The 140,117-nt window shown below is 45.4% G+C and overlaps 11 protein-coding genes, 1 long non-coding RNA gene and 1 pseudogene across 17 annotated transcripts; 5 read left to right on the top strand and 8 right to left on the bottom strand.

The window, feature by feature from the left end:
• Positions 1-1,552: 1,552 nt before the first annotated feature.
• On the bottom strand, positions 1,553-6,451 carry LOC114867246 (E3 ubiquitin/ISG15 ligase TRIM25-like). The gene has a single exon (XM_029169781.3). The coding sequence runs from the start codon at positions 3,571-3,573 to the stop codon at positions 1,900-1,902; it is 1,674 nt and encodes a 557-aa protein (XP_029025614.1). The 5' UTR covers positions 3,574-6,451; the 3' UTR covers positions 1,553-1,899.
• Positions 6,452-18,360: 11,909 nt separating this feature from the next.
• LOC114867074 (tripartite motif-containing protein 16-like) lies at positions 18,361-78,472 on the bottom strand. 4 transcript variants are annotated; one of them, XM_055513213.1, is made up of 5 exons: positions 34,495-34,894; positions 34,163-34,293; positions 33,997-34,057; positions 20,024-20,461; positions 18,361-19,924 (listed from the first exon to the last, which is right to left on the bottom strand). In XM_055513213.1, the coding sequence occupies exons 2-5, from the start codon at positions 34,214-34,216 to the stop codon at positions 18,786-18,788; spliced, it is 1,692 nt and encodes a 563-aa protein (XP_055369188.1). In that variant the 5' UTR covers positions 34,217-34,293; positions 34,495-34,894; the 3' UTR covers positions 18,361-18,785. The 4 variants fall into 4 exon arrangements, with proteins under 4 accessions (XP_055369188.1, XP_055369187.1, XP_055369186.1 ...); XM_055513212.1 differs by lacking the exon at positions 34,495-34,894 and adding an exon at positions 78,153-78,472 and having other exon boundaries at positions 18,361-20,461; positions 34,163-34,287; XM_055513211.1 differs by having other exon boundaries at positions 18,361-20,461; positions 34,495-34,891.
• Positions 37,846-53,132, bottom strand: LOC114867297 (tripartite motif-containing protein 16-like). The gene is made up of 2 exons (XM_041073172.2): positions 52,520-53,132; positions 37,846-39,929 (listed from the first exon to the last, which is right to left on the bottom strand). Exons 1-2 carry the CDS (start codon positions 52,560-52,562, stop codon positions 38,254-38,256), a joined length of 1,719 nt encoding a protein of 572 aa, XP_040929106.2. The 5' UTR covers positions 52,563-53,132; the 3' UTR covers positions 37,846-38,253.
• Positions 56,699-67,986, bottom strand: LOC114867303 (tripartite motif-containing protein 16-like; annotated as a pseudogene).
• On the bottom strand, positions 72,829-76,131 carry LOC121202645 (tripartite motif-containing protein 16-like). Its single transcript, XM_041073173.2, has one exon. The coding sequence runs from the start codon at positions 74,866-74,868 to the stop codon at positions 73,201-73,203; it is 1,668 nt and encodes a 555-aa protein (XP_040929107.1). The 5' UTR covers positions 74,869-76,131; the 3' UTR covers positions 72,829-73,200.
• A 373-nt stretch (positions 78,473-78,845) lies between the features above and the next one.
• Positions 78,846-81,392, bottom strand: LOC114867318 (tripartite motif-containing protein 16-like). Its single transcript, XM_029169913.2, has one exon. It carries the CDS (start codon positions 81,359-81,361, stop codon positions 79,697-79,699), a length of 1,665 nt encoding a protein of 554 aa, XP_029025746.1. The 5' UTR covers positions 81,362-81,392; the 3' UTR covers positions 78,846-79,696.
• A 3,319-nt stretch (positions 81,393-84,711) lies between these two features.
• LOC114867302 (E3 ubiquitin/ISG15 ligase TRIM25-like) lies at positions 84,712-86,828 on the bottom strand. The gene has a single exon (XM_029169885.3). It carries the CDS (start codon positions 86,754-86,756, stop codon positions 85,086-85,088), a length of 1,671 nt encoding a protein of 556 aa, XP_029025718.2. The 5' UTR covers positions 86,757-86,828; the 3' UTR covers positions 84,712-85,085.
• A 1,138-nt stretch (positions 86,829-87,966) lies between these two features.
• On the bottom strand, positions 87,967-108,695 carry atp8b1 (ATPase phospholipid transporting 8B1). Its single transcript, XM_029169856.2, has 30 exons — positions 108,542-108,695; positions 99,768-99,949; positions 99,403-99,500; positions 98,209-98,322; positions 97,505-97,603; positions 97,266-97,327; positions 97,119-97,191; positions 96,850-96,920; positions 96,451-96,533; positions 95,513-95,671; positions 95,293-95,381; positions 95,011-95,201; positions 94,738-94,822; positions 94,516-94,639; positions 94,166-94,209; positions 93,589-93,745; positions 93,299-93,487; positions 92,748-92,860; positions 92,483-92,647; positions 92,236-92,347; positions 92,077-92,152; positions 91,745-91,877; positions 91,521-91,649; positions 91,293-91,449; positions 90,988-91,211; positions 90,816-90,899; positions 90,406-90,651; positions 90,124-90,262; positions 89,800-89,930; positions 87,967-89,516 (listed from the first exon to the last, which is right to left on the bottom strand). The coding sequence occupies exons 2-30, from the start codon at positions 99,928-99,930 to the stop codon at positions 89,283-89,285; spliced, it is 3,744 nt and encodes a 1,247-aa protein (XP_029025689.1). The 5' UTR covers positions 99,931-99,949; positions 108,542-108,695; the 3' UTR covers positions 87,967-89,282.
• A 21-nt stretch (positions 108,696-108,716) lies between these two features.
• Positions 108,717-110,388, top strand: LOC129604954 (uncharacterized). Its single transcript, XR_008696351.1, has 3 exons — positions 108,717-108,849; positions 109,435-109,552; positions 109,737-110,388. It is a non-coding gene; the product is annotated as an uncharacterized LOC129604954 (long non-coding RNA).
• Positions 110,389-110,474: 86 nt separating this feature from the next.
• Positions 110,475-113,561, top strand: txnl1 (thioredoxin-like 1). The gene is made up of 8 exons (XM_029169918.3): positions 110,475-110,732; positions 111,523-111,619; positions 111,730-111,903; positions 112,112-112,234; positions 112,662-112,731; positions 112,846-113,018; positions 113,141-113,245; positions 113,326-113,561. Exons 1-8 carry the CDS (start codon positions 110,635-110,637, stop codon positions 113,353-113,355), a joined length of 870 nt encoding a protein of 289 aa, XP_029025751.1. The 5' UTR covers positions 110,475-110,634; the 3' UTR covers positions 113,356-113,561.
• A 999-nt stretch (positions 113,562-114,560) lies between these two features.
• LOC114867304 (tripartite motif-containing protein 16-like) lies at positions 114,561-116,502 on the top strand. The gene has a single exon (XM_029169888.3). The coding sequence runs from the start codon at positions 114,635-114,637 to the stop codon at positions 116,252-116,254; it is 1,620 nt and encodes a 539-aa protein (XP_029025721.1). The 5' UTR covers positions 114,561-114,634; the 3' UTR covers positions 116,255-116,502.
• Positions 116,503-116,679: 177 nt separating this feature from the next.
• On the top strand, positions 116,680-123,465 carry nars1 (asparaginyl-tRNA synthetase 1). Its single transcript, XM_029169884.3, has 15 exons — positions 116,680-116,898; positions 117,631-117,713; positions 117,891-117,956; positions 118,043-118,135; positions 118,314-118,403; positions 118,684-118,762; positions 118,848-118,918; positions 119,072-119,158; positions 119,583-119,804; positions 120,402-120,601; positions 120,750-120,885; positions 121,054-121,167; positions 121,546-121,677; positions 122,361-122,492; positions 122,589-123,465. The coding sequence occupies exons 1-15, from the start codon at positions 116,856-116,858 to the stop codon at positions 122,718-122,720; spliced, it is 1,680 nt and encodes a 559-aa protein (XP_029025717.1). The 5' UTR covers positions 116,680-116,855; the 3' UTR covers positions 122,721-123,465.
• Positions 123,466-125,458: 1,993 nt separating this feature from the next.
• On the top strand, positions 125,459-137,180 carry fech (ferrochelatase). Of its 3 annotated transcripts, XR_008696347.1 has the most exons (12): positions 126,171-126,189; positions 126,740-126,830; positions 127,166-127,285; positions 128,163-128,311; positions 128,589-128,723; positions 129,022-129,128; positions 129,365-129,463; positions 129,545-129,652; positions 130,261-130,425; positions 130,595-130,654; positions 131,980-132,189; positions 134,727-137,180. XR_008696347.1 is itself a non-coding variant. In XM_029169905.3 (11 exons), exons 1-11 carry the CDS (start codon positions 125,659-125,661, stop codon positions 132,115-132,117), a joined length of 1,209 nt encoding a protein of 402 aa, XP_029025738.1. In that variant the 5' UTR covers positions 125,459-125,658; the 3' UTR covers positions 132,118-134,435. The 3 variants fall into 3 exon arrangements, 2 of the variants coding, with proteins under 2 accessions (XP_029025738.1, XP_029025737.2); XM_029169905.3 differs by lacking the exons at positions 126,171-126,189; positions 134,727-137,180 and adding an exon at positions 125,459-125,695 and having other exon boundaries at positions 131,980-134,435; XM_029169904.2 differs by lacking the exon at positions 134,727-137,180 and having other exon boundaries at positions 131,980-134,435.
• The last annotated feature ends 2,937 nt before the right edge of the window (positions 137,181-140,117 follow it).

Genomic DNA, 140,117 nt, shown 5'->3' on the forward strand with positions numbered 1-140,117 from the left:
TTCCGGGAGTGTGTGGTCCTATCTGTTCCAGCACGTTCCCGTCTTTGTGTGTGTTCCTCTCTCTCTCTCCCTCTCTCTCTCTCTCTCTCTCTCTGCATATTGGGCCCTCACCTCCAGGCAAGTCGATCCTCTTACAGTAATACCGTTGCCTAATCTCAGAGGCGTATCAGAGGGGGCTCAGAGCGCTCAGCACTAATAGGTTCACACAAATGAGATCTAGTCAAAAACCTCCCAATCCTCTTGCCACTGTAAATATGGAGAGCATTATCTAAGTCTGCCTGGAGGCCTCCAATGTGGAACTGATGCCGATTTGACAGAGAGACTGAGAGATAGATGGTTTAACATGCTGTTAGCAGTGTTACAGCAGGCATTTTACTGCTCGGAAGCACAATAGGAAAAAAATCCTGTTTCAAACTGACGTCTTTCCAACGGGTCCGAACCAAAAACGATGTCCAGCACAAGGAACCGGTGTATTTTTAACTTTTAAAGCTACACAAGAGCATCGTTTGATAAACAAAGCTGTGGTTTCCTTCTTTCCAACTGGTCCTCAATTGTAGGTTGATTTCCTTGAGCCAACAGGTTCATCTAGGTATAGTATGAAAATGACGGTAAATAATAAGTGAAAACCATAAAACCACATTATAACCAATACAACAGTTGGTACTGAATGAAAATGAAGCCTGAAGAGTTTTGATGAACTATGACACAGGTGCAGGTTGGACTGGAAGACTGTGGTCGACCAGCTCCTCCAGTCACAGCAACACATACAGCACCTCTGATGTCAGGGACCACAAACGTAGCTTGTGTACGACAATTGTGTTCAATTATCCTCTAGTCTTTAATCTCTTTGAATCTTCTTCTAAAATAAAATCATCAACAAATCTCTTTTTATTTAATTCAACGATTAAAATTCTAAATCAGTTGCCACGTTCTTTGTCCATCTTACTTTTTGTGCATCTAGTTCTTAATGAGTCCAGGCTCCAGTGTGTTAAACCAGCCAGTGATGTTGACGGCAGCCACTTGCAACAGTGACGTGGCACATTTCTCTTTTTATTTGCTACTATGAAAACACACACACAATGAGGGAATGAAGATTATATTTGTGCATGTGTAAATGACAAATTAGAAATTTCCCTGCTTGTGAAATATAGAATCTAAGTAGAAACAAAGTATAATATAAATATCTACATAACATAGGAACATAACATAAGAATGCTCAGGTAAAAAAATATTAATTTGCATCTAAGAAGATGCTGAGATGTGATGTTCAGTCTGTTCCTGTAGGTGATCCAGTGAAGAGCCACAGAATCAGTCCTGCACTGACATCTAGAGGAAACAGCCTGTTCACGTTTATTTACGTTCATTATGCTTTTATACTGTGTCCAACCACTCCAACACTCACTAAGCCGTTGAACTACGGTACAGGATATATCTGCTACGAGTCGACATCCTTGATGTAAATTAACTCTCAGCTAAAAACTAGCAACTAATTTGCAGCTCATTTTCTGATTCGGGGGCTTTTACTGTACAGACACAGAGGAAGCTGAACGCGTCAAAGTACCTGTTTAATGAGTCAGACCTTCTGACAAACATCACTGAGGAACAATAACATTTCAAACGTTTTATTCTAGGAGCATATTCATGTTACATTTACAATGTCTGACTTTCAAGACACGATCTTTTGATTCATTGATTGATTGATTGATTGAAAAAAAGCTGTGCTACATGTTGTTATGTTGAAGGTCCAGTGACGTCCATGTGACATCTGCTCCATGAAACAAACCAGAGTGGGAAACTCTATAGGAACTAGAAACTTTAGGCTATACAAAAAACAAACTCAAAGAACAACTGTAGCGGCTGTGACTGATTCAGCCTTCAGGTCTCATTGATGCTGCTCCTCTACTTGAGCTCACACAGTTCAACAGACTTGTCAGACCCATAAACACCGAGACCAGCGTAGAGAGGCTCAGTGAACGTGGTCTGGACTCTGTGGAGGAGAGTCATGGTGTCAGAGACGCGGTAGAAGCACAGAGTCCCTGCACCATGATTCAGAAACACTCCTATTCTGAAAGAGGGGAGGCCTGAGGTGAACAGAATGCTACTGTTGTGCATGATTTTTAATGGACTGTTAAAGATTAAAGCCCAAGAGCTGTTGTTGTATCCAAATTCATTTTCACTTTTTGTTCTACTAATGTTCTTGTATGTAACAGCGACTGTTGCTCCGGACATGTTCTGATCCATCAGAACCTCCCAGTAATGGCATCCTGTCAGGCTTTCTGCTCCCAGGACCTGCTGATGTTCAATGAATCTGTCTGGGTGATGAGGATAAACCAGCTTCTTTGTCATCACTGTTGCTTTTCTGTTTCCTTCAGATAACAACAGCTGATTGTGTGCCGTGTTTGGATCCAGCGTCATTTGTTGTGAACACTGGAGAAATTCAGACCGGATTCTGGCTTCTGCTCGTGGCTTTAAAGCTTCCTGTTTAACCTCCAGAAGTGAGACTTTGGTCCATTCCTCATTGAGGACGTGCTGTATTTTATCTGTGGCTGCTGCCACAGCTGCTAACACGTGGTCAAAGTAGCTCACAGACTGGATGCTGATGCTGTGAGGGTCAGTGGAGTCCATGGGATTCAGCAGCACAGGGCAGTGGTGCAGAAACTGGATGGGGTCATGTGTGTGTAAGAGCTGCTGCAGCTCAGCTTCTCTGCTCTTCATCTCAGCGAGCTCCTCTTCCAGCTTCTTTTGAGATTCTTTCAGTCTGTTCACCAGACTTGTCTGCTGGGACCTGATCTGCTGCTTCACATCTGAGCATTTGTCCTGAACTAGTTGGATCAGACGTTTGAAGATCTTCTCACTGCTGCGTTCTGCTTCATCAGCGGATTGATTGATGGTCTCCACCTCCTGCTGCAGCTTCTTGATGTCTCCTTCTCTGTCCTTGATCTTCTGCTGAATTGTTTGCTGGTTCTTGCTGAGCTCCTTCTGCTTCTCAGTCCTCTCTGCTGCAGCTGAGACGGTGTCGTGGCCTTTATGTTCATCCATGGAGCAGAGGTAACAGATACACTGCTGATCAGTGCGGCAGAAAACCTTCATCACCTCGTTGTGACGTGTACAGATGTTCTCCTGAAGCTTCTCACACGGGTCGACCAGCTGGTGCTTCTCAAAGGCTGGAGACTCATAGTGAGGCTGGAGGTGTTGGTCACAGTACGACACCAGACACTGGAGACAGGACTTGGTGGCTTTCAGCTTCCTACCAGTGCAGGAATCACAGGCCACGTCTTGATGTGTGGCATAGCAGAGAGCAGCTGGAGCAGCCTGGAGTCCAGTCCTCCTCAGATCCTCCACTAAATTTGCCAACAGGGTGTTTTTCACCAGAGCAGGTCTCGGTGTAAACTTCTGTCTGCACTGAGGACAGCTCTTTCCTAGCCAGCTGTGACCCACTGCGTCCCAGTAGGTTCTGATGCAGCTCAAACAGTAACTGTGTCCACAGGGAATAGTGACTGGATCCTTTAATAGATCCAGACAAACGGAGCAGCACAATTTGTCCTGATCCAGTTGAATTCCTTGTTGAGCCATTTCACCTCTCAACCCAAAAAGACCTCAGTAATTCAGTGTCAGCTCTTTATACACACAAAAAACTCTTTCACTTTCACTTCTAATTCCTGGCTCCACTGGAATCAGTGGGAGGAGCAGGGAAAGTTCCAGGAAGAGGAGCTAAAAAAAGGCTTACATATTTTGGTTATTAATATTCTACTTGTGAGAGTGAGAGTGGACACCAAACCTCATGAGGCCTGTCACTCAGAGGTTCAGATGAGGTTAAATACTAAAATGACATGATCACATGTTCAGTATCATTTTCATTATCATTATCATTTTTGGAACCTGTAGGCCTTCTTTTGCACCAAGCTCCTCTAGTCTTTAATCTCTTTAAAACGTCTATTAAAATAAAATCATCAACAAAACTCTTGAACGAGCAAAATTCAGCAATTAGAATTCAAAATCAGTTGCAACATACTTTGTCCATTTTTCTTCATGTGCATCTAGTTCTTTCTGAGTCCAGGCTCCAGTGTGTTAGACCAGCCAGTCATGTTATGGTAGCGCTGAGCTAATGCAAAGCAGCGGCTGTATTTGCTGCGTCTGAACGAGTTTAAAGGCGTTGGAGCTGCATGTAGTAGAGCATACAGGAATATTTTCTTGCAGCATTTCTGCTTTTGAGGTTCGTTACAGTAGCATTTTTGTCACAGACTGTGAATGAGGTGCATATGTAATTGACAAATTTGAGATTTTCCTGCCTGTCATCAAATATAGAATCTAAGTAGAAACAAAGTATAATATAAACATCTACATAACATAGGAACATAAGAATGCTCATAGGTTAAAAGTTCTTAATCTGCATTATAAAAAGATTCTGAGATTTGATGTTTAGTCTGTTCCTTAGGTGATCCAGTGAAGAGCCACAGGACCAGTCCTGTACTGACATCTAGAGGAAACAGCCTGTTCACGTTCATATACTCATTATGCTTTTACAGTATACTGTGTCCAACCATTACAACGCTCACTAAGCTGTTGAACTACGGTACAGGATATATCTGCTACGAGTCGACATCAGCCACGTGTGACCCAGTGAGCAGTGTCAGACACCGACACTGCAGGATGAGGACGGGTTGAGCATCAGTGTCACACTCCACATTCACATTAGTAAGATTAGGTTCTCACATCAGGAAGGACCAGGGTTCAACTCCTATGTATCTTTGTGTAGACAAGATCCATCAAGTTTAAATTTACCATATCTTATGTCTAATCTAGACAGCTTCTTCCCCATAACTCATATGGAATTAACCTCAATAATCAACTCTTCCAAGTCGTCCACACGTGTTAGGCTATGTACCACAGGCTTTTAAGGTGGCTGTGGTCAAACCTTTATTAACAAAACCTACTCTGGACCCTGGATAATTAGCCAACTATAGGCCCATTTCAAATTTACCATTTATTTTTAAGACTCCTGAAAAAATTGTGGCTAAACAATTATCTGACCACCTGAGTGGGAATAACCTGTACGAAGATTTTCAGTTGGGATTTAGAAAACATTATAGCACAGAAACAGCTCTGGTTAGAATCACTAATGATCTTCTTTTAGCGTCAGACAATGGTCTGATTTCTGTTCTTGTCCTATTAGATCTTAGTGCTGCATTTGATACAATTGATCATAACTACTATTCTATTACAGAGACTAGAAAATAGCTATAGATAGATATTGCACACCTGATAGATAGATATTTATAAAATATAAATGGAATTAAAGGAACAACACTGGGATGGTTTAAATCCTATTTGTTAAACAGTTTGCTCATGTTAATGAGAAATTCTCCACATGCACAAGCATTAGCTGTCAGGCTGTTTGATATGACGGACCCACATGCACAGCTTCGGACAACAGGAGGTACGTATCGTTTAGTTTTAATGGTCAAGACAAGTTCCAGAGTCGTATAACAGGCAGAGGTCGATACACAGGCAGATGATCGGCGTAGGTACAAAAGGGGTAAGCAGAGCGGCGGTCAGACAGGCTGGATCAACACGGGTTACTCATGGCAATACAGGTAGGACGAGGCAAATGGAGAAATCAAGAACAGGATTAACACACGGTAAGATAGAAAGAAAAACTGCTGGAACGTTATGATTCGCAAATGTGACGGCTTGTATTCACAACGATCTGGCAATGACTGATGTGACTGGTGGTGGTTAAATGCTGGCCACTAATAACAGGCAGGTGTGTAATGAAACCGGGACGTGAAGCGGGAACTAACCAGATGAAAACAGAAACCAGAAGTACTACAAAATAAAACAGGAAACCAAAACATGACAAGTGAAAACAGAGAGTCCTTCAGAATAACACCAGAAACAAGAAATAAAACAAGAGACAAAAACCCAGATCGTGACATTAGCTATGGAGTACCACAGGGTTCCGTGCTTGGTCCAATTCTGTTTAGCCAATACATGTCTCCTCTGGGTGAGATTATTAGGAAGCATTCTATTAATTTTCAATGTTATGCAGATGATACTCAGCTTTAAGTGTCTTTGGAACCAAATGAAACAGATCAACTAGTCAAAATTCAAAGTGATCAAATCCTGGATGTCCCAAAACTTCCTTCAACTAAATTCAGATAAAACTGAAATTCTCATTGTTGGCCTAAAAATCTGAAAGAGACACTATTGAGTCAGATAGCCACCCTGGATGGCATAACATTAGCTTCAGGTTCTACTGTCCTTGATGTCATCTTTGACCAGGATCTCTCTTTTACATCATACATTAAACAAATCTCCAGAACCGCCTACTTCCATCTTAGAAATATAGCTAAAATCAGAAGCATCCTCTCTCAGAGCGATGCAGAGAAACTGATCCATGCATTTGTTACCTCTAGGCTGGACTACTGTAACTCCTTACTCATAGGATGTCCTAACAGCACCTAAAAATGCCTACAGCTTATTCAAAATGCTGCAGCCAGAGTTCTGACAGGACTTAGAAAGAGAGATCACATTTCTCCTACATTAGCCTCTCTGCACTGGCTGCCTGTAAATGTAGGATAGAATTTAAAACTCTCCTACTCACCTACAAAGTACTCAGTGATAAAGCTCCTTCTTATCTTAAAGACCCCATAGTTCCTTATGCTCCCAGCAGAACACTTCGTTCCCAGAGCGCTGGGCTACTTGTGGTTCCTAGAGTCTTTAAATGTAGAACGGGGGGCAGAGCTTTTAGCTACCAAGCTCCTTTCCTGTAGAACCAGCTCCCTCTTCAGGTTCGAGAAGCTGACACACTCTCCACCTTTAAGATCAGGCTTAAAACCTTTCTTTTTGATAAGGCTTATGGTTAGAGATGGTTCAGGTCACTGGCAATGATTGTTAGTCACAGGAACCATCTCTTAGTTAAGCTGCAATAGACATAGACTGCTGGGGGACTTAATTTATACACTGAGCTCCTCTGTTTCCTTCTACTTCTTCTGTCCAATAACCTCCCATCATTGTTCCATGTTTTGCTTGTCTCTTTCTCCAATAGTTGTGCTTTTTGCCCTCTCTCTCTCTCTCTCTCTCTTTCTCTGGCTCTCTTTCCTCCACTCTGTCCTCACCTACAGGTATCATTGGACTCAGAGCTTTGTGTATGTGTGTCTGTGATGGGCAGCTGCGGATCCAACCATCCTGCCTGTGCTCTGTTGTTGCTGTGCTTCTCTCTCTCTCTTTCTCTCTCTGAGTGAGATGTCGTGAGAGAGTCGTGAGTGTCGACGGAGCGATTAACTGGTTTTTGTTGTACATTCGACTAATAATTTACTTTTTGCTCATGGGGGTGTTTTCGGTGAAGGTTGGGTTATTGTTTTGGTGTGTACATATCGAGGGTTGGGGGTGTTTTTGAGGGTTTTAAAAAAAGCCTGGTGCTGCTCCACATTATTATCAACTTGTGTAAATCCTGAGATACTTCCTGTGTGGCGGGTAGACAGCAATGGGAAAATAAGGGTCTGACAGATCGATCGCAACAATCCTTCCAATCCTTCGGGCGAATCGCTTGAAACAGCATTCTCCGAATGTATACAGTACCTTCATGTCATGTTTTTACCTGTTGCCGTAGCCATTGTTATCATTTCCTGTTTTATTTTGTAATACTTCCAGGTTCTGTTCATTACATGTCTAGTGCAAGCTTTACATTATACGTTACATTATTAATACATTACACATATCTGTAATGTGAAACCTGTCTATCTTATAGATCGTCTATCATCTTATAGATCATCTCCGGTCCGCTTGCCACGTTTATAAAGCTCTGACATATTGAAACAATTAGTCCGTTCAAACTGCAGATACAGCAGGCCGCTCGGCAGTCACGCGACGTATCGTCACCTCTTGCTCTCAATGGTCACGTGATTTTGAATGTGCTCGAGATTGTGCTTGAAGATATTTCCGCTTCAAAAGATCGATGCTGGGTCGAGTGGGAGGTCTCGAGTTGGACATCTCTACTGTACCTGTGCTTGGAATCCACTGTGTACGTACCTGCTGGTTTCCATCGCCGTGCATGTGGGTCCGCTTTGTCAACACACCTGCCAGCCCTGACACTCCGTAAGTGTTTGTTTAACACACGCGGATCCAGAATGGGCCAAAATGATCTGCCGCTCTTCTTCGGGACAAGAAAATATGACATGTTTGTGTAACAGGGAATTTTTTTTGTTGTCTAAGATGTGAGCAGAATCCCCTCGCTACACTGAGACTAACAGAAAAATTGTAGCTTCTACTGCGCATGCGCGTCATTGACCAGTCTGCGCAGAGAGAGGGTCGTGTGCATTGCACGTGGATGATGTCACCACAAGTGTTTGTTTAACACACGCAGAGGGGCCGTACTAACCTGCCACCCTTCTTCGGGACGTAACGTAAAATAAGTGTTGTTCAGATTGTTATATTCGGTCATTACTCTTATATACATGTATGTGGATACTTTTACGTCCCAGATACTGTTTTTCTTTTACTTAATGATCAATACAGCTTGAAGTTGTACAAAGCAAGTTAACTTCAATTGCGTGTTCGTGTCCTATGCATTTAGGTACAGAAGAGAGGACAGACATTTACCCTGGTGGGTTGTTGTTTTGTTATGTTATCGGGCATGTGTACATTTATTATAAAATATAAATAACGTTTATTTTGTAATTTAAGTTGTTGCAGCGCGCTCCTGTCTCCCTTGGGGTCCGCACATATGTAAGCTAAGCCTCTTTCTGTCATGACTCCAGTGGGAGAGGTACAGGAGAGAGGGCAGACATTTACCCTGGTGGGTTGTTGTTTTGTTCTGTTATCAGAGTAAACTGGATGAAAATTTACACAGAAAAACCACACCACCAATGCCGCAAATAAATCTTTACCCCATGGCCTAGAGTTTACTGGCCTGGCTTCCTGGTTGGGCTGCTGAATGGTCTGCCCTGGCCATACAGTATCCTGACTTCCCTGGGCTACCGCAGCAGTCTTTTAGCGTAATACGGATCCCTCTCTGCCCCTTCTGTCCCCCTGTCTGCGAGTCCTTCTGAGTTCCAGATGGCTGCAGCCCGCTTACAAACCTCATAGTGTCATGTTTCACGCCATGTCTTGTTGTCACGCCATGTCTTGTTGTCACGCCACATCCTGTTTTATTTTGCTAACTTCCTGTTCCAGTCAGCTGTTCACTTACCGGTTCTCAGTATCCACACCTGTCAGTAATCAAGTAATCACCTACCAGTATTTAGCATCCACCTTGCACAGAATCAAGCCGCCAGATTGTTGAGTTTCGTTAGTTTCCTGAGTCCCTTGAGTTTCCCGAGTTTCCTGAGTTCCTGAGTTTCCTCGTTCTAGTGTTTCGTGTTCCGTGACCCTCGTGTTTTGTTCCTGTTTTGCTTTGACCGTCGTTTCCTGCCTGTACCCGGACTAACTATCTGACCGTGAGTTTGCCTTATCCCTGCCTGTACTTTTGCCGTGACCACCTGTGTAAAGAACCCTGCTTGTATACCGGACTCGAGATCGCCTGCTCCCCTTTGTTCTTTATCGCTGAGCCTTGTGTATGACCTGGACCGTCTGACCTTGCCTTGGCAAATAAATCTGTGTTCAACTATCATCGCGCCTCTGTGCCGTGCATGTGGGTCCGCCGCCTGCCCGAGTCTGACAGAACAATCTGGCCAAACTTGGACCCAGCCAGCACTCAGCCTCCGGTCAGGTCAGTGACTGTTTTTTCTTGTTTCTTTTTTTTTAACGGCGAGTATTATTCACCCGAGGGAGTATGGAGTTTACCTGCGCCGAGCTACCTAGCGATCTACAAACTTATTTTAAAATCCTCGCAGAGGATTACCGACGGGCGCTTAATCCGGAAAACCAGCGCAGCGCCGTGGAGGTGGCGGTATTGACTCTGGAGGACGAGGACAGCGTGTTAGAGCGCCCCAGTGTTCGTCGCCTCTATGAGCGATTGTGCGCAAGGTTCGATGAGTTAAGCAACGCGCTCCGCACCACGCCAGACCCGGGCGCTCCACCGATGGTTTCGGTTTCCTCCTCCCAGCCCCGTCGGACCGTCGTGTCTGCTTCAACCTGCCCAGCTCCATGTTTGCCCCGCTGGGAGGATTTCCTGCACTCATGCAGTCCCCCGTCTCCAGCCCAGCCGCGCGCTGTTCAGTCTCCAGTCCAGCCGCGAGCTGTTCAGTCTCCAGCCCAGCCGCGAGCTGTGCAGTCTCCAGTCCAGCCGCAAGCTGTTCAGTCTCCAGTCCAGCCGCGAGCTGTTCAGTCTCCAGTCCAGTCGCGAGCTGTTCAGTCTCCAGTCCAGTCGCGAGCTGTTCAGTCTCCAGTCCAGTCGCGAGCTGTTCAGTCTCCAGTCCAGTCGCGAGCTGTTCAGTCTCCAGTCCAGTCGCGAGCTGTTCAGTCTCCAGTTCAGCCGTGTTTTGCCCAGTCTCCAGTTCAGCCGTGTTTTGCCCAGTCTCCAGTTCAGCCGTGTTTTGCCCAGTCTCCAGTTCAGCCGTGTTTTGCCCAGTCTCCAGTTCAGCCGTGTTTTGCCCAGTCTCCAGTTCAGCCATGCTCCGCTCAGGCTCCAGTCGCAGTTCAGCCCCGCCATGCTCATGTTCTAGTGCAGCCCTGTCACGCTCAGGTTCCAGCCCCAGCCCAGCCGAGCCCAGTTCGGGCTCTAGCCCCGCTCCAGTCGAGCCCAGTCCAGGTCCCAGTCCAGTCGAGCCCAGTCCAGGTCCCAGTCTAGTCGAGCCCAGTCCAGTCGAGCCCAGACCAGGCCCCGTTCCAGTCGAGCCCCGTCCAGATCCCAGTCCAGTCGAGCCCAGTCCAGTCGAGCCCAGTCCAGTCGAGCCCAGTCCAGGTTTCAGCCCCGTCGAGCCCAGTCCAGGTTTCAGCCCCGTCGAGCCCAGTCCAGGTTCCAGCCCCGTCGAACCCAGTACAGGTCCCAGCCCCGTCGAGTCACGTCCCAGTCCAGTCCGGTCACGTTCAGGTCCAGTCGAGTCACGTTCCTGTCCCAGTCCAGTCCAATCACGCTCAGGCCTTGTCCCAGCCAGAGGGCACCGTCCGTCTGTCGAGTGTTAGCCCCACCCAATCAGGCCCGACGTCTACTTTGTCGAGCTCGGCAGCTGTAAGCAGTCATGCCGGCTCCGGAGGGGACGCCGTCCCAGTTCCTGTTCCTGTCGGCCATGTTGAGGCCTTTCCTGTTCCTGTCGGCCATGTTGAGGCCGTTCCTGTTCCTGTCGGCCATGTTGAGGCCGTTCCTGTTCCGGTCGGCCATGTTGAGGCCGTTCCTGTCCCTGTCGGCCATGTTGAGGCCGTTCCTGTCGGCCATGTTGCGGCCGTTCCTGTTCCTGTCGGCCATGTTGAGGCCGTTCCTGTTCCTGTCGGCCATGTTGAGGCCGTTCCTGTTCCGGTCGGCCATGTTGAGGCCGTTCCTGTCCCTGTCGGCCATGTTGAGGCCGTTCCTGTCGGCCATGTTGCGGCCGTTCCAGTCCCCGTTCCTGTTCCTGCCGGCCAAGTTAGGGTCGTTCCTGTCCCTGTCGGCCATGTTGAGGCCGTTCCTGTCGGCCATGTTGCGGCCGTTCCTGTCCCTGGTCCTGTTCCCGTCGGCCAAGTAGAGGCCATTCCAGCTCCTGTTCCCGTCGGCCAAGTAGTGGCCGTTCCAGCTCCCGTTCCTGTCGGCCAAGTAGAGGTCGCTCCGGTTCCCGTTCCTGTCGGCCCTGTAGCGGTCGTTCCCGCTCCCGTTCCTGTCGGCCCTGTAGCGGTCGTTCCCGCTCCCGTTCCTGTCGGCCCTGTAGCGGTCGTTCCCGCTCCCGTTCCTGTCGGCCCTGTAGCGGTCGTTCCCGCTCCCGTTCCTGTCGGCCCTGTAGCGGTCGTTCCCGCTCCTGTCGGCCAAGTAGAGGTCGTTCCAGTTCCCGTTCCTGTCGGACCTGTAGCGGTCGTTCCAGTTCCCGTTCCTGTCGGCCCGAGAGAGGTCGTTCCAGTCCCTGTCACCCTCGGAGCCGCAGCGCCCGCCGGCCTCCAGGAGGAGGCCGCGCCTGCTGCAGCTCCTGCGCACCTCCAGGGGGAGGTCGCACCAGCTGCAGTTCCTGCGCACCTCCAGGAGGAGGTCGCGCCAGCTGCAGTTCCTGCGCACCTCCAGGAGGAGGTCGCGCCAGCTGCAGTCCCTGCGCACCTCCAGGAGGAGGTCGCGCCAGCTGCAGTCCCTGCGCACCTCCAGGAGGAGGTCGCGCCAGCTGCAGTCCCTGCCGACCCCCAGGAGGAGGTCGCGCCAGCTGCAGTCCCTGCCAACCCCCAGGAGGAGGTCGCGCCAGCTGCAGTCCCTGCGCACCTCCAGGAGGAGGTCGCGCCAGCTGCAGTCCCTGCCGACCCCCAAGAGGAGGTCGCTCCAGCTGCAGTCCCTGCCGACCCCCAGGAGGAGGTCGCGCCAGCTGGAGTTGCTGCCGCGGTTCCCGCCGACCTCCAGGAGGAGGCGGCGCCAGCTGGAGTTGCTGCCGCGGTTCCCGCCGACCTCCAGGAGGAGGCGGCGCCAGCTGGAGTTGCTGCCGCGGTTCCCGCCGACCTCCAGGAGGAGGTCGCGTCAGCTGGAGTTGCTGCCGCGGTTCCCGCCGACCTCCAGGAGGAGGTCGCGTCAGCTGGAGTTGCTGCCGCGGTTCCAGCCGACCTCCAGGAGGAGGTCGCCCCCGTCCTAGTTCCAGCCGACCTCCAGGAGGAGGTCGCCCCCGTCCTAGTTCCAGTTGACCTCCAGGAGGAGGTCGCCCCTGCCCTAGTTCCTGCCGACCTCCAGGAGGGGGTCGTGCCGGTCGCAGCTCCCGCTGCGGTTCCTGGCGGTCCGGCTCCGGCCGCATCTGCATCGGTTCCGGCCGCATCTGCATCGGTTCCTGGCGGCCCGGCTCCGGCCGCATCTGCATCAGTTCCTGGCGGCCCGGCTCCGGCCGCATCTGCATCTGTTTCTCGTCGCGGTGGTCCAAGGAGGACGCCGCTGGTTCCTGTTTCTCGTCGCGGTGGTCCAAGGAGGACGCCGCTGGTTCCTGTGTCTCGTCGCGGTGGTCCAAGGTGGACGCCGCTGGTTCCGGTTTCTCGTCGCGGTGGTCCAAGGTGGACGCCGCTGATTTCCCTGCACTCTGGCGGCGGTCCGGAGCGGCATACTGTAGTTGTCTCGTGGACTGGTGGCCTCGCCCGCGGCGCATCCGGCGGTGTGGATGGCGCTGCCTCCTGCGGCGACGTCCGCCTCGACTCCTCAGCCCCTCGGATCAGCGTCCGCCTGGAGGACGTTGCCATTCGGGGTGGTCCCCGGGGACGTCGGCCCAGCTCAAGGGCACTAAGAGGGCCACCCGGGCTCAGCGGCGGCTGAGCAGGATCTCGCCGCGCCTTCACCCTCCGTGAAGGAATCCCTGGACCTTGTGTTTTTCCCAGTTCGGGACTTGGTTTGTCGTGTGGACTCTTGTTTTGGCCCTCCTCCGGTCCTCCCTCCACCCACCCTGCTCGTTTGCCTTGAGGGGTAGGGATTCGGTCCCTCCTCCTGGGACCACCCTCCGCCCGCCCTGGTTTGGGGGGGGGGGGGGGGGGGGCTTCCGTGGGGGTACTGTCATGTTTCACGCCATGTCTTGTTGTCACGCCATGTCTTGTTGTCACGCCACATCCTGTTTTATTTTGCTAACTTCCTGTTCCAGTCAGCTGTTCACTTACCGGTTCTCAGTATCCACACCTGTAAGTAATCACCTACCAGTATTTAGCATCCACCTTGCACAGAATCAAGCCGCCAGATTGTTGAGTTTCGTTAGTTTCCTGAGTCCCTTGAGTTTCCCGAGTTTCCTGAGTTCCTGAGTTTCCTCCTTCTAGTGTTTCGTGTTCCGTGACCCTTGTGTTTTGTTCCTGTTTCGCTTTGACCGTCGTTTCCTGCCTGTACCCGGACTAACTATCTGACCGTGAGTTTGCCTTATCCCTGCCTGTACTTTTGCCGTGACCACCTGTGTAACGAACCCTGCTTGTATACCGGACTCGAGATCGCCTGCTCCCCTTTGTTCTTTATCGCTGAGCCTTGTGTATGACCTGGACCGTCTGACCTTGCCTTGGCAAATAAATCTGTGTTCAACTATCATCGCGCCTCTGTGCCGTGCATGTGGGTCCGCCGCCTGCCCGAGTCTGACACATAGAGGCTATTATCTACTGGGGGAACAGTGTCCGAGGCACTGGGAGGTCTGGATTGCTGGGCGGGGAAGGTGGAGTCATCCTCCTCTTTCTCCTAAACATTTGTGTGCAGGAGGTTAAAGCTGGCATCGCAGTCTGCCTCCTCAGAACCGGGTTCATGCTCTTCGCAGTTAAGGAGCTCCTCGAACAGTGGAGACATGAGCGGTCATTCAACATCCATCATGTCCGTCCAGCTCTTTTTAGCTTGTAGGGATTGGCTGCTGATCGTGGTCGTAGGGGTGGTAGCTGACAGGCACGAGTCCTGATTGTTAGCTACCGCTTCTCTCAGCCTTCTTTCTATCCAGAATCTTCTCCAGCAGTGTCACACAGTGTGGGCACACTTGCAAGTCAGCTGGTGAAGCCTGTGCTGTGCGGGCCTAACGCCCATGCAGGCTATAAGCATTGGAGGAAGCATAACGCAGGACACGGGTGGGATGCAGCCTCCTTAGCCCTCGCTGGAAAGAAGGAACATTGTTGGAACAAAGGAAGACTGTGGGATACACAGATGCAAAGTTTATGCCATCCAGTACTGGTCTTGGAGCTAGCTCGCCTTGACACGTTAGCTAGACACCCAAAACGTTCCTGTCTGACAAGCTAATGCTAGACAAAGTTCAAAATAGGCTCTAAGTAAAACATAAAAACATGTACGCTAGCTTGATACATAAGTAACCCTGGGAAAGACAGCTTGTCTTAACACTCTATCCTATAGCATAATTAATAATTGTCTTACCCAGCGCGACAGACCTACAGTAGGCATGCTGTGACGCACTCCTTAACAGGTTGTTGATGACCTCTTAAGCAATAAACAGGTTGCCTGGATTTGCTAAGGCAGCTTCTAGTTTCTCTTGGGAAGAAAGCGAGGTGGTTGACTGTATCAATATGGGGTGGGCAGATCCTCGGGCATGGCTCGACCTGTCTGTCTTGTACAGACGTGGTGCCGTTTGAGATTCTGAAATTGATGACATCCTGACCTTCTGCCGCTCTGAAGAAGAACACCGCCAGCATGTCAGCCAAGTCTTGAGGAAACTGCTGAAGCGGTGCAGAACTGGCTGGTTCCACAGTTCTATGGAGACATCCAGCAGTTCCGTGGCTCTGCCAACTTTTATCGATGCTTCATTCAGCGCTTCAGTAGCATTGCTTCTCCTCTCCATGCTCTCACTTCCCCCAGGTCGATTTTCCAGTGGACTCCAAAAGCTGACTCCGCATTCAGCCTTCTGAAGCGCTCCTCCCAATCGGCTGTTTATGCCCCCGGAGTTGTACAACGCAGTACAGTACAGGTAGAGTAAGTATGAGGTCATTGGAAGGGTTATTGCACAGTAATAAATATAAATCTTGTACTGGTTTGCACAAATGTTGCACAGAAATATTGTTGCACATTGTGTAACAGCCAGGACCCTCCTCTCACCCACCTCCTGCACCGTGTCCAGAGTGCAGCTGATCCTCTGACTCACAGGCCAGGTCTTGATGTGTGGCATAGCAGAGAGCAGCTGGAGCAGCCTGAAATCCAGTCCTCTTCAGATCCTCCACTAAATCTGCCAACAGGGTGTTTTTCATCAGAGCAGGTCTCTGTGTGAACGTCTGTCTGCACTGAGGACAGCTCTTTCCTTTGTGACCCTGTCCCTGTGTGTAATTCAGTGTCAGAATTTCATACACACACACACACACACAAAAACCTTAGCTCAGCTCAGGTAACTTCTCTTTCACTTTCTTTTCTATTTCCTGTTAATCATGTGGTTGTAAAAGGATTGGCATCACTGGAACCAGAGGTAGGAGCAGGGAAGGTTCCAAGAAGGTTCCAGGTTCCAAGAAGAGGAGCTAAAAAAAGGCTTCAAAAAAAGGCTTCCATATTTTGGCTATGTATATTTTACTAGTGAGAGTGAGAGTGGACACCAAACCTCATGAGGCCTGTCACTCAGAGGTTCAGATGAGCTTAAATACTAAAATGACATGATCACAGGTTCAGTATCATTTTGAATCTGTAGGTCTTCTTTTGCACCAAGCAGAGGAGACACACTGAAGGTCAAACTTAAGCTGCAGTTTGGTTCAGACATGAAGGACAATATTCTCTTTGAGAGAGAATATTGAGGTGATAGGTGAAGCATTATTATAGGAGACAGCAGGACCATTGACCTAATTCATCTCATTCATGTACAGTACAGTAGCTGCTGAGTGTTACAATGTTAAAACCCAACAGATGTTTTTTTCACTTTAGGGTTGTTTCAGACACCTAAGTGTCTTTAGTTATGTGTGTTATTTATTTATATATTTGTTGTTTACATGTCAGAATGTTAAATATCAGTGTCTTAATGGCAGTTTTCATTGTGACAATTTATCAGTCATGTTGCAGACTTAATTATTCAGAGGCATCATCAGCTCTTTGGTCCATTTACAATATTTGGCCCATCTATATTAGAAATGACCCTGAACGGACAGCCTTTGCCAGAGGTGAGTGTAGGTTAGAGGGTAGGGAGGTGTCAAACTTTGGGTTGATGGTTTGGCTGCTCTTCCAGTTCCTGGATGCATGATGGTGAATCCCTGGACCTGTTGGTGACCTGTTGGCTTTACTCATGTTTTTTTACAGATGCTGATTTAGATAAGCTTAATCAAAGTGAACAAATATAGCATCAAGCATAAAAAGTTAGTTACGTAACAGACTGGTCACTGGTCAATGACATCATCATTAGTTTGCATGTCATGATCTTTTATGATCTTTTTATGACTCCTTTCCTACCTGATGAACAGAATTTCAACATGCCACCAAAAAGCAGCTGCACTGTATTCACATAAAAACTCATTTGATTGCTAAATGTGCCTTTGGCTTTTATTAACAGTCACATGATCAAATGCCATCAAGTGCTACTCATTCATTATGAACAAGACGCTATTTGTGATGTACTAACATGAACATGAAGCAGATACAGCAATCTGCTCCTTATTTGGCTTGCCTCTCAGAGAAGTCGTCATTCCCTCAGCCATGCCTTCCTCCAACGGTGCAGAAGGACTTGTGTTCATCCTCGATGTGCCATGCTCCAAAGCCAGGTCTGACTCAGGAAGGCAGCTGAGCATTGTAGCAGTCAAGCACCAGCCTTCCTGTACCTCTGAGGACATAGTCACGTAAGCCTGTCGTCCCAAGCCATACCTCACTAGGAATCTGGTTCCACCTGCTCCTCTGCCTCAACCACCTCTCCTACGATGGTCCTGCTTTTATAGTCTAAGAATTGTTGGATTGTCTTTGGTGTGGATAGGGCTTTCAGTACCACGTTGAGTGGCAGGGGTACAGTACGGTCCAGAGGAATGCTCTTGGATCCATCCTGAACTTCCTGGGCCATGTGGAATTCACCCTAGTCCAGGGGGTTCTGTGACAGATCCAGCTCCATAGTCATGTTGTGTCCTGTTTCCGGTTTTATTTTGGTACTTCATGTTTTGTTGTAGTTTGTTCCTGTTTTACTATCGGTCATGTGATTCACCAGCTGTAATCAATCAGTCGTCAGTCCCTGTATATAAGCACCAGTATTCTCCTAGTCTAATTGCCAGATTGTCTGCGTTTCCATGACAGCATTCACTCCGTAAATCTAGTCCGTAAAAGATCTCTGCTCCTGTCTCGACCTCACCTTGCTTTTGCCCTGAACCTTGTCCACCGATACTTCTACCTTGTGTTTTTGACTTCCGCCCTTTTTCGATCTCTGCCTGCCGGGTCCTCCTGTCTGTACTTTTGCCAGAGCCAAACCGCGTACCAACCTTTGCCTGTTTGTGACGAAGCCTCAGATTAAACCCTCTAAGTTTTACTTAGTCTCTGTGTTGTGCATTTGGTTCCAGCTTCATGCCTTTCGGGAAAAGTACGATACAGCAAAGATCTGCTATGAGTTAACATCAGCCACATGATGCCACAGGAGGCAGTGAATACACTAACGCTGCACGATGAGGATGAGCTGACAGCTCATCACTGTCACACTACACATTCACATTAGTAACATTAGGTTCTCACAGCAGGAAGGTCCTGGGTTCAACTCCCAAATGCCTTTATGTGGACAGAGGTATTTATCAGCTATTTCATGTCTTTAATGTAAAAATAACTTTCTACTAAAAACTAGCAGCCTATTTGCATCTTATTTTCTGATTCAGACACAGAGAAAGCTAAAAAGGTCATGGCACCTGTGTAATGAGTTAGACCCTCTGACAAACATTACTGAAGAAACATAAAAAAACATTTGTAGCATTTTATTCTGGGCTCAAATACAAGTTATATTCACAATGTCTGACTTTCAAGACATGATCTATTGAGGATTGATTGGTTGGGGAGAAGTGTTGCTATAGTTACATCAAAGGTTCTGTGACGTCTATGTGATATCTGTTCCATGTCTTCATGGCACGTTTCCAAGCTTTTTGGTGGTTTCAGCTCCTTCTGCATGTTACAGTCAAAGTCCAGTGTCCCACTGATAGAAGGGCAGTAATGTCACATGGCGATAACAGTTCCTCATTGATCATCGTTACTAGTCAGTGCAGAGTGGGAAACTCTAGAAACTAGAAGTTTTAGGTTTTACAAATAACAAATCAAACAACAACTGTAGCGGCTGTGACTGATTCAGCCTTCAGGTCTCATAGATGCTGCTCCTCTACTTGAGCTCACACAGTTCAACAGACTTGTCATACCCATAAACACTGAGACCAGCGTAGAGAGGCTCAGTGAACGTGGTCTGGACTCTGTGGAGGAGAGTCATGGTGTCAGAGACGCTGTAGAAGGACAGAGTCCCTGCACCATGATCCAGAAACACTCCTATTCTGGTGGAGGGGGGTCTTGAGGTGAACAGAATGTTTCCGTTGTGCATGACTATGAATGGACTTTTAGAAAAAATTAAAGCCCAAGAGCTGTCATTGTATCCAAATTCACTTTCACTTTGTGTTCTGCTAATGTTCTTGTATGTAACAGCCACTGTAGCTCTGGAGAAGTCCTGATCCATCAGAACCTCCCAGTAATGCCGTCCCATCAGGCTCTCTGCTCCCAAGACCTGCTGCTGTTCGATGAAACTGTCTGGGTGATGAGGATAAACCAGCTTTTGTCGGATCACTGTTGCTTTTCTGTTTCCTTCAGATAACTTCAGCTGATTGTGTGCCGTGTTTGGATCCAGCGTCATTTGTTGTGAATACAGGAGGAATTCAGACTGGGTCCTGGGTTCTGCTTGTGGCTTTAAAGCTTCCTGTTTAACCTCCAGCAGTGAGACTTTGGTCCATTCCTCATTGAGGACGTCCAGTATTATATCTGTGGCTGCTGCCACAGCTGCTAACACGTGGTCAAAGTAGCTCACAGACTGGATGCTGATGCTGTGTGTTTCAGTCGAGTCCATGGGATTCAGCAGCGCAGGGCAGTGGTGCAGAAACTGGATGGGGTCTTGTGTGTGTGAGAGCTGCTGCAGATCAGCTTCTCTGCTCTTCATCTCAGCGAGCTCCTCTTCCAGCTCCTTTTGAGATTCTTTCAGTCTGTTCACCAGACTTGTCCGCTGGGACCTGATCTGCTGCTTCACATCTGAGCATCTGTCCTGAACTAGTTGGATCAGATGTGTGAAGATCTTCTCACTGCTGCGTTCTGCTTCATCAGCGGATTGATTGATGGTCTCCACCTCCTGCTGCAGCTTCTTGATGTCTCCTTCTCTGTCCTTGATCTTCTGCTGAATTGTTTGCTGGTTCTTGCTGAGCTCCTTCTGCTTCTCAGCTACTTCTGCTGCAGCTAAGACGGTGTCGTGGCCTTTATGTTCATCTATGGAGCAGAGGTAACAGATACACTGCTGATCAGTGCGGCAGAAAACCTTTATCAACTTATTGTGACGTGTACAAATGTTCTCCTGAAGCTTCTCACACGGGTCGACCAGCTGGTGCTTCTCAAAGGCTGGAGACTCATAGTGAGGCTGGAGGTGTTGGTCACAGTACGACACCAGACACTGGAGACAGGACTTGGTGGCTTTCAGCTTCCTACCAGTGCAGAAATCACAGGCCACGTCTTGATGTGTGGCATAGCAGAGAGCAGCTGGAGCAGCCTGGAGTCCAGCCCTCTTCAGATCCTCCACTAAATCTGCCAACAGGGTGTTTTTCACCAGAGCAGGTCTCGGTGTAAACTTCTGTCTGCACTGAGGACAGCTGTTTCCTTTGTGACCCTCTGCGTCCCAGTAGGTTCTGATGCAGCTCAAACAGTAACTGTGTCCACAGGGAATAGTGACTGGATCCTTTAATAGATCCAGACAAACTGAGCAGCACAGTTTGTCCTGATCCAGTTGAATTCCTTGTTGAGCCATTTCACCTCTCAAACCCAAACTCAAAGTAATCAGTAATTCAGTGTCAGCTCTTTATACACACAAAAACTCCTTCACTTTCACTTCTACTTCCCGTTAATCATGTGGCTGTAACAGGATTGGCTCCACTGGAATCAGAGGGAGGAGCAACTGGTTTGGGTTCCAGGAAGAGGAGCTAATAAAAGGCTTCCATATTTTGGCTATGTATATTCTACTAGTCAGAGTGAGAGTGGACACCAAACGTCATGAGGCCTGTGAATCAGAGGTTCAGATGAGCCTAAATACTAAAATGACATGATCACAGGTTCAGTATCATTTTGAACCTGTAGTTCTTCTTTTGCACCAAGCAGAGGAGACACACTGAAGGTCAAACTCAAGGTGCGGTTTGGTTCAGACATGAAGGACAATATTCTCTTTGGGACAGAATATTGAGGTGAGAGGTTTAGCATTATTGCCTCTGGAGTCCTTGGTAACACATGTGTTTCACCACCAGGTGATGACCTCAGATTAGCTTTCTGTTGCTGACTGCTCGTTTTGGTACTGTGGAGTAAGAACCATTTGGGTTGAGGTTGATTCCTGTTATTACCTACACTACAGTTGGGCTATTTCATGTCATGTGAACTTTGACCTTTGTGTCTGGTCCTATAACATACAGTATGTCCATAGAGAATGTCACTGGGAGCCCCAGATACATGGAACAGAAGTGTTTGCCCACATCCAGTTCATTTTCTGAGAATATTGAAAGTCTGCAATGACCTTAAAATGCCCTAAAATGACTTTAAGAGCACACGACAACAGGATCGTTGGACTTACATTTTGTTCTATTGCTGAGTGATACGATGTTAAAACCCAGCAGCTGTTACTTCACTTTAGGGTGGTTCCAGATACGTCAGTGTCTTCAGTTCTTTGTGTTATTTATTCATATGTTTGTTACAATGTAAAATATCAGTGTCTTCATGTCAGTTTTCCTGTTGACAGTTTGTTAGTGACGTTGCAGACTTACAGTACTTATTCAGAGGTATCATCAGCTCTTTGGTCCATTTACAATATTTGGCCCATCTATATTAGAAATGACAATGAATGGAGAGCCTTTGCCAGAGGTGAGTGTAGGTTATTGGCTAGGCAGGTTTCAAACTTCGGGTTGATTGTTTGGCTGCTCCTCCAGTTCCTGGATGCATGATGGTGAATCGCTGGACCTGTTGGCTTTACTTGTGGTTTTGTATTGGTTTAGAACGGCTTAATCAATGTAAACAAATATAACATCAAGCATAAAGTTACCTATGGTACAGATTGGTCACATGTTAGTGATGATTTCATTATGTTTTCAAGTCAAGAATTTATTTAAAATCATTTTTGCATGTTCTTATGCCTCGTTTTCTACTTGAACAGAATTTTCATGTGTCACCAAAAAGCAGCTGCACTGTATTCACAAAAATCTAATTTGATTGCTGAATGTGCCTTTGGCTTGCGAGACAAAGAAAACATTGAGGGACAAATGATCAGTAGGAGTCTCATCCATCCTAGTCCTTCAAAGTAGCAGTTTACAGCAGGAGAGCATCACTAGTCATGTCTATATATTAACTTCTTCCAAACTCCTGGTGCAGATGCACGGTTGTGCGGTGGGTAGCTCTGTTGCCTCCCAGATAGAAGGTCCTTGACTCGATTGACGGAGGTGGACAGGGTGCAGGCCTCTGCTCACACTAGGCCAATGTGTGGAAAGCACCTGATGTCCTACTGTATGTCTACAGTAACCTTCTGTTGGCAAAAACTCATGAACTGTGTCGCGACTGTTAGGCATTCGCACCTTCCATCTGCCCTCAACCATGGAAGCCACCGTCCTGGACGGACACTGCTTTTGGAAAGTCATTCACCGCACCAATAACCATGATTTTCTTTCGACACACACAGCAGACCTACTCCCAGGTTGTGGAAGTCCGGTGGTCCTGTGTCACACCTGGCTGCATCGTCACAACCCTCGCCTTGACTTCGGCCTTCCTCTTTTCAGAAGGGTGCTGCCTTTTTAGTAGACAAGAGGGACAGTTCTCTGCGTCCCTGCATCGAGTACTAATGTCATCACCATCAGAGATTCTTATCTACTACCTCCGTTCTCATCTGCCTTTGAGCTCCTAACCAACGCCAAGATCTTCAACAAGCTGGATCTCCTTAATGCCTAACACCTAGCTTGCATTCGTGAAAGTGATGAGTGGAAAACAGCCTTTAACACGCCGACTGGCCAACCACTAACTCTCCAGCCGTCTAGCTGTTCCAGTTAGCTTTTACAACTTTTCATTCATCATCATCATTATCATCTTTAGTGTTTTAAAAGTGTTTTATAAATAAAGACTGACCAAGGTGCTTAACAATAAAATAAAACAAACAAACAAATAAAAACAAAGAACAGAAAAACATCCTAGAGTAAAAATACTAGAGTTAAGCAATAAAATCAATAAAATCATCAACTCATACTGGGTTAAAAGCCAGAGCAAAGAATTAGTAACCATACAACAGAGGAGCAAAGGAGGACTGAACATTATTAAGATCTACACAAAACGTTCCATCTTTAAGGTATGACCTAAACCACTGCAGAGCAGTGCCACGTATGCCTACCAGTTGCTCTAGTCGGGAGGTCAAGATGTTGTGATCCAGAGTACCAAAGTCGGAGATTAGATGCAGCAGCACCAAAACCACATAGTCCCCAGTGTCCAAAGTAAGGAGGATGTCATTAAAGAACCTCAGCAGAGCCAACTCAGTGTTGTGTAGTGCTTTAAAACTAGACTGGAAAACCTTAAGGATTCAATTTACATCTAGGAAGTCTATCAATTGAACATATACAATTTTTCTAGAATTTTTGAGAAAAAGAGGAGCTTGGAAATGGGCCTAAAATTGGACAGCTCAGAGGTATCCAGATTAGGCTTCTCAGTCAGTAGCTGCACTGTAGCATGTTTACAGTTCTTAGGAAACACACCTGACTGCTGTTTATAACAGCAAGAACAGTGGGACCCAGAGTAGTAATAACCTCTTGAAAAAGACAAGGTGGAACTAGGGGGAACCTGAAGGGTTCAGGTGTTCTGCTTGAAACCACAGATGGCGCCAGAGTGTCCGGCTTGCCGTCTGTCATGGCTGACTTTGTTTGTGTTTATGTTGCTTTTGTTGAGTGTCATTCAAAAGGCCAACGCTCTGCTGGTGTATGATCGCCTTACGCTCCTGGATCTTTGTGTCTCAGCCAGGAACTTGGTGGAGATTGACATTGATGGTCAGGAAAGTTTGCCTCCTTTCTTGTCCGGGATACCTGCTCACCTTTGCCGGACTGTGGTGCTACCTCCACGGAGGAAACGCCACCGTCACTGGGGCAGACGCAGCGGTAAACTGGTGAAGCTGAAGGCCTGCTTGATACGGTTTCGGGTGGACTAGCTGCATGGGTTTGGAGCGGTTCATCGCCTCTTGCCTTCCCGACTTTTACTGGAGCCTGTTGGTGCCTGGCTGGTGCCTATCGTCGGACTGGAGTAGCTCTACTACCGTCGTCGCCGTCCTTGTTCTGATGGGCCCAGGCAGCGTGGGGTCAATCTGGAGAACCTGCGGCCTCTGTGCCAGGCCCCCCGGATTACAAATACCTTGGCCTCACCAGCACCTGTCAGCTTCGGCCTGGTAAACGCCAGGTCTCTAGCGAACAAAACTTTTATCCTTAAGGATTTCTTCAGCTCACAACACTTGGACTTTCTTTGTCTGACAAAGACGTGGCTGAAGGTTGGTGAGTCCAGTGCTCTTTCTGAACTTTTACCACCAGACTGTGGTTATTTAAACTGTCCGCGCTCGTCGGGTCGAGGCAGTGGGATAGCCACTGTGTACAGATCTGTGTATAAATGTAGCCGACCAGCTATATCCAACTCCTTCTCCAGCTTTGAACTGGACTTCTTTGAACTGGGTCACCTGCACCCTGTGTTGTGTGCAGGTTTATCGTCCACCTAAATATGAGGACTTTATTAATGAATTTTCTGAACTGCTGGCTGAAATCATGCCTAAGTATGATCGAGTTCTTATTGTTGGAGATTTTAATGTAAACGTGTGCTGTCCAGAAACAACAATGTCGAAGGACTTTTTAAGTCTTATTGACTCTTTTAATTTTCTTCAGCATGTTTCAAAACCCACGCAAGAACGTGGACACACACTTGACATGGTTTTAACTTACGGAGTGTCTGTTTCCAACTTGAGGATTTGTGATGCAGTGTTTTCTGATCACATGCCTGTTTTATTTGACATCAACCTGTCCTGTAACACCTTCAAGTCCCGCGCTCCTGCTCGGAGTGTCCGTATTATTAACACCTCCACTGCCGCTCAGTTCTCAGCCTCCTTCAATCAAAACAGCCCAGAGCCTGTGTGTTCTGATACAGATGAGCTCAGCTCCTGGTTTCATTCCACCTGCCAAACAGTAATTGATGCTGTGGCTCCATTAAAACCCAGACAGCTTAAAACCAAATCTGAACCCTGGCTAAATCTAACAACTCGTGGTGTCAGACGTGAGTGCCGAAAAGCTGAGCGAAAGTGGAGGAAGAACAAGCTACAAGTGTCTTTGCAAATTTTAAAGGACTGCTGGCATCGTTATCAGACTGTGGTAAAAGAGACCAAAAGACAACACCTGTCTAATATCATCCTCTCAAGGTGTCACAAGCCTTGTGTTCTATTTAACACTATAGACATTGTTCTTAATGCCCCGAAGACTGCCTGTGTAGAACCTTGTCTGGAGGCATGTGAAAAGTTCTTTGTAAATAAGGTGAACAATGTCAGGGCCCTCATATCACCACCTGCTTCTGACCCGTCAGTTTCTGTATTTTGTCATGTAACTTTTCTTGTTTTGAACCAGTGACTCGTTTTTATACAAGACTGTTAAACATTTGAAGCCCTCAGGTTCCCCCACTGATGCTGTCCCACCTCGAAGTAGGTTATCACTACTTTAGGACCTTCTGTTTTCTCTGTTATTAACAGCAGCCTCGCCTCTGGTGTCTTCCCAAAGAACTGTAAACATGCTACAGTCTAGCCACTGATCAAAAAGCCAGGCCTGGATCCCACTGTGATGTCTAATTTTAGGCCTATTTCGAAACTCCCTTTTATCTCCAAAATTCTGAAAAAAACTGTATATGAACAACTGAAGGATTTTCTAGACCAAAATGGCACACTTGAGGTTTTCCAGTCTGGTTTTAAACCTCTTCATAGCACTGAGTCAGCATTGCTGAGGGTTTTTAATGACATCCTTTTAGCTACAGATGCTGGAGACAATGTGGTCTTGGTTCTACTGGACCTAACTGCTGCTTTTGACACAGTGGACCATGGTATCTTGACTTCTCGATTAGAGAAATGTTTAGGCATCGGTGGCACTGCTCTTTAGTGGTTTAGGTCATACTTGGAAGAGAGAACATTTTGTGTACAAATTGATCATGTCCAGTCCTCTTCTGCTCCTCTTCTGTGTGGGGTCCCACAGGGCTCAATTTTGGCGTCTCTGCTTTTTTGCCTGTACTTGCTTCCCCTCTGGTCCATTCTTAGAAAGCATAATTGTTCCTTTCACTGTTATGCTAATGACACCCAGATATATGTTCCAGTAAAACGGAAGAATGGCTTTGCCATGGGCTCATTGATGACATGTTTGGATGAAGTAAGAGCCTTGATGGCTCCTCCATTTTCATGAGAAAAAGACAGAGGTCATCGTCTTTGGTCCGAGCGCCAACAGTGGGTCCTCTCTTGTAGACCTGGGCCCTTTACAACAATTTTTTAAACCTACCGTCACAAACCTGAGTGTTAAGGTGGACAGTGGTTTTAGTTTGGATAGGCAGGTTAGTGCAGTGGTAAAATCCAGCTTCTTTCACTTGAGACAATTGGCAAAAATTAAACAATTTTTGTCAAAAAAGCACTTTGAGACAGTGATCCATGCCTTTGTTACAACTAGGCTGGATTACTGTAATTCTTTGTATTTTGGTGTGTCTTAATCGTCCATGTCCCGTCTTCAGCTGGTACAAAATGCTGCTGCTCACTTGCTGAGTGGAACTCGCAAGAGAGAGAGCACATTACCCCGGTTTTAGCCTCACTGCACTGGCTGCCTGTCCATCTTAGAGTTCATTTTAAAATTATTTTATTTGTTTTTAAGTCTTTAAATGGTGTTGCCCCTCCCTACCTTTCTGAGCTGCTATGTGTGCACTCCCCCTCTTGGTCGCTCAGATCAGCTGACCAGTTGCTTCTGTATGTGCCAAAGACACAACGGAAGCTTAGAGGAGACAGGGCATTTGCGGTTGTAGGTCCTAAGTTGTGGAATGCATTGCCACTGCAAGTTAGACAGGCCTCCTCACTGACTGTTTTTAAATCAAAGCTCAAAACTCATTTCTTCTCCTTGGCTTTTGACCCAGTATGAGAAGTTGGCTTTAACAATTTTATTGTATTTTATTCCTTTTAGTTCTTTTAAATTTTTTATTTTATTTAAATGTTATGTTGGAAATGGCATTTTGATTGCACTTTTATTATGTTCTATTCTTTTATTCTATTTTATTTTAAACTGTTAGGCACTTTGGTCAGTCTGCTGTTTTAAAAGTGCTTTATAAATAAAGTTGACTTGACTTCTCATAAAAAGGACAAAGTTACCAGCTTGAACTGGTGAAAGATTACAGGGGAAAGCACAACAACAGAAAGGTTATCTGTATTAGTACATGTGGACTGTGAAATTACATTAGTTTGATAAAAAAGAGCAGAGAACTGAGCTGCAGTGGAAGGATTGATAATATGGACGCGTCGAGCTGGGGCTCGAGGCTTACAGGTGTCACAGGGCAGAGCGATGTCAAATAAAACAGGCATATAATCTGAAAACACAGCATCACATATCGTCAAATTAGAAACAAACAGTGCATATGTCAACACCAGAGCAAGTGTGTGTCCCCGTTCATGCGTTGATCTCAACATGTGCTGAGTGAAGTTAAAAAAATAAATAAGACTTAAAAAATCATTAACCATTATATGGTCTGGACAACACAAATGGATATTAAAATTACCAAACAATAAGAGCTCTGTCATATTTAGACAGGATTTCAGCCAACAGTTCAGAAAATTCATTTAAAAAGTCTTTGCTGTATTTAGATAAACCACTGCACACAGCACTGGTGCAGAGCAGCCCAAGTCAAACAATTCCAGTTCAAAACTGGAGAAGAAAACCAGCAGAGACGGAGGGTGCTATTCTGTACCGACTTGTAAAGAGTGGCTATTCCTCCTTCCCAGCCTGATGTGTACAGTGAGTTAAAATAACCACAGTCCGGCGGTAAAAGTTCAGTGAATGCGCTGGACTCACCGACATTTAAATCCAAGGTCTGCAAGGCAAAGAAGTCCCTGAGCATATATAAGAACATATTCTCAGAGTATGGCAAAGGTAGGCAGGTATCTCTGACAACAACGGGGACACTGTCTCCTGAACATCATACTCAATCCCCATCGGATTGGTAGAAAAAAACCTTAGGTCAGGATCGTACACCATTAAAGAGTTGATGTCTTTGAAGACAATTATCAAAAGTAAAAGCCTACACAGACAGACGGCCAGCCGTGTACACTGGAGTAGCATTGCTTCTCCTCCATGCTCTCCGACACCAGAAGCTGATGCCGCATTTAGCCTTCTCAAGAGCAGTTTCACCTCTGAACCAATGCTACGTACGTATGCTAGACCCAGCTTGCCAATTCAAAGTAGGTTTTGACGCCTCCAACATTGGGGTGGGAGACATCTTGTCCCAGAGGGACAGGTGGAAAATTGCACCTGAGAAATATGGTATTGGGAATAGGAGGTTCCTGGCTGTCGAGGTTGCACTCGAGGAGTGGCGTCACTGGCAGGAGGGCACCAAGCACCCTTTTTAGGTTTACATTGACCACAAAAACCATGAATTTCTTAAGACCACTATACAGTTAAACTCCCGTCAATTATGTTGGTCATTATTCTTCTCCCATTTCAACTTCCATCTTTCTTATCACCCAGGAACTAACAATATCAAGCTTGATGCACTATCCTCTGTCCGAGGAGGACATGGAAGTTCCAGAAACCATTCTTCCTACATCCTATCTTCTGGGGGTCATCACATGGTCAATTGAAAAGCGGGTAAAGGAAGTAATTCGGGACCTTGTGTCAGTTCCTTTTTGTCCCCTCAATCGGCTATTCGTCCCCCTGGGGGGAGGTTATCCACTGGGCTGCATGAACATGCTTCCACCTTCAGTTGTCATCCTTGCACCACATTTCTCGTGTCCTTCAGGGGTTCCTCCAGCCCCTGCCTGTCCTGCACCATCCTTGATCCCATATTGCCTTGGATTTCATTGCCGAGTTGTCTCCATCAGAAAGTAACACTGTTGTCAAGACTGTGATTGACCACTTCTCTCGTCTGAGCCATTTTGTGACCATGCCCAAGCTTCCTTCAGCCAAGCAGACCGCCCAGGCAGTTCTTGCATGTGTTCCACCTCCATGACTTCCCGAAAGATATTGTGTCTGACAAACAGTTTGTCTCCAGGTTTTGGCCCAGGTTCTGAGTGTTATTCAAAGCCCAGGTCAGCCGGTCCTCCAAATATCACCCTGAGATCAACGTCCAGACTAAGAGGACAAACCAGCAGCTGGAGGCTGGACTCCATCTACGTTCATCCTGTAACCCCACCCGCCAGCACCTCATATGGGTGGAATATGCACACTAGACCCTTGCTTGTTCATTCACTGGTCTGTCCCTATATCAGCGTGCTTATGGATACTAACCCCCCACTCTTCCCTTTTCCCCTGCAACAATCCAGAAGGACTTGGGTACAGGCTTGACATGCCATGCTCCAAAGCCAGGTCCGACGCAAGAAGACAGCGTCATGACAGTCAAGCACCAGCCTATCCAGGCGATCATCAAATGTGGCTGTTCACCAAGGACTTACCTCTGAGGACTCAGTCACGTAAGCCGGTCATCTCAGGCCCTACCATACTACGATTCTGGTTCCCCCTGCTCCTCTGCCTCAACCACCTCTTCTCATCGATGATGGTCCTGCCTATACTGTCCGAGAATTGCTGGCTTTGCACAGGCGTGGACAGGGCTTTATGGGGACAGAGCTATTTATCAGCCATTTCATGTCTTTAATGTAAAAATAACTTTCTACTAAAAACTAGCAGCCTATTTGCATCTTATTTTCTGATTCAGACACAGAGGAAGCTAAAAATGTTATGGCATCTGTGTAATGATTCAGACCTTCTGACAAACAGAATCAGAATTTCTGACTTTCAAGACATGATCTCTTGATGATTGATTGGTTGGGGAGAAGCATTGCTATAGTTACATCAAAGGTTCTGTGATGTCCATGTGATATCTGCTCCATGTCTTCATGCCACGTTTACATCAAAACAAGCTTTTTGGTAGGTTTCAGCTCCTTCTGCATGTCACAGTCAAGGATAGGATTTGTTTCCTCCTAAGGCACGTGGACCCCGTCAAGTGCAAGAACTTCTAAACTCACACTAGTCTAATGTGTGAAAAGCTCCTGATGAGCCATGTCCACAGTAACCTTCTGTCAGGGAAAACTCCATCGAGCAGGCTGTCCTTTGCTTGACTGATTGGCTTGGTTTCAGCAGCTGGTTGAATCTGTCCATCACAATATGGCATTCAGCCTAATACATGCTGCTTGTTGAAATGCTGGACAGAACAACAACAAAAAAAAGTCTAGAAGTCAACATTAGCCACGTTTGACAGTGAAGCCCATTGTATGTGAGCAGTGTGTCAGAAAGCAACACTGCAGGATGAGTATTATGGTCAGACTCTACATTAGCGACACGGTGGGTAGCACTGTCGCCTCAGGGAAGGTTCTGGGTTCAATTCCCGGAGGTGGCCCTAGTGCCTTTCTGTGTGGAGTTTGCACGTTCTCCGCGTGCTTGAGTGGGTTCTCTCCGGGTTCTCCCACAGTCCAAAGACGTGCATTAGGTTGATTGGACTCTCTCCATTGCCCGTAGGTGTGAGTGTGTGCATGGTTGTCTGTCTCTATGTTGCCCTGCGATGGACTGGCGACTCGTCCAGGGTGTACCCTGCCTCTCGCCCATAGGCATTAGGGAGTAAGCAGCTTAGAAAATGGATGGATGGATGGATTCTACATTACTGACTCACAGTGATGAAGGTTATGAAGGTGCTCACAGCAGGAAGAACCAGGGTTCTACTCCAGGTGCCTTTGTGTAGACAAAGATACTGTATCAGCCATTTTATATCATTCATGTTACAATAACTCTCAACTAAAAACTAGCAGCTTATTACAGTTTTACATTTTACAGACACAGAGGAAGCTGAACATGTCAAGGCACCTGTTTAATGAGTCAGACCTTCTGACAAAATGAAAAACAATAACATGTCAAGCATTATATTCTGGGAGCATATTCACTGACTTTAAAGACGCAGTCTTTTGGTGATTGATTAAGGAGAAGTGTTGCTATAGTTATGTTAAAGGTCCTGTGACGTCCATGTGAAATCTGCTTCGTGAAACAGTTCCATGTCTTTGTGACATTATTTCATCATAACAAGCTTCTTAGTGGTTTCAGCTCATGCTACATGTCACAGTCAAGGTCGTGTCCCACTGATAACAATAACGGTTCCTCCTTAATACTTAATGATACATAATAATTAATGATTTAGTCAGAACAGAGTGGGAAACTCTAAAACCTAGAAACCTTAGGTTTTACAAATAAAGAATAAAAAAATAACTGGAGCAGTTGTGACAGATTCAGGTCTCATTGATGCTGCTCCTCTACTTGAGCTCACACAGTTCAACAGACATGTCATACCCATAAACACTGAGACCAGCATAGAGAGGCTCAGTGAACGTGGTCTGGACTCTCTGGAGGAGAGTCATGGTATCAGAGACGCGGTAGAAGGACAGAGTCCCTGCACCGTGATCCAGAAACACTCCTATTCTGGAGGAGGGGGGACCTGGGATGAACAGAACGTTTCCGTTGTGCATGATTTTAAAACGATTGTCCAAAAGGACTAAAGCCCAGGATCTGTTGTTGTCTCCAAAAGCACTTTCACTTTGTGTTCTGCTACTGTTCTTGTATGTAACAGCCACTGTAGTTCTGAATTTATTCTGCTTCATTTGCACCTCCCAGTAATGGCGTCCTGTCAGGCTATGTGCTCCCAAGACCTGCTGATGTTTGATGAATCTGTCTGGGTGATGAGGATGAACCAGCGTATTTTTCATCACTGTTGCTTTTCTGTTTCCTTTAAATAACATCAGCTGAGTGTGTGCCGTGTTTGGATCCAGCGTCATTTGTTGTGAATACTGGAGGAATTCAGACCAGGTCCATTCCTCATTGAGGACGTCCTGTATTTTATCTGTGGCTGCTGCCACAGCTGCTAACATGTGGTCAAAGTAGCTCACAGACTGGATGCTGATGCTGTGAGGGTCAGTGGAGTCCATGGGATTCAGCAGCACAGGGCAGTGGTGCAGAAACTGGATGGGGTCATGTGTGTGTGAGAGCTGCTGCAGCTCAGCTTCTCTTCTCTTTATCTCAGTGAGCCCCTCTTCCAGCTCCTTTTGAGACTCTTTCAATCTGTTCACCAGGCTTGTCCGCTGGGACCTGATCTGCTGCTTCACATCTGAGCATTTGTCCTGAACTAGTTGGATCAGACGTGTGAAGATCTTCTCACTGCTGCGTTCTGCTTCATCAGCGGATTGATTGATGGTCTCCACCTCCTGCTGCAGCTTCTTGATGTCTCCTTCTCTGTCCTTGATCTTCTGCTGAATTGTTTGCTGCCTCTTGCTGAGCTTCTTCTGCTTCTCAGTCCTCTCTGCTGCAGCTGAGACGGTGTCGTGGCCTTTATGTTCATCCATGGAGCAGAGGTAACAGATACACTGCTGATCAGTGCGGCAGAAAGCCTTCATCACCTCGTTGTGACGTGTACAGATGTTCTCCTGAAGCTTCTCACACGGGTCGACCAGCTGGTGCTTCTCAAAGGCTGGAGACTCATAGTGAGGCTGGAGGTGTTGGTCACAGTACGACACCAGACACTGGAGACAGGACTTGGTGGCTTTCAGCTTCCTACCAGTGCAGGAATCACAGGCCACGTCTTGATGTGTGGCATAGCAGAGAGCAGCTGGAGCAGCCTGGAGTCCAGTCCTCTTCAGATCCTCCACTAAATCTGCCAACAGAGTGTTTTTCACTAGAGCAGGTCTCTGTGTGAACGTCTGTCTGCACTGAGGACAGCTGTTTCCTTTGTGACCCTCTGCGTCCCAGTAGGTTCTGATACAGCTCAAACAGTAACTGTGTCCACAGGGAATAGTGACTGGATCCTTTAATAGATCCAGACGAACGGAGCAGCACAGTTTGTCCTGATCCACTTGAATTCCTTTTTGAGCCATTTCACCTTGAAGGACCAATAAGAAAGTAATTTAGTGTCTATTCTTCATACACGCAAAAAGCAAAACTCAGCTCTGGTACCCTTTCTTATTCTTTCACTTCTCTTTCCTGTTTGTCCTGTTTATCTGAAAGCCGAAACTAGAATAGATTCCACGAAGAAGAGCTAATAAAATGCTTTCATATTTTGGTTATACTAGTGGCAGAGAGTAGACACCAAACCAAAGCTCATGAGGCCTGTCTGTCAGAGGGTCTGGTGAGAACACTAAAATGACATCACAGGTGACCTGGGAGCCTTACCTTTGAACCTGTAGGTCTTCTTTTGCACCAAGCAGAGGAGACACACAGAAGGTCAAACTCAAGCTGCAGTTGGGTTCAGACATGAAGAACAATATTCTCTTGTTGAGGTGAGAGGTGAAGCATTATTCTGCCTTTGCAAGCCGAGGTAATACATGTGTTCAACCACAAGGTAGCGCCCTTAGATTGATTTTAAGTTGCTGATTGCTTTTCTTCGCACTGTGGTGTAAGAACCACTTGGGTTCGGCTCAGGTACCCAGTATGTTGATGAAGTGTAGCATTGCACCGATTGCTTTTGTTACTTACAGTACAGTTGGACTATTTCAAAATGTGAACTTTGAGCTTTGTGTACAGATGATTTGACTTTGTGTCTGGTCCTATAACATACATCAATCATGTCCATAGAGAATGTCACTGGAAGCTCCAGATTAGATGAGAATATCGAAAGTCTCCAATGACAATAAAATGCCTTAAGGTGGTAAAAGGTGCGTTTAAAAGCACACGACAACAGGACCCTTAATTATCTCATTCATGTACAGTAGCGGCTGTATTACAATTTTAAAACCCAACAGATGTTTCTTCACCTTAGGGTTGTTCCAGATACCTCAGCGTCTTAGTTATTTGTGTTAGTTATTTAGATAGATCTATGTTGTTTACATGTCAAAATGTAAAAAGTCAGGGTTGTTGTGTACGTACAAGAGTCAAACTGTTGTTGTGGAAGTTGTCCTAGTTTGTCATGTTACAAACTTACTTATTCAGAGGCATCATCAGCTCTTTAGTCCATTTACAATATTTGACTCAAAACCTATCTATATTAGAAATGACCCTGAACGGACAGCCTTTGACAGAGGTAAGTGTGGGTTAGTGGGTAGGGAGGTGTCAAACCTTGGGTTGATGGTTCAGCTGCTCCTCCAGTTCCTGAATGCATGATGGTGAATCGCTGGACCTGTTGGTGATGTGTTGGTTTTACTTGTGTTTTTTTACAGATGCTGATTTAAAACAGCTTAATCATCATAAACAAATATAACATCAAGCATAAAAAGTTACTTACTGTCTTAACATGCTGGTCACATTGCAGTGATGACATCATTAGTTTGCCTGACATGACCTTTTATCTTTTTATGACTCCTTCACTCAGGTAGAGATGGGAAGTTTGGTTCTTTAACTGACTCGGATCTTTAACTGTCGATCAGTAAAGTGAACGAATCATTTAGAGTCAGTCATTCCTTTCGTTCCTTTACAGAAGCTCTTTTGTGGGAGTTGTAAAATTGACCGCGGTTCTCAAACACTATATAATGTACTGAAGACAACATTTATGCAACAATTATAATCACAAAATGCCACAAGCAATTCAAGCTAGGTGAAAACCTAGCAAATACGCACCACATTAACGCGACTTATGTCCTGCATCTTCCCTGCCATTGTTGGCGGCTCCACTGTCACGTGACGAGAGAACGAACGAACGTTCCATATGAACGAGTCTGTAGTACTTTGAGCTCGCCACAGAGCCTGAGCTGTGAACGATCAACGAGAACGATATGCTAACCGCGCAGCCCGAGCTGCCTTTTACACAGTAACGTGCGGGCAGGGGAGGCGGGGCCTCACCTCGCCTGACGAAATACCATAATATGAATACATAACATAAAATAGAAATCAATATCTGTCCACTGATCTGTTTTATAAATGCATTTCCTCTACATTTTTCAAAGTTTCTTCAGGGAAAATCGCTCAATATGCGCATTTCCGGCCCTAAATTTGGGGAGAAACAAGCAAAGAGGCATCAATGAGCCCAGCCTCAGCCCAGGGCTCCAGCTCCCATTCTCCAGCCGTTATTACATGGGATAATACGTGGAGCGATTGCTTTCTGTTTCACAGCTTGTCACCAACAAAATGCAGATTTTTTTCTTTACCGTCACTTTCTACAAACTCATTAATGCGTTTATCGATGTTTTTGACATAATTACTTTATTGATCGCGGAAAAACGGGCAAAGAAAACTCGAAATGAGGCAAGACAGGAAATAGCCTCTACGGAAGCCGACAGGTGCTTGGCTGCTACTGTCACGCGCTTGTTTTTTTTTTTTGTCAGGGGCCTCTTCGCGCCAGTGACGTTGGCGCTGCTCCAGTGAGTTAGCAAACGAACTCAGTTATCTTATTTCCCATCTCTCAAGATGGACGAGAACTATATAAGTTAAAGCTGGACTTTCAGTCAAAACAAAACTCATAATCGATTGAAGACCAACGCCGGAGCTTAAAGGTTTGCTTCGAACTACAGGACAGAGGACGAGTTGCTCCTTTTAAACGGACTGGTGCACCTGAAAAGACTGGCTGTGCTGCCACAAACCGACTGTACTGTGTTCAACCTGTGAGAACGTCTGGATTAACGGGATATTGTGTCATGAAAAACATTAGCGTCCACAATGAAAAGGTAAAGAAAAACAACAAAGTTACAGAGCTTTTCGTGGCGATGGACAGGCGCATGGACTTTACTTACAAATAAAACTAGGACCACAAATGGTTTGGTTTTCCACAAAATTAACATGTTGATATAATGTTCACAAGTATTTGTTTACAAACACACTTTACATTGTTATACACACAATAAAACTACACACATCTACAAGAATCAAAGACCACTAATTAATAATAATTCCATGAATAAATAATGTAAGTAAAGTGGGTAGCACAATTGCCTCATAGCTAGAAGGTCCTGGGTTCGATTCCCGGAGGTGGACCTGGTGCCTTTCTGTGTGGAGTTTGCATGTTCTCCCCGTGTTCGCGTGGGTTCTCTCCGGGTTCTCCGGCTTCCTCCCTTGGTCCAAAAATATGCATTATGTTGATTGGCCTCTCTCCATTGCCCATAGGTGTGAGTGTGTGTGTGTGACTGGTTGTTTGTTTATGTGTTGCCCTGCGATGGACTGGAGACCTGTCCAGGGTCTACCCCGCCTCTCGCCCATAGCCAGCTGGAATGGGCTCCAGCCCCCGCGACCCCACATACGGGATTAAGCGGAATATAAGATGGATGGCTGTCAGGTTACAAATAAATAAAGTCAAAAATCAGACATCATTAATTTCCTTGTTTCTCAGTCCACACACACCGTAGCTGAGCCACAGCTGTGAGGTGACAAAAGAACGAACGTTCCATAAGGATCTGTAGTAACGAATCGGGAATGAACTGCGGCGTGTGCTGCTCACTACAGAGCCTGCATGGCCAGGTGGTCACGTGACAAAACTATCTACTATCGAACACATAACATAGGGCACATTATAACAAAGTACAATGTAATTTGCAAGTACTCACTCAATTAATTTACCACACCTTAAATTGTACAAAAATAACCTAATAATTCTCTGATCGTTGAGTGCTCACATTACAGGACTAATTAACATTCATCTTACGTAACATACTCTAATCGACAAAACCCACACACATATCTTCACAGATAACACGTAAACATAAAATGGTAACTACCGCTCTAAAGCAAACTTAAAGCTTATTAAGGTAGCAGTGCTAAGCACATGTCCAATTAACAGCAGCACTGACCTAACTTACCGAGACAAGAGAGGTATCGCGAATCGGGAGAAAAGCACTCCTCAGGCCCAACTCCTTCTGTGCAGAACGTTCTTTTCTTTCTCCCAACATTATTTTTGCTTAACCTTTTACCACACTTAACATTGCGACAAGAAGCAATACTCCTTCTCACTCCTCTGCACTGCTCAACATAACTTCCGCTCACTGCATTCTAAAATTATTACACTGTTAAACTATTGGTTAACATTAATTTAAATAAATTTAACTGCAAAATAAAACAATGAAATGAGATTCTATAACTTAAAACAGGTACAGTAAGTTACTTTTATTTATATTTTTAACCCTATGTTTTCAGCTGGGTTACACTTTCCTGGAGAGAGAAGTAGAGATGGCGAAATCGAAGCCTCATGAATCACTGAGCAACTTTGACACAGCTGGGTTGAAATCTAAACACTACTCGAAACATCTGATAGTTAGAAAGATAGACATCTGCTGGTTGTTTGTGGGAACTGCAACAAAGCAAACTGGCCTCAAAACCGCACAGATAAGTGTTGGTTTAACGTCTTACAGTCCTTGTTTTATTGTCAAATAAAAATTATTTGTCAAAGAAGGATAATTGTGTTTCTTGTAGCCTTGATATGTCAAATATATGTGATAGTGAAATGTTCAGATTACTGCATTAGTGCTCCTGCGCGAGCGTCTGTCATTTTGTGACATCAAAGTTTTTTATTAAGAACAAGAATGTTTTCCAAAGTATGGGGTTTTAGTCACGTTTCAAGCCATACAGTACCTCACTAGGAGTCCTCTGCCTTAACCACCTCTCCTCATTGACGATGGTACTGCTTTTACAGTCTAAGAATTGTTGAATTGTCTTTGGTGTGGACGGGGCTTTCAGTACCTCATTGAGAGGGAGTGGTACGTCTAGAGAAATGCTCTTGAATCCCGGCCTGGGACGTCCTGGATCAAAGGCACAATTTTTCCCATTACAGATCCATCCCTCATCACAAAGGTTCACCGAGCCCATAGGGTGGAATCCACCCTAGTCCAGGGGGTTCTGTGACAGATCCAGCTCCATAGTCATGTTGTCTCCTGTTTCCGGTTTTATTTTGGTACTTCATGTTTTGTTTTAGTTTGTTCCTGTTTTGCTCTCGGTCATGTTAGACCTTCTGACAAACATTACTGAGGAACAATAAGAAACATTACAAAGCATTTCAAGCATTTTATTCTGGGCTCAAATTCAAGTTCACAACGTCTGACTTTCATGACATGATCTACTAATGATTGATTGATTGATTGGGGAGAAGCGTTGCTATAGTAACATAAAGGCTCTGTGACGTCCATGTGACATCTGCTCCATGTCTTCATGACACGTTTCCATCATAACAAGCTTTTTGGTGGTTTGGTGGTCATGTTACAGTCAAAGTCCAATGTCCCACTGATTGAAGAGCAGTGATGTCACATGACGATAACAGTTCCTCATTGATCATCGTTACTAGTCAGTGCAGAGTGGGAAACTCTAGAAACTAAAAATTTTAGGTTTTACAAATAACAAATCAAAGAACTGTAGCTGCTGTGATTGATTCAGCCTTCAGGTCTCATTGATGCTGCTCCTCTACTTGAGTTTACATAGTTCAACATACATGTCATACCCATAAACACTAAGACCAGCATAGAGAGGCTCAGTGAACGTGGTCTGGACTCTGTGGAGGAGAGTCATGGTGTCAGAGACGCTGTAGAAGGACAGAGTCCCTGCACTGTGATCCAGAAACACTCCTATTCTGGTGGAGGGGGGTCTTGAGGTGAACAGAATGCTTCCGTTGTGCATGACTATGAATGGACTTTTAGAAAAAATTAAAGCCCAAGAGCTGTCATTGTATCCAAATTCACTTTCACTTTGTGTTCTGCTAATTTTCTTATATGTAACAGCCACTGTAGCTCTGGAGAAGTCCTGATCCATTAGAACCTCCCAGTAATGCCGTCCCATCAGGCTCTCTGCTCCCAGGACCTGCTGCTGTTCGATGAATCTGTCTGAATGATGAGGATAAACCAGCTTATTTTTCATCACTGTTGCTTTTCTGTTTCCTTCAGATAACATCAGCTGGTTGTGTGCCGTGTTTGGATCCAGCGTCATTTTTTGTGAATACTGGAGGAATTCAGACCGGGTCCTGGGTTCTGCTTGTGGCTTTAAAGCTTCCTGTTCAACCTCCAGCAGTGAGACTTTGGTCCATTCCTCATTGAGGACGTCCTGTAGTTTATCTGTGGCTGCTGCCACAGCTGCTAACACGTGGTCAAAGTAGCTCACAGACTGGATGCTGATGCTGTGTGGGTCAGTGGAGTCCATGGGATTCAGCAGCGCAGGGCAGTGGTGCAGAAACTGGATGGGGTCATGTGTGTGTAAGAGCTGCTGCAGCTCAGCTTCTCTGCTCTTCATCTCAGCGAGCTCCTCTTCCAGCTCCTTTTGAGATTCTTTCAGTCTGTTCACCAGGCTTGTCTGCTGGGACCTGATCTGCTGCTTCACATCTGAGCATCTGTCCTGAACTAGTTGGATCAGACGTGTGAAGATCTTCTCACTGCTGCGTTCTGCTTCATCAGCGGATTGATTGATGGTCTCCACCTCCTGCTGCAGCTTCTTGATGTCTCCTTCTCTGTCCTTGATCTTCTGCTGAATTGTTTGCTGGTTCTTGCTGAGCTCCTTCTGCTTCTCAGTCCTCTCTGCTGCAGCTGAGACGGTGTCGTGGCCTTTATGTTCATCCATGGAGCAGAGGTAACAGATACACTGCTGATCAGTGCGGCAGAAAACCTTCATCACCTCGTTGTGACGTGTACAGATGTTCTCCTGAAGCTTCTCACACGGGTCGACCAGCTGGTGCTTCTCAAAGGCTGGAGACTCATAGTGAGGCTGGAGGTGTTGGTCACAGTACGACACCAGACACTGGAGACAGGACTTGGTGGCTTTTAGCTTCCTACCAGTGCAGGAATCACAGGCCACGTCTTGATGTGTGGCATAGCAGAGAGCAGCTGGAGCAGCCTGGAGTCCAGTCCTCTTCAGATCCTCCACTAAATCTGCCAACAGGGTGTTTTTCACCAGAGCAGGTCTCCGTGTAAACGTCTGTCTGCACTGAGGACAGCTGTTTCCTTTGTGACCCTCTGCGTCCCAGTAGGTTCTGATACAGCTCAAACAGTAACTGTGTCCACAGGAAATAGTGACTGGATCCTTTAATAGATCCAGACAAACGGAGCAGCACAGTTTATCCTGATCCACTTGAATTCCTTGTTGAGCCATTTCACCTGTCAAACACAAGAAAGTAATTAAGTGTCTGCTCTTCATACACACAAAAAGCTCAGCTCTGGTAACTTCACTTTCAGTTTCTCTTCTGTTTCATGTTAATCATGTGACTGTAACAGGATTGGCTCCACTGGAATCAGAGGGAGGAGCAACTGGTTTGATTTACAGGATAAGGAGCTAATAAAATGCTTTCATATGTTGTCCCAGTAGGTTATGATACAGCTCAAACAGTAACTCTGTCCACAGGGAATAGTGACTAATAGATCCAGACAAACTGAGCAGCACAGTTTATCCTGATCCAGTTGAATTCCTTTTTCAGCCATTTCACCTCGAAGGACCACTAAGAAAGTAATATAGTGTCTATTCTTCATACACGCAAAAAGCAAAACTCAGCCCTGGTACCCTTTCTTATTCTTTCACTTCTCTTTCCTGTTTGTCCTGTTTATCTGGAAGCCGAGGGAGGAGAGGGTCTGGTGAGAACACTAAAATGACATCACAGGTAACCTGGGAGCCTGACCTTTGAACCTGTAGGTCTTCTTTTGCACCAAGCAGAGGAGACGCACAGAAGGTCAAACTCAAGCTGCAGTTGGGTTCAGACATCCATCCATCCATCCCTAATGCGGGGTCAGCCTAACCCAGCTGGCTATGGGCGAGAGGCAGGGTACACCCTGGATGGCAGGGCAACACAGAGACAGACAACTATTCACGCACACACACTCACACCTACGGGCAATGGAGAGAAGCCAATCAACCTAATGCCGTGGGACCGTGGGAGGAGGAGAACGCAAACACGGGGAGAACGTGCAAACTCCACACAGGGCCGCCTCCGGGAATCGAACCCAGAACCTTGTCTCACTGTCGCTCTGTGAGGCAACAGTGCTACCCGCCCGGGTTCAGACATGAAGGACAATATTTTCTTATTGAGGTGAGAGGTGAAGCATTATTCTGCATTGGAAAGAAGAGGTAAAAACTTTTACCAAGAGTTATATACGTCCCAAATAGATCCACCCACCTCAGCCATAGAGGCGTTTCTGAATAAACTAGAACTGCCAAAGCTAAATGAAGAACAATCTACAACTCTAGACTCCTTGTTATCTTTGGCAGAACTACATGAAGCTCTGCAGGAGATGCCCAATAAAAAAGCTCCAGGACCAGATGGATTCCCAACTGAATTTTATAAAGAGTTCTGGTCCATGCTGGCACCCAGCTTTTACAAAATGTTAGCTGAAATTAAACAACAACATTCATTACCCACAAATATGAATTCTGCCTTCATAAGCCTGCTCCAAAAACCAGGAAAAGACCCTACACTCCCATCGAGTTATAGACCAATTTCACTAATAAATGTAGATCTAAAAATAGTGTGTAAAGCACTTGCTAGAAGATTAGAAAAAATCACTCCATATATAATTCACTCTGATTAAACAGGCTTCATTAAAGGTAGACAGTCAACAAACAATATGAACAGACTACTTAATTTAATTGATTATGTCACCATCCATAAACTAGAGTCAGCCATCGTCTCCTTAGATGCAGAAAAAGCTTTTGATAGAGTAAACTGGAAGTTTCTTTTAGCCACTCTGCACAAATTCGGCATTGGGGAAACATTCATAGACTGGATCCAAATATTATACAACTCAGCAAACGCTGCAGTCAGAACAAACAACCAGATCTCACCAAGGTTTAATCTGCATAGAGGGACAAGACAGGGCTGCCCACTTTCCCCATCACTATTTGCAATATTTATTGAACCTCTAGCCGCAGCAATAAGACAGCATGAAGGAATTACTGGAATATCGACCAAATCAGTAAATCATAAAATAAGTTTATATGCTGACCATGTGTTACTGTTTCTCCTGGAGCCACAGACGTCTCTTCCTACAACTATCAGCCTCATAGATGAATTCTCAGGACTTTCAGAGTACTCTATTAACTGGACCAAATCTATAGTGCTACCACTTAACCTTAAGGTGACTAACATCTCCTCTACCACACTCCATTCAGGGAACATTAAATACTTGGGCATTGAATTGTCGTCTAGGCTATCAGAGCTTATTGATCTAAACTACAATCCACTATTAAAACAAATAGAAGCCAACCTCAAAAGATGGCAGTCCTTACCCATTTCACTTATGGGAAGAATTGCCACCATAAAAATGATGATCCTGCCAAAAATTAATTACATATTTTCAATGATTCCAACTCAGCCAGCCCAGGCGTGGTTTAAAACATTAGACTCCTACATCTCACAGTTTTTGTGGAAAACCAAGCCACCACAAATTAGTTTAAAAACTCTTCAAAAATCCAGAAGCTGCTGCGGCCTAGGACTACCTAACTTCCACCACTATTTTCTTGCCAATAGACTGAACCATGTCCACAAATGGATAGAACCCATGCCAGCAGACTCCTCCTGGATAGACATTGAACAAACATTTTGTGGAAATATTAAAGTTGCAGATCTGCCCTTTATCAGCACCAAAATCAAACATCATAGTTGTTACCAGAACATTAGCATAAAAGCATCTCTGCAAGCCTGGTGGGAGTTTCTTAAAATTAATGGGTCTTCGCTTACTCTGCCAAAACACACCTCTCTGGAACAATCCAGACATCATACAAAACAAAAAGGCAATACACTTTCCAACTTGGCATATCAAAGGGATAACACATCTGAAACATGTTTTCACAAGAGACAAGTTTACCTCTTTTGAAGAACTAGTGTCTCACTATGAAATCACTAGTGCCAATTTCTTAGAATACCAACAACTAAAGTCAATACTTAATGCAAAAAGTAAGAATACTGCCATCCACATGCAACCACCACCAGTAATAGAGCGATTTATTGATATATCAGGGAAAAGGACAGTATCCAAAATCTATATCTTAATTTCCAATGTAGACCAGACAGTGAGCCTTCCGATCTCTAAATGGGAAGCTGATCTCAATATCACCACTAATTACACATTCTGGAATAACATATGTTCTAATTTATTCAGAATGACAAAAAATACAAATTTACAACTAATACAATACAAAATTCTTCATAGAACTCACTATACAGGACAAAGGATGTTCCAAATGGGTCTCACAAACTCAAATATTTGCCCTCACTGTACAGATAACACAGCAGATAGATTCCTACATGCATTCTGGTCATGCTCACCTGTGCAGCAATTTTGGCAAAGAGTATGTGAACACCTGTCAACCCAGTTAAGCTGTCCAATCCCAGCAGCCCCTGCACTTTGTCTTCTAGAAGATCTAAGTGGGCTTGATCTAGAGACAAACTCATCACACACACTTCTTTCTGCCCTCTGTGTCGCAAAGAAAATCATCCTCATGAACTGGAAAACTAAAAAAAATTAAACATTACTCAATACCTGAACAGCTTGTTAGATTATATCACCTTAGACACATTGTCTGCTTCATCAAATCAATGACCAAAACTATACTCTGATTGATTCCATTTCCAGGTAAGGATGCGTGGGGCTCGGGTGCTGCATCATGTCTGGCACAGTGGTGGGGGGGTGACTAGTGGTTGGTGGTGCCTGCCTGCCTAAGGAACTGGGACAACGGGTTGGTGGACTCTGGGCTGGCCGCATGGGTCCCCTGCGGCGGGGGGGGGTGGTGGCTGCTGAGGCCGGCGGCCCTGTGCCGGGGTGGGACCATTTTGAGGGTTGGCGTGTTCCTGTCTCCTGGGAGCCGGAGGCGGGCCTCCCTGCCGGTGTGCGGGGGCGGACCTGGGGGTGGAGACCTGGGTGACCTGCGTCCGGGGGACTCCCTCTGGGGGTGCCTGCCTGTGCCCGGAGGGGTGTCTCTCCCCTGGGGCGCTGCCCCTGCTCGGGTGGGGCGCTGCCTGCCCTAGCGGTCCGACGCCCTCTGGTAACTGCTCGGGCCTGTTGCAGGGGGGGTTGGCGGACTACTCAGGCTAGAACCTTCATTGGGCCCTGGGCGGAGGCTGGCCCTCAATGCACAACCGCAGAGTATGTGTGTGGGTTTGAGTGTCACACTACACGGGGCGAGCATGGGCATACTTGAGCGAGAGAATGGGTAAGTGTGAAAGAAGGGTGAGGATGGCTCTGGCTGTGCTGCGTGTGGCGCCTGGACAGTAGTACTGCGGTCCCTGGGTCTTGGCTGTCCCTTCCTGGCTGGGGGTTGTGGGGGGTGGTGAGATAGGTAGCAGAGCCAGTCGGGAACCTGGCTCTGCGGACCCTGGTGCTCTGCTTCCCAACTACATTTCTCCGCATTCATCCACTTAGGTCTGCAAGGGGCGTCCTGCTGATGGAGGGACCGGGGCTACTGGGAAGTGGTTCCGTCCCTTCCAAGTGGGATGCTCTGCAGTTTTAATTGCATTAGTCATACACACTTGTCCAGGAATCTGGGGGCTCCTTCCGGGGGGGCCAGTAGACGGAGCCTTCTTATTGATGGCTCTGTCTGCTGGACCCCCCGGAGAATTGGGTATCTCCCAAAGTTCCTCATACTTAGCTACATACACATACATTTAGGGCCGGGGGTGGGCTCTTCCACTGGGGCCTGGGGCTGAGGCCAGTTGTGGCCTCGGCCACTGGCCCTGATGGAGAGATCACCACCCAGTTTTAACTGCAAAAAGACATTTAGGGCGAGGGGGGGCACTGTCCGGGGGACACACCGTCAGCCAGCGGTTGTGCTCCTGGAGGTGTCACCCACCTTCAGTGCACTTTAGTTCCACACACTCACGTCCAAGCTGGGTTGCAGGGTTCTGAGGTACCTTTTTCTACTGCCCTCTGCCTCCCCCGGGTTGGGGGGGTTGGTCGGGGCTCGGGAGGAGCTGCGGTCCCTGCCTGGGGCCACATGGACGGCAGGCCGGAGACCTACCCTCACCACGAGTGTGATCAAGCGAATGGTGTGGGTGCGAGAATGTATCTGAGAGTGCATTGGTTCACGTATGATTGACTAGTTTGTTGTGAGAGAGTCTATGGTGTGTGTGTGTGTTGATGTGATGATGTGTGTTGCACATGTGGGTGGGTGTATGCGTCTGTGTTTGTGTGAGTTGGTATGCGTGTGGTGCGGTTGAAGTGTGGGGGGTCCGGTTTTTCGCCCGGGGTACGATGATCGTCTGCCTGGGTGGTCTCTTTTCTGCTGACCCCACCAATTGCTGGCCTTGTGCTGCAGGCCGCTGTAGCGCCAGGGGATGAGGTCGGGCCGATGGGGTAGGCCCCGCTCCGCCCGTGTGGGGGTGGTGGGCTGGGGGCGGGCCCCACTCTGGGCGCGGGGGCATCTTCTGGCGGGCTCCCTACGGACCGTGGGTCCTGTGGTGGAAATTTTCCATAAAGAAGCAGATGAGAGAGTTGTCCTTTTGTGCGATTTATTGAAATAATAAAGAAAATAAAAATAATGGGGAAAGCAAATAAAAAGCATGGATGTTGATCGTGCACATCAACAAACCAAAAACCAGCTGGGGAGATCAGTGCACACACCACGAAGGTGTGATGCAAAGAGCCCACGATCCTCAAGTTGCTTCTGCCTTTTAGCTTCTCTGTCCGACTAGGGTGGAATGTCTTTCTAACCCAATCAAATTACATGCACCATCTCCTCCCTGTCGCAGTGTGTGTGAAGATTTTTACTTTCTCACACCTGCATTGCTGACGTCCAACTATCTGTGAGAAAGGAGCACAGAGTCTCAACAGACAGAGACACAACTCCCTGACCTTGGGTTTGGGAGCTAGAGTTGAGAGTCTATCAGGCAGAGACAACCATTGAACAATCTAGGTGAAATGTCAAATGCATACAGTAAGACAAAACATAAGATATTAATTGCAGAACATAAGTCATAACTCGTATAATAACTGCATAGAAATAAGGAAGAGACAGAAATAAAGAAGAGACAATTTTTGCCATAACAGTCCTCGGGATCTACTCCTTCAGGCCGACCCTCCCGCCGGGGGGAGTGTTTGCCCCTGGTTCTCATGGGGCGGACAGCGTTTACCCCCGGTGGCCCACTCTGGCCTCGGGTGCTGTCTCTGTTGCTGCTGCAGCTCTGCCTGGGGGGCTCTGTGTGGGCAGCTTGGGTTGCAACACCTGCCCTCCTGGAACTGAAGGTGTGTGGGCTCCCTGGCTGCTGGGATTCCTTCCTCTGCTTGCTGAATGGGCGTAGTGGCGGAGCCCCTCACATCACCCTGGCTTCCACAAGTGGCATTGTTCATGCATCAACGTCTGCCTCACCCTTTGGGTGAATAATGTTAAGCTACAGCCTTACTAACCTTGTAGTGGGACACTTTCCAAATCCAACTGTAAGTATTATTGATACTTATCACTACCAATATCAATAATGTGTGAATATGGAATGTGTGGTGTTGTATGTCATGACTTTTATTAAGTAGTATGGGATATGTATAATAATGCACATATGTATGTATATTGTATGTGTATGTTTGTATTAGTATGTGCACATACCTTAGTACTATTATTGGTATTAGTATTAATCTTCAAGGTAAACCACAGTAGAAAAATTGTTTAGTTATGAATGTGTTAGCCTAAGGTACATCCATGCTTCTTATTTAGTTTTTTTTATTTATTTTTTTATTTTTTTGCTCCGATTGTTTACTTAACAGATTTGCTTGGTTTCAGCAGCTGGTTGCACCCCTTACCCCCCACCCTCCCGCATACACACCCTAAAGCAGAAACCTAACCTGTCCACCAACACAGCAACATCACACACATTTTGGATTAGCTAAATAAACCATTAAATAAACCATAAATCAGGAAGAGTATATATATTCTATATATACTCTTCTTGTTAAAGCAAAGCTGTCCATCACAATGTGGCATTCAGCGTAATATATGCTGCTTGCTAAACTGCTGGACAGAACAAAAAAAAAAAAAAAAAAAAAAGGAAAGAAGAGGCAATACATGTGTTCAACCACAAGGTAGCGCCCTTAGATTGATTTTAGGTTGCTGATTGCTTTTCTTCGCACTGTGGTGTAAGAACCACTTGGGTTCTGCTCAGGTACCCAGTATGTTGATGAAGAGTAGCATTGCACCGATTGCTTTTGTTACTTACAGTACAGTTGGACTATTTCAAAATGTGAACTTTGAGCTTTGTGTACAGATGATTTGACTTTGTGTCTGGTCCTATAACATACATCAATCATGTACATAGAGAATGTCACTGAGAGCTTCAGATACAGGGACCGTGGAGTAGGAACCATTTGGGTTGAGGTTCTTGAGGTTGTAATTGATTCCTGTTATTCCACTACAGTTGTAGTGTCTGACCTTTTGCTACTGGTCCTATAACATACAGTATGTCCATAGACAATGTCACTGGGAGCTCCAGATACATTGAACAGCAGTGTTTGTCCACATCCAGCTCATTTTCAGAGAATATTGAGAGTCTCCAATGACAGTAAAATGCCTTAAAGTGGTAAAAGGTGCGTTTAAGAGCACACAACAACAGGATCCTTGGCCTTATTCATCTCATTCATGTACAGTAGCTGCTGTGTTACAATTTTAAAACCCAACAGATGTTTCTTCACCTTAGGGTTGTTCCAGATACCTCAGCGTCTTAGTTATTTGTGTTAGTTATTTAGATAGATCTATGTTGTTTACATGTCAAAATGTAAAAAGTCAGGGTTGTTGTGTACGTACAAGAGTCAAACTGTTGTTGTGGAAGTTGTCCTAGTTTGTCATGTTACAAACTTACTTATTCAGAAGCATCATCAGCTCTTTAGTCCATTTACAATATTTGACTCAAAACCCATCTATATTAGAAATTACCCTAAACGGACAGCCTTTAACAGAGGTAAGTGTACTGTAGGTGTCATGATCTGTGTTTTCGTTTCTAGTTGTTTTCCAGTAGTCACGCCATGTCCTGTTTTATTTTGTTAACTTCCCGTTCCAGTCAGCTGTCCACTTACCGGTTCTCAGTATCCACACCTGTCAGTAATTATGTAATCATTCTGTGTATTTAGCCACCACCGTTTCCCATAGTCCTTTGCCAGATTGTTGTATTCGAGTTTCATTAGTGTTCCGTGTTTCCTGAGCGTTCCGTGTTTCCCGTGTTTTCGTGTTCCGTGTTCCAGTACCTTGTTTCCATCCGGCCGTGTTTCAGGAGTGTTCCGAGTTTCGTTCGTGTTTCTTTGTTCCGAGTTTCCTGTGTCTCCGTGTATCCTGCCTGACCCTGGACTACTACTGACCGTGAGTTTGCCTGATCCCTGCCTGTATTTTTGCCGTGACCATTTCGTGTATGACCTGGACCGTCTGACCTTGCCGTAAAGAAATAAACCTCTGTCTGATCATAATCCTGCCTCCGTGCTGTGCATGTGGGTCCGCCGCCTGCCCGAGTCCTGACAGAACAATCTGGCCAAACTTGGACCCAGCCAGCACTTAGCCCCCGGTCAGGTCAGTGACTGTTTTTTTTCCCCTTGTTTTTTACGGCGAATATTACCCTCCCGCGAAAGCATGGACTTCACCTGCGCCGAGCTACCCAACGACCTACATGGTTATTTCAAGATCCTCGCGGAGGATTACCGCCGGGCTAGTAACCCGGAGGATCAGCGCAGCGCCGTGGAGGTGGCAATAGTGACGCTGGAGGACGATGACACCGCGTTAGATCACCCCAGTGTTCATCACCTCTATAAGCGACTGTGCGCGAAGTTTGACGAGTTAAGCGACGCGCTCTGCACCATGCCAGCGCCGGTCGCACCGCCGGTTTCCTCCTTCCCGCCCCGTCGGATCGTCGTGCCTGCACCAACCTGCCCAGCTCCATGGTTGTTTCCCTGGGAGGATTTCCTGCTCTCACGCGGTCCTCAGTCTCCAGTCCAGCCGCGCGCTGTTCATTCTCCAGTTCAGGCGCGCGCTGCTCAGCCTCCAGTCCAGCCGCGCGCTGCTCAGTCTCCAGTCCAGCCGCGCGCTGCTCAGTCTCCAGTCCAGCCGCGCGCTGCTCAGTCTCCAGCTCAGTCGTGTTTTGCCCAGTCCCCAGCTCAGCCGTGTTTTGCCCAGTCCCCAGCTCAGCCGTGTTTTGCCCAGTCCCCAGCTCAGCCGTGTTTTGCCCAGTCCCCAGTTCAGCCGTGTGTTGCCCAGTCCCCAGTTCAGCCGTGTGTTGCCCAGTCCCCAGTTCAGCCGCGTGCTGCCCAGTCCCCAGTTCAGCCGCGTGCTGCCCAGTCCCCAGTTCAGCCGCGTGCTGCCCAGTCCCCAGTTCAGCCGCGTGCTGCCCAGTCCCCAGTTCAGCCGCGTGCTGCCCAGTCCCCAGTCCAGCCGAGCCCGGTTCAGTCCCCAGTCCAGCCGAGCCCGGTTCAGTCTCCAGTCCAGCCGAGCCCGGTTCAGTCTCCAGTCCAGCCGAGCCCGGTCCAGTCTCCAGCCCAGCCGAACCCTGTTCAGTCTCCAGTTCAGCCGAGCCCTGTTCAGTCTCCAGTTCAGCCGAGCCCAGCCCAGGTTTCAGTCCAGTCGAGCCCAGCCCAGGTTTCAGTCCCGTCGAGCCCAGCCCAGGTCTCAGTCCAGTCGAGCCCAGCCCAGGTCTCAGTCCAGTCGAGCCCAGTCCCGGTTTCAGCCCAGTCGAGCCCAGCCCAGGTCTCAGCCCAGTCGAGCCCAGCCCAGGTCTCAGTCCAGTCGAGCCCAGTTCAGCCGAGCCCCGCTCCAGTCGAGCCCAGTCCAGGTTTCAGTCCAGTCCAGTCGAGCCCAGTCCAGTCGAGCCCAGTCCAGTCGAGCCCAGTCCAGGTTTCGGTCCAGTCGAGCCCAGTCCAGGTTTCGGTCCAGTCGAGCCCAGTCCAGTCGAGCCCAGTCCAGTCGAGCCCAGTCCAGTCGAGCCCAGTCCAGTCGAGTCACGCTCTGGTCCAGCCGAGTCTAGCTCATGTTCCAGTCCAGTCGAGTCACGTCCCAGTCCAGTCCAGTCACGCTCAGTCCTTGTCCCCGTCAGAGGGCACCGTCCGTCTGACGACTGTTAGCCCCACCCAATCAGGCCCGACGTCTCCCCCGTCGAGCTCGGCAGCTGTAAGCTGTCATGCCAGCTCCGGAGGGGACGCCGTTCCAGTTCCTGTCGGCTGTGTTGCGGCCGTTCCAGTCCCTGTCGGCCATGTTGCGGCCGTTCCAGTCCCTGTCGGCCATGTTGCGGCCGTTCCAGTCCCTGTCGGCCATGTTGCGGCCGTTCCAGTCCCTGTCGGCCATGTTGCGGCCGTTCCAGTCCCTGTCGGCCATGTTGCGGCCGTTCCAGTTCCTGTCGGCCAAGTAGATGCCGTTCCTGTTCCTGTCGGCCAAGTAGATGCCGTTCCTGTTCCTGTCGGCCATGTTGAGGTCGTTCCAGTTCCTGTCCCTGTCGGCCAAGTTGAGGTCGTTCCAGTTCCTGTCCCTGTCGGCCAAGTTGAGGTCATTCCAGTTCCTGTCCCTGTCGGCCAAGTTGAGGTCGTTCCAGTTCCTGTCCCTGTCGGCCAAGTTGAGGTCGTTCCAGTTCCTGTCCCTGTCGGCCAAGTTGAGGTCGTTCCAGTTCCTGTCCCTGTCGGCCAAGTTGAGGTCGTTCCAGTTCCTGTCCCTGTCGGCCAAGTTGAGGGCGTTCCCGTAGGCCAAGTTGAGGGCGTTCCCGTAGGCCAAGTTGAGGGCGTTCCCGTAGGCCAAGTTGAGGGCGTTCCCGTAGGCCAAGTTGAGGGCGTTCCCGTCGGCCAAGTTGAGGGCGTTCCCGTCGGCCAAGGTGAGGGCGCTCCCGTCGACCAAGTAGAGGTCGCCCCTGTCTCTGGTCCCGTTCCCGTCGGCCCTGTAGCGGTCGTTCCAGTCCCTGTCACCCTCGGAGCCGCAGCGCCCGCCAGCCTCCAGGAGGAGGCAGCGCCTGCTGCAGTTCCTGCGCACCTCCAGGAGGAGGTCGCGCCAGCTGCAGTTCCTGCGCACCTCCAGGAGGAGGTCGCGCCAGCTGCAGTTCCTGCGCACCTCCAGGAGGGGGTCGCGCCAGCTGCAGTTCCGGCGGACCTCCAGGAGGGGGTCGCGCCAACCGCAGTTCCGGCGGACCTCCAGGAGGGGGTCGCGCCAGCCGCAGTTCCGGCGGGCCTCCAGGAGGGGGTCGCGCCAGCCGCAGTCCCGGCGGACCTCCAGGAGGGGGTCGCGCCCGTCGCAGTCCCGGCGGACCTCCAGGAGGGGGTCGCGCCCGTCGCAGTCCCGGCGGACCTCCAGGAGGGGGTCGCGCCCGTCGCAGTCCCGGCGGACCTCCAGGAGGGGGTCGCGCCCGTCGCAGTCCCGGCGGACCTCCAGGAGGGGGTCGCGCTCGTCATAGTTCCTGCCGACCTCCAGGAGGGGGTCGCTCCCGTCGCAGCTCCCGCTGCACCGGCATCGGTTCCCGGCGGCCCGGCTCCGGCCGCACCTACACCCGTCTCTCGTCGCGGTGGTCCAGGGAGGACGCCGCTGGTTCCTGTCTCTCGTCGCGGTGGTCCAAGGAGGACGCCGCTGGTTCCTGCCTTTCGTCGCGGCGGTCCAAGGAGGACGCCGCTGGTTCCTGTCCTTCGTCGCGGTGGTCCAAGGAGGACGCCGCTGGTGCCTGTCTCTCGTCGCGGTGGTCCTAGGAGGACGCCGCTGGTTCCTGTCTCTCGTCGCGGTGGTCCAGGGAGGACGCCGCTGGTTCCTGCCTCGTCCTTGGCTCGGCTGCCGGACTGGTGGTCTCGCCCTCGGCGCATCCTGCTGTTGGGATGGCGCTGCCTCCTGCGGCGCCGTCCGCCTCGACTTCTCAGCCTCCTGGATCAGCGTCCGCCAGGAGGACATCGCCGTTGGGGGGGATCCCCGTGGACGCTGGCCCAGCCCAGGGGCACTGGGGGTGCCCCTCTGCCTCAGCGGCGGCTGGGCAGGATCTCGCCGCGCCTTCACCCTCCGTGAAGGAATCCCTGATCTTCGTGTCTTCCCTGTTCGTGGACTTTGTTATGTGGACTCTTGTTTTGGCCCTCCTCCGGTCCTCCCTCCACCCACCCTGCTCGTTTGCCTTGAGGGGTTGGGATTCGGTCCCTCCTCCTGGGACCACCCTCCGCCCGCCCTGGTTTGGGGGGGGGGGCTTCCGTGGGCGCCGTGGAAGGCGCCATAGGGGGGGGGGGTACTGTCATGATCTGTGTTTTCGTTTCTAGTTGTTTTCCAGTAGTCACGCCATGTCCTGTTTTATTTTGTTAACTTCCCGTTCCAGTCAGCTGTCCACTTACCGGTTCTCAGTATCCACACCTGTCAGTAATTATGTAATCATTCTGTGTATTTAGCCACCACCGTTTCCCATAGTCCTTTGCCAGATTGTTGTATTCGAGTTTCATTAGTGTTCCGTGTTTCCTGAGCGTTCCGTGTTTCCCGTGTTTTCGTGTTCCGTGTTCCAGTACCTTGTTTCCATCCGGCCGTGTTTCAGGAGTGTTCCGAGTTTCGTTCGTGTTTCTTTGTTCCGAGTTTCCTGTGTCTCCGTGTATCCTGCCTGACCCTGGACTACTACTGACCGTGAGTTTGCCTGATCCCTGCCTGTATTTTTGCCGTGACCATTTCGTGTATGACCTGGACCGTCTGACCCTGCCGTAAAGAAATAAACCTCTGTCTGATCATAATCCTGCCTCCGTGCTGTGCATGTGGGTCCGCCGCCTGCCCGAGTCCTGACAGTAGGTTAGTGGGTAGGGAGGTGTCAAACCTTGGGTTGATGGTTCAGCTGCTCCTCCAGTTCCTGGATGCATGATGGTGAATCGCTGGACCTGTTGGTGATGTGTTGGTTTTACTTGTGTTTTTTTACAGATGCTGATTTAGAACAGCTTAATCATTATAAACAAATATAACATCAAGCATAAAAAGTTACTTACTGTATGTAACATGTAGGTCACATTGCAGTGATGATATCATTAGTTTGCCTGACATGAACTTTTATTTCAGTGTTTTTTCACACTATCTTTTTATGACTCCTTTCCCACCTGATGAACAGAATTTCGACGTGCCACCAAAGAGCAGCTGCACTGTATTCACATAAAAACCCATTTGACTGCTAAATGTGCCTTTGGCTTTTATTAACAATCACATGATAAAATGCCATCAAGTGCTGCTGGTAAGATCAGCGGCCTCCATCAGTGACCTGCTGCAGTCACTCAGTATTAAAAAAATGCTGTTTGCAGTATTAATGCATACGTATGTCCTGCACTGACAGGCTACAACTGTAAAGGTAAAGAGTACAACTGACTGAGACTGTGACATCAGACAGTCGCTGTGTGACTTGACCCCAGTAACGGTGCTCACAACCTGCCTTGTTCATCCACTGGTCTGTCCCCATTTCAGTTTTCTCATGGTTACCAGCTCCCACTCTTCCCTTCAGTAGCCCTCTCTCTGTGGGGACACCTCTCTTTCTAGGTTCAGAAGAAGCGGAGAGTTTAACACACCACACAACAATCAGTAAATTTGACAATTATAAGTTTAGTTACAAATATTGAACAAAAGTGGGCCCTTTAAACAAAATAACATGTACAGTGTGTGACAGCCTGGACTTTCATGTTGCCACTTCCTGTTCTATTTTAATGTATTTCCAGTTTTGTCTTGTCATGTCTAGGTTTGCTTGACTTTCCAGTGATTGGCTCCCTCCTACCCCGACAAATGTTCACTCAGGTAGAGATGGGAAGCTTGGTTCTTTTAACTGACTCGGATCTTTAACTCTCGATCAGTAACGTGAACATATCATTTAGAGTCAGTCGCTCCTTTTGTTCATTTACAGAAGCTCTTTTGTGGGCGTTGTAAAATTGGCCGCGGTTCTCAAACAATATATACTGTACTGAAGACAGGTGCTTGGCTGCTACTGTCACGCAATTCTGTTTTTTTTTTTTTGTCAGACGCCTCTTCGCGCCAGTGACGTTGGCGCTGCTCCAGTGAGTTAGCAAACGAACTCAGTTATCTTATTTCCCATCTCTCAAGATGGAGGAGAATTATATAAGTCAAAGCTAGACTTTCAGTCAAAACAAAACTCATAATCGATGGAAGACCAACGCCGGAGCTTAAAGGTTTGCTTCGAACTACGAGACAGAGGACGAGTTGCTCCTTTCAAGACTGGCTGTGCTGCCACAAACCGACTGTACTGTGTTCAACCTGTGATAACGTCTGGATTAACGGGATATTGTGTCATGAAAAATATTAGCGTCCACAATGAAAAGGTAAAGAAAAACAACAAAGTTACAGAGCTTTTTGTGGCGAAGGACAGGCGCATGGACTTTACTTACAAATAAAACTAGGACCACAAATGGTTTTGTTTTCTAAAAAATAACTGATGAAACCAACTTAGATGTTTACGCCAAGTCAGAGTCTTGTGTTGTCTTGCAGTTCTGTGTTAACTACAAGTACGAGTGCTGTGTTAACTTAATAAGGCAGAAGTCCTGTTTTAACCAAATTATTATTATTATTATTATCATATTTTATGATTGCGGCAGACTATACAGGACCACAAAATTAACATGTTGATATAATGTTCGCAAGTATTTGTTTACAAACACACTTTACATTGTTATACACACAATAAAACTACACACATCTACAAGAATCAAAGACCACTAATTAATAATAATTCCATGAATAAATAATGTAAGTAAAGTGGGTAGCACAATTGCCTCATAGCTAGAAGGTCCTGGGTTCGATTCCCGGAGGTGGACCTGGTGCCTTTCTGTGTGGAGTTTGCATGTTCTCCCCGTGTTTGCGTGGGTTCTCTCCGGGTTCTCCGGCTTCCTCCCTTGGTCCAAAAATATGCATTATGTTGATTGGGCTCTCTCCATTGCCCTTAGGTGTGAGTGTGTGTGACTGGTTCTTTGTTTATGTGTTGCCCTGCGATGGACTGGAGACCTGTCCAGGGTCTACCCCGCCTCTCGCCCATAGCCAGCTGGAAAAGGCTCCAGCCCCCGCGACCCCACATACGGGATTAAGCGGAATATAAGCAGGTTGGCTGTCAGGTTACAAATAAATAAAGTCAGAAATCAGACATCATTCATTTCCTTGTTTCTCAGTCCACACAGCACCGTAGCTGAGCCAGTGAGGTTACAGAAGAACAAACGTTCCATAAGGATCTGTAGTAACGAATCGGGAACGAACTGCGGCGTGTGCTGCTCGCTACAGAGCCTGCTCGGCTCGGTGGTGACGTGACAAAACTATCTACTATCGAACACATAGCATAGGGCACATTATAACAAAGTACAATGTAATTTGCAAGTACTCACTCAATTAATTTACCACACCTTAAATTGTACAAAAATAACCTAAGAATTCTCTGATCGTTGAGTGCTCACATTACAGGACTAATTAACATTCATCTTACTTAACATACATTTTTTTTGCTTAACCTTTGTTGTACCGTTTATTTAAGGGACTAGCATAAGATACTCATCTCCATGCAGTTAGCATCATTGAAGCAAAACTTTTCCCAAAAAAGAGAACAATAAGCATGTGCAAAACGCTCAAACAAACTTCCTGGACTGAACAACAGTCTGGTTATTCACGCTAAAGTCGCTACCATCGCTACTTTTTCAGTGGGGTCATCAGGCGTCGTTCTTGACTTCTTTCCCGCCACAACTCTTCAGTCTTCTTTTACTCTCTCGTCTTCTCGGTGGCACCCCACCGCGGAGGGGGGGAAGACAGCGCCCTCAGCTGACCACAAGTGGAATTAATATTAACTCCGTTACACACGCTTAATGTTGCGACAAGAAGCAATACTCCTTCTCAATCCTCTGCACTGCTCAACATAACTTCCACTCACTGTATTCTAAAATTATTACACTGTTAAACTATTGCTTAACATTAAATAAATTTAACTGCAAAATAAAACAATGAAATGAGATTCTATAACTTAAAACAGGTACAGTATTGTGTAATATTTTATTTTAACCCTATGTTTTCAGCTGGGTTACACTTTCCTGGAAATAGAGGTAGAGATGGCGAAATCGAAGCCTCATGAATCACTGAGCAACTTTGACACAGCTGGGTAGAAATCGAAACGCTGCTCGAAACATCTGATACAGTTAGAAAGATATTGATCTGCTGCTTGTTTGTAAAAATTGCAACAAAGCAAACTGGCCTCAAAACCACACAGATAAGTGGTGGTTTAACGTCTGACAGTTCATGTTTTATTGTCAAATAAAAATGATTTGTCAAAGAAGGGTAATTGTGTTTCTTGTAGCCTTGATATGTCAAATATGTGTGATAGTGAAATGTTTGGATTACTGCGTTAGTGCTTCTGCGCGAGCGTCTGTCATTTTGTGACATCAAAGTTTTTTATTAAGAAAAAAAATGTTTTCCAAAGTACGGGGTTTTAGTCACGTAAGCCTGTCATTTCAAGCCATACCTCACTAGGACTCTGGTTTCACCTGCTCCTCTGCCTCAACCACCTCTGCTCATCAATCTTTGGTGGTCCAGAGGAATGCTCTTGGATTCCGGCCTGGGACATCCTGGATCAAATGCAAAATTTTTCCCATTACAGATCCATCCCTCATCACAAAGGCTCACCGAGCCCATTAAACTCCCTGGGCCATGTGGAGTCCACCCTAGTCCAGGGGGTTCTGTGACAGATCCAGCTCCATAGTCATGTTGTCCTGATTCCGGTTTTATTTTGGTACTTCATGTTTTGTATTAGTTTGTTCCTGTGTTATAGGAAAAAAAGGTTCTTTCTTATTCAATGCAGTTATTATATGATTCATGACTTATGTTCTGCAATTAATATCTTGTGTTTTGTTTTTCTTCTGTTTAATGTATTTGACATTTCACCTAGATTGTTCAATGGTTGTCTCTGCCTGATAGACTCTGGACTCTAGCTCCCAAACTGTGGTGGAAATTTCCCAAAAAGAGGCAGATGAGAGACTTGTGTTTTGTGTGATTTATTACAAAAATAAAGGAAAATAAAAATAATGGGGAAAGCAAATCAAAATCATGGATGTTGATTGTGCACATCAACAAACCAAAAACCAGCTGGGAGATCAGTGCACACACCACGAAGGTGTGATGCAAAGAGCCCACGATCTTCAAGTTGCTTCTGCCTTTTAACCCCTTTCTCTGGCTCTGGTGGAATGTCTCTCTGCACCAATAGAATAGTTTGTGCCACCTTATCTCGCTGTGAGTGAGAATGTTTGCTTTCTCACTTCTGCATCGTCATGTCTTGTTATCCAAAGGAAGGAACACCGAGCTTCCAAGACAAGATGCATTGGCTTTAACAGCCTTGGGTCTGGTGGGGAGTCAGATAGAATGGAGCCAGAGTCCGGGTGTAAAAGACAAACATATATCATGAGCTATTAGTCAGTGAAATAGAACATCAGATGTTTAGACTTGATGTACGACAGGGCACAAGAGATTAGTTGTTTGTGTAAGACTGTTCAGTGTTGCACCTAACCAGTACATGACGACTGTGTTGGATAAGAAAAAGCACAAAGGCACAATTTTTCCATTACAAGTAAAAGTAGGTGATGGAAAAACAATAAAGGAAAGGAAAAGTGGAAGGAAAGTGATGAGCTTGATGAGCACTTCGTAGACTGTGCAGTGAGTGACATTAAAGTGATAATAAACATTTTTTTTTTGTTCTGTCCAGCAGTTTAGCAAGCAGCATATATTACACTGAATGCCATATTGTGATGGACAGCTTTGCTTTAACAAGAAGAGTATATATAGAATATATATACTCTTCCTGATTTATGGTTTATTTAATGGTTTATTTAGCTAATCCAAAATGTGTGTGATGTTGCTGTGTTGGTGGACAGGTTAGGTTTCTGCTTTAGGGTGTGTATGCGGGAGGGTGGGGGGGGTAAGGGGTGCAACCAGCTGCTGAAACCAAGCAAATCTGTTGAGTAAACAATCGGAGCAAAAAAAAAAAAAGAAGAAGAAGCAGGGATGTACCTTAGGCTAACACATTCATAACTAAACAACTTTTGTACTGTGGTTTACCTTGGAGATTAATGCTAATACCAATAATAGTGCTAAGGTATGTGCACATACTCATACAAACATATACATACAATTTACATACATATGTGCATTATTACAGTATACATATCCCATACTACTTAATAAAAGTCATGACATACAACACCACAAATTCCATATTCACACATTATTGATATTGGTAGTGATAAGTATCAATAATACTTACAGTTGGATTTGGAAAGTGTCCCACTACAAGGTTAGTAAAGCTGTAGCTTAACATTATTCACCCAAAGGGTGAGGCAGACGTTGGTGCATGAACAATGCCACTTGTGGAAGCCAGGGTGATGTGAGGGGTTCAGCCACTACGCCCATCCAGTAAGCAGAGGAAGGAATCCTAGCAGCCAGGGAGCCCACACACCTTCAGTTCCAGGAGGGCAGGTGTTGCGACCCAAGCCGCCCACACAGAGCCCCCCAGGCAGAGCTGCAGCAGCCACAGAGACAGCACCCGAGGCCAGAGTGGGCCACCGGGGATCAACGCTGTTCGCCCCATGAGAACCAGGGGCAAACACTCCCCCCGGCGGGAGGGTGGGCCTGAAAGAGTAGAGCCCGAGGACCCACGGTCCGTAGGGAGCCCGCTAGGAGATGCCCCCGCGCCCAGAGTGGGGCCCGCCCCCAGTCCACCACCCCCACACGAGCGGAGCGGGGCCGACCCCATCAGCCCGACCTCATCCCCTGGCGCCACCGCGGCCTGCAGCAATTGGTGGGGTCAGCAGAAAAGAGACCACCCAGGCAGACGATCATCGTACCCCGGGCGGAAAACCGGACCCCCCACACTTCAACCGCACCACACGCATAAAAACTCACACAAACACAGACGCATACACCCACCCACATGTGCAACACACATCATCACATCAACACACACACCATAGACTCTCTCACAACAAACTAGTCAATCATACGTGAACCAATGCACTCTCAGATACATTCTCGCACCCACACCATTCGCTTGATCAAATTCGTGGGGAGGGTAGGTCTCCGGCCTGCCGTCCATGTGGCCCCAGGCAGGAACCGCAGCTCCTCCCGAGCCCCGACCAACCCCCCCAACCCGGGGGAGGCAGAGGGCAGCAGAAAAAGGCACCCCAGAACCCTGCAACCTAGCTTGGACGTGAGTGTGTGGAACTAAAGTGCACTGAAGGTGGGTGACACCTCCAGGAGCACAACCGCTGGCTGACGGTGTGTCCCCCAGACAGTGCCCCCCCTCGCCCTAAATGTCTTTTTGCAGTTAAAACTGGGTGGTGATCTCTCCACCAGGGCCAGTGGGCGAGGCCACAACTGGCCTCGGCCCCAGGCCCCAGTGAAGGAGCCCACCCCCGGCCCTAAATGTATGTGTATGTGGCTAAGTATTAGGAACTTTGGGAGATACCCAATTCTCCGAGGGGTCCAGCAGACAGAGCCATCAATGGGAAGTCTACTGGCCCCCCCGGAAGGAGCCCCCAGATTCCTGGACAAGTGTGTATGACTAATGCAATGTGATAATAAACATTTAACTGAAACATCTGTGAGACAGAATGAGTTTGAAGATTGCATGCAAAGTTATAACATTCAGTGACTCCAGGATGTCTGTGATGTTTTTATCAGCCGAGCCAGCTTCAGGTCACTTAGGTGAGTCAGACGGACAGGATCATTTGTTGAGCTGTCGTTTAACAGAATGGTAAAATGGTTGATTGTTTTCCGCAGGATAAAGTACTTATTTATATATATTTAATCAGTTAATCATTGAAACATTGTTGGAATTTATTTTGCTGATCAACTGTAACCTTGTTAGCTGTGCTGTGGCCTTGAAGGTTTCTCCCTTCTGCTCTGCAAGAAATAGGGAGTACCGGTCTGCAGCATCCTTATATGCGCCCAATGCTTGCTTTGTGCAGAAAAAATTGCACTATGCATATATTTTCCACTAAACCCGCTGCAATATTCATGTTACATCCACAATGTCTGACACTCAAGACACGACATATTGATGATTAATTGATTAAGAAAAAGCATTGTGACATCTGCTCCATTAAACAGTTCTATGTCTTCATTTCATTTCATTTCATGAGCCACAGGCCTCAGAACAAGCTTCTTGGTGGTTTCAGTCCTGCTGCATGTCACAGTCAAGGCCCACTGTCCCACTAAACTGATGGAAGAGCAGTGATGTCACGTGTGATGATGACAGTTCTTCATCGTCAACAAGCAAAGTGGGAAACTCTGAATGAAGACTAATAAAGCCTACTTTAGTTTTTACAAATAACAAATCAAACAACAACTGGAGCCACTGTGACTGATTCAGCCTTCAGGTCTTATTGATGCTGCTCCTCTACCTGAGCTCACACAGTTTAACAGAGTTGTCATACCCATAAACACTGAGACCAGCGTAGAGAGGCTCAGTGAACGTGGTCTGGACTCTGTGGAGGAGGTGTCAGAGACGCTGTAGAAGGACAGAGTCCCTGCACGTTTATCCAGAAACACTCCTATTCTGGTGGAGGGGGGGCCTGGGATGAACACAGTGCTTCCATTGTGCATGATTTTGTATTGAGTGTCTAATAGGGCTATAGCCCAAGAGATGTCTTCGTATCCAAATAAATTTTCACCATGTGTTCTTCTGATATTTTTATAGGTAACAGCCACTATAGTTCTGATTTTGTCCTGCTCTATTTGCACTTCCCAGTAATGACGTCCCATCAGTCTCTGTGCTCCAAGGACCTGCTGCTTTTCAATGAATCTGTCTCGATGATGAGGATAAACCAGCTTTTGTTTCATCACTGTTGCTTTTCTGTTTCCTTCAGATAACAACAGCTGATTGTGTGCCGTGTTTGGATCCAGCGTCATTTGTTGTGAGTACTGGAGGAATTCAGACCGGGTCCTGGGTTCTGCTCGTGGCTTTAAAGCTTCCTGTTCAACCTCCAGCAGTGAGACTTTGGTCCATTCCTCATTGAGGACGTCCTGTATTTTATCTGTGGCTGCTGCCACAGCTGCTAACACGTGGTCAAAGTAGCTCACAGACTGGATGCTAATGCTGTGAGGGTCAGTGGAGTCCATGGGATTCAGCAGCGCAGGGCAGTGGTGCAGAAACTGGATGGGGTCTTGTGTGTGTGAGAGCTGCTGCAGCTCAGCTTCTCTGCTCTTCATCTCAGCGAGCTCCTCTTCCAGCTTCTTTTGAGACTCTTTTAATCTCTTCACCAGACTTGTCTGCTGAGACCTGATCTGCTGCTTCACATCTGAGCATTTGTCCTGAACTAGTTGGATCAGACGTGTGAAGATCTTCTCACTGCTGCGTTCTGCTTCATCAGCGGATTGATTGATGGTCTCCACCTCCTGCTGCAGCTTCTTGATGTCTCCTTCTCTGTCCTTGATCTTCTGCTGAATTGTTTGCTGGTTCTTGCTGAGCTCCTTCTGCTTCTCAGTCCTCTCTGCTGCAGCTGAGACGGTGTCGTGGCCTTTATGTTCATCCATGGAGCAGAGGTAACAGATACACTGCTGATCAGTGCGGCAGAAAACCTTCATTACCTCGTTGTGACGTGTACAGATGTTCTCCTGAAGCTTCTTACACGGGTCGACCAGCTGGTGCTTCTCAAAGGCTGGAGACTCATAGTGAGGCTGGAGGTGTTGGTCACAGTACGACACCAGACACTGGAGACAGGACTTGGTGGCTTTTAGCTTCCTACCAGTGCAGGAATCACAGGCCACGTCTTGATGTGTGGCATAGCAGAGAGCAGCTGGAGCAGCCTGGAGTCCAGTCCTCTTCAGATCCTCCACTAAATCTGCCAACAGGGTGTTTTTCACCAGAGCAGGTCTCGGTGTAAACGCCTGTCTGCACTGAGGACAGCTGTTTCCTTTGTGACCCTCTGCGTCCCAGTAGGTTCTGATGCAGCTCAAACAGTAACTGTGTCCACAGGGAATAGTGACTGGATCCTTTAATAGATCCAGACAAACTGAGCAGCACAGTTTATCCTGATCCACTTGAATTCCTTTTTGAGCCATTTCACCTCTCAAACACAAAAACTAATCAGTAATTCAGTGTCTGCTCTTCATACGCACAAAAAGCTCAGCTTTGGTAACTTCTCTTTCACTTTCTCTTCTATTTCCTGTTAATCATGTGGCCGTAACAGGATTGGCTCTACTGTTATCAGAGGGAGGAGCAACTGGTTTGGGTCCCAGGAAGAGGCGCTAATAAAATGCTTCCATATTTTGGTTATTAATATTTTATTCTAATATTTTACTAGTGAGAGTGAGAGTAGACACCAAACCTCATGAGGCCTGTCACAGAGGTTCAGATGAGCTTAATTACTAAAATGACATGATCACAGGTTCAGTATCATTTTGAACTTGTAGGTCTTCTTTTGCACCAAGCAGAGGAGAGACACTGAAGGTCAAACTCAAGGTGCGGTTTGGTTCAGACATGAAGGACAATATTGTCATATTGAGGTGAGAGGTGAAGCAGGTGAATGCCTCTGGAGTCTGTGGTAATACATGTGTTTCACCACCAGGTGGCGGCCTCAGATTAGCTTTCTGATTCTGACTGCTCGTCTTGGGACTGTGGAGTAAGAACCATTTTGGTTGAGGTTCTTGTGGTTTTAATTGATTTCTGGTATTGAGTCAAAGTCGTGACACAACGCAGAGCAAGAGAAACTTAAAACTCACTGTTTCAATAGGTTTGAGAGGATAATGGGAAAGAGCGTCTTAGATAACTGTCAAATCCTATATACGTAGGAACCAGTGGCCATGAGACTCGGAGCTTGCGACTCGACGCTGAAATTGCAGCCTGCCATGGCCCCTGGAGCCATGGAGCCCTGGCCCCTCTGAAGTGGGGCCACTTAGTCCATGTATGGACTAAAGCATCCATGCCCAAAGGTGCCTTTGAGTTCGAGAGTAAGAAGAACATCGGACAGTGAGTGTTGTCCGGAGAGGCAAAAAGATCTATTGTGGCCCAACTGAAGCACTCCTAGATCCGCTGCACTACTTGTGGATGAAGCCTTCATTCCCCATACAGAGGGTTACCTCTCGACAGTGGATCCTCTCCCTTGTTCAACACTCTGGGCATGTGTGTTGCAAGAACTGACAAAAACCTGGTGCTGCGCCACAGGATTATGAACTTGTGTACTGTAAATCCTGACACCAATGTGTCACAGCTCATGTCATTCAGTCACTGTTGTGGTTCATTTACGGTTTTATTTTGGTATCACTTCCTGCCCAGCACTCATACCCAGTTAATCCAGCTTTACTTCCGCTTCTAGTTAACTCACCTGTGCATCATTAGTAATCTAATCACCTGTATTTGAACACCTCCTCTTGCCATAGCTCCTTGCCAGATTGTTGTCGTTCTCATGACCAACACCCCAGTGTTACCTTGCACCTTGTTATCGTGTATGACCCAGCCTTGTTACCTTGCCTTCTCTCTAGTCCAGCCTTTGACAGTCCTGAGCCGTAAGTCTGACCATTGCCTGTTTATTGACCTCGTCTTTGCCTACTCCCTGTCGGATCCAGTTTTTTGCCTGCCTCGTGTATGACCATTGTCTGCCTGACCTCGGAAAATTAAACTACTGTTCTTAACTAAGCCTACGTTGTGCATTTGCCCATTATCTGAACTCCGCTGAGGCAGCGTCCGACCCAGTCACCAAAGAGAACCTTTTCCGTGAAGTGACCGCGGCCATTATCAGAAAGCCTGCACTGCGTGAGCCCCTGGGATTTACTGAGCCACAGTCAGAGCCTGCCTCAGCTCCTGCGTCTCAGTCTGCACCGGTTCCTGCGTCAAAGCCTGCATCGGTTCCGGCGTCACAGTTCGGATCGGTCCCTGGATCACAGTCTGCATCGGTTCCTGCGTCACAGTCTACACCTCAGTCTGCGCCTCTGTCTGCACCCAGCCCTTACTTGGCCTCAGTACAGCCACCTGGCCCAGTCCAAGCTCCAGCTCAGCCACGTCCCGCTCAAGCTCCAGCTTTGTGCCAGCCAGTGTGCACCTCACGCCACCCAAGCCAGGCCTCAGCCTCTGTCGGCCCCCGAAGAGGCCGTTCCTGCTCTCCTCGCCACCACCCTCCCTGAGGGAGTATATTGACTTCCCCGTTATGGACTTCCTCTCATGGACTCTGTTCTCCGCAACTAATTTCTTGTGTTTTGATCCTTTTGTGTTTTGTCCTGGCCCCCTCTAGTCCTTCCTTCACCCATCTTGCTTGGTTGTGTTTTTTTTTCTCTCTTGTTTTTGGTTGTCTAGGAATCCGCCCAAGACGGGGGGTTCTGTCACAGCTCATGTCATTCAATCACTGTTTTTGGTTAATTTCCGGTTTTGTTTTTGTGTTTTATCATGTTTTATTACACAATGTTTTTCAACAGGGTTAAGGCCTCCTCCATACATTTGCTGAACACTCTTGATGCTAGCGAGAGGCCAAATGGGATGGTTTGATACTCGTAGGCAGTGCCTCGATACGCAAACCTGAGATACTTCCTGTGTGGCGGGTAGACAGCAATGTGAAAATAAGGGTCACTGACAGATCGATCACAACAAACTAATCGTTTGGGCGAATTGCACGAATACAGTACCTGTTGCCGTAGCCACTGTTATCATTTCCTGTTTTATTTTGTAATACTTCCAGGTTCTGTTCATTACATGTCTAGGGCAAGCTTTATTTCCGGTCACATATCCATCAGCTGTTGGTAATCATCAATTTAGACAGGGTATTTAACATCCAGTACTCACCTCAGACGTCCGCCAGATTGTCGTTGAATTACTTCCGCTTTCCAGCATTGTTTCTAGTCCAGTCCACTTGTACCTTAGCCGAGCTATCCTGTTGCCGACACTGCCTGTCTGACCATCAAAGACCAGCTTTTGCCTGCTCTTTGAACGGAACCTTGTAACGTGAGTCTGTGACTGTACTGTACCTGTGCTTGGAATCCACTGTGGAATTCGCTGTGTACGTACCTGCTGGTTTCCATCACCGTGCACGTGGGTCCGCTTTGTCAACACACCTGCCAGCCCTGACACTTCGTAAGTGTTTGTTTAACACACGCAGATCCAGAATGGGCCATAATGATCTGACGCTCTTCTTCGTGACGAGAAAATATGGCATGTTTGTGTAACAGGGAATTTATTTTGTCTTCTAAGACGTGAGCAAAATACCCTCGCTACACTGAGAATAACAGAGAAATTGTATCTTCTACTGCGCATGCGCGCCATTAACCAGTCTGCACAGGCAGGGGGCCGTGTGCGTCGCACGTGGATGACGTCACCGCAAGTGCTTGTATAACACACGCAGATGGGCCGTACTAACCTGCCACCCTTCTTCAGGACGTAACGTCAAATAAGTGTTGTTCAGATTGTTATATTCGGTCATTACTCTTATATACATGTATGTTGATACTTTTAGGTCCCAGACACTGTTTTTCTTTTACTGATCAATACAGCTTGAACTTGTACAAAGCAAGCTAACTTCAGTTACGTGTTTGTGTCCTATGCACTTAGGTACAGGAGAGAGGACAGACATTTACCCTGGTGTGCGTTGTTTTTTTGTTCTGTTATCGGGCATATGAACGTTTATTTTGTTAATTGCAGCGCACCCCTGTCTCCCTCGGGGACGCACACATATGAGCTAAGCCCCTTTCTGTCATGACTCCGGTGGAAGAGGTACAGGAGAGAGGGCAGACATTTACCCTGGTGTGGATTGTTGTTTTGTTCTATTATCAGAGTAAACTGGACGATCGTGAATCCTGGCTGTGAGTCGGTCCTAATAAAGTCTACACAATGCAGAAAGCCACACCACCACTGCTGCAAATAAATGTTTACCCCATGGCCTAGAGTTCACTGGCCTGGCTTCCTGGTTGGGCTGCTGATTGGACTCTCCCTCTTTTTCCAAAAGATTTGTGTCCAGGAGGTCAGAGCTGGCATTGCAGTCTGCCTGAACCGGGTTCATGCTCTTCGCAGTTGAGGAGCTCCTCCTCTCCTCAGCGGAGACATGAGAGGGGATTCAACATCCATCATGTCCGCCCAGCTCTTTTTAGCTTGTAGAGAATGGCTGTTGATCGTGGTCGTAGGGATGGTAGTTCACAGGCACGGGTCCTGATTGTTAGCCCCTGCTACTCTCAGCCTGCTTTCTATCCAGAAAGTGTGGCAAGTAGTGGTTCCCCAGAAGTTTCGTCCCCAAATCCTGTGTCTTGCCCACGACCATTCCTCGGGCCATTTGGGAATCCAGAAAATGTACAACCGCGTACTGCGTTATTTTTTTTGGCCTGGTCTAAAGTCAGACGATACTCTATTTTGACGTACATGTCACGTTTGCCAGTTGTTGGGGAAGCCGAATCAGAATATTCCCTTTGCGCCCCACCCCTGTGGTCGGGACACCAGTACTTAGCTCAACGCCCCTACGTTCTTTGAAGGCTAAGGCAATAGTCAAAGTCCTAGTTAATTTTTTCTCCACCTTCGGTCTCCCAAAAGTTATCCAGACGGATCAAAGCACAAACTTTAATTCGAAGTTGTTTGCGCAAGTGCTGAAGTCGCTCTCCGTTCAGCACCGCACCTTGAGCGGTTGCATCAAACATTGAAGTCCATGCTAAAGAAATACTGCTGGGAGTCCGGGCGAGAGTGGGATGAGGGCTTGCCGTTTCTTCTCCTCGCAGCCCGTGAAAGTGTGCAGGAGTCCACCGGCTTCAGTCCAGCGGAGTTGGCTTTTGCTCATACAGTGTGGGAACCCCTACGGCTGCTGAAGGAGAAATATCTATCGGACATTCCCACTTCCAGTAAAAATGTACTTGATTATGTTAGCGCGTTTTGAAAACGCTTACATAAAGCTTGTGAGTGTGCACACCTCTCGTTGGCGGCGTCACAGGGGAAAATTAAAGTGTAATTACACATTCATAACTGCCCGTTTTTGCACAGATTTCCGCAAGTTAAACGTCGTAACAAAGCCTGATTCATATCCACTGCCTTGCATGGTGGATTGTGGGATTGTTGGTTCCCCTCGGTTCGTGTCCAAGTTAGATTTGTTAAAAGGATACTGGCAAGTTCCTTTAACGGCGCGCGCCTCAGCAGTCTCAGCTTTTGTGACCCCTGATGGCTTCTACCAGTATACGGTGATGCCCTATGGTATTGCGCATTATTTTTGAGAGACTTTGCTTATGCTCAACTTGGCGAAGTGTGAATTTGGAAAAGCTATGGTGACGTATTTAGGGAAGGAGGTTGGTCAGGGGCAGGTGCACGCACTGTCAGCCAGGATCCCGGCCATCCTGGACTATTCAGTACCCACATGCCAACGCACGCTCCGCCATTTTTTTGGGCATGGCAGGGTACTATCATGGGTTCTGCAAAAACTTTGCGGACGTGGTGGCGCCCCTTACAGACTTCACGAGCACCACTAAGTTGTTTGTCTGGACGCCTCTATGTCAGAGCGCTTTTGAATCCTCCGAAGCGCTTCTTTGTAGTACGCCGGTCTGTTGGCTGCTCCTGTGTTTACACGCCCCTTTAAATTGGAGGTGGATGCAAGTGCCTGTGGGGCGAGTGCTGTGTTATTGCAAGAGGATGAGCAGGGTATTGATCATCCCATTTGTTACTTACTCTAGGAAGTTTAATAAGCACCAGACACGTTATAACACCACTGAGAAGGAGGCACTGTCACTGCTTTCAAAGTGTACCTTAAATCCAGCTCCCAACCAATCGTGGTGTACACGGATCACAATCCCCTGGTTTTTCTAGCACAAATGCGGAACTCAAACCAGCGATTGATTAGGTGGTCTCTGCTGATCCAAGACGTCCACATGGAGATGCGGCAGAAAAAGGGCTTGTTAAATGTGATGGCCGATGCGTCCCGCCCGTGATACAAACCTTTCCTTTGGGAAGGTTTATTTTTTTAGGAGGGGGGGGTGTTACGGACCTTGGGGTCCGTTTGTGTCTGTGTCTGTGTCTGCATCTACGTGTCTGCGTGAATGAGTGCGCGGTGAGTGCGAGTATGCGTAGGTGCGTCGGGGTGTGGTTACAGATGACGGGCAAGTTGGTGGTTGGACGATGGAGCGGCAGACGGTTTCCACCATTGGACAAGGCGGCGGAGGAAGGGAGGTTCATTGGTCGAGGCAGCGTTGTTGCAGGATAAAGGGACGAAGAGCGGGACCAGCAGCCCCCCCTCCCAAACGACAAGAGATGACAGCTTGAGTTTTGCCAGAGAATTGACCGTTCAGAGTACTCTATTAACTGGACCAAATCTATAGTGCTACCGCTTAACCTTAAGGTGACTAACATCTCCTCTACCACACTCCATTCAGGAAACATTAAATACTTGGGCATTGAATTGTCGTCTAGGCTATCAGAGCTTATTGATCTAAACTACAATCCATTATTAAAACAAATAGAAGCCAACCTCAAAAGATGGCAGTCCATACCCATTTCACTTATGGGAAGAATTGCCACCATAAAAATGATGATCCTGCCAAAAATTAATTACATATTTTCAATGATTCCAACTCAGCCAGCCCAGGCGTGGTTTAAGACATTAGACTCTTACATCTCACAGTTTTTGTGGAAAACCAAGCCACCACGAATTAGTTTAAAAACTCTTCAAAAATCCAGACGCTGCGGCGGCCTAGAACTACCTAACTTCCACCACTATTTTCTTGCCAATAGACTGAACCATGTCCACAAATGGATAAAACCCATGCCAGCAGACTCCTCCTGGATAGACATTGAACAAACATTTTGTGGAAATATTAAAGTTGCAGATCTGCCCTTTATCAGCACCAAAATCAAACATCATAGTTGTTACCAGAACATTAGCATAAAAGCATCTCTGCAAGCCTGGTGGGAGTTTCTTAAAATTAATGGGTCTTCGCTTACACTTTGCCAAAACACACCTCTCTGGAACAATCCAGACATCATACAAAACAAAAAGGCAATACACTTTCCAACTTGGCATATCAAAGGGATAACACATCTGAAACATGTTTTCACAAGAGACAAGTTTACCTCTTTTGAAGAACTAGTGTCTCACTATGAAATCACTAGTGCCAATTTCTTAGAATACCAACAACTAAAGTCAATACTTAATGCAAAAAGTAAGAATACTGCCATCCACATGCAACCACCACCAGTAATAGAGCGATTTATTGATATATCAGGGAAAAGGACAGTATCCAAAATCTATATCTTAATTTCCAATGTAGACCAGACAGTGAGCCTTCCGATCTCTAAATGGGAAGCTGATCTCAATATCACCACTAATTACACATTCTGGAATAACATATGTTCTAATTTATTCAGAATGACAAAAAATACAAATTTACAACTAATACAATACAAAATTCTTCATAGAACTCACTATACAGGACAAAGGATGTTCCAAATGGGTCTCACAAACTCAAATATTTGCCCTCACTGTACAGATAACACAGCAGATAGATTCCTACATGCATTCTGGTCATGCTCACCTGTGCAGCAATTTTGGCAAAGAGTATGTGAACACCTGTCAACCCAGTTAAGCTGTCCAATCCCAGCAGGCCCTGCACTTTGTCTTCTAGGAGATCTAAGTGGGCTTGATCTAGAGACAAACTCATCACACACACTTCTTTCTGCCCTCTGTGTCGCAAAGAAAATCATCCTCATGAACTGGAAAACTAAAAAAAAATTAAGCATTACTCAATACCTGAACAGCTTGTTAGATTATACCACCTTAGACACATTGTCTGCTTCATCAAATCAATGACCAAAACTATACTCTGATTGATTCCATTTCCAGGTAAGGATGCGTGGGGCTCGGGTGCTGCGTCATGTCTGGCACAGTGGTGGGGGGGTGACTAGTGGTTGGTGGTGCCTGCCTGCCTAAAGAACCGGGACAACGGGTTGGTGGACTCAGGGCTGGCCGCAGGGGTCCCCTGCGGCGGGGGTGTGGTGGCTGCTGGGACCGGCGGCCCTGTACCGGGGTGGGACCATTTTGAGGGTTGGCGTGTGCCTGTCTCCGGGGAGCCGGAGGCGGGCCTCCCTGCCGGTGTGCGGGGGCGGACCTGGGGGTGGAGACCTGGGTAACCTGCGTCCGGGGGACTCCCTCTGGGGGTGCCTGCCTGTGCCCGGAGGGGTGTCTCTCCCCTGGGGCGCTGCCCCTGCTCGGGTGGGGCGCTGCCTGCCCTAGCGGTTCGACGCCCTCTGGTAACTGCTCGGGCCTGTTGCAGGGGGGGTTGGCGGACTACTCAGGCTAGAACCTTCATTGGGCCCTGGGCGGAGGCTGGCCCTCAATGCACAACCGCAGAGTATGTGTGTGGGTTTGAGTGTCACACTACACGGGGCATACTTGAGCGAGAGAATGGGTAAGTGTGAAAGAAGGGTGAGGATGGCTCTGGCTGTGCTGCGTGTGGCGCCTGGGCAGTAGTACTGCGGTCCCTGGGTCTCGGCTGTCCCTTCCTGGCTGGGGGTTGTGGGGGGTGGTGGGATAGGTAGCAGAGCCAGTCGGGAACCTGGCTCTGCGGACCCTGGAGCTCTGCTTCCCAACTACATTTCTCCGCATTCATCCACTTAGGTCTGCAAGGGGCGTCCTGCTGATGGAGGGACCGGGGCTACTGGGAAGTGGTTCCGTCCCTTCCAAGTGGGATGCTCTGCAGTTTTAATTGCATTAGTCATACACACTTGTCCAGGAATCTGGGGGCTCCTTCCGGGGGGGCCAGTAGACTTCCCATTGATGGCTCTGTCTGCTGGACCCGCCGGAGAATTGGGTATCTCCCAAAGTTCCTCATACTTAGCTACATACACATACATTTAGGGCCGGGGGTGGGCTCTTTCACTGGGGCCTGGGGCTGAGGCCAGTTGTGGCCTCGGCCACTGGCCCTGATGGAGAGATCACCACCCAGTTTTAACTGCAAAAAGACATTTAGGGCGAGGGGGGGCACTGTCCGGGGGACACACCGTCAGCCAGCGGTTGTGCTCCTGGAGGTGTCACCCACCTTCAGTGCACTTTAGTTCCACACACTCACGTCCAAGCTGGGTTGCAGGGTTCTGGGGTGCCTTTTTCTACTGCCCTCTGCCTCCCCCGGGTTGGGGGGGTTGGTCGGGGCTCGGGAGGAGCTGCGGTCCCTGCCTGGGGCCACATGGACGGCAGGCCGGAGACCTACCCTCCCCACGAATGTGTTCAAGCGAATGGTGTGGGTGGGAGAATGTATCTGAGAGTGCATTGGTTCACGTATGATTGACTAGTTTGTTGTGAGAGAGTCTATGGTGTGTGTGTGTGTTGATGTGATGATGTGTGTTGCACATGTGGGTGGGTGTATGCGTCTGTGTTTGTGTGAGTTGGTATGCGTGTGGTGCGGTTGAAGTGTGGGGGGTCCGGTTTTTTCGCCCGGGGTACGATGATCGTCTGCCTGGGTGGTCTCTTTTCTGCTGACCCCACCAATTGCTGGCCTTGTGCTGCAGGCCGCTGTAGCGCCAGGGGATGAGGTCGGGCCGATGGGGTAGGCCCCGCTCCGCCCGTGCGGGGGTGGTGGACTGGGGGCGGGCCCCACTCTGGGCGCGGGGGCATCTTCTGGCGGGCTCCCTACGGACCGTGGGTCCTCGGGCTCTACTCTTTCAGGCCGACCCTCCCGCCGGGGGGAGTGTTTGCCCCTGGTTCTCATGGGGCGGACAGCGTTGACCCCCGGTGGCCCACTCTGGCCTCGGGTGCTGTCTCTGTGGCTGCTGCAGCTCTGCCTGGGGGGCTCTGTGTGGGCGGCTTGGGTCGCAACACCTGCCCTCCTGGAACTGAAGGTGTGTGTGCTCCCTGGCTGCTAGGATTCATTCCTCTGCTTGCTGGATGGGCGTAGTGGCGGAGCCCCTCACATCACCCTGGCTTCCACAAGTGGCATTGTTCATGCACCAACGTCTGCCTCACCCTTTGGGTGAATAATGTTAAGCTACAGCCTTACTAACCTTGTAGTGGGACACTTTCCAAATCCAACTGTAAGTATTATTGATACTTATCACTACCAATATGAATAATGTGTGAATATGGAATTTGTGGTGTTGTATGCCATGACTTTTATTAAGTAGTATGGGATATGTATAATAATGCACATATGTATATTGTATGTATATGTTTGTATTAGTATGTGCACATACCTTAGCACTATTATTGGTATTAGTATTAATCTCCAAGGTAAACCACAGCACAAAAATTGTTTAGTTATGAATGTGTTAGCCTAAGGTACATCCATGCTTCTTATTTATTTATTTATTTTATTTATTTATTTATTTATTTTTGCTCCGATTGTTTACTTAACAGATTTGCTTGGTTTCAGCAGCTGGTTGCACCCCTTACCCCCCCTCCCCCCCACCCTCCCGCATACACACCCTAAAGCAGAAACCTAACCTGTCCACCAACACAGCAACATCACACACATTTTGGATTAGCTAAATAAAAGAAAAAAAAAAAAAAAAAAAAAAAAAAAAAAAGAGAATTGACCGTGTGACCAGTGTTTTTGTTTTCGTTACAATCGTGTGATTTGCGATTTGCCTGTTTCGCCAAACTGTAGGGGTGAGCTGCCTTTTTGTTTGATTGCTTTTCTCCTGTTTATTACGTAGGGAGTTAGGCTTAGTGAATGTCTGTTTGGTTCTGTTGTTTTCTTTTGTAATAGGACTTAAGATCCGGGGGGACTGTAGACATCGTTTGTTTGTTGTTTTGGCCTTGGCTCACCCCGAAGTCTTTTGTGGTTGTTTTTTGTTTTGCACTGTAAATACACTCTGACACTCACGAGTAGCTGGTTGGTTTGTAAATAAATTGTTGCACGGGAAATTGCTTGGCCCGTCTTTTGCTGGGTTTGATTGGGTGGAGAAAGTTATGTTATGTGCCCTACCTAGACAGGGCCGTAACAACTACTGGCATTAGGTTCCCACAGCAGCAAGGACCTGGGTTCAACTCCCAGGTGCCTTTGTGTAGACAGAGATATTTATCAGTCACTTTATGTCTTATATGTAAAATTAACTCTCAACTAAAAACTAGCAGCTTATTTTCTGATTAAGGGGCAGTAGGGGACAGACACAGAGGAAGTTGAACACGTCAAGGCACCTGTTTAAGGAGTCACCTTCTGACAAACATCACTGAAGAACAATAACATTTCAAGCAATTTATTCTGGGAACATATTCACGTTACATTAACAATTTCTGACTTACAGGACAAAATCTTTTGATGACTGATTGATTAAGGTGAAGCGTTGCTATAATTATGTTGAAGGTCCTATGATTTCCACGTGACATCTGCTCCATGAAACAGTTCCATGTCTTTATCACATGATTCCTGCACCACAGGCCTCAGAACAAGCTTCTTGGTGGTTTCATTTCCTTCCTTCCTTCTTGATGATCTAGTCAGTGCAGAGTGAGAAACTCTACAGAAACTAGAAACTTTAGGTTTTACAAATAATAATTTAAACAACTGGAGAAGCTGTGACTAATTCAGCCTTCAGGTCTCATTGATGCTGCTCCTCTACTTGAGCTCACACAGTTCAACAGACATGCCAAAACCAGAAACACTGAGACCAGCATAGAGAGGCTCAGTGAACGTGGTCTGGACTCTGTGGAGGAGAGTCATGGTGTCAGAGACGCGGTAGAAGGACAGAGTCCCTGCACCATGATCAAGAAACACTCCTATTCTGGAGGGGGAGTCTGAGGTGAACAGAACGCTTCTGTTGTGCTTGACTTCAAATGGAATCTTAGAATAGATTAAAGCCCAAGATCTGTTGTTGTATCCAAAAGCACTTTCACTTTGTGTTCTGCTAATGTTCTTGTATGTAACAGCCACTGTAGCTCTGTACACGTCCTGATCCATCAGAACCTCCCAGTAATGACGTCCTGTCAGGCTTTCTGCTCCCAGGACCTGCTGCTTTTCAATGAATCTGTCTGGGTGATGAGGATAAACCAGCTTTGGTTGCATCACTGTTGCTCTTCTGCTTCCTTCAGATAACATCAGCCAATTGTGTGCCGTGTTTGGATCCAGCGTCATTTTTTGTGAATACTGGAGGAATTCAGACCGGGTCCTGGGTTCGGCTCGTGGCTTTAAAGCTTCCTGTTCAACCTCCAGCAGTGAGACTTTGGTCCATTCCTCATTGAGGACGTCCAGTATTATATCTGTGGCTGCTGCCACAGCTGCTAACACGTGGTCAAAGTAGCTCACAGACTGGATGCTGATGCTGTGTGGGTCAGTGGAGTCCATGGGATTCAGCAGCGCAGAGCAGTGGTGCAGAAACTGGATGGGGTCTTGTGTGTGTGAGAGCTGCTGCAGCTCAGCTTCTCTGCTCTTCATCTCAGCGAGCTCCTCTTCCAGCTCCTTTTGAGACTCTTTTAATCTCTTCACCAGACTTGTCTGCTGGGAACTGATCTGCTGCTTCACATCTGAGCATCTGTCCTGAACTAGTTGGATCAGACGTGTGAAGATCTTCTCAGTGCTGCGTTCTGCTTCATCAGCGGATTGATTGATGGTCTCCACCTCCTGCTGCAGCTTCTTGATGTCTCCTTCTCTGTCCTTGATCTTCTGCTGAATTGTTTGCTGGTTCTTGCTGAGCTCCTTCTGCTTCTCAGTCCTCTCTGCTGCAGCTGAGACGGTGTCGTGGCCTTTATGTTCATCCATGGAGCAGAGGTAACAGATACACTGCTGATCAGTGCGGCAGAAAGCCTTCATCACCTCGTTGTGACGTGTACAGATGTTCTCCTGAAGCTTCTCACACGGGTCGACCAGCTGGTGCTTCTCAAAGGCTGGAGACTCATAGTGAGGCTGGAGGTGTTGGTCACAGTACGACACCAGACACTGGAGACAGGACTTGGTGGCTTTCAGTTTCCTACCAGTGCAGGAATCACAGGCCACGTCTTGATGTGTGGCATAGCAGAGAGCAGCTGGAGCAGCTTGGAGTCCAGTCCTCTTCAGATCCTCCACTAAATCTGCCAACAGGGTGTTTTTCACCAGAGCAGGTCTCGGTGTAAACGCCTGTCTGCACTGAGGACAGCTGTTTCCTTTGTGACCCTCTGCGTCCCAGTAGGTTCTGATGCAGCTCAAACAGTAACTGTGTCCACAGGGAATAGTGACTGGATCCTTTAATAGATCCAGACAAACGGAGCAGCACAGTTTGTCCTGATCCACTTGAATTCCTTGTTGAGCCATTTCACCTCTCAAACCCAAAAAGTAATCAGTAATTCAGTGTCTGCTCTTTATACACAGAAAAAACCTCTTTCACTTTCACTTCTATTTCCTGTTAATCATGTGGCTGTAACAGGATTGGCTCCCCTGGAAACAGAGGGAATAGCAACTGGTTTGGGTCCCAGGAAGAGGAGCTGATAAAAGGCTTCCATATTTTAATTATTAATATTTTACTAGTGAGAGCGAGAGTGGACACCAAACCTCATGAGGCCTGTCACTCAGAGGTTCAGATGAGCTTAAATACTAAAATGACATGATCACAGGATTAGTATCATTTTGAACCTGTAGGTCTTCTTTTTCACCAAGCAGAAGAGACACACTAAAGGTCAAACTTAAGTTGTGGTTTGGTTCAGACATGAAGGACAATATTCTCTTAGTGAGAGAATATTGAGGTGAGAGGTGAGGCATTATTCTGCCTCCGTCCGTGGTAATACATGTGTTTCAAAACCAGGTGGCGGCCTTACATTGGCTTTCTGTTGCTGACTGCTCGTTTTGGGACTGTGGAGTAAGAGCCATTTGGGTTGAGGCTCTTGAGGTTTTAATTGATTCCTGTTATTACCTGCACTACCTGTCTTGTCCATAGCCAGGAATGTAAATATAGATTAATCCATACTGTACATATGTCTTGCACAGACAGGCTACAACTGTAATGGTAAAAAGTACAACTGGCTAAAAATAAAGCTTTTATTTTTAAAATCCTGAGTTTAATGACATTAAACAGTCGCTGTGTGACTTGACCCCAGTAACGGTGCTCACGCCTTTCTATGAGCTTATTCAGACAAGAACTGGAGACAAGATCACCGTCTGCAGCAGAATCACATCAACATCAGCAGGGATAGGATACGGTTCCTCCTAAGGTTCCTCCCCTGTCAAGTGCAAGATCCTCTAAACTCTGCCACCACAAAATCCCGGGGGGTGGAGAGATGGTGAGTAGAGGGTGCAAAATCATTATCTCTCCTAGAATGCCAACTTGGCTGCTCGCGACAGTTGGGCATTCGCACCTTCCATCTGCCCTCAACCATGGAAGCCACAGCCCTGGACGGACACCACTTATGGAAAGTCATTCACCGCATCATTAACCATGATTTTTTTTTTTTTGAGACACACAGATTTACTTCCACACTGTGGAAGTCCACTGGTCCTGGGTTACACCTGGCTAACTCTCCAGCTGTCTTCGTCCAGCGGTTCCAGTTAGCTTTTCCAACTTTTCATTCATCATCATCATCATCATCATCATCATCATCATCATCATCATCATCATCATCATCATCATTTTTATTTATAAAACACTTTTAAAACACTAAAGACTGACCAAAGTGCTTAACAATAAAATAAAATGAACAAACAAATAAAAAACAGAACAGAAAAACATCCTAGAGTAAAAATACTAGAGTTAAAATCAATAAAATCATCAACTCATACTGGGTTAAAAGCCAGAGCAAAGAATCAGTAACCACACAATACAGAAGCAAAGGAGGACTGAACATTATTAAGATCTACACAAAACGTTCCATCTTCTAGGTATGACCTAAACCAATGCAGAGCAGTGCCACGTATGCCTACCAGTTGCTCTAGTCGGGAGGTCAAGATGTTGTGATCCAGAGTACCAAAGGCAGCGATTAGATGCAGCAGCACCAAAACCACAGTCTCCAGAGTCCGTAGCAAGGAGGATGTCATTAAAGAACCTCAGCAGAGCCAACTCAGTGCTGTGTAGTGCTTTAAAACTAGACTGGAAAACCTTCAGGATTCCATTTACATCTAGGAAGTCTATCAATTGAACATATACAATTTTTGAAAATGGGCCTAAAATTGGACAGCTCAAAGGGGGATCCAATAGGCTTCTCAATCAGTAGCTGCACTGTAGCATGTTTACAGTTTTTAGGAAACACACCAGACGAAAGACTGCTGTTTATAACAGCAAGAACACAGGGACCCAGATTAGTAATAACCTCTTTAAAAAGACAAGGTGGAACTACATCAGAGGGGGAAGCTGAAGGGTTCAGGTGTTCTCATAAAAAGGACAAAGTTACCAGCTTGAACTGGTGAAAGATTACAGGGGAAAGCACAACAACAGAAAGGTCAAATGTACGTGGCGAGATCAAGACCTCGATGTTGTTCACTTCGTCCACAAAAAAACTAAGATTTCACAAACCTCCACTAAAGGCTGGACACAAGCAGAAATATTGCATTAAGAGCTGCATCTATGGCGCTAAAAAGAAACATGGGGCTTGGGAGAGTTTGACTGGATCACATTTGACAGGTATTCCTTTTTTGACTCTTTTACACTAAGTCCTTTAACATCTGTAATGACACCTGTAGCTTGTCCTATGTCCACTTACATACAACTTTTCTGCGCTCTTGTCTAGCAGCACGAGTTATGTTGTTCAGCCACAACTCAGCTTTAAATTTAGGTTCCCTGGATTTAAGTGGAGCCACTGCACCCAGTAATGTCAGGCAGGTGCAGTGAAGCCAGAAGCTGAGCTTATCTGTATTAGTACGTGTGGACTGTGAAATTACATTAGTTTGATAAAAAAGAGCAGAGAACTGAGCTGCAGTGGAAGGATTGATAATATGGACGCGTCGAGCTGGGGCTCGAGGCTTACAGGTGTCACAGGGCAGAGCGATGTCAAATAAGACAGGAATATAATCTGAAAACACAGCATCACATATCGTCAAATTAGACACAAACAGTCCATATGTCAACACCAGATCAAGTGTGTGTCCCCGTTCATGCGTTGGTCTCAACACGTGCTGAGTAAAGTTAAAAGAATAAATAAGACTTAAAAAAATCATTAACCATTATATGGTCTGGACAACACACATGTACATTAAAATTCCCAAACAATAAGAGCTCTGTCATATTAAGAAAGGATTTCAGCCAACAGTTCAGAAAATTCATTTAAAAAGTCCTTGCTGTATTTAGATAAACCGCTGCACACAGCACTACACACAAACAATTCCAGTTCAAAACTGGAGAAGAAAACCAGCAGAGACGGAGGTTGCTATTCTGTACCGGATCTGACTCGGATCTTTAACTGTCGATCAGTAAAGTGAACGAATCATTTAGAGTCAGTCGTTCCTTTCGTTCATTTACAGCAGGGGGCACTGTAGCTCTTTTGTGGGAGTTGTAAAATTGACCGCGGTTCTCAAACACTATATAATGTACTGAAGACAACATTTATGCAACAATTATAATCACAAAATCCCACAAGCAATTCAAGCTAGGTAAAAACCTAGCAAATACGCACCACATTAACGTGACTTATGTCCTGCATCTTCCCTGCCATTGTTGGCGGCTCCACTGTCACGTGACGAGAGAACGAACGAACGTTCCATATGAACGAGTCCCAAAAGAACTGTAGTACTTTGTGCTCGCCACAGAGCCTGAGATGTGAACGATCAACGAGAACGATGAACTAACCGCGCAGCCTTTTATACAGTAACGTGCGGTCAGGGGAGGCGGGGCCTCCCCTCGCCTGACGAAATACCATAATATGAATACATAACATAAAATAGAAATCAATATCTGCCCACTGATCTGTGTTATAAATGTGTTTCCTCTACATTTTCTAAAGTTTCTTAACATTTACACAAGTAAATCGCTGAATATGCGCATTTCCGGCCCTAAATTTGGGGAGAAATAAGAGAAGAGGCATCAATGAGCCCAGCCTCAGCCCAGGGCTTCAGCTCCCATTCTCCAGCCGTCATTACATGGGTTACTACGTGGAGCGATTGCTTTGTTTCACAGCTTGTCACCAACAAAATTCAGATTTTTTCTTTACCGTCACTTTCTACAAGTTCATTAATGCGTTTATCGATGTGTGTTTTACATAATTACTTTATTGATCGCGCAAAAACGGGCAAAGAAAACTCGAAATGAGGCAAGACAAGAAATAGCCTCTACGGAAGCCGACAGGTGTTTGGCTGCTACTGTCACGCGCTTCTGTTTTTTTTTGTCAGACGCTTTTTCGCGACAGTGACGTTGGCGCTGCTCCAGTGAGTTAGCAAACGAACTCAGTTATCTTATTTCCCATCTCTCAAGATGGAGGAGAATTATACAAGTCAAAGCTGGACTTTCAGTCAAAAACAAAACTCATAATCGATGGAAGACCAACGCCGGAGCTTAAAGGTTTGCTTCGAACTACAGGACAGAGGACGAGTCGCTCCTTTTAAACGGACTGGTGCACCTGAAAAGACTGGCTGTGCTGCCACAAACCGACTGTACTGTGTTCAACCTGTGAGAACGTCTGGACTAACGGGATATTGTGTCATGAAAAACATTAGCGTCCACAATGAAAAGGTAAAGAAAAACAACAGAATTACAGAGCTTTTTGTGGAGAAGGACGAAATTTCCACCACACCTGTTTTACTCTGGGTCATGTTACACCTTACGACAAACATTACTGAAGAACAATAAGAAACATTACAAAGCATTTCAAGCATTTTTTTCTGAGCTCAAATTCAAGTTCACAATGTCTAACTTTTATGACATGATCTATTGATGATTGATTGGTTGGGGAGAAGCGTTGCTATAGTTACATTAAAGGTTCTGTGACGTCCATGTAACATCTGCTCCATGTCTTCATGACACGTTTCCACAGTCAAAGTCCAATGTATCACTGAACAGAGCAGTGACATAACAATAAAAGTTCTTCATTGATCATCGTTACTAGTCAGTGCAGAGTGGGAAACTCTAGAAACTAGAAACTTTAGGTTTTAAAAATAACAAATCAAACAACAACTGTAGCGGCTGTGACTGATTCAGCCTTCAGGTCTCATTGATGCTGCTCCTCTACTTGAGTTCACACAGTTCAACAGACTTGTCATACCCATAAACACTGAGACCAGCGTAGAGAGGCTCAGTGAACGTGGTCTGGACTCTGTGGAGGAGAGTCATGGTGTCAAAGACGTCAAAGACAGTCCCTGCACTGTGATCCAGAAACACTCCTATTCTGAAGGAGGGGAGGTCTGAGGTGAACAGAACATTTCCGTTGTGCATGATTTTTAAATACGTTGGAGTAAGCAGTAATGCCCAAGATCTGTCGTTGTTTCCAAAAGCACTTTCACTTTGTGTTCTGCTAATGGTCTTGTATGTAACAGCCACTGTAGCTCTGGACAAGTCCTGATCCATCTGAACCTCCCAGTAACGACGTCCTGTCAGGTTCTCTCCTCCCAGGACCTGCTGCTTTTCAATAAATCTGTCTGGGAGATAAGGATAAACCAGCTTTGGTTGCATCACTGTTGCTCTTCTGCTTCCTTCAGATAACATCAGCCAATTGTGTGCCGTGTTTTGATCCAGCGTCATTTGTTGTGAGTACTGGAGGAATTCAGACCGGGTCCTGGGTTCGGCTCGTGGCTTTAAAGCTTCCTGTTCAACCTCCAGCAGTGAGACTTTGGTCCATTCCTCATTGAGGACGTCCTGTAGTTTATCTGTGGCTGCTGCCACAGCTGCTAACACGTGGTCAAAGTAGCTCACAGACTGGATGCTGATGCTGTGTGGGTCAGTGGAGTCCATGGGATTCAGCAGCACAGGGCAGTGGTGCAGGAACTGGATGGGGTCATGTGTTTGTGAGAGCTGCTGCAGCTCAGCTTCTCTGCTCTTCATCTCAGCGAGCTCCTCTTCCAGCTCCTTTTGAGATTCTTTCAGTCTGTTCACCAGACTTGTCCGCTGGGACCTGATCTGCTGCTTCACATCTGAGCATCTGTCCTGAACTAGTTGGATCAGACGTGTGAAGATCTTCTCAGTGCTGCGTTCTGCTTCATCAGCGGATTGATTGATGGTCTCCACCTCCTGCTGCAGCTTCTTGATGTCTCCTTCTCTGTCCTTGATCTTCTGCTGAATTGTTTGCTGGTTCTTGCTGAGCTCCTTCTGCTTCTCAGCTACTTCAGCTGCAGCTAAGACGGTGTCGTGGCCTTTATGTTCATCCATGGAGCAGAGGTAACAGATACACTGCTGATCATTGCGGCAGAAAACCTTCATTACCTCGTTGTGACGTGTACAAATGTTCTCCTGAAGCTTCTCACACGGGTCGACCAGCTGGTGCTTCTCAAAGGCTGGAGACTCATAGTGAGGCTGGAGGTGTTGGTCACAGTACGACACCAGACACTGGAGACAGGACTTGGTGGCTTTCAGCTTCCTACCAGTGCAGGAATCACAGGCCACGTCTTGATGTGTGGCATAGCAGAGAGCAGCTGGAGCAGCCTGGAGTCCAGTCCTCTTCAGATCCTCCACTAAATCTGCCAACAGGGTGTTTTTCACCAGAGCAGGTCTCGGTGTAAACGTCTGTCTGCACTGAGGACAGCTGTTTCTTTTGTGACCCTCTGCGTCCCAGTAGGTTCTGATACAGCTGAAACGGTAACTGTGTCCACAGGGAATAGTGACTGGATCCTTTAATAGATCCAGACAAACTGAGCAGCATAGTTGGTCCTGATCCACTTGAATTCCTTGTTGAGCCATTTCACCTTTCAAACCCAAAAAGTAAATTGTAATTCAGTGTCAGCTCTTTATACACACAAAAAACTCTTTTACTTTCACTTCTATTTCCTGTTAATCTTGAGGCTGTAACAGGATTGGCTGCTTTGGGTTCCAGGACAACCAGAACAAACCTGGACATGACTGAGCAAAGAGTCAAATTATGACACCATTGTAATGGGGAAAAAATTGAGCCTTTGTACTTTTCTTATCCAACACAGTCATCATGTACTCTGTGACTGGTTAGGTTCAACACTGAACATCCGTACACAGACAACTAATCTCTTCTGTGCTGTCATACATCAAGTTTAGACATCTGACATTCTGTTTGACTGACTGATAGTTTGTGATCTGTCTCTATCTTTTACACCCTGGCTTGCTCCTATCTGACTCCTCACCAGACCCATGGCTGTTAACTCAGTGCATCTTGTCTTTGAAGCTTACTGTTGCTTTCTCTCTGATAACAAGATGCCGGTGATGCAGGTGTGAGAATGTAAACATTCGATTTAGATTCAAGTAGATTTAGGTGAATCATTATGAAAAAATATAATACCAAGCATGAAAAGTTACTAATGTAACTCTAAATACAGTAGAGCCCATGAAGCAGCCATGCTTCAGGTAGAGTGGACTTTCAGCCCCAAAGAAAGATGAATCCCCTTGCACCTATAAGCCAGAGTTTTAGCCTCCACAATCCAGTGGGACATCCTTTGGCGAGATAACGGCTTACCCTGATGAAGAGCCACTCACGAAATAAACAGCTGGTGAGACTTTCTAAAACCAGTCATTCTTTCCACGTAGGTGTGGAGAGCCCTGACCGGCTATAAGGTGTTAAGCTGCTGGTCTCCCTCCAAGTGGAATGGGGGTGAGTGGCAAGTTAACAATTCCACAACCTGTATGAGAGATCCATCACCTTGGACACAAATGCAGGATTGGGCCGAAGGGACACCTTGACTTGCCCTGGACCCCACTGTAAGAATGAGGGACTAATAGAAAATGCCTGCAAATCACTAACACCCGTTGCTGTGGTTAGTGCCAAAAGCAGCACAGTTTTGAGAGAGAGAAACTTAAAAGTCACTGTTTCGAGGAAGAAGAAGAGCGTCAGACATTTACCCTGGTGTGGGTTGTTGTTTTGTTCTATTATCAGAGTAATCTGGACGATCGTGAATCCTGGGTGTGAGTCGATCCTTAAAAAAAATCTACACAAGGCAGAAAGCCACACCACCACTGCCGCAAATGAATGTTTACTTCATGGCCTAGAGTTTACTGACCTGGCTTCCTGGTTGGGCTGCTGATTGGTCTGCCCTGGCCATACAGTATCCTAACTTTGTATGTGCCTTTGTGTAGACAGAGATACTTACAGTATCAGCAACTTTATATCCTTAATGTAAAGTTAACTTTCAACTAAAAGTAGTATTTTATGATACCACAGCTTTTACATAAACAGAGGTTGCATTCGAGAAGTGGCGTCACTGGCTAGAGGGAACTGAGCACCCTTTTTAGGTTTATACCCCAGAGCTTCAGAGGAGGTTATCCACTGGGCTGCATGAACATGCCTTCACCTTCAGTTGTCATCCTGGTGTTCAACCCACCGTCTTTGTCGTCGTCCACCACTTTTGGAATGTGAGAGAGTACGTTTCAGCCTGTCCTACTTGTTCTGCCCACAAGAGCTTGCACCAGCACCCTCGGGGGTTCCTCCAGCCCCTGCCTGTTTCGCATCTTCCCTGATCCCATATTGCCTTGGATTTCATTACCGGCTTGCCTCCATCAGAAGGTAACACTGTTGTCATGACAGTGATTGACCGCTTCTCTCGCCTGCTCCATTTTGTGACCATGCCCAAGCTTCCCTCAGCCAAGCAGACCCCCCAGGTAGTTTTTGGAAGTGTTCCGCCTCCCTGACTTCCTGAAAGATATTGTTTGTACCTTGCACAAATATTGTACAGAGGAGATTACTACGTAGTGGGAAATAGTTAGCAGTTTTGATTGTGTAGTCTGGTGGTGCAGCAGGAAAAGATCTGCGATATGTCTCCTTTACACATCGAGGACGGAACAGTCTGCTGCTGAAGCTGCTCCACCGAGCAGACAGTGAGTCCTCCAGTGGGTGAGGGTCCTGGTCCATGATGGATGTCAGTTTAGCCTTCTCTCACCCACCTCCTGCACCGTGTCCAGAGTCCAGCCCAGGACAGAGCTGGACTTTTTGACCCTTCCTGTACAGTACCCCTGTGTTATGAGTCCAGTCCAGTTTATAGTTCAAGTCCTCTGAACTCTGCATTGTCGTCATAAATAGTCAGTCCAACAATCGCAGAGTCACCAGAGAACGTCTGCAGAACACAGCTGTCCGTGTTATGTCTCATGTGTTAGACACGCAGTCCTTGGCTCTCACAAACTGGGTAGAATACACACACAACACCCTACCTTGTTCATCCATTGGTCTGTCCCCATTTCAGTTTGCTTATGGAAACCAGCCCCACTCTTACTTTCCTGGAGAGAGAAGGCATGCCCTCAGCCCATGCCCTCCTCCGAGGGTGGAGACGTGGATGGGGCTTTCAGTACCTCATTGATTGGGAAATTTCCTGTAAATAAGCAGATGAGAGAGTTGTCTTTTGTGTGATTTATTATATAAATAAAGGAGAATAAAAACAATGGGGAAAGCTAATAAAAAGCATGGATGTGGATCGTGCACATCAACAAACCAAAAACCAGCTGGGGAGATCAGTGCACACACCACGAAGGTGTGATGCAAAGAGCCCACGATCCTCAAGTTGCTTCTGCCTTTTAACCCCTCTATCCGACTACGGTGGAAAGTCTGTGTAGCCCAATCAGACTGCATGCAGCATCTTCTCCCTGTCGCCGTGTGTGGGGAGATGTTTACATTCTCACACCTGCATCACTGACGTCTGACCATCAGAGAGGAAGGAGCACTGAGTCTCATCATAGACAGATCCACAACTCCCCAGCCTTGGGTTTGGGAGCTAGAGTCCAGAGTCCATCAGGCAGAGACAACCATTGAACAATGTAGGTGAAATATCAAAGACAAGAAACAGATGTAAGACAAAACATAAGATATTAATTGCAGAACTTAAGTCATAAAGCAAATAATAACCACATAGAATAAGGAGGAAACAAATTTTCCATTCCATTACAGTACGGTCCAGAGGAATTCTCTTGGATCCCCGGGGGCGGGTCCAAGCCACCTTATGTCTTTAATGTAAAATTTTCTTTCAACTAAAAACTAGCAGCTTATTTGTTTCTTACTTTTACTCACACAGAGCTGTGTGAACACGTCAAGGCACCTCTTTAATGGGTCAGACCTTCTGACAAACATCACTGAACAACAATAACATTTCAAGCATTTTATTCTGGGCTCAAATTCCAATTGCTTTTTCAATGTCTGACTTACAAGACACAATATCTTGATGAGTGATTGGTTGAGGAGAAGCATTGCTTTAGTTACGTTGAAGGGCCTGTGACGTCCATGTGCCCCACATTATGACACGTGTCCATTATCATGCATGTCACAGTCAAAGTCCAATGTATCACTGAACAGAGCAGTGACATAACAATAAAAGTTCTTCATTGATCATCGTTACTAGTCAGTGCAGAGTGGGAAACTCTAGAAACTAGAAACTTTAGGTTTTACAAATAACAAATCAAACAACAACTGTAGCGGCTGTGACTGATTCAGCCTTCAGGTCTCATTGATGCTGCTCCTCTACTTGAGTTCACACAGTTCAACAGACTTGTCATACCCATAAACACTGAGACCAGCGTAGAGAGGCTCAGTGAACGTGGTCTGGACTCTGTGGAGGAGAGTCATGGTGTCAGAGACGCTGTAGAAGGACAGAGTCCCTGCACCATGATTCAGAAACACTCCTATTCTGAAGGAGGGGAGGTCTGAGGTGAACAGAACTTCCCCGTTGTGCATGATTTTAAAATGAGTTAGACTAAGGAGCAAAGCCCAAGATCTGTTGTTGTATCCAAAAGCACTTTCACTTTGTGTTCTGCTAATGTTCTTGTATGTAACAGCCACTGTAGCTCTGTACACGTCCTGATCCACCTGAACCTCCCAGTAATGACGTCCCATCAGTCTCTGTGCTCCCAGGACCTGCTGATGTTCAATGAATCTGTCTCGCTGATGAGGATAAACCAGCTTCTTTTTCATCACTGTTGCTTTTCTGTTTCCTTCAGATAACAACAGCTGGTTTTGTGCCGTGTTTCGATCCAGTGTCATTTGTTGTGAGTACTGGAGGAATTCAGACCGAGTCCTGGGTTCGGCTCGTGGCTTTAAAGCTTCCTGTTCAACCTCCAGCAGTGAGACTTTGGTCCATTCCTCATTGAGGACGTCCTGTAGTTTATCTGTGGCTGCTGCCACAGCTGCTAACACGTGGTCAAAGTAGCTCACAGACTGGATGCTGATGCTGTGTGGGTCAGTGGAGTCCATGGGATTCAGCAGCACAGGGCAGTGGTGCAGGAACTGGATGGGGTCATGTGTGTGTGAGAGCTGCTGCAGCTCAGCTTCTCTGCTCTTCATCTCAGCGAGCTCCTCTTCCAGCTCCTTTTGAGATTCTTTCAGTCTGTTCACCAGACTTGTCCGCTGGGACCTGATCTGCTGCTTCACATCTGAGCATCTGTCCTGAACTAGTTGGATCAGACGTGTGAAGATCTTCTCAGTGCTGCGTTCTGCTTCATCAGCGGATTGATTGATGGTCTCCACCTCCTGCTGCAGCTTCTTGATGTCTCCTTCTCTGTCCTTGATCTTCTGCTGAATTGTTTGCTGGTTCTTGCTGAGCTCCTTCTGCTTCTCAGCTACTTCAGCTGCAGCTAAGACGGTGTCGTGGCCTTTATGTTCATCCATGGAGCAGAGGTAACAGATACACTGCTGATCATTGCGGCAGAAAACCTTCATTACCTCGTTGTGACGTGTACAAATGTTCTCCTGAAGCTTCTCACACAGGTCGACCAGCTGGTGCTTCTCAAAGGCTGGAGACTCATAGTGAGGCTGGAGGTGTTGGTCACAGTACGACACCAGACACTGGAGACAGGACTTGGTGGCTTTCAGCTTCCTACCAGTGCAGGAATCACAGGCCACGTCTTGATGTGTGGCATAGCAGAGAGCAGCTGGAGCAGCCTGGAGTCCAGTCCTCTTCAGATCCTCCACTAAATCTGCCAACAGGGTGTTTTTCACCAGAGCAGGTCTCGGTGTAAACGTCTGTCTGCACTGAGGACAGCTGTTTCTTTTGTGACCCTCTGCGTCCCAGTAGGTTCTGATACAGCTGAAACGGTAACTGTGTCCACAGGGAATAGTGACTGGATCCTTTAATAGATCCAGACAAACGGAGCAGCATAGTTGGTCCTGATCCACTTGAATTCCTTGTTGAGCCATTTCACCTGTCAAACACAAGAAAGTAATTTAGTGTCTGCTCTTCATACACACATAAAGCTAAGCTCTGGTAACTTCTCTTTCAGTCTCTTATCTATTTTCTGATAATCATGTGACTGTAACAGGATTGGCTCCACTGGAATCAGGGGGAGGAGCAACTGGGTGGGTTCCAGGAAGAGGAGCTAATAAAAGGCTTCCATATTTTTGGGTATTAATATTTTAATAATGGCAGAGAGTGGACACTTAACCGAACCCCAACCGAGCCTGTCAGTCAGAGTCTATTAAGCTTAAAGACTTAAATGGCATTATGACAGGTTCAGTATTATATGACTTGGGAGCCTGACCTTTGAACCTGTAGGTCTTCTTTTGCACCAAGCAGAGGAGACACACTGAAGATCAAACCTAAGCTGCAGTTTGGTTCAGACACGAAAGACAATATTGTCTTTGGGAGAGAATATTGAGGTGAGAGGTGAAGCAATATTGTGCAATATGTGTTCCACCACCAGGTGGCACGCTACTTTAGCTTCCTGTTGCTGACTGCTCGTCTTAGGACTGTGGAGTAAGAACCTCTTGGATTTAAGTTCTTGCTGGTAACCGGTGAACCAACAGTTGCTTTTAATTGATTCTTGTTATTACTTACAGTATAGTAGGACTATTTGCTGTCATATGAACTTTGACCTTTGCGTCTGGTCCTATCACATACAGCAATAGAGAATGCCACTGGGAGCTATAGATTGCCCACATCCAGCTCATTTTCAGAGAATATTGAAAGCCTGTAATGACAATAAAAGGTGGCAAAGGGTGTGTTTAAGAGCACAGCAGGATCCTTGGCCTTATTCATGTACAGTAGCTGCTGAGTGATACTATGTTAAAACCCGAGAGATGTTTCTTCGCCTTGGGGTTGTTCCAGATATTTCAGCTTTGGTCCATTTACAATATTTGTCTCAAAGCCCATCTATATTAGCAATGACCCTGAACGAAGAGCCTTTGACAGAGGTGAGTGTAGGTTAGTGGGTAGGGAGGTGTCAAACCTTGGGTTGATGGTTCAGCTGCTTCTCCAGTTCCTGGATGCATGATGGTGAATCGCTGGACCTGTTGGTGACCTGTTGGCTTTACTCTTGCTTTTCTACAGAGGCTGATTGCATCACTCCAATCAATATGAACAAATATAAAGTAACACTAAGAATAAAAAGTCAGTAATGTAATAGATTGGTCACATTGTAGTGATGATGTCATCTTGTTTTAATGGCATGAACTTTTATTTGTGTTTTTTTCACATCTTTTGTGCTTTGTTTCCTATTTGAACAGAATTTCGACATGACACTAAAAAGCAGCTGCACTATATTCACATAAAAACTCATTTGATTGCTAAATGTGCCTTTGGCTTTTATTAACAACCACATGATAAAATGCCATCAAGTGCTGCTGCTGCTACGATCAGCAGCCTCCATCAGTGACCTGCTGCAGTCACTCAGTATTAAAAAGACGTTATTTGTGCTGTAGTAACACGAGAATGTAGCAGATACGGTAACAGTCAGAACGCATGAGCTTTGGCTTCGCACAGATGTCCTCAATCAGATTACAGCGGGTTCCTTGTAAACAGCAACAAACAAAGTCCTCTAAAAATCTTCATGTTTTGAGGACAACAACGTGTGATTTAACATCCAAGAAGATTAAACAGTACAAGAGAATAAACTCAGACTCAAACCAAGACCTCCTTTCCCAGTTACAGTAAAAGCTCTAAAATTTACATTGTGCAAAGTGCAAAGACTTTCCGCTGCTGATGATGGAAGACACACAAGCTCATTGCAGAGTCTTTGCATAATTATGTTACAACAAACAATACAAACAGATATGCGAGATAGAGAACATTGAAGGACATATGATCATTAGGAGTCTCATCCATCCAAGTCCCTCAAAAGTAGCAGTTTACAGCAGGAGAGCATCACTAGTCATGTCTATAAATTAACTTCCAAACTCCTGGCGCAGTAACATCACAACCAGACCTCAACACGCTTTAGTCTCTTTAAATGTGGAGCTCATTGTTTGGGGTTTAGGCCTTAGGATACAGAATAAACTAGTAAATGTCACGTAAATATGGATTAATGCATACGTATGTCCTGCACAGACAGGCTACAACTGTAAAGGTAAAAAGTACAACTGGCTAAAAATAAAGCTTTTATTTTTAAAATCCTGAGTTAAATGACATTAAACAGTCGCTGTGTGAATTGACCCCAGTAACGGTGCTCACGCCTTCTATGAGCTTATTCAGACAAGAACTGGAGACAACATCACCGTCTGCAGCAGAATCCCATCAACATGAGCAAGGATAGGATACGGCTCCTCCTAAGGCACGTGGACCCCGTCAAGTGCAAGATCCTCTAAACTCACACTAGGCTAATGTGTGGGAAGCTCCTGATGTTCTGGATCGACTCAGCAGCAGCTCATCAGAAGTAAAACAACACAAACCGAGCGCTGCCTGCACTGTCACACCACCGTTTCATCCCCTGCAGTTCCTCTCTGCCTCCATCACAAGTTCTCAGCCTCTCCCTGTGCAGCCTCCCTGATGCTGCTCGGTAGGCCGCCACGGGCCTGCGGGCGCCGGCGGATGCTTCGTCCCGAAGCGATGAGGTCAGCGTAGCCACGCGAGTGGGAGAAGGCGTAAGAGGAGCGGCGAGAGCGCCCGCCGCGCTGGAAGGCCGGCGCCTTCTTCTTCTCCTCCTCTTGCAGCTCCAGCTCATACTTCTTCCTGTATTTCTGGACCTGGTGCATGATGGGAAATTTGAAAGGAACCTTAAATAATTTATACATGGATGATGGTGGTGCAGGTCTGCATCAACTACTGTAAATACATCTGATGTTTTTTAGTTGTATTATATTTAGTTCATCTCAAAAGGATATTGGCCAGTTATTGTTGGTTTCTAAAGTCCTATATGTAAACATCACTTTTCCGAATATTCATGGGAAGTACAGAAAAATAGGAGCTTTCCTGCCGCAGTACAGAGTACAGAGCCCCTGACACAAGTGGAGCCAGGCCTCGTCCTACCTTGTCTCCTTCTGAGGGCCAGATGGTTTTATGGAGGAACTGGATGCAGATGACTGGCAGCAAACTGATGCCCACAGTGAGGATGATGGTCAACCACAGGTACGGCTGCCGCAGAGCATTCGAAGCCACACCTACACACACAAAACAAGTCAGGACCAGCAGAAAAGACTGGTTGATCTGAGTCACCAGTGCAAATACACATGAAACAGGTTTCATGTGTTCAATCTGCAACATTCAAGCTTTGTTTTCAACTTGTGGACGAACGCCATCTGAGTGAAACAGTTTCACCTGCACAAAGACAAAGTGCATTTTTGTGGGACTGACCAGTGAAGGTAAACACAGACGGGAAGATGACGTGAATCCCGCCACTGTGGAAGTCAAAGACGATGCCGAAGTAGATGGCAATGCTGCCCAAGACTGCGAAGCAGTTGACGAAGGTCCAGAAGGACGTGTCCAGAGAAATCTGACAACGCAGACGTGAGGAGAGCAACAGGTCACATTAGATGTGTTTTTACCTGTGTCAGTGTTAAAACTCATACAGGAAACCTACCAAACGTATCCGATCAACAAACATCAAGTACTTTATTGTAAAGCAAATTTTCTCACCTGCAAGTTCACTGTGAAAATGAGAGACGTGGCGGCAACAACGGCAAAGGACTGATAGTCAGAGGGGGCCTCTCCGTCCTGCCCCATCGTCTGCAGGAAGGCGCCGTAGGGGATGAAGAAGATGATGAGGGACACAAAGATGCCGTGGAACAAGCTGACGAAGAAGTTCTTGTAGTTGAACAGCGTCCCCTGCTGGCCGGGCAGGTAGAGCTGAGGGAACTTCAGGCTAAGCTTGTCATTAACATCCTGCAGTTTGGTGGCAAAGAGAACAAACAGTTCTTTAATTGTCTCACGGTTTCAGATGGAAACAATTTAAAAAAAATAAATAAAATCTAACACTGGTATTTATGCAAGAATTTAAATAAAAATCGTAGAACCTAGAGTTTTATCTACAACAAACTGAGTTATACCTGGTCAAGAAGCCCAACGAGTAACACAGGTAAGCTGCTGTAGCAGAGGTTGTAGAGAGTGATGAACCAGTCCTCGAAGGCGATCTGCAAACAGGAAGCACCGTCATGATCAGAAACCCTTCCTACCATTGTGGGTCACACTTGATTAGGGCCTGGATGAAGAGCTACGGACCTGTGAGGAGTACCCGCTGAAGAAGGAGTACCAGAAGTGGACCAGAGTGAAGGCGAAGTTCTTGAAGAAGAAGTAACGCAGGAACTTGCACATGCGAATGTAGGACCAGCGTCCGTGCACCAGCAGGAGGCGCTGCAGGTAGCGGAACTGGGCGAAGGCGTAGTCACTGGACATGACGGCCTGCATGCCCTCCTGGCCGCTGATCCCGACCCCGATGTCTGCAGCTGGGACGACCGAGAGTTAAAGGGTTAAATGGGCTGGAGTGAGACCAAAGGAGGGCGAGCAGCGCCCGTTAGGGTCCTTACTCTTGATCATATTGACGTCGTTGGCTCCGTCTCCGATGGACAGCGTTACGGCCTTCTTGTACTTCTTCACTAAACTCACAACGTTGGCCTTCTGCTTGGGTGTGACGCGACAGCAGATCACGGACTCGCACTCACAGGCCATGTTCACGAAGTCGATCTACAGCGGGATGAGTCAGGGGTCAGTGCTGCTGGTTGGGCCCTTTAACGCTCCCTCTGATGTGGGCTCACCTGTCTCTGCTCCTTCTCCTTGTCGTTCAGCGGCTGTCCGTCCTGAGGGCTGCTGGGAGGCGGTCGCCGGCCCAGACGCCGGAGACGCAGGCGACGGCGTTTCTTCTTCTTTTCATACAGAATCTCATTCTATTAAAAAATTGCAAAACAGTTTTGGTTTCTGGGTGACAAACAAATCATGATGGTCCAGATACTGGACAGACTGGGTGCTGAGTGGAGCTCACCAGCCACCCTCCAGTGATGATCAGAGCATTTTTGCCCGGTTCAGTGAAGAAGGGTTCGGCAGGTTTCTTCTTGTTTCGAAGGGAAGCAGTGGGATCATTTCTGCGTTGAGACTGTCGAACGGTCAGTTTCTCACTGGAACAACAAAAGAAGGAATCTTCCTTACCTGCTCTTGAAATCAAAATACTAAAAGCTAGCTGCGAACTATGAGACGAGACACCGCTAACTAGAACCTGGTGAAGGTCTGACTGCTGTGATTTCATTGGACTGATGACTTTTATACTGTATGTGAACTTGACCCAACGACTTTAAATCATATCACGTTTCAACTCACTTGACATCTTCTCCATAGTGGATCTTCATGTCGTCTGTCAGGAGTGAACAGGAATATCCAATGTTTTCTGCCGTTTCTGGGGGAGCATTTAAAGCAGTTCAGTTGACTTTTCCATCAGGTAAGGTGCTGGGGAGTCATAAACCCACTGCTTCCTGGTACCTTTCTTATCACCAGTCAGGACCCAGAGCTTGATGTCAGCCTTGGCGAGCTTGGCGATGGTCTCCGGCACTCCATCCTGCAGTTTGTCCTCTATGGCTGTAGCTCCGATGAGCTAAAGACAGGAAGGCAGTTATTCAAAAAGTAGTTTTGAAAAGGTTCTACTGCCAAATGTTTTCTGCATGTATGTGAATTGTCTTAATGACAGAACTAAACATTTCTTTCTCGTCTAAACCAATTTCCTACTGACCATGAGGTCTTTCTCGATCTCCTCGTACACCCGGTCGAGGGCAGCATCGCGGTCACTCAAAGCCAGCTGAGCTTCCTTATGTTTCCTGGCCCACGCATTATAATCATCTATGCTAATGTCTTTGTAACACAGACACAGGGTCCGCAGGGTCTCATTGGCAAACAGCTGCAACACAAAGCACGAGAAAAGCAGTTAGCGCACGTGCTTCAGCACAAAATTTAATGTGCCAAGACAATGTTCCGAGGCCAGTGTGGGCAAAGCGTACGTCCAGGGCAGTCTGAGTGGTGTCCCTGTGCCTGGAGGAAGGAGAGAGGCGCTCATAGATGACGGTATCGGCTCCTTTGCAGTAGAGACGAATACGGCCGTCAGGAAACTTCACTGAAAGACACGACACGGGGAAAGAGGTTCACAGGTATACAACACTAAAAAAAAGATGACAAAAAGACAGACAAGTGATTACAGAGAGGCAGGAGCACAGCACATTATCAACCCAGTCATGGCCTCATGGAATACTGCAAGTTATACTTAAAAAAAAAAAATCACATTATTTTGAGCTGCTAAACAAACTATTTCCACCCTTACAGATCAACTACACTGGATACAGACATGAGGCCTGAGTTAGATGGTCTGACTACACTAATCATGTTGGTTCTGGATAACCTTGGAGCTCTGTGGCCTGTGGGAAAGGTCGTCTCATTGCCCTGAAAAGTTTAAAACCTCACTGACACATGACAATGTACAGAACAACCTTTGTTATACTGTCAGTCTGTGTGTGTGTGTGTGTGCGTGCGTGTGTGCGTGTGTGTGCGCTCTTACAGATGATAGACATGCGCTTTCGGTCAGAATTAAAGTCAAGAAGCGCCAACATTTCGTATGTTGCCTCCTGATCCATCTCCCAGATGGTGATGGTGTCCTGCGTACGCGACAGGAAGACGTAGCCGAAGTTCCTGGCCGCCGTCACCAGGGCGCCCTCATCAGGAGACGCTGCCTGGTACACCAGCTCATCTGGACACACGTCAAACCAGACTCATCACCTGACCCCATCACAACATCAACGTCCTCCTCAGGCTGTTTCCTGGTGAGATGCCTGTGAGTTTAGGCTTTACCATCTTTGTGCTCCACCATCACAGTGTGGCAGAGAGACAGCAGCTTGAAGAACTCCGTAGCATCTTTATCTTTCCTGGCTCGGACACGGGCGACCAGACAATTATCCATGAACTGGAACTTCTTGTCAGCGTAGCGGTTCCATTCCCAGTCCACAGGCTGACGAGAGACAACAGAAATACATGAAAGACTGCTGGAACTATGTCACAGTTTACTTCATAATCAGTTAAATTAAAGCAGGGCTCAGAAGTTGGAAAACCTCTTTTAATGACTACTTTAACAATTTAAGACTCATTACCTGATCCAATACAGGGAAGTATGATTAATAAAAACCTATATTCAAATCTTTAAGTTAACCACAAAGACCACATCAACTGAACTGAGAAATTCCTCCAGGTTATATCATCAGTAGGAACGTATCCACTTATTATAGGGAAGATAGTGGAGGATTTATTAATAACATTTTTAATTGTTCCTTTGACCAATGTTTATTTGAAATTATAACTGCGGCACTAAATACAACTAACATCGTCTCCTTTCACCCATCCCTTCATAACTTTCATAGAAGTGACCCCTTACCCTTCCTCTGTCCAACGACACTCCTTCAGCCGTAGTCGGGTCACCTGTGGAAGAAACAAAAAGCTAGAGATCACAAACACATGTACAGCGTTTTAAAAGTTACTTTTTTCTCCTGTAAACTTATTTAATTTTTCTATACAGCCTACACTGACTTTGCAAAGCCAGTGTCCCTGTCCAGCTGTTTACCTGGACCACGCTGAATAATAATAAGAAAACCTCTGTTACTCATAAGGTTAATTAGTTTTGTGATCTGTACTCATGTCTCCAAGGATGCTCTCACCTCTGTAACACTTTGTGCATTAACACTGAGTTAATGGCATTACCACTATTGAGGTGGAGCTGTTTCGTACCGTAGCTGTGTCCAGAGATGCTACACTTCTTGAACTGCATGATGTTCTGCGTCAGAGTTCCCGTCTTGTCAGAGAAGATGTATTCAATCTGTCCCAGCTGCTCGTTTAGTGTAGTGGTTCTGGCCTGCAGAGACATGTTTCCTTTAGAGTTGAGCTTTTTGCACATTATAAGGCCTCGAGACATAAAATGAAACTTAAACAATCAGGACAGGAGGAACACACCTTCGCTGGAGTGTCTTTTTCCGCATAGTACATCTGCAGGTCCCAGTTGATGAACTTACTCTGGCCCAGTCGAATCACCTCCACACTGAACAAGTCAAAACCATTACAAATCAGTCTATCATGCTTAACACGTGGTAGGTCTTTTATCAGAATGATCCAACTGCACATTTAAAGCAAAGTCACACTCTAAGCAACATGCATTCTGAACAGGTCAAGACAAATCAGAGGAAAGTACTCAAACTGTGTGTTTTCCAGTGTTCTATCCTCACTGACCTGACATATAGTGAAATGGGAACCATGGTGTTGAGAACAATAATGTAGCCCCAGAAGCTGAGAAAGCCTCTGTAGGCAGCACTCTGGGATTTCCCGTCAAACAGGTACCAGGACTTGGAGCCAATATCTTGGTACCAGAAGCCATGACCAATGGCCAGACCTAAGGAGACCATCAGCAGCAGGACAAAGATCTACAGGGACAGAAACACGTCATTAAAACACAATAGTCTGTTTATTACTTATGTAAGCAGACAAAAGTATTTCACCTGAACACTGACTTACTGTGTAAACCATGTAATTCATCAGTTCATCTATTTTGGTCCGTTTGAACCTCGTCTTGCCTCCATTCCTCATGATTTTGGTGTCGGCTCCTTCACCAAAAAAACAACAATAGTGTTACGCAATAATCAGAGGGCACGCGGTCAGACACAGAATGCACGCGCTCACTGAACACGTCAGCAGCTGGTGGAGACACCGCATCGTGTAGAAGCAGCAGCCCCACCTGCAAAGATAACCAGCCCGTGACAGGTTTCCGTGTTCCTGATCTTGCAGCCTCGGAGCAGCATGTTGTCCAGGTCCAGAGGGTAGCGCTCGCCCTGCCACCGCATGGTTCCCGTAAACTTATCCAGACGGTTGTTTGGCTCCTCGCACTCGATCAGCGCTGCGAAAAGGACAGAGACATCAGGACAGCTTCAAAACCCAGCTGAACAGTGAAAGAGACTAATAAAGTCGTGGAGGTGGGGATCATATATTTTCTATACGCCAACATACAGTATGTTGCTCTGGACTGAAGCAATAACTGAATAAATTAGTGTTGGTAAGTTGTTCTAAAAGTCAGTGTTCCCTTTTTCAGCTTGGTTCCTGTGGTACTAGTTAAGTGAACGATTTAAAAAATCCATCCGCCCTCCCTACATCAACATACGTCTCTGGTTTTCGATATTTTTTCAAGTTTGGATAATGGCAAATCTAGGCATTCTGAAGGACCACAGCCTGATCAACCGCCACATGTAATTTATTACTTGCAGGGCAGATAAAAGTTTTATGCCAACATACATTTAATTCCAAAACATCACCAGGTTCAGATCTCACCTTTTAAAGTCAGTTTTCATGCTTAATTACAAGTAAACGTACTTTAGAATATATCACACATGCTTCAAATGGTAGACTTCTATTTTAAACCCACTCTATCTTATCAGCACAAATATTTATTCTTCTCCATCCTTATCTGTGACTACTGCAATTTTCAAAATGAGGCAGATTACATTTATTAACTGGGGGACAAAAAAAATGAAAACCATTGTTAAGCTTTTCATGGTGTTAAAACCACAGATGTGTTCATTTGTTAACATTTTTTATATTTTCCTAACAGTGTGAAGCTTGCTACAACTAATCAAAATCTATTTGAAGTCAATAAGGTTTGTAGTTGAGTGTTTAAAGTACCATCAAACTCAGCCAGCTGATGCTGCTCCTGAAGCCTCTCATCAGTCACTCTAAGCCCCAGTTTAAATTTCAGGTTGGTTTCTCTGCAAAAAAAAAAAACAACAACATAAAGTACAGATCAACAGCTGAATCAGGAAACAACATTTGTACTGCATGTCGATAGCAATGTGTTTGGTGCCATTTACTGTGAAGCTGCTCACTTAGATGTACGTGTACAGGCCTGTTTGATTTAGGGGTGTTTCTGATATTACAAAGGCTGGTTACACACATTTACAGTGTTAACAGTGAGTCATGGGTTGAACGGATGCTCAAAAGACTACACAAGTTGAATTTTACAATCAACACGACCTTTACTACTAATTACACGAGAAACTGAAGAAAGAAAGTTAAAATTCTTACCCGTCAAGCTCAGCAGTTTCCACATAACACAGACTGTTTGGGTTAGAGCTCGATAACAGCAGCATGTCAGCCTGAAAAAGAAAAATAGATACAGGAATTAAGTTAAAATCTGTTAAGCTTTGCTATAGGCTTGGAAGGCCCCAAAACACATCATGCATCTGCTAAAATCCAGGTTACGTCTGCAGACACTACCTTTAACAATAGTGGTGACTCATTTAAGTTTATACATGCACAGCTCAGTGATGTCAGTCAGGGTCAAAGCATCATACCGGAATAAAATCATTTTTCTTCAGACGAACCACGTCTCCAACCTGGATATCCATCCACTTCGATTCCTGAAACCTGAAAGAGGAACAATCAGGTTTATATTGTACTTTATGTTAAAAAAACACCATTTAAGATGCTTATTGCTTTACCTGCCGTTGAGCAGAACTTCACACTTTCTGTTGTTAATTTCCTTATCCATCCTGTGCCGAGCCTTATAAGAAAGAGGTAAAACAAGGTAAAGCACCAAAAGGTGTGGACACACTGGGCAGGTGGCCTGTCTGTCATTTATCATGAAAACATGCTGTTCCTTGATTAGCATTCAGTCTAATTGACCTTTACAAGGTTAACTTCAGACATTCATCCCCATCTTAGTAGCAGGAAGTCTTACCAGGTCATCTACCAGGTCTTTGATGGCAGTGATCGCCAGCACCACGACCAGCGGGATCAGTGTGGTGTACCAGGGAAGAGTGGAAATGTCTGGAACAATCTGACAGGAGCAAATGAAACAGTTCATGGGTTACTGATGGTGTGCTATGAGCAGCTAGTGCGCACACGTCCAGCCTTTGACTGGGCTATTTTATTTAAAGCCATTCTGTGGTAGATTCACTTTCACATTTAGGATAATTGTTCTGCTCTAGTATCCAGTGTTTGAGATTCAAGCAGGTGGACAGCTGAGTGTGTCAAAGCAGCCCTCCCCTGGTGAGATTCATTTCATCTGATAAGAACACGGAGGCCCCCGAAGGTACTGTACCCTACCCAGATAGGAAAGCTTCCCAAATGCACACAGGAACATAAACCAGCATCCTGGCAATGGAATATGTACTGTACATGTAGATGTGGATGACGGTGCTTACAGGTTCTCTGCCAGCTCTTTTTGACGGCCGTCAAGAGACTGGCTTGATGTACCAGAGTAAAAACGCACTAATGTGTGAAAATGACAGCGACAGCGCTAAACGTCTCCATTTAGACAACTGGTTACTCTTCAGCTTTATGCTAATCAGCATTTCTTGAATACAAATCCTCCGCATTCTGTTTGGTTAAACATCCTGTCAAAGTCAGCTCCAAGTCAGGTAGTTAATTTTTTATACATACCTGTAAAATGAGGAGAGCCAGGAAGTAGAGGTTGGCAACTCTCTTAAACTGCTCGTACAGATTCAGTGGGAGGAAAGTGAGAACATTGTACTTGTACGTCCTGATCGCGTTTCCCTGCAGAGGAAAAAGCAAACAGACAGAAACTCTGAGCACAAAGACAGTCAGTATTTTTTATTTTACTTAGCCTACAATAAAGCTATGCGTCAGGATACTAACCAGCAGTGTTTGTCCTGTATTCAGTCATGGTCTTGGTCGGTGCTTTTCTACCTTTTATTACTTAAAATGCTTTAACACTGCGTCTCATTCACCCATTTGCAGACAAACACTTAGGGCAACCTGGTCTTCGGCGTCTTGCCCAAGGGCACTTTGGCACGTGACCCAGGAATAGAACCACCAATCCTATGATTATGGTGCGACTGTTGAGCCTCCACTGCCCCAGTAGGAATCTGTCCACAAAGGGGTCGTGTTTCCACTAAAGATAAGCATCAGAACTGGTCCATTACAACCAGGTATCACTGAGCTGGAACACCAGCGGCTCCACTGCCTTCAGGCTTCAGGCTCAGCCACTACACGGCCAGTGGATGCTTCAAAGGCTGTGTCTCACTACAGAAAACCCGTTTTCTGTCCCTGTCTTTTAACTCATGCAGCAGCTAAACGTACATGACATTAATGTTTAAGCGGTCAGAAACATTCTCGGCTTCAGCCCCACCGGCTCCCATTACAGATAATGTGGCCGTTAGTGACATGCATGTGGGCTCAGCTGGTCGATCGGGTTTCAGCCTACTCACCACACATACACCTGTTCACCAGCGGTTAAAGACTCTTTGTCTTCAGCTTCAAAGTCTTTCTCAGATTCTGCCCATGTGCCAGACAAGGCTGCATCTAAACATCCCATAGTTTAGCTACTGTTTACCGATAAAGCCCGGAATCCATGCTTCAGCAGAAACAAACCTGACATTAACACAAAGACATGCTTTTTTTGACTGAATCTACTGCTCTAGACTTCATTACCCACAATACAATGCTGTACATGGAACTGCAGGTTAATTCGAAATATTGTAAATTAATGGATCTTATTATTTTAATACTATAGGCATAATTAATAGGTCAAGACTGCGCATGCCCCCCCCCCCAACAGGTTCTTTATGTTCGGGTTTTGACCAGCAGAAAGTTGATCAGAGTATTACAACTTACAGAATATCTGCTCTTCTTGATGCACAGGAAAATCTTTTTCTGGAACTCTGGCATGTGGTGGTACGGTCGGTCATTAGCTTTCACCTTCCAGCCAATTTCTGGGGGAGAATAGTGTCACTTAATATGTAGGCAACGGAATACGGTATATTTTTGTCACTACGTTTTGGTTGTAAATCAGACATTTTTACAATGAGACTTTAGATTATTAATGCTAACATTTGCCACATATTTGCCAAACAAACACTTAAATAGCACTTTATCTGATGAGTTGACTAAAGTCAAGTCATCAATGAAGTCATACATCCATGATTATTCCTAAAATCATAGATGTATGTTCTCAGATCAGTGCATCTGTATCCACTGACCGCTGGGTTTGGCCTCAGCAGGAACATGCACAACTCCTGGTGGTTCCTCCGCTTCCCCTTCAGAGCTCGCCTCCAGTTCGTCATCGGTCTCATCGTCACTGTACGGCATGACCTCATCATCAGGCCCCAGGGACCCTTGAGAGTCCGCGCGCCGCCGGCTCATGGTGGCACTTCAGGTATCTCTGTGGAAGAAAGCGTTTCACTAGATTAGGTTGACATCGCAACTGGACTATAGATATATGAACACAGAAGGCCTCTCTCTCCTGTCATCAATCTCTTCCAGTTTCCTGGGGAAGCTACCAAAAGGACAATAGAAGATCAAAGGACAGACAGTAAGGAAAATACATTCATATACACTTTACCTAAATACAGATTCTGAAGAGTCAGATGCTCAAAAGGAAGCGAGGAGAACAGTGAAACACAATGACGACAACCACCACATCCAGTCCAACATGTTCACACAAACAATACACGGTGACTTTGTAATTTTAAGAAAACAAGACTAGCAAGAGTCGTCTGCTGAACAGGAATACAGTTAGAACATAAATTCTTCAAGGAGAAGGAAGCTCGTTTCTAATTCTAGCTGCAGCTAATGCATCATGTGGGTTCCTCACACAATTCCATGTTAGTGTTTCACAGTCTTTGTTTCTTTTCACTGGATGGATGAACTGGGATTAAGGTTATTTCAGTCTGATTAAACCGTTAATGATTAAGTGTGGCGTTGGTGCAGGTGTCGCACAATATACAGGCACATATGCAACAGAGGAATGTGATCACACCTGATCAGTGACCTTTAAGCCAGGACCAGCTCTATTATGGTTCTGTTGAAATGTAAGATTCTGGGATGGTATGACTGGAAGAGCAGGGTGAACCTCTAATGGCCAATTCTCAGGATGGTTGAGGAGTAAATCATCATTTAAAGGCACTGATAATGACTTTTAAAAGGTTATTTATAGAACAAGAACAACGACAATGCTAAAAACCAACAGTGACTTCATTCTTATCTCATTAGGCCGTTTAACAGAGCTGCACATTATTGGACCAATCCATTCTTTCAATAAAGAACTCACACTGGTTTATTTTGATCCAACCTCATACATACTGCCTAAGGGTCCCAAATAGGTTTTAAACCATCAACTGTGTATTAAACAAACAGGACCTCTTTTAATGAAGCACAATGTCTTTCAGTAAGTAATAATAGTAATATAAGCTAGAATCTACAGTGATGTTGAAGATCATTTCTGATTGTGAACCTGCAGTCTGAGGGAAACCCGGTGACATCCTCCAAGCTGCTTCTGGCTAGCAGGTGTTGGGTTTAACTGAGCACTTCCCATCAGATGAATGTTTAATGATGCGGAGGAGTCAGTTAACCCAGCTGATAAGGTTCAGTGGCCTCTTTTTCTAAAACAAACTGACTGCAATCACTGACCAGGCTCAGGCCAAGACCAACAAATGAACAATAAGAACAATCAAGCGCTCTGACATCAACCAAATAGTGTCCATCCGTTGTCAAGCTTCATCACTAGATTTCCATCTGGTTGAAATTTGGTTTATAGGGTTTATTTTAAAAAGCATAAGGAAAGCTACTTAGTGTTATTTCTCTAATTCATACAACGTGAAGTGCTAATGCTGGAGCCACTGGAGTGAAAGACAGTTTGCTTGTCTAAGACAATACACACTCACATTCCAGCCTGTGTACAATTTACAGTCACCAGATGATCAGGTCATTTGTAGGTGTTTAGCAGCCAATGTGCATGTCTGGACTGGGAAAGAGCAACCTTTGATCTGACCGTCCCCTTTTCGTGCGAAGGCTACTTCAGGGAACATGTTTTGACCTCACAGCAGGAAAAACATGTGAATAATAAAACAAACGATGGCTCATTTCCATTTTTTCCCTTTCCGTCTTGTTCATACAGCTGTAGCTGACTGGGAACTACAGCACAGTCAGGTTAATCTCACCAGCACCACCTGTGTGTTGTGAAGCTCATGGGATAAAGTCATATATGTAGATTCAACATTCAAAAAAACGTCATTAATCTTAAAGACATATGCTCATTTTACCCAACACCATAAAGGGAGCGGCAACATCGATGTCAACGTTACAGGCTGTGCACAGAGAAACTGCCCTGCCTTTGTTGGGTCATGAGCTGCTGGAGACACAGTATTGTTTCCCCCACTCCATCGGTGTCATTCATAGGCTGCAGCCCACAGACCTGAATGGTGCTTGAGGAGATTTGAGAAATTAACACCTCTGCTTATTTTGCGTGTTTGTGTGCATGCATCATAACCGCTAACTACTACTACCAGCAGGATGACTGATGCAAACGGTTGACAGAACTACACAGACAAAGGATATTGGACCCCAGGTCGTTCTTTCATCATTTAAGTTATCAGCAAGGGTGCATTTTTATTATGACCTGATGGGTCTCCTAAAAATTCTTTACTGTCACACCTGTTGGATGGAAAAAAATCCAAATTAAATAGTGTGATACTTTGGTCTACGACCCTGTTTGTACAGACAGTTATGGCAAACCAGTTCAATGTGCCTGACTATCGCTGCATTACGTCCAGAGCAAAGGGTCTAAAAAAGGAAGCAACACAATTTCAGAACCAAAACGAGTGGCACTACCTTAACCTTTCACTGATTTACTCACCAAATTAACTTGAACGCCGCAACAAAATTCATTTTCCAAAATTAAAACGATCCTCAGATTTTGCTACAAGACACAGTAGCTGTGATAAAAACTCACCTGGACAGAAGGAAAGAGAACAGGGGAGCAGAAACCCGAGAAAACACTGCAGACTTTCACTTGATGCTAATTGATGATACTGAGAATCTTGATCGGTGACAATCCTACCTCCTCATGATTAGACACAAGCTGAGCAGAACCAGGCCCCGAGGCACTGACACTTTTATAGCATCACATTGATCGGTACAGACAGTGTTAGTGTTTTAAATGCAGACAGATCCATTTTGGTTTGGTTTTCAATGATAAACCTAGAGTAGTAGTGCCATTTTCCAAACAGATGTCTCTTCATACTAATGGATCAATGTAGAAAATGTTATTCTGTGAAGACCTGTTGACCTTCATGAACAATGCTACAGTAAGTGAAGTAAGCATGCCCACCCCGTTTGATAGTAGTGTAGTTCAAAAAACATGTTCTTTGAGTGAATGAGCTCTGCTCTGATACGAGTCTGTACATGAAGGCTCACAGAAATGGGACGGTTGGAGACTTGTCCTGTGAGGAGTAGGAATGACTACAGGGTAAACAACACTTGTGTCAGTATGGATGTTCAGTTGTGAATGTAATTAAAGAACAGCTGCTCAGCTAAAGCCACAGATTAGTCACTCGTACATTAAAATATTAGTTTAACTTTTGTCATACATCATTCACTATCATCCACTGGAACAACACGCCACACCAACACCAACAGGCTGAACTGGAGTCCTGCGTCATGCCTACATGCTGATTTGCATGTTGAGCAAAGGAATGTGTGGCATTACAAACAAAGGTTTTTCCCTCAGCTGAGACAAAAAGGAAAAGAAGCCGTCTCTGAAGGCAGTGGACACGTATGCCAACATGCCCTAAACAAGACAGTTGATCAAAATTTCCACAGGTTAAAGATGTCTTACTTTTAAAGTCAAACAGCAGAAGTTGCAAGTCTTGCAAGTTAAGATTCAGGCTTCTGAAGAAGTTATTCAGGCAACAAAATCAACACTGGAGGCACATGATGGACAGACTTTATATGAAAATATAGACTGTTCAGTCAAAACCCAACATCTGGGTCCACATATGCTAAATGGCAGAATGTTGAGACCCTTCATATTAAAAAGCTTCCTGTGTTTCATCTGGTCTGTTTGATTGACTTGATGATTCAGTGCTTTCTCACTTTAGACTTTTTCTTTTCAAAACTCAATGTAATGACAACTGGCGAGAGTTTGCCTTCAATGTGAGCTCTCTTGGTTGGACCACTGGCTCCACCCACCGACAAACCGGCCAATCAGAGGACGTGAAGCAGGATCACCTATCTGAGATCAGGTTTTGGTCACTAAGGCAACAAAGATCGGGAGGGAGGATGTGGGTAGGGTCTAAAGGAGGAGGACATACCTGAGCGACAACAGTGAAATTGGAGGAGGAGGAAACCACGAAAGACAAGAGAAGCCTTAAGAAAACCAAACAAAAAGGCAGGGAAAAGCTCCGGTTGTCCTCCTGTGACTATCCACTGCTACAGCCTTGGGCTTTAAGTCGTTTCAGTTATACATGTCATGAATGCAGAAATATATTCATACATTTAGTGACACATCCGAAATCTACATTAAGAAAACAAAGTAGAAAATGGAAACTAGTTCCCTGGCTTTGGCAGTAGACAAAGGAAAAGTAAAAACTAAAACCACTGTAATCACCTTTGTAGGTAAATTTCAGTCCATTTGAGTATTTAAAAAAAAACATGTAAACACGTTTAAGTCTGTATAAATGAGGTATAACAATGAGGGTATTGTTACCCAAAAGGTCAGTGAATCAGTCAACATCACACCGTGTCCAGGAAAGATGAGAAAGTGGCTACATCACTTCCTGGAGATCTATGGATCGCTGCATATGCACCATGAATGCAAGGCAGGTACACAGTGGGCTGCCCCAGAGAAAACCACTGTATATGCCCACAGATCTGTAAATACAGAAAACAATCTCTGGCTTAATAAGAGATATATGGGGTCAGCTGTGAATAGCTGGTGCTAGGGATCAGTGTCTGACAGGGAGGAGGAATCTGAGCAATTAAGAGAGAGGAGATATCTGGTTCTGACTAGGTCACAGAAGTGCATGATTAATAACTAATGGAGCAGTCAAAGTCCTACATACAGTCACGGTTAGAATCTCAGATTTCCTGAGGAAGTTATCTCAGTGTGAATACACAGCTGTTACAGTTCGTGTGGAACGAATTGTACCAGAATGAAAAAAGCTCTAAATCACATCAAATGTTTCATACGACTTTCTGAACTCATGCAATTGAACGTTTTGACTCTAACAAGCAGTAAACCAGCTGTGTCCACATGGAGGCCCCTCGTGGAGAAAATCAGCTGACTTTAGAATCCAATTTAATTATTAAGTTGATGACATCTCATGTAAGAAAACACTCTAGCAGATACAACTTCCAGAGAAGATCTGAATGATTTCCCCAATATTCCACCTCCTGATGCAACAGAGGTCTGAACTACAGCGGAGGGGGAATGCCAGGTATTTGTGCTTATAATTGCGTGTCTGAGGGCAGGTGAGAACAGATCCTATCAGTAAATAGAGTCGAATTTCTGCAGCACCTTAGAGGGAATCTTGAATTCTCTAATAATGTGGCCCGTTTCTAGGAATTTGTTGCATTTAATTGAAAAGAGTAATTAAAAAGAGTTTGAAATATGAAAAATTTAGAAAAGACTCATTAATTGAAAAACAAAATGAAAACACAACAACTCACTAACTACAATGGGATTACTGCACAGGGGTAGAGAGGGCCCTGACAAACAAGTCCCAAAAGAAAAGGTTGAACCTAAAAGGTAAAGATGAGCTGTCATCAGTGCTCATGAGCCTCTAAACCCTGGGTTTTAGTTCAAGGACTTTGTTTTAGCTCCTGTCCCTGTAAACGCCCCCTGTGCAGTCACTCCAGCCGATGGAAAGGTAAACCTGGGTCATGCAATGCTGGCCAAACAAACCTGTCAATCAAAGGCAAACATTTAAAGCCTCTGTAAATGAAAAAAACCTTCTGTTGCCTTCAGGATACCGCTTGAATATATGCAGTTATTTTTCCACGTCACATAATTAGATTAATAAGCTTTGAAGAAATAAACACTAATTTTGCTTTATATAATATTTGATACTGTTAATGAGTGCTGTAAATAGTGACTGTTTATTATCTATTGGTTTTATTAATTATCAAATTAATTAACTCCGTATTTGACTCTCGGCTGCAGTCCAAACAATAAATCCATAAAGAGTCGGTCCTCAGAAACACCAACTAAAAAGAATCTAGAATTAGGAAGTTGCTTCGTTCTGCAGCGAACGTGCCCATTCTAAATCCACACTTATGGTCTTTGCATTTAAAAATCTAATTTCAGAATCAGGATTGTTGCTTAACTCAAAGTGAAATTCTACAGTCAGACAACACATGTCCCTTACATACTCAGATGTAATTTGCCTCCTAATTTGCCTGTATTTACGTACAGCAAACCGGAGCAATGAATGACAACTCAATATGTCTGCAACAAATGAATGTTTGGGCTTATTTAAATATATGAGACATTTGAGAGTTGACTTATAAAAAAGCATTTTTAACACAAGAGCTGTGCCCGATTTACAAAATCAAATCTCTCCAGTTCCTTAAACAACACCTGAGTCGCAGCAACTCTAATCTACACGGTTCTATTGCGCAAAAACTTTAAGCACCTTAACCAAGCATCTTTTGGTTTGGTGTTATGAAGCCTGATCCACAAAACAAAATGCAATGTAGCACCAATTCACAACAGAAGTCACCTTGAGACACTTTAGGAAAACTCTACAGAAAATTAAAAAACCCACTTGGTTTTCATGTTCAGGTCCCTGGGAAATTGTTTGTGGTTTGTACCAACGTTCCTTTGGGACCACTTCATACAGGAGTTCTACAGTATAGAGCCGTGGAAATTACAGAGAATGGCTCAAAAAAGAGGCCATGAATGGCTTGAAGCTGACAGTACAACCATATGGAAAAACTTTCACAAGATTTAAAACAGCCAACGTGACGCACTCACTCAAGATCAACCTTCGGGCCATTTGCCTCTCAAGTCGCGATTCAAATTCTCCATCACTGCTTTGAAGGTCAACCATTTTCATAAGGAGACAAACATTTCCCTAATCAATAAGGACTCTCACAGGCTTGTCTGCATAAGGACAACGTCGGGGTGTGTTTAAGGGAAAAAAAACCCACATTGGCTAGACATGTGCATGCTCCAGCCCTTGTGACTTCAAGCCATGTATGTTTCAAACCCCTTCAATGTTTTTATCATGCGTGTATTTTGTGTAATAACTACGTCTACATTCTCATTTTTACTAAAATCAGTGAGAAGTATGTTAGAGGTACAGCTGGTTTAGTGAATTCACAACTATAATCTGCAAAATGACTGATTCTAACAGGTTTGTATAAATAAATAAAGACAAGTAAGGCGAAATACAAATAAGCAGCCCCACAGCATGATGGTGCCACCACCCTGTTTAAATAGTGGCTTTCTCAATGTCACTCTCCCATGAAGCTGAGATCGGTTAAGAACCTGAGCAACAGCTGTCGTCCTGTTGCATGTCGTCAGTGGTACCGGTACTGGTACTGGTCTCCCTGCACGGACAGTCTGAGGACAGCCTGGCAGATTGAGACATGAGCCATAATCCTTCCATTTGTTGAAGGAGGACTTCACTGAGGGAACCAAGGGATGTTCAGCGGCTTGGACATTATTCTGTGTCCATCCTCTGTCTTATGTGTTTCAGTGACTTTCTGTGTTCTTTTGTCTTTATAGTTTAACAACTAAAAAGCGACTGGATGAAAGCACTCCATTCACCTTACATATTTTAAGTGATATAACCTTGTAGGAGCCTGTTTTCAAATTGACAGAGTCCTTTTCCTGAGGGATATAAAAGTTTTAATTGTACTGCTAAAACGTCAGACCCTTCTTACAGACACGATTATTATGAGCAGTGTTGGATGATGCCACTGATGCAAAATTGCTCACTTAAATTGCTTTTCATCAAGTAAAAGTTCTATTAATTCAATTGCACAGGACTTTAACTCTAATGGAGAAATCCGTAAGTCACTGAGGATGCTGCTGATAGAATACAAGCAAAATGTGTCCTGGGATGACACGACGCAACAAGATTATTTCCTCCCCTCTATGTTCATTCGATGTTCCCTCCTTCACCACTCAAACCAAAGCACTGACATTTCCATGCTGGTGTTTTGAATTTCTTAATTAGTCAAGACGTTAAGATTATGAAAACCCAACTCTCAAACTCTGCTGTGTTGTTCATTGGTTCAATAGACTATCTTATACTTATCTTACCAACACTAATTTAGCTTTGACAGGGACAGTCCTGAGTTTCTCATCCAGAACCTGTTTTTGCTGAGTGAAATGCCAGTGACTTAATATCACCATACACACACTCTTTTCACTACATTCATTTTAAATATTCATACTTTGGAGCAGTTTAACAACATTGCTGTACATAAAAGTACAAAACTGAAGTCAGGCATATTAAGAACATTGACTTCATCTTGGACCTATTTTAGAAAATGTGTTTTAATGTTGGGAATTTTAGAATGTTTAAAATTGAGGTCACGGGGAGGACAAACAATTTAAAATAGTTAAAAATTGGACACTTTACAGTGCAAAACAAGAAAAACAAAGCGGTTTGTAAAAATTCCTTCATTACTTCTTGTTTTAGTTTCCAACATATTCACACAGGTTAAAACCTTTGTTACTTTGACTGAGTCTGTTTGCCACATTACGTGATTTAAGCTATAAATGGATAGCTGGAAATTAAGCAAATGATTAAAGTTCATAAAAAAAAACTACAATTGCGGATACCAGCAGATAAACGGGCGAGTCTCATCGTCCAGAGACAAAGTGGGAGCGGTTTCACCGGGAACAGAGCGAAGGCAGGTGAGTTGAGCCGCTCAGGTGAAGCTCTGGCCGCTCTCATCTCTCAAATATCGCTCTTCAAACGTCCAAACTCAAAGCAACCACCGTATATTACAGCAGCCTCACCTCGTGTCCTTCGTGTTACTGTATTAAACTCTGCGTCCTCTCCTCGCTCGGCGTCCAGGAGTGCTGTCACCGCACCATGTTGTAGTAGCTGCTGTTGTTCCGGCTTGTAGAAACTGCTGCGGCGGCTCCCCGCCCTTCTCCCCCCCGCTGCCTCACCTAGTCGGCCCCGCTCAGGCCTGTCGGACCGGTCCGACACGTCCAACGCCGAAAAACAACAATAAAGAATCGTGCTAAAAACAGCGCGTGGCCTTCGGGGAGGCTGAGACTGCGGAAACGGGCGCGAGGTGTTGGCGTCACGTGACATACAGGTAAAGGCGTGTAATTGAATAGTTAATCAACCAGGTGCTAGCTTCAAGCTCCTTTCTACTTTTTATTTTACACTCACAATTTTATTTTTGATGTTTGCCTGTCAATGAGAGTAAAAGTACTTCAAAAAAGATTACTTTCCATGCCTTAAATCTTCAGGACCAAAGCAGCATAACAGTGTTTGTGTGTTTGCTCTCGAACCATATAGAACTAGTAAACAGTACAAATACAAGCATCTCAACGGTCCCCTTCAGTGTACTTAAGTAAATATATTGGTTACCTCACGCCTTTACAGTACTATACTTTAACTACACTGCTTTCTACAGGTGTAGTTTGAGCAGTATATGGATACGAATGAAGCTGATGTTGTAATAATGAGTCCTATTGTTATAAAAGTGTGGGGAAACATTGAAGACACCCTCTGTCCTAATGACTCTGAGATGTTGTATCAGGTGACTCTACAGTCAGATCTGGATTCCATTTGTGGTTTTACTAGGTGTGGCCAGGGAGCATGAATTGTAAGTCTCAGACGCTGTTTGGATGAGTTCAAGCACAGCCAAGTGTGTCTGTGTTCTTTTCTCTTTCAGAGAGTCCTGTTGGAGTTTACATCCTGTTTATGTCATTGACTGTTTTTTACCTACTGTACCTGAAGCCTTCGCCATTGTTTGTCCAACACTGCCACCTAACTAAAATCCTGCTCCCAGTGTAAGTGTCCCACATTTCTGGACACTTGGCCAATTTTATCAATCAAGTCAAATGAATAATAAGTTTATTTGTGTATGATGTACTATTTGCCATCAACAGCATAGGTCTGTATTTCACACTCAATGAGCTCAATTCACAGCAATAAATATTTAAGAAGGTAAAAAAAATAACGTCTGTTTTACAGAACTGAATCAGAATCAGCTTTAATCGCTGAGTTTGCACAGGACAACCAAGGAATTACTGGCCCCATCTTTGTTCCCTCTTGTGGCATAAACACACATTATTTACAGTTTTTATTATAGTTATTTACACAAAATAATGGGTGCTGCATTTAGAAAAATGTAAATACTAAAAACACAAAAGTAAAAAAAAATACACTGTAAATAAACAATACCCAGTCAAATACAGTAATGTGTTTTATTTTTTAATGTTTTAGTTGACAAACTGTTGTTGTTTTCCTAAGTTGTATTTTTGACTAATTGTTCAAAGCTCTTGGACAATTGTATAATAAACTGGCATTAAGATAAAATAAAATAATATAAAATAACGAACATTTTAACATTACTGTAAATATGTAAATTGCACAACAATTGTAACATAACTCATTTATAGAATTATTGTTTACCCTTAACCATGCAACTATTCAAAAAAACTTATTATATAGAGTGTGAAGACTTGACTTATGTTGTTTTAGTCAAATAAATTGTAAATACAACTTTAAAGACATCATAAAGGGAATACAGTAAAGGTGATATTTAACGGAGCGTATGAGATTAGAAATATTTTCCCCATTACTATATAGCTGATTTTAACACTCTGGCCTGTGAGTGGCAGTAAAAACCCACAAAGCTTCTCTTCTACCACAGATCAGAAACAGAAAATCCGCCTTTCCTGGCGCATTGGCCAATCAGGAGTCTGCATTCTGAGACAACCCATTGTGCCCGTAGAGTGTGGTTTAGAACCGGTCCGCTAGTTAGCTAATATACTGACAGAAAGCTAAAAACACAGCGCCCTTTGCTCTTTGGGTTCGTCGGTGAACACCACCTGGCTAACGAGCTCGTATCACAGCTGTAAACGGTACCATGGTCGGTGTTAAAGTTATCGGAACTGATCCGGACTTCCAGCCGGAGCTAGCGGCCGCCGGGTCCAGGCTCGCCGTGGTGAAGTTTACAATGGCTGGGTAAGCTTAACTGGCAAACCGGTTCTGAGGCCGCACTGGGGTCTTTCCTTGTAGCAGAATCATTAAAACACTCAGAGGCTGATTTTCATCGATGGTATTTTATTTATGATAGCTACGTTATGTGTATTGAATACTTTTTATGGCCAATAAAGCTATCTTAGCATGCGACAGTTAGCAGTAGGCAGCTAGCTAGTTAGCTAACTAGTTAGCTCTTCTGCTTACAATGACATAGCAGTATTACAGCGTGAGGAGTCGTAAGGTTGAGCCTTGTATTTGCTAACTAAATAAATTGTCACTGAAGTGTGGCAACGTCAGTTTATGACCAGTATAATAAAAAAGTCTTTGATTTAATTCACCCCCCGTGTCAGTTAGTGGTATTCTATAACGTTAACCTATGTACTCGTATTTATCTTATCTTTATATATCTTATATCGTCAACTTCAGTTGTTCGGTTGTTGTTCAGTTTACAAGAATTGTGAAATACCATACATAACATAATGTTAATAAAGCGATATAATATATTATAGTGTAGTTCTTATTATTCGTTTAGTACAGTACATAGTAAGTGCGGCACTAGATGAAGTGCGCGAGTGAGGCATTGAAGCTTCTATTTCTAGATATTGCTAAAGTGGCTCTTTTGCAGCTGTTCTGTGTGTAAATATGGCAACGATTCCGTAACGACAAATGTCAAAAACAACTGCAACAGTTTATTGATTATTAACACATTTTGTCAGGTTGTTACATTTTAATTGCCTGCCTTATTAACCAGTACCATGCTCTATCTCCTCAGGTGTCGGCCCTGCGTTAGAATAGCTCCAGCTTTCAACATGTTGAGTAACAAGTATCCACAGGTGGTCTTTCTTGAAGTAGATGTGCACGTATGTCAGGTAAATCATTTTCTTTAGAGATTCTTGGACTATAAACCTTTAAATAGTCTTAAATTGCTTTGTGAAAGAGATATGGATACAAAATAAAAAGGTGTTTCTTTTTGCCTCAGGCAACAGCAGCAGCCAACAACATCTCAGCCACACCAACGTTCTTGTTCTTCAGGAACAGGGTCAGGGTGGATCAGTATCAGGGAGCAGACGCTGCAGGTCTTGAGGAGAAGATCAAGCAGCACACAGAGAACGACCCAGGAAACAGCGAAGACTCTGACATTCCAAAGGGATATGTGAGTTGATGTTCCTGATTACTGTCCATTCGACCATCAACATCTTTTAGTTAGTCCCCTTGAATAAACAAATTTTGATAGCAGATAATCATCTCCAGGCAAGGAGATGGTAAGAAATTGTACTTGATAGATAACAAGAAATAGAGAGCAAGATGTTTTTCAGGTGCTTCTGTAAATATAGTTCATACCGTGCTTGGTTTGTTTTCAGATGGACCTCATGCCTTTTGTCAACAAAGCTGGCTGCGAGTGCCTCAACGAGAGTGATGACTGTGGGTTTGACAACTGCCTAATCAAAGACTCCTCTTATCTGGAGTCTGACTGTGATGAACAGGTATCAATTGTCAGTTCATCCTTTACTTTACTTTACTGTCACTGCTCTGTCAGTGCTTTCTCAGATCATAGAAAAGGAAACAGGACCTTCTGTCATTATACGTTGCATTCTGTAAGACACTATTCTAAGTTTTATGTGGAGGACGCATTAAGTAAATGATTAGATTTGCCTGGGTAAAATAAATCTAAATCCTGCTTACTGATTTATGTGAATAACCTGGCTACTAAAGTGTCTCTTAAATCAAAAAGTCACAATAAAAACACTTTGATTAACATGGAAGAACCAAGTTCTTGTGGATTAATACATCACAAGCAGATGAAAACAAATTATCCTCTGCTGTCTCATGATAGACGTGTTTTGGCCTCATTGTGAGGTGGTGATGTGTTTCTTTGTTCATTGCGTCTGTGTGTGTTTCTTTTTTGTGCAGTTGTTGATAACTATTGCCTTCAACCAGCCTGTGAAGCTCTTTTCCATGAAGCTTCAGTCATCAGACTTTGGTGAGTTTTCATGAGTTTTCTGAATGTGGTGTTAGTTATTTTTCACTTCCATGATTAGTTATAATGTGGACTTTTCTCTGTCCTTCAATCTTCCCACCTTTTCCTTTGCACCAGCCCAAGCCCCTCAGGTGGTGAAGGTGTTCATAAATCTCCCACGATCCATGGGTTTTGATGATGCTGAGCGGAGTGAAGCCACACAGACTCTTGAGCTGACGGAGGAGGACTACAAAGACGACGGTTTGATTGCCTTGCGCTATGTCAAGTTTCAGAACGTTCAGAGTGTTACGGTAAGGACACATTGGACACAAAATTGTTGATTCCAGTTGTCAGCATTCCAGCATGTGCACAGATACCTGCACAGCCTTGTTTAGTGATTGCCGATTTTTTTTTTTTTTTTTTTTTTTACCAGCTGTTTGTAAAATCGAACCAAGGAGATGAGGAGACGACAAAAATCAACTATCTGACATTCATAGGCACTCCAGTACAGGCTACCAACATGAATGACTTCAAAAGGGTATGGAACAGTTCACGGTAGCTTTATATTATTAATGTACACATGAAAGACTGTGTGTGTATAACTTTGGTTCAACTCAGGTCGTCGGGAAGAAAGGAGAGAGTCACTGAGAGGAGGAGGAGGAGGAGGAGACGACAGATACAACCACAGATTTCCCTCTGCCAAAGCTGCAACAGACTTTGCTGTGATACATTCACATACACACAACCTACAGCTGTTCTCCTCAAACTCTTAATGAGATTCAGTCTATTAACCATTTGTATTGTAATTCTGATGAAAGCCACTGTAAATAAAACACAGTCCTTTTTCAAAGGCATGTGCGTCAGGTTTGGTTCTTTGAGAGGAACAGTTGGTGGTGGGAATGGAGTAGTATCGCCTGTACTTCCTTCATTTATCAGTTTTAGTTATTTTGCAGCTAGAGTCTTAACTATGATGAGCCAGAGCAACCACCTGATTCAACTGAGCTCCTTTACACAAATGTTTACCCGTGTACATCTCTAAAGTTGGCAAGCACTTTATTGGCTTTCGCCTTCACTTAACTGCATTTGGTTCTTCACATACTATATTTCTTAGAGAAATATTATTACAGATTGTGTTCCTGGATAGTGATATAGCTGTGACACCACAAGTATAAATGGTCCATATTATCATATCCATAGTCACTATTACCTGCTTCTCTTCCAGAATTGTGTTTAGACTTGCATTTAATTGAATCTCCAGTTACAGCTTCTTTCTGTAACATGAGTCCGTTATTTGCATGACCTACAGTAAATCTCTAAGTCTCTGCTGACGCAAGTAACCCATAGAGTTTATTCTTTTAGCCTCGCTATATATTTTCCCAGACTGTTGGGTAATGATCCTTACCTCTGGGCACACAGATCTTGTTGTCTATATATAACCTTTATGTTTATTTACCTACAAATCTGGAGCCTGCTTGACCTAAAACAGTGGTGTTAATATGCATTACTGTGAAGTCTGAATGTTCAGAAGGTAAAATCTGCCCCAACCCTACTTCTTACACCTAAGAGGCTTTTTTAAAAATTTGTTTCTCACAAAAACATACAGTACTGGAAAAGTCCTCCAGCCAGATGTTTAACTGCGGCTGTTGTGGTTTTTGGATTTTTAACATTTACTTCATGATAGTTTGTTCATCCGATAAGCAGATAGAGCTGCTGCATCAAATAATGTAAGACTAGAATGCAGAGGATTTTTCAAAACGAAACCTTTAGACCTGGTATCTGTGATTCTGAACTGTCCTGCGTTGCCTGTAGTGTCACCTGGAGACCACTAGGTGGAGTGAACAAGAAGGAAGTCTTACAGTCTTGTTTTACCGGAAAGTGACTATAAGGAAGTACATTGTTTTGACTATCACGATCATCTAGAGTTGAAATGGCGCAGAAAGACACTTATCTGGTTAAGGACAAACTGTGCTGCTCCGTTTGTCTGGATCTATTAAAGGATCCAGTCACTATTCCCTGTGGACACAGTTACTGTTTGAGCTGTATCAGAACCTACTGGGACGCAGAGGGTCACAAAGGAAACAGCTGTCCTCAGTGCAGACAGGCGTTTACACGGAGACCTGCTCTGGTGAAAAACACCCTGTTGGCAGATTTAGTGGAGGATCTGAAGAGGACTGGACTCCAGGCTGCTCCAGCTGCTCTCTGCTATGCCACACATCAAGACGTGGCCTGTGATTCCTGCACTGGTAGGAAGCTGAAAGCCACCAAGTCCTGTCTCCAGTGTCTGGTGTCGTACTGTGACCAACACCTCCAGCCTCACTATGAGTCTCCAGCCTTTGAGAAGCACCAGCTGGTCGACCCGTGTGAGAAGCTTCAGGAGAACATCTGTACACGTCACCACGAGGTGATGAAGGTTTTCTGCCGCACTGATCAGCAGTGTATCTGTTACCTCTGCTCCATGGATGAACATAAAGGCCACGACACCGTCTCAGCTGCAGCTGAAGTAGCTGAGAAGCAGCGAGTGGTTCGTGCCGCTCGACAGAAGATCCATCAGATAATCCAGGACATGGAGGATGCCGTCAGGAAACTGCAGCAGAAAGTGGAGTCTATCAACTGTTCTGCTGATAATGCAGTGAAGGACAGTGAGAAGATCTTCACAGATGTAAAGCAGCAGATCAGGACTCGTCAGAAATCTGAACTGGATCGTGTCAGTGAGGTCCAGGAGAAGCTGGAGCAGGAGATTGCTGAGCTGAGGAGAAACGACACCGAACTGGAGCAGCTCTCTCACACAAAGGATCACATTCAGTTGCTAAACTGCTCCACGGTGCTGTCACACATTGGTGATGCCATGATTTCATGCAGCGATGACATGCTTCATTTGAGGTACACTGAACCTGAAGATGTGACAGCCGCCGTGTCCTCGGCCAGAAACAAGCTGCAGGACGTTCTCAGCAAGGAAACGGCCAAACCGTCACAAAGAGGGACTGAGTCTGTGCAAAAGACCAAAGATGAGCTTTTACAATATTTATGTGAAATCACACTGGATCACAATACAGCACATGTATGTATTTGTGTTGATAGTAAGACAAAAGCACGCTATTATCATCTTAACTGTGTTGGTCGTGTTCATCCAGACAGATTTACTGACTGGTATCAGGTTTTGTGTAGAGAAAACCTGACTGGACGTTGTTACTGGGAGGTACAGTGGACAGGGCCAGAGGTTTTCATAGCAGTTGCATACAAGAGTATGAGCAGAGCAGGAAGAGAAAGTGCCTTTGGGAACAATGATAAGTCTTGGGCATTACAATGTTTCCATGAAGGTTATGAATTCAGGCACAACAGCATTAGACATCCAGTCAAAGGCCCTCATTCCTCCACAATAGGAGTGTTCCTGGATCACAAGGCAGGTTATCTGGCTTTTTACAGTGTGTCTGAAATCAGAACTCTTCTCTATGAACTCAAGACCCTATTCACTCAGCCACTCTGTCCTGGATTTGGAATGTTTGACGACTATGTTCACATTAGTACAATTTTAAACTCAATAGACTGAAACATATAAAATGTTAAATAATGATTGTTGAACGCTTGTGAAATAGCTGTGGTACACGAGTACAACTAGTTCCAGTTCACGTAATCCTTTGTTCATTACTGACAAACACTGGTCTATTGTAATATGCTGATTATTGGATCAACTTGGTTTTTAACTCCTCAGTTTGTGTTGTTGCCGTAACATGTTTAATTGTATCTGTTGTGTATTTGTGTATTTTGTATATTCAACACAAACTAACTTAAATTTTAAATACACAAATAAAGAAATAAATTTGACACAAAAATGTGCCTTTTTTAAAAAAGATGTTGGTCACGAGTTTAACTGACATGTCATCCTAAAAATCGGTTTTATTGTTGTGGAAGTGACGCTTGAACTTTAGCCAATCAGCGTTGGTAAAATATGCCGGACAGGAAGCTGCGACTCGAGTGCCCGCCTCCTCTGCAGACTACAGCGAACTGCGGCAGGGCTGATGTAAAGTTGCATGTCCGTCGCCGAATAGGCAACCGCAGCTGACAGCGACTGCTGGCTTTCATTTCTGCGCTTTGAGTCAGAATTATTGAGGTTTTCATCGCAAGCGGGGCGTCGCAGCACCCGGTGTGACATGGCGGCAGAAATAACGGAAGGCGTTGGTCAAGTCTCTGTTGGTAAGATGAATGTAGCTCAGCGGGAGCTAGCTACCTAGCTACGTTAGCCTTTAGCAACATGTGTGACTTGTATATTGCATCACGTCAAGTATTAGCCATTAGCATGTAGCTAACACTGGTTGATGATTTCACTTGTCTAGTTAAATCAATAATAGCCATTTATAAGGAGCTGATTCGCAAAGAATGTATACACCACAGCCGGGTGATTAAAAGTCACAGAAACAAACTGTAATTCGGTTACATGCTCAATATTTTTTTAATTTTGACAGCTGTTGTGTTACAGTAGTAGCTAATGTTAGGGGAAGCGTCAGTCAATTGACCAGTAAAAAAACCCGTTTTAGCTTTGTAATTATTTTTGCTGAACTGAAGAATCATCTGCAACTTGTTTTAGTCTCTCAATCTAAACACTATTTGTTGTTTTGATAAAGATCTGAGTGGTATGGAGCCACCCACAGACACCTATACAGTAGGTGCACATACCGAGGCCCATCAGATAATGTTGGGCGCCATCGTTAACTCAGATAAAGAACTAATGGCGTTTCTCAGTTTCCTTTTAATGTTGATGGTAAAGGATAACACTGGTACAAACAATGGTCATGTACCTGTACCTTCTCATCCTCCCGATGTCGTCATAGGTTGGGCTGGACCTTTTCTCCGTGGTCCTGTAGTTCACAGCATTCCCAGTGATAATAAACCAGCTCACCAGTGTCTCACTGAGCTTTTGTTTCTCAGGTGAACTGTATGTGTCAGACAAATGTGGCAACGACCAGGACGGAGATGGCACCGAGCAGAAACCCTTCAAAACTGCTCTCAAGGTAAGTGGTGATGAAATTTAACATACTATCTAACATTACTGTTGTTGGCAGCTTATTGGTGTCGTGGGTGTTTGTAAGGCTGCTCAGTTTTTCAGGACCATTTCTTCAGATGCATTTATAATTTGACAGTAACTTATCTGGTATATTATTACTGTGTTTCCTATCGAATCGTTGCAGGCTCTGCTTTTTGCTGGGAAAGAACCGTTCCCAACCATCTATGTAGAGTCACAGAAGGATGGAGAGGTTAGATAAAAAAGCTTTTACACTTTCTCCGTATCTGAAAGCATAGTTGTCTAACTGCATTGAGTGTTCCTGACTACCTCTCTTAGCACTGGGCGGTCATCTCTAAGACGCAGATGAAGAATGCAAAGAAGGCCTTCAACCGTGAGCAGATGAAGAGTGACGCCAAAGAAAAGAAGGAGGTGTGTTTCAATGACTGCTCTGAATCCGCTCTGAGCAACTCCTTACCCGTCTCTCAGCAAATCATAAAATTCATGACAGAATGTTTGTTATTCTGTTCATGTTTAATTTTACAGCACCAAAACTGAAATTATTGTCTTATTAGTGTGTTAAAACATTTGCTTCTCATTGATTGTGTAGGCAGAGGACACTGAAAGGAGAGAAAAGAATCTGGAAGAAGCCAAGAAGATAGTCATTGAGAAGGACCCCAACTTGCCTGAGCCTGATACGGTCAGTCTTTCACAAAATATTATATTTCTTCTAAATAGTTTCGATCACAATCCAATATAACTATAAATAAATATGAGAGACCTTTCCTCAGATGTTGATGACCTACTCTTCTGTTCCTGAATGATTTCTCATTAATCAAGCCACATACAATGCTTCTATACTGGACAAACAGTTCCAATAACAAAAATAATAGTAAAATTTTGTGTAAAACTTCTCTGGTGTTCAGTTACAACCTTGTACATGTCTGAGAATAAAGAGAGGTGTTGACTGTTTTGTGCAGATTAAGATCCATCATCTGGAGTCAAAGCGAGGTCAAAGAGTCAGAGTGTTTGGGTGGGTGCATCGTCTCAGGAGACAAGGTGAGAAATAATGGAATTAACTTTGTTGTCAGAGCTGAATGGTCAAGTTTGAACTTTTATTCATAGCTTTGTTTGTTTTATACAGGGAAGAATCTGATGTTCATTGTTCTGAGAGATGGAACTGGTTTCCTACAATGTGTCCTGTCTGATAAACTGGTAATGCTTCACCCATAGCTGCCTTTTGGTGCTTATGCCTTTTATAGTTATGCCACTGTTCTTATTTGCTATATAATATAAATTTGATGTACTCTCTCTCTATAAGAATTGTGTTTTAACCCATGCTGTCCTCTGACTTGTTTTCCTCTTCAGTGCCAATGCTACAACGGCCTGGTGTTGTCCACAGAGAGCACTGTAGCTCTGTACGGGATCGTCACTCCAGTTCCTGAGGGGAAACAGGTAATCACAAGTACTGTGACAGCCGACTACAACTGCAGTACTTGTTCTACATGCACAGATGAGACCAGGCTGTTCCTTGAAATCTGGTTACACAGGAAACCAGCTATGTTTACGGTTACTGATTTTTAATTTCGGTTCAGCCTAATGCTGTAATGCATAAGGAGCACATAATAAACACATTTCTTTGTCCTTCCCACGTATGAAAAGAAATGTGCTTTGTTTAATTTTCAGCACACATGCCTTTTAAAAAAAATGAAGATTCTCACTATAGTGGCTAGGGTTTGTCTTCTGAGTCCTCAAAAGAACAGAAGTCATTTTCTTCTATTCTCTTACAAACACAGAAAGCAGGTCTTTCAAAAAAAAAAAAAAAAAAAAAAAAAAAAAGAAAGCAGGTCCCCACTGAGCTCTTGCCTTCCTCTTCCAGGCGCCTGGAGGCCACGAGCTGCACTGTGACTTCTGGGAACTGATTGGCTTGGCTCCAGCAGGTGGTGCTGATAACCTGCTGAATGAAGAGTCGGATGTGGACGTCCAGCTGAACAACCGGCACATGATGATCAGAGGAGAGAATGTCTCAAAGATCCTGCGAGTGCGATCCACGGTCACGCAGTGCTTCAGGGAGCACTTCTTCAGCCGTGGCTACTACGAGGTGAGATTTACTGACATACTGACATTGTAGCCAGGTGCCTTATGTCTTATGGTGAGACCAAGGTATACTGTAGTTGTTTGCACCTGCCTGGCACGATGCTTGGTAAAAGCTAAAGTCAGCAGTTGAGCAGACACGCCTTACTGTGGTGGAGGGTGATGACTCAACCCAGGTGTGATGATGAGAGCGGTGCCACAATGTTATACAAAAAGAATGGACCAAACACTTTCCACAATAGATTAAATCATACAGGAAACAATATATTATTAAATTAGTAGTAGTTTATTACATAAAAAGGGAACTTAAGAGGGACGCATCATCCTTTGCATGACTGAAGGTATCGTTATAACAGTGAGTTCAACAAACATCTTTTAGCAGATAGCCCTTAAACGGTGACATCTCACAGGTGTGTTTGGTAGGCAATCGCTTAATCATTGTACAAACATTAAAGTGGTTTAAATAGTAAGTTATAAATACCAATAGTAGCTCTGCATTGTATCGATTACATTCTTTACATTCTTCAGTATAGAGCTAATTAATGAAACCTTATGGGGCTTTAACAACATGAGTGTCTTGACGGCGTTGCCTTCCTGTGTGCAGATCACTCCACCCACCCTGGTGCAGACGCAGGTGGAGGGAGGCTCCACCCTCTTCAACCTCAACTACTTTGGTGAGCAGGCATACCTCACACAGTCCTCCCAGCTCTACCTGGAGACCTGCATTCCTGCACTGGGGGACACGTTCTGCGTAGCCCAGTCCTACCGGGCCGAGCAGTCCCGCACCCGCAGACACCTGTCTGAGTGAGTACCCTCGAAGTATGCATGTAGACACACAAACCAACACTTCAGAGACATAAGTGACTTCTTTCTCTCTGCAGCGCCATGTTGCTGGATAGACTGCATGTGGGTGGAGACTGATTTATGCATGACTGTTTTGTTTTGTGGTCAGGTACACTCACATCGAGGCCGAGTGTCCCTTCATAACGTTTGAAGAGCTTCTGGACAGACTGGAGGACCTGGTGTGTGACGTAGTGGACCGAGTGCTCAAATCTCCTGCTGCTCAGCTGCTCTACGACATCAACCCCGTTAGTCCCAATTCCTCTCTTTATAGAACAGGCTGCTTTATGCATCCAGATTAATGGTTATCAGCTTATTGTTTGTTGATTATTGGCTTTGAAATAATTTAATGATTACTAGCCATCAAGTAGAAAGCTGGTAGAGTTTCTGTTTAACATTTTTAATGTTGCCTTCAGGACTTCAAACCTCCCAAGAGGCCGTTTAAGAGGATGAACTACAGCGAAGCCATTGAGTGGCTCAGAGAACATGATGTCAAGAAGGACGACGGATCCTACTATGAGTTTGGAGAAGTAAGACCTGAACATGGGCACAAACACACTGTACTGTGCACTGTGTGGAATATTCTAAAGTCCAACATGTTAAATAAGATCGTTGGGCTTCCATCAGTAGCTGTTGATCTCCTCAAATGCAGGAAATGTTTCAAGCTTCAGTAAGACATACTCACTTTTTAAATTGTTGTTCACACTTTGTCACTACAGCTTTTCATTAGTTTAGAATTAGTGATTTATTCATTAACTATTACGTTTAAATTACTACAAGCCTTTACAACATTGTCAAGTAATTACAACTGTAGAAACTGAAGAACTCAGGCAGTTAATAATGATTAGTTTTGTGACCTCTGTGATATTGAATGTTGATTGATCCGTTTGTCTGTGTGACCGTGTCAGGACATCCCTGAGGCTCCAGAGAGGCAGATGACTGACGCCATCAATGAGACCATCCTGCTCTGTCGCTTCCCAGCTGAGATCAAGTCCTTCTACATGCAGCGTTGTGCTGAGGACAAACGCCTCACTGAGTCGGTGCGTACAGAAATAGATGGGTTTGAACCTTAGGCAGTAACAGGACAATAAAACAAAAAGCTCTGGTTGCTATTTGAGGATCTAAACTCATGTCAAACTAAGTCCTTAATACAAGGAGGTTTAGGAATTAGCTAAGCCCATATAAATATTAATAAAATTACTTATCTCTAAACAAAGATGTGGGCTGTTGAATGATCATAAAAATAAAGCAAATAAATAAACATGGCCAATAATTTCAGCACATCAGTAAATTGATGAAGGTCCACAGGTATGGGCACAAACAACGTTATGGAGGTACACGGGTGAGTCTATGACCGCCTCGACATTTTGTAGTATAACATGACACCTTCCGTTAAAGACAGATCTGGGGTCAGCTGTAGGTCATCTACTTCACATGCTCTGTAAAATGTGAAGTGGTGAAACAGAAGCAAAAACTTTATTCAGGAACAAGGGGGACTTCTCTCTAACTAAGTCTTAAGTTTGGATTGTGTTGGAAGTTGAATGAAGAGACCCATGTGGAACCAGTGGCTGCAGAGTCAAATAGCTGCTGCTAATTAGCTGTAAGGGTGTAGTTGGTTCCGTTACTCCACGGGTTCTAGGACATAAGGAGTATGCCGTGTATCTCACTGAACTGAGCACATGGTTCAGTGATACTCATGTCCACTATCTCCTTTGTGCTGCAGGTTGATGTATTGATGCCCAATGTTGGCGAGATCGTTGGAGGCTCGATGCGTATCTGGGACGCAGAGGAGCTGCTGGAGGGATACAAGAGGGAGGGAATCGACCCAAGCCCGTACTACTGGTACACTGACCAGGTGAGGACACGTCTGTGGCCACAGCTTGAATGAGACATGCTGTGACAGTGAGTGTGTATTAACTGCTGTGTGTGTATGTGTGTGTGTGTGTTTCAGAGGAAGTACGGCACCTGTCCTCACGGCGGTTATGGTCTGGGTCTGGAGCGCTTCCTCACCTGGCTGCTGAACAGACACCACATCAGAGACGTCTGCCTGTACCCACGATTCATCCAGCGATGCCGACCTTGAACAGTGATTTCCAAACATTGGGGGGTTTCGGGACCTGGCATGTGGCTGCGCTTAATGAGCCATAAGATGAGAAAGAATTCAATGTTTCGTCCTGCTCTTCTGTTTTCTTCATCGATTCTGAAATTGATCACTTCTACATCTGATCTAAGGTTGATTATTTAACACACTGTAATTAATCGTGTCTGCAAGGCCTCAAATATCTCAAACAAGGTTCTAAATGCTGCAAAATGATCACCAAAAAATAGTACTTTTCTTCAACTTACTGTTTGTTTAGTAAAAACAATGATTGCATAAAAATGGTTAAACTAATTTAAAAAACAAACAGATTCCTGTTGAATTGTTTAAGAAAATAAACTGTAAGTTGAATTTAAAAGTCATGTTGATGTTTATCTACTGCCATTACCACAAAAACATCTTGGACTAATACATGTTGGTTGAAGATGTGTTACATTTCAAAATGAAGCTCCTAGTTTAGAGAACCGATAGAACACAGACATTGTATCAGTAATCACTTCCTCATGCAAAACCGTACACACACACACACATACAGCTCTACCCCTTCATAACTGCACTTGATGACCAGTCGAATTGTTCTGATCATGGCTTTGTTCACTTGTCATGTACATGAATATTTTTCTTCTCAGCTGAGTCCTGAATAAAAAATTAAAGGACTGTCATTGGTGATGTAATATGCTGTGAGAGCCTGTATTTTTGTTCTGCCTCTCAGTAAACTGTGATGTCAGTGCATGTCTTCACTTTTATTTTGTTACACATGACTCAGCTATTTTTAACAGTCACTTTCATTCCTTAATTACATTAAATACCTAATACATACAAAACATTTCGATATTTGGAAAAGTAGACTAGAAAATAACAAAGCAATTCAACATTATTAAACAATACAGTGGTTAAACGAAACTAACGAAACGTAAAAACCAAAGTCAGGCCTCTAAAGCTCCGCAGTCACATTTTGTTTAGGGCTTCTGTCAGGATGGGGAGGTAAAAACTCTGAGTGTTTTCCAGTGGACTGGAAGTCTGGAATCACTGCTACATCCTGGTCTAAATAATGACAAGGATGAGAAAATGTAGATATGCTTTGACATTTATGAACAATGTTCTTACTTTGTCACTATTCATTAAAAAATAAATTATTCATCTACTTAGTTTAGTGTAGTCTAGTGTAGGATTAGAAGGATTAAAATTTTAAAAATACTAATAAATCTTGAGTTAAATTAATATTTTTAAAATCAGCTTATTGTGTTTGCACTGGCTTTATGTATCCCACACAAACAGCATGATGAGCAGTAGTTCCGCTAAAGGTCACTAGATGTCGTTGCAGGACCACGTAGCATCAATGAAAGCATGAAACTGAACCCTTCTGAGACACAGTGAAGCAGCCTTGTCTCTGACTCAGGACACAGAAAAACGAGTATGTGCACATAACTTCTTTGTTTGTTTAATTACAGTTCCTGGGAAACTACTACACGTATATCAGTTTTCTGCACCTACAACACAGTACGGGGTGTTTTAAAATCTCCTTTATTTCCAGACCAGGGAACTTCACATTATGAACCACAAACATAAACAAATAAATAAATGAAATAAAAATGTGCTTTATTGGGAGTCTATGTGACATAAAACTAAGAAGTGTGTGTGTGTGTGTGTGGGGGGGGGGGGGGGGGGGGGTTAAAGATAATTTGCTAAATATAAATTTGAAGACTGTTGAAAAGCAATGTAGAAGCAAATTTGATTCAATCATGAAAACGTGAAGATGTAGAGAGAAATGTAATGTAGTGAACTTATCAATCGTTGCTAAAAAGAAAAATTCTCCAGCTCATTAACTTTTAAACACTGTTGTACTTCTGTACAAAAGGCTGCTGAAAGGTCGGGCCCAGAGGTCACAGCTTCATTACTGCATCCCGCTCCCTCCTCTTCATCATTCCTGTCCTTCCTCTCTCTTACTGATTAAACTATCTCTCTGAACACACGCACACACGCTGTCAACGCTGTGTGGGTGTGGCCGCCACGAGCGTGGGCGTGGCTATGGTGTAGTTTAGGCGGACGTTAGTGTGACGTCATACTAAGATAAGAAGTCGACGTCAAGTTAGGGAGTTAAAAAGAACCCAAGACAGGAAATAAGTCACTGTTCCTTTGAGAATAAAAGCAAAATGAGACTATGGCAATATAAATCCGAATCAAAGCAACATTGATTATGTTTAAATGTAATATTTGCTAAAGTAATAGGGTTAGTTTTTTGTCTGCTTTTTGTTTATAATGTTTTAAAAGGTTTGTTTATGTTATTTGTGAGTATGTTTTTCGCTGCACTGGTATTTTTAATGATGAGTCATGTTTAACTGATATTAACTGTTATTCCATCTGAAAGTGTTTATTTTGTTATAAATAAACCATTACATACAGTTTGTCTATCCAAATTGACATATTCAAAATTCTTTAAAGCTTACATATACTCTATTTAATGACATGTTCATCATATTATGTATCGCAGATCCGTTTCGCTTATTACTTCTGAATCTTGATATAATTTTTTTTCTTTCCATTACAATACATTTACAAAGACACTACATAGCATCAAAGGTAACTCTAAAGGGGCTTCAGTTTGCTGAGTGAAATAACACTAAAAAGGTAACATCAATTATATGACATCAATAATTAGACGTTCTCTAAAATGTTGCATCATCCAACCCTCGTTGTCAGGTGTTTTATTTTGAAACTACAAATCGGAAATGCTTAAGTAGTCGATGGGAACCTGACCAAAGTCGCTGCAGCCAGCCGGTGGTAGCTGAAGGAATCTGGCTGGGAGATCGGACTGAGCAGCCTCTCGCTCAGTGAGGTAGAACCGCTGAGAGCTGATAAATTCAGCCTTCGTCTCGGCGGGAATACAGACCTTTGTGAGCAGCGGGAACAGGAGACCACTACGATGGCAGTGCTGGGCAGCGCCGGTCGCTTGGTTCACTGTGAGTGTGACTGTGTCGCTAAGTTAGCCTGCTGAGAGGCGTGCAGCGCTCCACGTTGAACGCTTTAGCTGTGGGTGTGAGGTGACTGAGACAAGTTTATCACTTTGAAGTCACGGAGCGGCGTCGTTTGCTGTAACGTGGTGTAAACTCTACGACATGTCTCTGACATTGGTGTCAATATTTCGTAAATTGACGCTAAGCTAGAAGGACTATGGGAGCACCACTTCCTCTTGGTACTTTCACAGAACAGCAGTCGTTGTAACTTATCGTTAATTCACCTAAATATATACGTTGACTGGTATTTGGTTGTTTTTATATTCACTGTCGCAGCTTTAAGATTGTGTTTTTGTTTAATCTAGCCATTTTATAGGTCAATAACCGTTATTTATACAGACGCGTGAGCCCGGATATGCTTTTATTTTACAGACAAATGACTGTGTTTCCGGCCGCACAGCTGCTAACAGGCAGAGTCTTGACCGCAGCCCAACATTACTGTAGGTTACAGTTAAATGTTAATGTTATATAATGGACTTATCCCCGTACTTGCGCTACATTTAGTAACATCTAGAGGATCTCTAAATACAACACAAAGCCGCTAACGCGTCATGTTTTCCCTACAAGTAATAAAAGAGCTGAACATTTTCACGGAGTTACACAATTCCAGCGTTGTAAACTTGCATAATAGCGGCGGCCCCCTGGCGGCGCGTCGGGGAACTGCAGCCTGCGTTATGAAAGTGGATGTCGCTGGACAAAACAGAGCCGCATGTGCTCGGAGGTTACGAACTGTTACTGCACACTTAGTCACATAAACCAGAACACGTTGGTTTCTATGTCGCTCTGCAGCTTTAAAAAAAAGCTGACAATCACAGTGATGCTCGCTCTTGTGGTCTGCCAACTGTGGCCTGCTGTGACCTCACGAGAGAGGTCATTCAAGAGCAAGGAGCCTCCCTCATGCATCCGCTTCTCCATAAACCTCATGCACACAGCGGGTTGTGTAACAAGGGAATGAATGAATAACCTGTGTGGTCTCTGTTCCTCTGTCAGTTGCCAGGTGCAGCGTGAGACTGAGTGTGAGGAGACGCTCCACTGCTGCTGCTTTAGCCCAGACTCTTACTCCAGAAACCCAGGAGAACAGGTAACGCACATGAACATGTGTGTAGACTTTTGCATGACGTCCTAGAGCTCACACGGTGGAACAGATGGCTGTTTGTCCTGATTTGATCCCTTTTCACACACGTTCTACTCATCTCATGGCTTTAGGGCCCTAAAACAACAACACAAAGAACTCGACAACTGTGGTCAGCAGAAATGTTCATGAGCTAATGTTAGGGCTTCAGGGAACACCAGCAACACTGTGTATTAGCTGTTATAAACTGGCACTGTACACTTACACTTCACCTGACACTGGTAGGGCTTCATACAGTATGTGCTGGATGTTGATTATTGATTATTAGCCTCATGTATCCACAGAAAACCCAAGACGGGCATCCTGATGCTGAACATGGGAGGACCTGAGAAACTAGAAGACGTTCACGACTTCCTGCTGCGGCTCTTCATGGACACAGACCTGATGAAACTGCCTGTGCAGAAGTAAGTAAACTCGAGATTAGATGGAAATATTGTTTCTGCTATTGTTATACTCGTCCAAAATAACAAAGCAACCTTTAGCTTAGGACCTTAGAGCTGTCTGCTGACTGTAGGACAGTGAGTTCTAACAGTCTGTGATTTAAGCACGTGAGCTTCCTCAGAAATGGGGACTGTTGTTGTGTCATAGTGCTGCTCTGTGTGTTTCCTAATAACTGAAGCAACACAGTGGTTTTTAAAGGAGCCGCTGTTCTTGTGCATTTTAACTCTACATAAACAACAGTTGGTCTGATTTTGCTGAATGAAGACATAGCGTAGCTGCTTTGAAGTCACAAGCTGTGGCTGGAGAGGATGTGAGCGATGTTAGTAGTTAGTTAGTCATGTCGTGGAGGCACATGACATCGAGCCTGTGGGTCAGTCAGGCTTCACACAGCAGCTAAGGTTTATTACTTTGATGGAGAAGTATGGGTTTGAGCTTGTGGTGGTCTCAGGACGTCCTGCTTCCCACTTGATGCTTCCCACATTATTTCATTGTTATCAACAAGTCAAGGTTTCTATGTGACCCACATTTGAGTTCAAACAAAAACCTCTTAAATACAAGTGAACATCATTGTTCTTAGATCTTTATGCGAGTCATTGTTGACCCATGACTCCACATTGCACGTGGAGTCACGACTTAAACTACAGAGACCAATGCAGCTACCAATGTACAGTAGCAAAGCTACAGCTGATCTAAAGATTATTAATATTCACATCTTGTGTGTCTATAGATGAAGAAGCGGATGCAGTTTCCAGTCCAATGTCTGTTGATGTGCAGGAATTCCAAACTCACTGAGTGTGTGTGTGCGTTTATAACGTCTTCAACTTGTCCTGTGCTCTGCAGCAAGCTGGGCCCATTCATAGCCAAGCGCCGCACGCCCAAGATCCAGGAGCAGTACAGCAAGATCGGAGGCGGCTCTCCCATCAAACACTGGACCTCCATGCAGGGAGAGGGCATGGTGAAGCTGCTGGATGAGACGAGCCCTGAGACAGGTGACGCCGAGCCATGTGTGTGTGTCTGTTTGTGTGTGTGCGTGCGTGCGTGTGTATCTGTGTGTCCAGTAGAGATAGTGAAGGAGTGTCTTCACCGCCTGCAGCAGCATCTCACTGATAAGGAACTGTCCAACTGACCATATGTAGCCGTTTAGTTGTATGGACTGTGAATAGCATCTTTCAGCTGCATCTTCGCCTCATTATTCTGCTTTAATGTGCTGCTTTAATATGCTGAGTGAACCAGTGGCTAAATTCCTTTGCTTTGCTCTTTCGTCAGCTCCTCACAAGTTTTACATTGGCTTCCGGTACGTTCACCCACTGACAGAGGAAGCCATCGAAGAGATGGAGAAAGATGGAGTCGAAAGAGCTGTGGCCTTCACCCAATACCCTCAGTACAGCTGCTCCACCACAGGTGACTGCTGCTGATGCTGCTGCTAAGCGTCGCTTAATGTCTTAATGGATGAAGGCGTGATGTTTACGTGATTAGACTCAGATTGACCTCGAGATGGCAAACGTTTTCCAGCGATCACATGTCCCACGTTAGTCAAGGTCAAACTCCTGTGCTGCATCCATGAAGGTTGGATGTCAGTAGTAGTAGTTTCACTGTCTTACAGTGCCTGGGCTGGTTTTGTGATGACAGCAGCTTGAGACAGTAGAGACATATCACATAGCGATTAATCCAGACTTTTATTTGTTCCCTATGTGAAAAGGCAGCAGCCTCAACGCCATCTACCGTTACTACAGCAACAGAGGTGAAAGGCCAAAAATGCGCTGGAGTGTCATCGACCGGTGGCCCACACACCCGCTGCTGGTGGAGGTAAGCCACTGCCCACCAGGCTTCTCCTCCACTCGGCACAAAACCTCAGACGCGGGGGAAAACGCATGTGGTGGTCCGTAACCATAGCGACTAACGAGCCTGGCGCACAGTATTTTCTTAGCATGGCGGTAATGTCTCCATGAAGGGAAACATTCAGAAACTTTATTAGAAGACAATTAGATAGCGACGTGTCCTTGCTCAAAGGAACAAGGCAAACAACGTCTGTGTGAATTTAGTGTTTTGCAGAGCACGTCAGTAACGAGCTGATGAAGTTCCCAGAAGAGAAGAGAGACGATGTTGTCATCCTGTTCTCTGCACACTCGCTCCCTCTGGCTGTGAGTAACTACTGGCACCACTGCTGCGTGCACCGTCTACGGGCTCGTGTAGAACCCATCCTCGTGCTTTTGTCTGTGCAGGTTGTGAACAGAGGAGACCCGTACCCTCAGGAGGTGGGAGCCACAGTTCAGAGAGTCATGGAGAGACTGGGACACTGTAACCCCTACAGGCTGGTGTGGCAGTCCAGGGTGAGCTCAGCGGTGCCATCTAGTGGTGAATAGCCAAAAACTAACAGCAGCGGTGCAGAGCACCACAGCCAGCATTCGGCCTAATAGTTTAAATATCAACGCAGAAACGGCTGTAGCTTTAATTTAAGCCAAGATGTTAGATTACAGTGTGTGGTAAAAGAAGTCTGGCTGTTCACTAGAGTCGATAAGCTCCATCCCTGCGTGGTATGAACATGTTGAACTCGGGTTACTGCTCCACAAGATGGAGCCACCCGTCTGTGTGACGGCAGAGGACCTCAAGCTCCGGCTCACAAACATCCCGCCGCTCAATAATTGTCTGTGCTGTGGTGAGACTCGTCTGCCTGTAGCAGACAAGGAGACGCATGTGAAGACTTTGATCAATCAGCTGCACAGAAATGCACGTAAAGGCTCAGAGAAGGCCTCTAAGTAATAACTGAAATGATCCTGAACCTGAACATTTTATCTTTAAACCTGAGGGGTCTGTCACAGATTTAGGTCATGTGATTAGTTAGTGATTGTTTTTGGGCCCTAAACATCTACAGGGCTTATGGAAAATGTCCACCAAAACAGTCAGTGTCTAAGTCTCCTCCTGTCGTGTGTTGTCTCAGGTGGGGCCGATGCCGTGGCTCGGGCCCCAGACGGACGAGGTCATCAAAGGTCTCTGTGAACGGGGGAAGAAGAACATCCTGCTGGTGCCGATTGCCTTCACCTCCGACCACATAGAGACTTTACATGAACTTGACATAGAGTACGGACAGGTGCTGGGGGAGGAGGTAAGAACAAAGCGCCTCTGTTCTGTCATCAGTGTGACGGCTGCCACCGCGACTCCCAGAGCTTTCCGTTCTTTATTGATCTGTACTCTATTAATCACGCCCTCATTGTCCTGAAATGTCTAGTACTTCCATAAAAAGTTTGACCAATTGTGTCTTCCTCTGTCGTCAGTGCGGGGTGGAGAACATCAGGAGAGCAGAGTCACTGAATGGAAACCCTCTGTTTATGAAGGTACGCTACAAACACAAACATACACACGTCACATGATGGGAAGGTGGAGTAAATAAAGACAGACAGGGCTCTAATAATAGGAAGGGAGTCAGCAGCAGAGGGTTGTGTGAAGTAAGTGAACTCTAGGCAGGAGATGGTCAATAAATGGATTCCTTCCTTCCTTCCTTCCTTCCTTCCTTCCTTCCTTCCTTCCTTCCTTTCCTCCATCCCTGCCTTGTCTGCCCCTCTCCGTCTTTCTTTGCCGTCTCACCTCCTCCTTCCCTTCATCCTTAACCTTGCAGCCTTTCTCACAGCAGGCAACTCCTCCAGCTGTAACAGCCGTGTACACACACACACACACACACACACACACACACACACACACACACACACACACACACACACAGGTTTATTAAAGGAAAGCTGCAGATCAATGGGAACCTTTAGAGCTGACTGCAGTAGAACTGAACCGCCCGGCTGACTGGCTGGCTGGTCAAAGCCGCCACGCTCAGAGACCCTTCGCCAAGTCTCTGTGTGAGTGTATAAATCAATATCCAGAGGATGATTAGTTGGTAGTTACTGAAGGATGGTTTCCTCAGTGCGGTTTTAGGTTCTCAGTGTGCTACTGTCTACAAGCAGCAGCTACGGGAAAATAAGGGAAAAGCACCTTCTTTGCAGTTTTCACCTTCAGAATGGAAAACTTTCACGTCAACGGTATCATTCGGATACTATTAAGTGAAACTAATGCCTTGCCTTATTTACTGCCGATGTTTCAAATGAAAAGCTGAACAGGAAGTCAAGGGGTTGTGTTATTTAACTCAGGAACATTATTGAAGACTTTACACACTCTAACTTGTTAAATCTACAGTACATCAATGCACAGTGGGCTTCTCTTGTATGAAGCCTCATAAACAAAACAACCAAAGCTGTCACATCACTGGGGACAAAAAGAACAATAAAAAACTCCAAATAATGGATGTGAACCTGTTCCTTGTTTGGTGAAGGCGCGCTGTCCCTGACTGACTGACAAATGTAATAAACAAATAATGAGAAATGACCAGTTGACTATAATTTCAGAAAATGGAAAACGTCAGGCCATGGCCACGAGCCTGTGACAGGATGATAGCTGCGAATGATATGGGTGAAACAACTGGCAGACCTGCACACTGTTACCCTTGAAATGTAATATGAGCACCTGATTTAATAGAAAACTATTCTCCTCAGAATCAGGAATAACAAAAGGTTACACAAAGAAGCAACCACCTTTAATGTGAGACCTCCAGGAAGTGCTGGGTGACCCAGTTGGTCGTTCTAAGATGCACTGAGCGCGTGTTTGTCCCGTCCAGGCGCTGGCGGACCTGGTGCAGTCCCACCTGAAGTCCAACGAGCCGTGCTCCCGCCAGCTGACCCTCCGGTGCCCGCTGTGCACCAACCCCGTCTGTGAGGAGACCAAGGCCTTCTTTGCCAGCCAGAAACGCTCGTAGACGCACAAACCCCAACGGCCTGACGCTCCTGCAGCCGCGTCAGGCGTCCCGTCAGCAACCTCATGCCTTTCAGTAAGCAAACGTCCTGTGCACACGCATACTCAACGGCCCAACCGGTGCTGGTTGGTCGTCCACTGGTTCCTGGCTCCAGACAGACAGCAGTTACTGGGTTTGGAGGAATAATTGGAGAATTACCAGGTTCATAATCAGGCTAGTCAGTTTGTACTCTTAAGTACAAAATTAATGTGATGAATAATAAAAATGAAAATAAATTGAATTTGAGTTGCCTTAAAAACTCACTTTAGATAAAGTGGACATTCTTGATTTGGAACAAAAACAAACCTTCAGAGGTTTTGCAGATGCTGTGTAACTGCTGAAGCTACAGGAAAAAAACCTTCTTCTAGTTAAATGTGCTTAAGTTGCTCACCTTTCATTTGCATCAACCCCCTGCAAACCAATGGGAGAGCCTGTTCCTCTTCTGCCGGTGCTACTTGAAATGGGTCCCGACGCCACCACACTGAAAGCAGGTTCCCGGCCCCACTGTCGCACCCAGCCAGCCCGAACGCTCCGCCCACTCTGCTGCACTCCCTGTAATGTGATTGGTGGACATGGGTCTTGCTCTAAATGCTGCTTCCCGATACATGGACACACCGTAGGTTTAAAGGACAGGAAAGTGGGATCAGGAGGAAACGGTGGTGCTTCGGCAGAAGACTAAGGTTTAATAATTAGAATTTCAGCGCATGTTGGTTAATGAACAGGCAGCTGCAGCACAGTTCAAATGAACAAATGTGGAAACGTTACCAGATCCTCAGGGCGCCCGAAAATAATGTTTGGCTTGTTTTAAGATGCTGTAACTGGTTATGATTTGTTACTATACACATTCTCTTGTGTTTTATCCTGTTTCTGCTTCACTGGATTCAGCGACGACAATAGAGTAACATCAAAGTTTGCTTCAGGAAAAACGATCACAGTTCAGTACAGATGCCGTGCTTTAGTTTCTACATGCAGTGTGCTCTTTTAGGAATACGTGGTAGAGAAAAGTAGCATTAACGTGTCATGGATGAGAGTCGACTGTGTCTCATTTGACTTGAACTGTCTGTGTTTTACCTTTTTTATTATTTTGTTGCTGCTGCACTTAGAGCAAATGTCCTGAAGGTTGCTGGTTTGATCCCACTGCTACGCTGCTCTCTCTCTCGAGGTGAAACTAATGTCACCTGTGACACCTTCTCTGCTGTTTTTGACCTGTTTTACACGATAATGTGCCTTTTTACACTGGCTCGCTAGACGTACTGGACTCGGCTTCATGTCAGTTTTACATATGCTGAACAAAAAAAGATCCATCCTGAGACGGGACTCGTGTGTTCCTGCTGTGACGCCGCCGCTCACGTGTCCTCGCCGCCTTCAAAGTGCTGCAGGTCAGCTGACTAGACAGAGGCTTTGCAGACCTCTCAGCTATAGGACACAAGTCAGCTGTTGACACCATTCAAGCCTTTATCAGTTATCAGACAGCTGTAGCTAGATAATTATGCAGTAAATGAATTCTGTGTATTCACATGGCCTCGTTTAGGTCAGCTGATCACTTAACACTGAGTAGCTATGTGTAAATGTGAACCTGTCGTCACACTGGTCTGTCCTCACCCTTCACTAGCTTGTTGCGCTAACTCCTGCAGGTGGCGCTAGTTGGGAATCTGTACTTTATTCACGTTTTTCTTCCACTGTTACACATCTGCATACTTTCATGTTTTTTTAGTCACTTCCACAGCTCTGAATGACATGGCTGTAATATTCCTTTACCCCAGGTTTAAAATGGGATCAGATCTGAACTCTAAGTTTAAGAGACACAGGATTTGTAATTCTAGGCAGAAGGTTAAAATTCCAGCTTCTGAAGTTTTAAAATCAGAAGTAAAATCCTCACGGTGGCGTTGAGATGATGAGACGCTTTGAATTATTTCAGCACAGCCTTCAGATAATCGCACAGAGCGGAGAACACGCAGACCTGCTTCACTGCGGTGCAGCTGTAAGAAGCGGAGACGATGGGCAAAAGGTGGCGAGGTCACAGCAGCAGACATGTCGCCCCTTTGATGGCTGGGTTTTTCCTCCACAAACATGTTTTCTATTTTTTTATCATCCTGAGTGTTGGGTTTGACCTTTTCTGTTTGTGTGTGTGTGTGTTGAGCTTGACACGAGCTCCAGCATTGCTTGTTGTTTGGATTAATTTATTTTTATTTTTTATATGTGTTTGAGAGACATGGTTTTAACAGTGCGATTAAATATGATGACAAGTCTTCCTTTGAAATAAAATACAACTTGCTACTGCTGCTGGACTCTGGTTGTTTTAAGGTTTCATTGTAGCAGAAATGATCCTCTGCCTTCGTTTGCCTGCTCTCTGTCTCTGTCTCTGTCTCTGTCTCTCTCTCTCTCTCCTTCCTCTAATCTGTTCTAGTCTTAAACCTTTCCTCCTCCTTCTCTTTCATCCTCACCCCCAATTTTCCTTTTTTTTTTCCAATCTCTTCCTCATCTTCCAGGTCCGCCTCTCCCCACCACCTCCTCCATTCATTTCTGTGTTTCTGTCTCCCCTCCACCTCCCCTGCCCCCGTTTTTTTTCCCAGCAGTCCCCTGTGGTGTTGCAATCACCTCTGCTGCTGTTGATTAAGCTGAGAGAGATTGGCTGTCTACGACCCAATAACCCCTGAAGGTGCAGGACTGCCCCCCTCCATTTGAGCTAACTACAAGCTCTCCTTTCACTTCAGCTCCTTTCGTCCCCTCTCCTTCCTTTTTTCATGTCATCTGAGATCTTCTCTTTTCTTTTCTTTTCTTTTTTTGTCTGTCTTGTATCATTTTCTATTCTTTCTGATGCAGATGGATGGACCAGAACCTTTTCCCTCTTCACCTGTTCTCCTACCTGAGTCCTCCTCATCTGTTTTCTCTCCTTTCATCTTTTCTGTGAATCTTCTCACCTACTCTGACCTCTTTTTTTACTGTCTTTCTTTGTGTTGACTCTGCAGGTCTGTTGCCTGTACATGGCAAAAGGTGTGCGTGTGTGTGTTGTGGTAACTGCAGGCTGATAGTAATTGAAAAGCTGGGACACTGGCGCCTGCAACCCCGTGACCTCCTATTGAGAGAACGAGCATTGATTTCTACAGAGAGAGAGAGAGAGAGAGAGAGAGAGAGAGAGTGAACAAGAAATTAGAACAAGATGGAAGAAGAGTGAGAAGAATGAAAGACGCGGCAAAAAACATGGAAATAAAAAATACAGAAAGAGATGAAACGTGAGGATTGTTGATAATCAAACAGAAAAGAGAAAATATAAGGTTACATTTGAGAAGACAAATGATGTTCATAGCATCAGCAACAAAAAGCAACCCCCACTAAGCATTTCATTAAAGAAAGGAATCATTTCTTGGGTCTTTACATATTGTAAAACAATGTGGCTTCGGCAGTTTAGGATGTTTTACACTTTTCTCTTGCTGCTGCTCTGAACCATTGACGTGCTAATAGCTCAGCGAGGCATCAAGCCATGACTCCTAATGCTCATGGGAAACAAAGTTCATTAAAAGCTAATCAAGCGCATCATTTTTCAAATGGTTTAACTTAGGACGACGACGCAGAGGCGATGTGCTCACCAAGTATTTTGCAAAGAGGTGGATGGAGGCTGAATTCAATTTAAGGTTAAATGTAAAAACATTTGTTGACCAGCGTTTGTTGTCATTTAGACTGATTAGCTGTATATTTGATCTAAACACTGTTACAGTAGTATTAATAATACTTTGGGACATGAGACAAACAAATGTGAAATCTAAACTAATATTAGCTTTCTAAACTGGTTGAGGCTTCTTTCATCTTGTGTGTGGTCAGAATTGTGAGATCTGCATTCTGCATTTTACAAATTCCTCAGTTTCCCACACTTTGTCATCCTTATCAGTAAGTAACCGAGCCCACGGCCAATAGAAAGACAATGTCTCTGGATTAACAACTACAGGGTGAGCCAGTGTTTCCTTGGCAACAGATAGACAGAAATGGAAGCTGGGAAGGAGTAATTAAGGGAAGGGGGGCAGTCAGAAGTGCTGAGGTGGATGATGAGAGGAGATGGATGCTGGGAGGATTACACAGACAGACCCAGACAGGAACAGACAGATGAGTGACATGGACAGAAGGAAAGGATGATGGGACGAGAGAATGTGATGGAGTCATTAACGGTGGAGACCGAGAAAACCAGACAGACTGACAGAGACGAGAGGGGGAACATTTAAAAGTGAAAGGAAGAACTGAAAACACTGTAAGTGACCTGGGCATCTCTGCAGGCAAATGGGTTTGCAGCAGTAAACCAGAGAAGCGGTTGGCTGCTCCTTAAATGAGCTCACAGCTGGGTGGCACAGGCACCCTAAACGCAGCACAGGCCCCCTAAACGCAGCACAGGCCCCCTAAACGCAGCACAGCCCTCCTAAATGCAGCACGGCCCCCTAAACGTAGCACAGGTCCCCTAAACGCAGCACAGGTCCCCTAAACGCAGCACAGGTCCCCTAAACGCAGCACAGCCCTCCTAAATGCAGCACGGCCCCTTAAACGTAGCACAGGTCCCCTAAACGCAGCACAGGTCCCCTAAACGCAGCACAGCCCCCCTAAATGCAGCACAGACCATAGCGCTGTTCACCTGATTGTTGTCTTTAATAAAACAGTGAACTGATTTTGCAGCAGAAAATTTTCTGAAATGCTGAACTGCTGTAGTGGGTCAGACTGAATACGTTAGCTACCACCTTTCTTGATTCTCTCTTGATACACCGTCTGTGCATTTTTAATAAAGAAAATAAAAACATTAGCCCTGGTGTACATGGTTGAGACCATTGTGATTTCTTTATTGATTTTTTTCTTCTTTTGTACATAGAGTGGAACAACATTTATTCTCCAAATATCTCCTTCATGTTTGATCATCATTTTATTCCACACCACAAGTTTTCACTCACTTCTCTTTTTCTTTTCCAAACAAATGTGAAAAATAAAAATGCATCATTGGATTTTTGATTTTTTTGATCACAGAAATTGGTAAAAAAACAAAAAAAAAACAAGGAACAAAGTTGTACAGATGAAAACAGATGAATTATTTGGTTGGATCAGGTTCTGACAGGAGAGCATGTGATGTGGTCTGAACATGGCAGTAAACTGTTACTGAAAAAGCAGAACAAAAGAAAAAACTGACATTATGATGTCTAACTCTGACCTTTGACCCCTAACTGGAATCAACATGTCATTTGTTGTGTGAAACCTCGAAATTCCTGAAACGTACACTTTCTTCCACAACGTGACACGAGGACTCTGCTACAATGTTGATCTTATGTGACACTAGCTACAGATGGAAGACTAGTACTGTACTTATGAAAGTCCTTTAACTCTGTAAGAACCTTAACACAAATGAAACATATTTGTTTTGGTCACGACTGGTGAAATATAACAAACTAACTATCATCTCAGTTATTTTATTCAGTTAATAACAGAAAAGTGTTTCTCCTGATCTACATTCATCTTGTTCTGTTGCTCGTCAGTGAGCACATGTTCTTTCTTTCATTTCTAACAACTTTGGTTTCAGTCTAGTAGCAAAAATCTTCGTTCTTACACTAAGTCATTTGTTCTGTCCAATACAGATTCTTCTTCAATTAATGTTTTGTGTATTGCAGTTCAAATAATCTTATCATTTTTAGGTTTGGGAAACCTTATTATTAAACAAGAGGAATCCAGAAGTTTAACATAGCTAATGTTTTTGCTACTTTAACCGTCACCACTGCATAAATGCAGCTGTTCAGATTAGAAACAAACAGACGCTAAGTGGCAATCAGGTTGGAAGGCCTCGCTCTCTGAGGGTCTCTTTGGTTTTATATCGGCAGGTCAAAGGTCAGCCTGATGTGGGATGCAACGCAAAGTTCAGCAGTATGGCTTAAGGTAAATGAAACGAGAGCATTATAATAAAAGGTTACTAATAATCACAATGCATTACACGGCTAGCTAATTGTAAATATATTCATGCATAAAACTGCGGTACAGCACTGAGGTGGATAATGGCGCAGTGATGCTGGCAAACACAGGTCAGGAAGGACAGCGAAGCACAGAAATGAGGCATGAGAAGACGTGGAAACGTGGTTGGATGTAAGACATGGACGAATAATCTGCTTTTATACTGGACTGAGGCACACGAACAATGTCCGTGAGCCCGAAACTATCACACAAAAGGACAACGCTTCCCTAAAGTCCTGGCAGCTCCAATGGAGAAGACACAACTCAATCATGTGAAAAGCCTTTTTCCCACATTTCCCCAATTTAAAACCACAGTCACCAAATAATAAAACAAGAGGGACGAAGAGCAGGCGAATCATTTATGACATACGCTATTATAACATCCTACCAATATGTCTATGAGGTATATCTGCAACAGTGGTAGATAGCACGGTCTGCGCACGCGCTCGCAGGACGTCGCCGCTGGGTTCATCGTTTAAAGCTTTAAGACCATTTACAGAAAGAGACGAAGGGAAGCGGCTGCGCTTTGAAAATACTGAACCTGAAACACACCACGATGCAATGCAGCATCAACAAACGGGGTCTATTGATACAAATACTGATCTATGTTGATCTAGGTCTGTTTCTAGTTTCTGCTGTTTGTCCAGTTGTTTTACTGGTGCTGACTCTTGCTGATCTGCTGCTCAGCCTCCAAACTAACTGGGAGCATCAGTATCTACTAACGGCTGACGCCTCCCACCACTACGCCGTCAGGCAGCTGCAGACAGATGTTTCTCCCCCGGCCGGCTGGGGGCAGACGACGACGCCTGGGCCACAGAGAGCCGAGCGAGGTTCCATGCGAACACTGAGCTCACAATGACATAGGTGAGGAGGAAGTAGAAGAAGCCTTTGGTTTTTAGTCCGGATTCCTTTGCAGTGATTATTTTGCAAAGAACCAAGAGCAGAGAGGAAACTCGGTGATAATAGCAACAGGGTTCATAGAAGACGTCGCTTTGGTTCAAGCAAGGCACTCATCCACAGTTATCGCTTACTTTTAAACAATTCAACACTAATATTGTCAGTATTAAGAGGTTGTCAGTGTCACCTGCTCCGTTGCTCACTGCTTTGGTCTAGACTGTTGCTACGCAGCACAAAGTGAGTAACAACTAGTCGCCTAATTACCTTTACTCAAGACGGGAATGTTGGAATGTTGATTAAGAAACATCGAAGAGTCTGAAACTAAATTTGTTCTGTGTGTGTCGATAAAGTCCTGCTACTAATCTGGCTTCATGAAACAGTGGAGAACGCGGACGCCGCTGGCTTCACGTCTGAGGAAAACTGCAAAAAGACACGGAGGAGGAGAAGAAGAGAAAAGATTCCTGGGAACAGGACGCGGCGACGAAGCGGCGGCGCTGAGCGCAGACCGTGCTGGAGGAGAAGAATCTTTGGTTTCTTTGGTTTCATCAACACGATTAAAAGGACAAATGGAAAGTCAGTGAGGTAGCCTCTCACACAGCAACACACACACACACACACACACACACACAGTCAGTCTAAGGGTGGTCTCAGCTCTGCTTCCTAGTCAAACGTGTGGGTGTGTTTGCATTCACGCAGTCCCAGTCGCTGAAACCCTGATGACACAGCAGCTGGACTATTAGAGGCGCTGTGTTCACATCTGGGTACTGACGAAGCTCATACTAACATAAAACATGCACTGAATACGTATCTGAGGACCAGTCTACCGGGTTGGAGCACATCCAACACTCGCTGAACCATTAACATGGTTTCTACAGTGAAACCTGGAGGTTGGAGAGGTGCTTAGTGACAGACAGTCAGAAGAAGCCAATTACTCGTCTTCACTGGTAAACTGGAAGACTGGTACTTAGGGAAATTTCCTGGACGTGACAGTGAACTGATTTTCCATGTCATGCTGCTATTTCAACAGAAACTAAAAGGCTCCTCTACGCTTCATGTCCGGTCTGTTCCACACACTGAAATATTGTACGTTGGCTTCATTC

Source organism: Betta splendens, chromosome 12 (genome assembly GCF_900634795.4).
Source record: "Betta splendens chromosome 12, fBetSpl5.4, whole genome shotgun sequence".
Lineage (NCBI taxonomy): Eukaryota > Metazoa > Chordata > Actinopteri > Anabantiformes > Osphronemidae > Betta > Betta splendens.

What these genes read in the sequence shown, in the direction of transcription:
- LOC114867246 (XM_029169781.3), bottom strand. Translation starts at nt 3,573, where the DNA reads ATGGCTCAACAAGGAATTCAACTGGATCAGGACAAATTGTGCTGCTCC.
- LOC121202645 (XM_041073173.2), bottom strand. Translation starts at nt 74,868, where the DNA reads ATGGCTCAACAAGGAATTCAAGTGGATCAGGACAAACTGTGCTGCTCC.
- atp8b1 (XM_029169856.2), bottom strand. Translation starts at nt 99,930, where the DNA reads ATGAGCCGGCGGCGCGCGGACTCTCAAGGGTCCCTGGGGCCTGATGAT. An exon ending in AAGACCTGGTAGATGACCTG is followed by an intron (nt 97,328 to 97,504) that starts GTAAGACTTCCT and finishes CTTTCTTATAAG; the next exon opens with GCTCGGCACAGGATGGATAA. An exon ending in GATGGTGGAGCACAAAGATG is followed by an intron (nt 93,488 to 93,588) that starts GTAAAGCCTAAA and finishes ACGTGTGTCCAG; the next exon opens with ATGAGCTGGTGTACCAGGCA.
- LOC114867074 (XM_055513212.1), bottom strand. Translation starts at nt 34,216, where the DNA reads ATGTCAGGCAAACTAATGATGTCATCACTGCAATGTGACCAGCATGTT. An exon ending in GTGACCAGCATGTTAAGACA is followed by an intron (nt 34,058 to 34,162) that starts GTAAGTAACTTT and finishes CATCACCAACAG; the next exon opens with GTCCAGCGATTCACCATCAT. An exon ending in AGCTGAACCATCAACCCAAG is followed by an intron (nt 20,462 to 33,996) that starts GTTTGACACCTC and finishes TGGGTTTGAGAG; the next exon opens with GTGAAATGGCTCAACAAGGA.
- LOC114867318 (XM_029169913.2), bottom strand. Translation starts at nt 81,361, where the DNA reads ATGGCTCAACAAGGAATTCAAGTGGATCAGGACCAACTATGCTGCTCA.
- LOC114867302 (XM_029169885.3), bottom strand. Translation starts at nt 86,756, where the DNA reads ATGGCTCAACAAGGAATTCAAGTGGATCAGGACCAACTATGCTGCTCC.
- fech (XM_029169905.3), top strand. Translation starts at nt 125,659, where the DNA reads ATGGCAGTGCTGGGCAGCGCCGGTCGCTTGGTTCACT. An exon ending in GTACAGCTGCTCCACCACAG is followed by an intron (nt 128,724 to 129,021) that starts GTGACTGCTGCT and finishes CTATGTGAAAAG; the next exon opens with GCAGCAGCCTCAACGCCATC. An exon ending in CACACCCGCTGCTGGTGGAG is followed by an intron (nt 129,129 to 129,364) that starts GTAAGCCACTGC and finishes GTGTGAATTTAG; the next exon opens with TGTTTTGCAGAGCACGTCAG.
- txnl1 (XM_029169918.3), top strand. Translation starts at nt 110,635, where the DNA reads ATGGTCGGTGTTAAAGTTATCGGAACTGATCCGGACTTCCAGCCGGAG. An exon ending in TAGATGTGCACGTATGTCAG is followed by an intron (nt 111,620 to 111,729) that starts GTAAATCATTTT and finishes TTTTTGCCTCAG; the next exon opens with GCAACAGCAGCAGCCAACAA. An exon ending in AGTCTGACTGTGATGAACAG is followed by an intron (nt 112,235 to 112,661) that starts GTATCAATTGTC and finishes TTTTTTGTGCAG; the next exon opens with TTGTTGATAACTATTGCCTT.
- nars1 (XM_029169884.3), top strand. Translation starts at nt 116,856, where the DNA reads ATGGCGGCAGAAATAACGGAAGGCGTTGGTCAAGTCTCTGTTG. An exon ending in CCTACTATGAGTTTGGAGAA is followed by an intron (nt 121,168 to 121,545) that starts GTAAGACCTGAA and finishes TGACCGTGTCAG; the next exon opens with GACATCCCTGAGGCTCCAGA. An exon ending in ACTACTGGTACACTGACCAG is followed by an intron (nt 122,493 to 122,588) that starts GTGAGGACACGT and finishes TGTGTGTTTCAG; the next exon opens with AGGAAGTACGGCACCTGTCC.
- LOC114867297 (XM_041073172.2), bottom strand. Translation starts at nt 52,562, where the DNA reads ATGCATCCAGGAACTGGAGGAGCAGCTGAACCATCAACCCAAG. An exon ending in AGCTGAACCATCAACCCAAG is followed by an intron (nt 39,930 to 52,519) that starts GTTTGACACCTC and finishes TGTGTTTGACAG; the next exon opens with GTGAAATGGCTCAACAAGGA.
- LOC114867304 (XM_029169888.3), top strand. Translation starts at nt 114,635, where the DNA reads ATGGCGCAGAAAGACACTTATCTGGTTAAGGACAAACTGTGCTGCTCC.